The 144,179-nt window shown below is 40.4% G+C and overlaps 2 protein-coding genes across 2 annotated transcripts; one reads left to right on the forward strand and one right to left on the reverse strand.

The window, feature by feature from the left end:
- Positions 1 to 38,107: 38,107 nt before the first annotated feature.
- On the reverse strand, positions 38,108 to 77,286 carry LOC136857349 (uncharacterized). The gene is made up of 3 exons (XM_067135962.2): positions 77,095 to 77,286; positions 52,902 to 53,057; positions 38,108 to 38,271 (listed from the first exon to the last, which is right to left on the reverse strand). Exons 1-3 carry the CDS (start codon positions 77,168 to 77,170, stop codon positions 38,108 to 38,110), a joined length of 396 nt encoding a protein of 131 aa, XP_066992063.2. The 5' UTR covers positions 77,171 to 77,286.
- Positions 77,287 to 94,856: 17,570 nt separating this feature from the next.
- Positions 94,857 to 116,138, forward strand: LOC136857357 (uncharacterized). Its single transcript, XM_068225045.1, has 3 exons — positions 94,857 to 94,872; positions 96,605 to 96,724; positions 111,028 to 116,138. Exons 1-3 carry the CDS (start codon positions 94,857 to 94,859, stop codon positions 112,647 to 112,649), a joined length of 1,758 nt encoding a protein of 585 aa, XP_068081146.1. The 3' UTR covers positions 112,650 to 116,138.
- The last annotated feature ends 28,041 nt before the right edge of the window (positions 116,139 to 144,179 follow it).

A 144,179-nucleotide genomic window follows, 5' to 3' on the forward strand; every position in this document is an offset into this window, starting at 1 on the left:
GGTGGTGATTATTGTTTTAATTGGAAGTAAAACTAGGCAACCATCCCTTATATAACATTAATCAGAAGGAATAAAAAAGGAAGTGGTTCGACACTTCGAAGAATGAAGGTATCGGTCTTAGAAAGACAAGGGCCACGTAGGGGTGAAAATGGAAGACTCTCTAGGCCTCCATATCGTAATATTGTCGGGATCAGAAAAGGGCAAGTATTAACCAAGGGGGATCGGATGGGATAGCTGAAAGTGAGGAGCCTGGCACAAGTAAGAGGAAGGCATTCCAAAACACAGCTAAGGACCCCCTGGTCTACAACTCACGCTCCCAAGTTCAGAGTCCCAGGGACCTCATTTAGTCGTCCCTTGCGACAGGCAGGGGATTCCGTGTGTGTTATTCTATCACCCCAACCCACATGAGAACGACTGTAACAGGAGAATTAATGAATGTAGATGATTTTAGACTTTTGTTGCTTCGTTCATATCAACGTCGAGCATTGTAGACATGGAAATATTGTTCAATTGTGTTAACTGTCTTAAGGTATATAAACTCATGGCCATCGGTCCATACTGACAAGGAAAGTTGTGAAGATGATTATAAAAATTAGAAAAAACTGGAAGGAACGATCGCTTGAAGAAGAAGACAAGAAAGGAGGACTCATTTAACATTAGATGCCCTAATATCACAGAGTCGGAACAAAACTAAATGTGAGGGCCTGCAATATAGAAAGCTCATACGATTTATCAGCAATAACATTACATTGACCATTGTTTGTTGTAATGTGCTTTGTGTCTTCTGCTGCGGCTCATTTGGATAGATGGGATTTATGTTGCGTGCCGAGTATAACAGCCTACCTTAATATTTAGTACGTTTACATGGGGATTGAGATCGATTTGAGTACACTTACCGTATTGAATGCGATCCCCGTTTACATGTAGTATTTGAGTATCGTATTGAATCCGCCAGGCAACATCGACGTATACAGACGATGCAGAATTGTAATAAAATCGATATCACCTCATAGAATTTAAAAACGCCAAATGAAATAGAAGCCCAGGAGATAATTTCCAGTTTTGAAAGTATGTGTGGTATTCCAAATGTAATTGGTGCAATAGATAGAACGCACATTCCAATTTTACCCCCAACAGAAAGTTATCATGATTTACTTAATTGCCATGGTTGGCCGTCTTATAATATGATTGCAGTTGCTGATCATTTGTACAGGTAAATATATTTACTGACTTATTATATTTGTTATTTCGACAGAACTTTAGTGATGATGATTTTGTCAGAACAAACATGGTGTGTGTGCGCAGTCGTTTTCAATACGATCTCGGTACGATCCGCGTTTACATGGAACTCAATTCGAACCGAGTACGATATGATCCCAGATTTTACCGTATCGAACTTGAGACTCAATCCGAACTGAGTCCCTGTTTACATGGCGTTTTCAATACGGAAAGTGTACTCAGATCGATCTGAATCCTGCATGTAAACGTACTAATTGGCAGGAAGCACCTGCGGCATTAGATACCTCTCTTCTTTAACATGTAATTCATCTGGTTCATAAATTTCATGATAATTACTACTTGTACGTAATACACTGGTTCATCGTAGTATTCCAACTATTTGATCCCTACTCTGAAGCACTGATAGGAATGAGCAGTTTGCACACTTAACGGAATAATGGCAGAGGAGTGTTCGCGGTTTCTGCGGCCTCGTCACTCCAGTTCTGGAATTTTGGGTTGTTAGATCAGCTCCGTAGTACTGTTCGTTAAGAGTGAGATAATGTGCGGTTTTCCATTTGATAGAGTATTTCATATGATATGCTTTTAATCGCGACTTTCCTGCTGACGTCATTGTAAAGACCTGTGTTGACTTCAGTTAGGAAAACTATAAAGGCAATGTTTCTGAGTATATAAAAAGGCACATAGAGAGTGAGAGTCTACCATTATAGTGAAAACTGCCCAACTCGATTCTATGGAACTACCACCATAATAAAAACTCCCCAACTTGATTGTGACTGATAGTAGGCAAGAGGGCCTGCCCTTACACCTAAAATTCCCTAACCCAGTCTTCACATGAGAGAAGACGTACTGTGACTTCCCCGTCGCGTATCTGGTATAATGTTAATAGCTACGCACTTTAATACAATCTTACAACGTGTACACTATTTAACCTAGAATTCTATATACAGTGTACTGTAGAATTTCGTAGAGAAGCACGGGTACATCAGCTAGTAAATAAAGTGATAAGCGTCTGGAAGAAAATGTTATATATTAGATGATGCAGTCTGTGCTTTAATAATCTTCACACCTAGGAAATTTTTATTCTAGTCAAATCATTAGTTACGGTACAACTTAAGCCTCACAACAAAATTAAAGTAATTATTTTATTTTTTCACAAAATTACAAGAAAAGCTTTCGACAAAGCTCTGGACTATTCTCAGTGAGATGGGAAAGCAGAGGCACCTGGTACACTTGTTCTAGCAATAATAATAATAATAATAATAATAATAATAATAATAATAATAATAATAATAATAATAATAATAATAATAATAATAATAATAATATTGCTTGGCCCGAAAGCCTGCAGATAATGAGGTGACGCTTATTATTATTCTTATTATTATTATTATTATTATTATTATTATTATTATTATTATTATTATTAAGGCTAGGGGTTTCGTGGCTCACTGAGGAATAGGAAGCATCTGAGATGAATGGCTGGACAGGGGATTAGTTAGAGCAACTTTTACTTTAACAAATTTGGAAAAAAAAAATCTTTTTTTTTTTTAAGTCAGAGAGAGTAATTCAACGGTATAACGAGGAACAGTTGAAATATGAACAACGAGCTCATCAGTTCCTACAATGCATTGCACTTAGAAGTCCTAAATCAGGTGCACCGTAGGGGAGAGTTCCAGACTAAATTAAAATACAACACTGATAGGCTGAATTTCCATACACACCCCCAGGTTTGATTGGCAAGAGAACATAGTCACCAAGCATGTGATAGGTAGATTACAATAAAGGAGGAACAAGCTGAAGTGTTGACATCTTCGGTACATTTTAAAAAAACAATCCTCAAAAGACGTTTACCAATAACAAAAAAATTCATCAGCAATTAGTTTGGGTCTAGTCATTAGATGTCGCTAGCAAATAGAAGACAGAGCCATCTAAGTTTTTGAAAGATTTTAAAAGTCATGTCCACTGGCATAGATGGCCATAGAGAAGGCACGCAGCGTAAGTAGCCGTGGAAGGTGTACTCCTAGTACAGTTTATTATTATTATTATTATTATTATTATTATTATTATTATTATTATTATTATTATTATTATTATTATTATTATTATTATTATTAATTCGTGTGGCTATTGCCAGCCTGTAATGCAGAGCTTCCGACGAGGGTAGGCAGCATCTGCCATGTATGGGAAATTGCGTGTAGTAGTAGTAGTAGTAGTAGTAGTAGTAGTAGTAGTAGTTGTTGCACTGGAGAATAGTGTGGAAGCCCGCAACACAGAGCTGGTCGCATTTAAACACTCTCAAATGTTCAGCTCCTTGGTTGAATTGTGAGCGTAATACCCTTCTGTTCAGAGGATCCCGGGTTTGATTCCTGACTGGTAGCGGATTTTAACCGCATCTAGTTAATTCCTCTAGCTCGGGGGAGGGTGTTTGTGTTCGTCTTCTTCATTTACATAGAACACATTACTCCACAAACCATCGCAGAAATAATTAATACATCCCACGACATAGGGTTGGTGTCATGGAAGGCATCCAGCCGTAAAACTACTACTGCCGACCCCATTATTTGGGAAAAGGCCATGAATAACATACATACATACTGCACTCATAATGCGATCTACAAAAAGGGTACAATACATACATATATAGATATAAAACTACTGTACAACGTGCAATATCCAGTGCATTGTAATCCAATTGGACCTCGGCCTACAGGCCCGAAAAATGTCCAATATTGTCGTGACGACAGCCATGAAGCCGAAATTCTTATGTTAGTTTCATTCTTTATTGTTAATAATTCGCTTATTTGACAGTAATATTCTGGTCAAAAATATTTATATTTTCTTTTCCTTGCAAATTCTCAACTTACGATTATGCCAAAAGTGTCGTTAACAATGTATTACCGCTATGACTGGAATGACACGGAAGAAGGCACTTTCATCCGGTCAGTGGAATTTTGACGTTGTGGTTATACAGCAACAGTACAATACTTTCATAGAACTCTTTGATGCCCACCGTGGGGAAATTGGTGTTTCTGACCCTAGATCTATGAGAAGCTTTGGGTGAAAAATGAAAAGCCCTATCTCGCACAGTCTGCGACGAGGTTCAAAGCAACTTGACACCCATGTTGACAGATAAGAGGTGGCATCATGACTAGGGTGTCCAACGTCTCATAGGTCAGAATATTTGAAATAGCCCCGCAAGTGAGGGCATATTTCCCGCTTTATATTCTGAGCATGTTTTTTCTTCTTCTTTTTTTACTATGCTCACATTGTAGTCTGAAGAACGAGATGTTAGTGCTGCGCTTATCGTGCAATGGTAGGAAGTACTCGTGGCCATATGTGTTTTCAATATGTTAATCAATATTAGCAACACTGTTCACTTCATATATTTTAAAATCTTGGTATGTGATTGGTTTTCAGTTATTTATTTACGCTTCGGTTACATCTTTATATATTACGTAAGAAACCCTTGGCGTTAATTTCCGTCTTGATTTACTCGTATATTGTTCGAAACGTTTGGTAGAACGTTTACTGAAACGATACAATTGAAACTGTTAGCTTCCAACATAAGTGTAAAAAGGGGGAAGCAATTAAAAGGATCCTCTGTGCGTGTATAACAAAATCAATTCTGATGGCCCTCGGCCCACCAAACGACCACTGCTCAGTCCGAGAGCCAGCAGATTATAAGGTGACACATGGCCACCGCGATGAAAGTCTCTGCCGTTCGTATACGATTTCTATCGGGGAGTCCCGCAGAGTAGCTCAGGCCGAAAAGCTCTGGCCTCTTAAGCTCTAGTTGGTGGGCTCGATCCTGGCTCAATCCAGTGGTATTTGAAGATGTATCTTCAAATACGCCAGCCTCGTGTCGGTAGATTTACTGGCACGTAAAATAACTCATATGGTACAAAATTCCGGCAACTCGGCGTCGTCGAAAACCAGAAAAGTAGTTCGTGGCCATTATTATTATTATCTAGTCCGAGGCCTTTATATCACCTTCAGGAAGACCATGAATTATTCTCATTTCCGTGGTTTCCCATTTTCACACCAGGCAAATGCTGGGTTTGTACCTTAATTTGGCCATGTCCGCTTCCTTCCTGGCCCTTTCCTATTCCATCGACGCCACAAGAACTATCTGTGTCGGCGCGACGTACAACAAATATTGTAATAAATGTTCTCATGTCGGCTTAGTGAACCTCGAACCAGCCCTTAAATCCAGATTACAAGTCCCTGACCTGGCCAGGAATCGAACCAGGAAAGCTCGGGTAACAGACAGGCTCTCCATCTCTGTACCGCAGTGCCAGTTGTTCGCGTATAACAGCAAGTTGGAAATGAAAGCAAGAAAAAATTTAACTTAAAAAATAATAATTTAATAATAATAACAACACGCACACACTAAAACAGACCTACTGGCTGTTACTAATAACAGAAAGATAGCCTACCGGACCAGGTACTTAGTAGCAAAGAAACACAAGATTCTGTGACTTACTTTGAAGGCATAATCGAAAGGAAAATGGGTAAATGGAGAAGACATACATCTTATGTCAAAGACTTGACTAGTAAAAAGACTACTAAACAACTGTACCATGTTTCAGAGGACCTAAAAGTAATAGCGTTGGTGATCAGATATGTCCCGGGGACCGAGGATGGCAAATGGAAGAATAAATAATAAGTGATATGTGAAGTGATGCGGAAACAACGAGGAGGAGTTACAGGTAATTATTCTTATTATAATGCAGTAACTTGACTAACATTTTACTCGTAAATGTGCTCCTCAAACTAGTTCAATATCCCCCATTTCTAGCTTTCCTGTCCCTCTTTTTTCGTATTTGAAGTTGACCACCATCTTCATAAATGTAACGACTAAAATGAAAATCTATTCGTAGCAAAGAACATCAATTATCAATTACAGCAATCTGAAACGTCGAAGACCGAGCTCGATAGCTGCAGTCGATTAAGTGCGGCCAGTATCCAGTATTCGGGAGATAGTAGGTTCGAACCCCACTGTCGGCAGCCCTGAAAATGGTTTTCCGTGGTTTCCCATTTTCACACCAGGCAAATGCTGGGGCTGTACCTTAATTAAGGCCACGGCCGCTTCCTTCCCACTCCTAGCCCTTTCCTGTCCCATCGTCGCCATAAGATCTATCTGTGTCGGTGCGACGTAAAGCAACTAGCAAAAGAAAAAAAAGAAACGTCGAAGATTACTGTTGAATAATCCCTAAGTAAAGGTAATATTTTACGAAACATGAAGTGCCCTTTTAATCTGTTTACCGAAACCATTACATAATATCAGCATATTAAGAAATCTTAACAAATGTTGTCTACACTTGAGTAATACGGATATGATAAGATTATGATACCACTCCCTGGTGATCTGAAATTCAAAGAGCGGTAAGTATTTATCTTGTCTAGAAAGCAAAGTTGCCAATACATTCTGGGAATCTTTATCAGTCTCAGAAATAAGAATATACAGGTAAGCGATCGAAATATTCGTCAATATTTACTTACAAGTTCGTGAAAAAGTCTGGTACTCGTTCACAAACCAAGATATGTTGTATTACGCAGTGAAAGAAAGGTACCACAGGAAGTATATAAACCTTTCCAACACGGAATTGAATTTTTAGAACATAACTGGAATATTAAAACTACCAGTAAACAAACCCGCGACTCATCAGCACATCAGCACCTTGGTTTGTCCAGCCGACTACTTCCCAGACAGATGGCCTGCAGATACGGGAGTGCCAAAGGGTAAGCGTAACAACATTCTCAATTGTATTTCTTGGCTCTTTTATTTATTTATAGTAGTATAATTGAACAGTTCGGCGGCCTCCACCTCCACCGGCTCCCAGGGGCCTCTTCCACCACCTCTGCACGGGTGGCCTTCCCAGGAGCCCACTCCTCCTCCTCCGCACGGGGGGCCTTCCCAGGGGCCTGCTCCTCCTCCCGCGGGAAATTTGAATTGGTAAACAAAGCCACGTGCTTTTTGACAGCTATCATCGATAACAGCGCATCGCTAACCTCAGTACTGCCATCTTGACGGGCTTAAACCTTAGTGGTACAAACTTAACCTAACTAGCGCGAGATTTGAATCGGTAAACAAATCCACGTGCTTTTTGACAGCCACGTGATTTTTTGACAGCTATCATCGACAACAACGTATCGCAAACCTCAGTACTACCATCTTGACGGGCCTAAACCTTAGTGGTACCAACTTAACCTAACTAGCGCGAGATTTGAATCGGTAAACAAATCCACGTGCTTTTTTGACAGCTGTAATCCGCCATCTTTACTCAAGAGAGCACCGTGCTGCCCTCTTTAGCAACATATCTTTGAAATGTGATGGCGGATAATTTGAAAAATGCTTTTTGATAGCAGCCATCTTTAATCGACAGACCACCGTGCTGCACTCTGGTGGCAGGCAATTCCACGTGACAGCAGCCATCTTTAATCAAGAGAGCACAGTGCTGCATTCTTTAGTTGAAATGTGGTGGCGGCAATTTGAAAAATTCCACGTGCTCTTGTTTGGAAACAAAGCCACGTGCTTTTTTGACAGCTACCATTCGCCATCTTTAATCAAGAGAGCACCGTGCTGCACTCTCTAGTTGAAATGTGGTGGCGGCAATTTGAAAAATTCCACGTACTCTTGTTTGGAAACAATGCTAAATGCTTATTTGACAGCTACCATCCGCCATCTTTAATCAAGAGAGCACCGTGCTGCACTCTCTAGTTGAAATGTGGTGGCGGCAATTTGAAAATTTCCACGTGCTCTTGTTTGGAAACAATGCCACATGCTTATTTGACAGCTACCATCCGCCATATTTAATCAAGAGAGCACCGTGCTGCACTCTTTAGCTACATACCTTTGAAATGTGGTGGCGGCAATTTGAAAAATTCTACTCGATCTTGTTTGGAAACAAACCTATGTGCTTTTTTGGCAGCTGTCATCCGCCATCTTTAATCAACAGAGCACAGTGCTGCCATCTTTAGTTGAAATGTGGTGGCGGACAATTTGAAAAATTCTTTTTGACTGCAGCCATCTTTAATCAACACAGCACCGTGCTGCTATCTTTATCGTAGTAGTAGACAATTTCTACGTCACAGCTGTCATCCGCCATCTTGCATCGCAAACCTCAGTGCCGCACTCTTTAGTTGAAATATGGTGGTGGATAATTTTAAAAAATTCTACAGCAACCATCTCTCGACGCTAATTGCTCAATATGGTGGCTATACATGACTCCTTAAGGGTCCTTACGCAAGATGGCTGCTATACATAGGTTCTTATGAGACTCCCTTGGGATGCTTGCGCAAGATGGCGGCTATACATGGCTCCTCATGAGACGCCTTAAGGGTGCTTGCGCAAGATGGTGGTTGCTCTTATAAAACGGCTTAAGGGTGCTTGCACAAGATGGCTTGAGACGCCCAAAGGATGCTTGCGCAAGATGGCGGACGCAAGATGGCGGCTATACAGACTCCTTATGAGACGCCGTAAGGGCGCTTGTACAAGATGGCCGCTGCTCTTATGAAGAAGGCTAGCTTAGAGGTTAACGTGCCGTGCTAGTTCGATTCATTAAATTTGGGGCTTAAATGCAAAATGTTAAATATCTCGAAAAACGGTGCATCGTTGCGCAAAACGGACAAAATTTTTCCACCTAATACTTAGGTTCGCAGTATGAGGAACATGATAGCATAAGAAAAACATAGTCTAATGATGGGATCAACGGTTCGGTTCCTATTTAGGCCCTTTGGCATTTGCTCTGTTTTAGCTTGTACTGAAGCAAGTTTTTGTAACATGATCAGGTCTAGCTATGGTAGAGAGTATAACGTGCCGTGCCAGTTCGATTCATTAAATTTGGGGCTTAAATGAAAAATGTTAAATATCTCGAAAACGGTGCATCGTAGAGCAAAACGGACATTTTGTTTCTGCCTAATAACTCGCTTCGCAGTATGAGAAACATGATAGCATAAGAAAAACATAGTCTAATGATGAGATAAACGGTTCGGTTCCTACTTAGGCCCTTTGGCATTTGCTCTGTCTTAGCTTGTATTGAAGCAAGTTTTTGTAACATGATCAGGTCTAGCTATGGTAGAGAGTATAACGTACCGTACTGGTTCGATTCATTACATTTGGGGCTTAAATGCAAAATGTTAAATATCTCGAAAACGGTGCATCGTAGAGCAAAACGGACAAAAGTTTTCTGCCTAATATCTAGGTTCGCAGTATGAGAAACATGATAGCATAAGAAAAAAGTAGTTTAATGATGAGATCAACGGTTCGGTTCCTACTTAGACCTTTTGACATTGACGGCTATCTAACTCTACAAGATGGCGGCTATACATAGCTTCTTATGAGACAGCTTAAGGGTGCTTGCACAAGATGGCTTGAGACTCCCTAGGGATGCTTGCGCAAGATGACGGACACAAAATGGCGGTTATACACAGCTCCTTATGAGACAGCCTAGGGGTGCTAGCACAAGATAACGGCTACTTTTATGAAGAAAGCTAGCTTAGAGGCTACTGCGCAAGATGGCGGCTGCTATTATGCATACGGTGGAGAGCAATTTGAAATTCTACGTGCTCTTGTTTGTAAAATTCTACATGCTATTTTTTTAACAGCCCTCATCTTTAATCAACGGAGCATCGTGCAGGTATCTTTACAGCACTAAACCTCATACCTTTGAAATGTGGTGGTGGGTATTTTGAAAAATTCTACGTGCTTTTTCTTGACAGCAGCTATCTTCAAACAATAGCGGCTATACATAAGCTGTTAAGGCCTCCTCTTATGTCGAGGCATAGCTCTATCGAACAAGTTTAAACCTGCATCACGAAGGCGAGAGTGTGCGGCGATAATATTATTATGCATGTTTAGACTTGCAAATCACAAAAGAAGTGATTGAAACATAACAAGACTAGAATCGAACACTGCACTCGATGTCGTTAAGTTCATCATGTGATCGGAACATTGATTGAAGTGTTCAGAACCCTAAATAAGTGATCAAGACTAAAATAGAACACTGTACTCGATACAACATGTGTTTAGAACATGTCAGGGGATACCTTTGTTCTAAGAAGATTAGATTACCCCACATTCCTTGTAGGGCTAAAGGGCTAATGGGCTAAAGGGCTAATGAGCTAAAGGACTAAAGGGCTAATGGGCTAAAGGTCTAATGGGCTAAGGTGCCTCTCCTCTCTTTATCCGGGCTTGAGACCGGCTCTACAATTAGAGGCGGAGTAAACACCCTAAGGAGGGGAGAATGTTGGGAAATAATCTATACGAATATAGCTACTCGATCGACTATATACTACAGAAGGATGACTTAGGTGAGGGTAAGCGCTGGGATTGTAGGGAGACTTTTAAGCTGTTGTACTGTCGAGAGAGAGCTATTACTTAATAATACCTACACGACGTAATTCATGCTCTATTTCAAAAAATATCTGCTTTGTACTGTATGTAACCAGCTTCATGATAGGCTCTTAGCAGTTGTAAACGTTTTACGAGTACGTTGGGGTCTTTACAGTATCTTATATCTACATAGGGTAACAGAGGCTTGTTGTGAACTTTGAGTCTATATGCAGACAGTTGATGTCTAGGGACTTGTTTTGATGTAATACGAGCTTCGGCAGTAGCGTTTCTAGGTACAAACTTAACTTGTTTCGATAGCAATGAAACGTTGAAATTTTCTTCTTCTTTATCTTGCATCGCTTCTTGAGATGTTTGCACTGCGACAGAACGTGTAGTAGGCTTAGGAAATGAAGTAAAATCATCAAGCTGTAATGGCAATGAAACATTAAGATTTCCTTCTTCTTCTACTTTCCCTTTGCAACTGTTTTGATCAACAACATTATCCTTATTATCATAATCCTGATCTTGCCTCTCTTTATCTTGAAGTTTATGCTTAGTAACAGAACTTGTAGCAGACCTAGACAACAAGGGAGAATTAAAAATCTCTCGTAGAGGTGTACTTTTAAAAAAAAAATCAGTGTTCGCTTGAATACTGTTGAGCTCTTTGTATTTTGTTCTCGACGAAGCTACATTACACGCGGCTTCATGACGTTGAGCGTTGTATGCGTTCTTGAACTCTCTTCTACAAAGTTTGCATTGAAAAATTGTCCTACATGATATCTTATGACGTCTCTTGTGATAGCTTCGGGAAAATGCTTTTCCACACACTTTGCAAATAAACCTGAGAAATAGGTTTTTCCATGACGGACTTTTATCTTCTGCTAACAGATTCTTCTTTAAATCTACTTGACACTTGTCACTCTCTAGTTCGATGTTGCGAACAGCTTAGCGATTAACAGTAAACTAACACAAAAGCGTATAACCAAGGTAGAAACAGTAAAGTTTAAGCCCGTCAAGATAGCAGCAGTGAGGTTAGGGATGTTCTGTTGTTGGATTTTAAATTCCGCATTACGACGTCCATAAGGTGGCAGCCTTGAGGTTTAGAGCTGTAAAGATGGCAACAGTGAGGTTAGCGATGCTCTGTTGTCCTTCAAAGTGAGGTTAGGTTCCTTCAGGATGACAGCTGTCAAGAAAAGCACGTGGCTTTGTTTCCAAACAAGAGCACGTAGAATTTTTTCAATTGCCGCCACCACATTTCAACTAAAGAATGCAGCACTGTGCTCTCTTGATTAAAGATGGCTGCTGTCACGTGGAATTGCCTGCCACCCGAGTGCAGCACGGTGCTCTGTCGATTGAAGATGGCTGCTATCAAAAAACATTTTTCAAATTATCCGCCACCACATTTCAAAGATATGTAGCTAAAGAGGGCAGCACGGTGCTCTCTTGAGTAAAGATGGCGGATGACAGCTGTCAAAAAAGCACGTGGATTTGTTTACCGATTCAAATTTCCCGCGGGAGGAGGAGCAGGCCCCTGGGAAGGCCTCCCGGGAGGAGGAGGAGGAGTGGGCCCCTGGGAAGGCCCCCCGTGCGGAGGAGGAGGAGTGGGCCCCTTGGAAGGCCACCCGTGCGGAGGTGGAGGAGGAGGCCCTTGGGAGCCGGTGGAGGTGGAGCCCGCCGAACTGTCCAATTATACTACTATTTATTTATTGATTTATTGATTTATTTAGTTAGTTAGTTAGTTAGTTAGTTAGTTAGTTAGTTAGTTAGTTAGTTAGTTAGTTAGTTAGTTAGTTAGTTAGTTAGTTAGTTAGTTAGGTAGGTAGGTAGGTAGGTAGGTAGGTAGGTAGGTAGGTAGGCAGGTTGGTAGTTAAGTATTCGTTTATCGTCTTTGTAAGTGCCGAAGTTAAGGATCTCGGACCTTTATTATTCTTAACCACTTTACCGAATAAATGTTGAAATTCAAGCCCAAAATTCGGTATCCGTCATAAGCCGCCTTTTCATAACGTTTTATCTTGATATGCGCATTTACGTGACATTTCTATAAAGGTATATGATTTACAATGATAGGAAGTACCGTACCATCAAATCCATCAATAAGTCGATTAACTAATTTACCAGTAATCGGATACCGATGAATCAGAGCGTGACTTTTAACACTAATTCATAAACATCAATACATTCCCTTCTACGTTGATTCAAACTACTGTGATGATATTTTACATTTCAAGTATTCCTCCTGCAGTGACCGCGTTTTGAATAATAGGCATGTTGATTCGAGGCTATGCATGAAGACGCTGGGCTGTCTCACTCATATTCTATTCTATTCTATTCTATTCTATTCTATTCTATTCTATTCTATTCTATTCTATTTTATTCTATTCTATTCTATTCTACTGTAGTCCTCGAAAACAGGAAGACCGAAACGAACGAGCACATGGTCACAGATATTTCTAGGCTAGTTAATCCGTGGTGATTTCATTGCACTATGCCCATAAAAGGGCACAATTTTATAATTTCAAAACGGGCTTAAATGGTAACATTCGTTACCAATTGTAGTAAAGGCTACTTGTAAACTTCCTAAAATACTAGAACAACGCAACTTTATTGGCGAATTGTGTATTGCATATGAAGATGAGAAAAACGTTGTTGCGAATAACCCGGGATACGAAGTTTGACGTTGATTCTAGTATATAAAGGTCCGCTAGGTTCTTGTGTCAGGAAGTATTATTATTAGTAATAATAATAGTCATAACATTTTTCGGAGACGCCACGGTACCAAAATTTTGTTTCACAAGAGGGTTTTTATACGTACTGAGTAGCCAATCTCTGTTATGAATGGTGTGAAAATGTTGCTTACAGAGTTGGTTGGTGCACGTATTTCAGTGGGCTTGACGTCAGACGTCAGCGACAGAAGACTACAGTAGAGGATGGGTAAGACAGGAAACCACAACGCACCTGACCGTGGCCAGATTGTCGGCGCCACACGTCTGGGCCACTGCTTCTTTGCATCCGTGCAGTCTATGTGTCTCAGTGGTGAAAGGAATAGGGAAAATACCTCACTCCTAATTTCCCTAGTACGCCTCTTCAGTGACGCCTGGGCCATCTGTGAGAGCAAATGATGGAGCTGTTGAGGATCCAACTGGCTTTCTGGCTGAGGACGGAACATTCACACACAATGTACCCACACGACGCTGGCGTATTTGAATATTTTCATTTGCCACCAGACGAAGCTGGGATCGAACCCTTCAACTTCGGCTCCGAGGGCTACCACGTTAGTCTCCCAGGAAGTAAATGTATGTATGTATGTATGTATGTATGTATGTATGTATGTATGTATGTATGTATGTATGTATGTACACTCATGAGCAACTGCATTATAGATAGCTGCCGCAGTGGGGAATGGTGCTGTAATAGGAGGGCGTGGCATATAACAGCGAGGACGTCAGACTTCGTACGGGCTGAATGAGCACAGAAAAATAGAGGATGGGTAAGACAGGATACCTCAACGCATTTGATCGTGGCCAGATTGTCGTATGGGCCACTCCTTCTTTAAAGTCGTGTAGTCTATGTGCCACCGAATCATGAGTGCTCCATGGGTAGGTGGATTCGGATGAAACCATCGCCGCCAGTGTAAACTGGAGTGGTGTGCGATGCGTTGATAACAGGGGTCATAAGGGCGGATAGACGGTGCAGCAGATCACTCGTCATGTCAGTGCTGGGCAACAAAGACATACGAGCAGCCATGCCATCCAGAACAAAGAGGATTAATAGGATAGAGATGAAACTCAATAATAAATTTCGGTGCCAAGCCAGATGGAACTTGTAGTTTCAGTACGCAATGAGAGATAGCGCACTGGCCTTCTGACCCTAACTTGGCAGGTTCGATCCTGGCTCAGACCGGTAGTATTTGAAGGTGCTTAAGTACGTCAGCCTCGTGTATGTAGATTTACTAGCACGTAAAAAGAACTCCACCGGGACTAAATTCCGGGACCTCGGCGGCTCCGAAAACCGTAAATGTAATCAGGGGGACATAGAACTAATACCACTAGTAGTAATAGTAGTAGTAGTAGTTTAATTAATTGATCACATAACACTCATTCAATACAAGAAAAATGCGCGCTGATATAAGGTCTAAAATATATGCATCACATAAAAAGACGACTTCTCTACAGCAGTAATAAGCTGCCAGGATTCACAGAGTAACGGATTACGCGTTACACGTACCAGAGGGACACAGAAAGAAAATGAAGGAAGGCAACAAATCGATGGCTTTTGTCACCATGGTGCTTCCTCCCTGGGAATGTATTTATGACATTGAAAAGCTTCAGTCATTATTTATATAACGCACGGGAAAAAGTGCCTCATCTGTTTTTCTTTCATAATCTATATATAATAACATGTCCTGACAGACTCATCATCACCGAGCCAAAACTACTGGACTTAAAGAATTGAAATTTTGGGGGTACATTTATATTACAATGTAGGTGCTTATAAAGGGAGAATTTTGTTATATTCCATTGCTAAGGGGGTGAAAGGGAGGGTAAAATTTTAACATGACTATATCTATATCTCAAAAAGGTAAATAGTTTAAAGCCATGAAAATTGGTATTTGGAAGCTCCCTTGAAAATAAGGAAACACGTACTTTTTGCTTTCGAAAACTCCAATTAAGGGGGGCAAAATAAGTGAAAAATGGGTTGAATCAATTTTATATTTCAAAAACTGAAGATGTTACAGGCGTGAAAATTGGAACATGGAATCCTCTTTACAAATAAAGGGGCATGTATTATTTGTTTCCAGAAACAGAAAAGAGGGTTAATTTTCAAAATGAACTTTTTTCAAAAAATTGTGTGGTACGGACGTAAAAGTTGCTATTTTAATCTCCTTTAAAATTAAAGAAACGCGTATTTTTTGTTTTCGGAAAATCCGCTTAAGGGGTGGGGTGAATCTTTTAATTTAATTTATATTTAAAAAACTGAATATGTTACAGACGTGAAAATTGGTACTTGGAATCTCCTTTAAAAATAAAGAAGTACTAACTTTTCTTTTTGGAAACTCCTTTTAATGGGGATAAAAGGGCCGACAAATGCGTTGAATTATTTTTATGAGGACAATTATATCAAAGTTCATCAGACTGAACGCATATGTGAATCGTTTATTGAACACTCCCCCACTCTCATACATCTCGAGTGGCCTGCAAAATCACCTTACTTGAACGCTATTGAAAACCTGTGGGACATGGGTAAAACGCCGAAATCAACGTCCCCGCAATTTGGTGGAATTGCGCTATCGAATCCTCAGAATTGGCTTAACCTGGATACGACGTATCTGCACAACCTTGTGGACTCACTTCCTAACTGAATCCAGGCGGTTTTCAAGTGAAGTTACACGGTAGTAAATAAGACTTGTAATGATTTTCTCAGAATCGTGGTCGGAAAAAGATCGTGACTGAGAAGGACCGGAGGCGCGTTTCAGGGCTTATAAATAGAAATCGCATTCGGGAGATGGTGGATTCGAATCCCCACCGTCAGTAGCCCCAAATATGGTTTTCTGTGATTTCCCTCTCACACGTCAGCCAAGTGCCGATCCTGTACCTTAATTAAAGCCACGGATGCTACCTTCTCAATCCTACCTCCTTTCCTTGCGTGGCCGAAAACCTTCGATGTATTGCCGAGACGTTAAAACACTAGCAAAAACGTCGTCGTCTTCTTCTTCTTCTTTCCTGTGTTTTCCTAATTAAGTGTCATCTGCACTTATGTGGATTAAGCCCAGTTTTCGACCGGGTGCCCTTCCTGACGCCAACCTGATTTGGAGGGATATATTCACTATTGCATGTGTATACGATGATTTATAGTGTGGTGTATTGTACGTAGATCAAGAGAAGTATACTAATACGAATACAAACAACAATTCCCCGAGCCAGAGGAATTATCCTTACGTAGTTAAAATCCTCAGCACGGCCGACAATCACACTGTGGGTCCTTTAAACCGAGAGCCAGTATACTAACTACTCAGCCAAGGAACCGCACAAGACGTGTTACTAGGTATAATTAACGGAGATAAACACGTACCATACAATGACATGTTTTAGTAGCCGTTTCACGTCCCGTCAACTAATTCACGGCTTTCGGAGTAGCCGAGGTGCTAGATTTTTCATTCCACGAGAGTTCCTGGTACGTGTAGTTCTTGTAATTTTCTTGTTAACGGCCGGCATGCTTTTGCAGCCTAGCTGTCTGCCTGTGCTTACATTCCTTGTCCACGGAGTGCCAGGATTCCCCCACCTCGATACACAGCGTTGTCAAATCTCTGTTTCAACTACTTAACCTCTGAGAGCGAGCAGCGAGACTGGACAGAATTGGGTGCAAGTGTGCAACACTGGAGACCTGACAAGCGAGCCGGCTTCAGGACCGCCAAGCTTCTGAATTATTCCACGTTGACCGTCACTGACGAAGCAAGCATGCTATTGGTCACAACAGAGGCGGGTGTAGACAGTCATTAATCTGGTTACTGTCAGGGTTGGTACTGCTTACAGTTTGAGTCCTCGGTCGTTAGCGAGGAAATTGAGAGAACTATACCAGTAAATCTACCGATAAGAGTCGGGCGTACTCTATCACTTTCACATACCACAGAACTGACAAGGAAAGTATTTGTGTTGGAACGCTCAGAATTACATGAAAATTGATATGAAAGCTCAAATATGGTGGGAACGGCTGTAGGATTATTTTCAGTGTAAAAATACGGAATACTATTCATCTCCTCCTCATTGTTTCTACTTCAACAATTTTTACTGAAAGGAAACATTTCTGTAAGTGGCCCATCTAAACTTGGCTGGGAAGGCTGCAGGGCGGTGGCCAACACACAGAGAAAGTTAAGCTAAGCTAAGCCACTCAATGCTACGCAACCCATCGGGGAAAAAATCACTCCAATGAAGTTACATGGAATGGCACGCACACACTGCTATGCTATGTTACGCTAACCTAAGCAACGCCAAGCTAAATTTTCAGATCGCCAAGGACGTGATTTTGATAACTGTAGCTGGATTCGCACATGCGTACAATCAATTTTTTCCGGCATCTAGCATGTGTGTGGCTTTCGTGAATTACCTCAGTACAGTAGCTATTTCATTGCTTAAGCACACAGAGTGAGTTAAAACAAATTATGTTTTTATGATCCCACCTTATTCCAAACCTATGAAACATAGAACACTCAAACTTCACACATGCACTATATAGTTCTTTAACCCAAAACGAAAAAAACTATGGCATGATTTATGCACTCATTTCCAAAATAGTCATGTGTAAAATATTATTTTTTAATGTATTTGTCTCTAAAGGTGCATTTTTCTCAGAATTTGGTCTAGAGAGAGCAGCTAAACTTCATAAATATGATTTATAGACGTAGATTCACAAACCAGGTGAGCTATTTATATTCATTTTCTTAACAACTTGGTCATAAAAATATTATACTCAAACCACCATATTTTGATTCTCTTTACAGTACTTAATATTATTTTGTGATCAAAAATGTACTTATTTTCAAGATACCGTTCACACTTTATATAACTACTATCCCTGTGGATATTCTAAACAAATATTACTTCAGTTGGTTCAACGCTTTCAGAGAAACGTGTGCCTTTAGAGAATAATACATTTTTAAAATTTTAATGCATGATATAAAAAATCTTGTTTTGGAAATGAATGCATAAATCATGCTATGTTTTTGGTTTTGTGTTAAAAAACTATGTAATTCATGTGTAAAATTAGAGTGTTCTATGTTTAATAGGATTGGAATAAGGTGGGATAATATAAACATGTTTTCCCCAACTCTACGCTATGTCCCTAATTGTTTCTGTGTTTTTTAAGTGTCATGGAGAGAAGAGGAAAGGATGGAAGACATTGAAGAGATACAAAAATATACTTTTCTGTCAAATTATTATTAAAGATAACCATGAAAGACAACTGTTGGCAAGAAATAAATGAAATTTTGGAACTAGGTTGTACCTATCATTTGTTATTTTTACATATATTTTTACCCTACCTTTTATAATTTGGGCACTGCATATTCAGTTTGTCTTAATATCGTCCTCAGTAATAGAAATTGAAAGTGTTGCTGATTTTTCGAACGTAATTTTTTTAAATTCTTCATCATTTCCAAGCAATGCTTGATGGAATCCATCGTGAATTACTCTCTTTCCACTTGCATGTATACAGAATCTTCTCCTCTGTTTCTTTTTCTTTCAATTAATCCGCCATCTTTAAACGGCTGCCTATTAGCTTAGCCTTTTATTCGTGACACAGCACAGCATAGCTTGGCATTGCTTAGCGTAGCGTTCAGTGTGTGGTGGCCTTCAGACGAGGTTTCATACAGATAAGATATGAAGCCTTAAGAAACACATTCAGCTTGGACAGCTCCACGTTAGTGGCGAATTGCCACTAGGCATGTAGTCGCCCAGTGCATGACGACTGTAATCATATCTATAAAGATAACATATCTATCTACAACCCGAAGATTATGTGTTTTCCAGTCCATTGAAGCAGGAAGATATGCAGTTGACCTTTATCCCTTCACCGTAAAAAGTGCATTGACAAGTGCAGAGATTATGATAAATTACGAGAACAGGAACACCCTTCAAAAGTTTCAGTCAGTTCGCAATCAGGGAGGACGTGTTGCTCTGCAATGGTAAAAATAACATACTACTGATCATGTCACTGAACTAGAGGAAAGTGTTGTAAGCTGCTCTTCAGGAGAACGTCAGATTTCATCCATGTCTCTTCCATCAATTTAGTGATGGGTTAATGGAATACAACAGAGTTGACACAGCCCAGTGAAGAGACTACTGTAGAAAAGGCTGTCGGTAAGCTGTCACTATTGTAACGCCCGTAGCGTTTTCAGGGTTTCCTAGACTCATTTATTAAATTGTTTTCGCTGTTTCAATTTCCCATAGTAACGCCTATTACACTCTTTTCTTTTCACTTCTTTCATTCCTTTATCATTCACTGTTCTCATTTCAACCCTTACTTTTGCACGTTTTTGCCGAATCCTAATCAAATCTTTTTTCTTCCATTATTAAATCTGTTATTCCATAAAACTGACGACGATGTATCACAATGACAGCTAAGGTCCCATTGAGCGTGTGAGTCAACACAGCACCATCTTATAAAAAAGTATGCGTGTGACGTCACATAACTAGCTCAAAAAGTTGCCGTATTTTGAAGCGTTATTTCACGAAAACGAAGTTTGAAATTTTCATTGTTTTTATTTATTTATTTATTTATTTATTTATTTATTTATTTATTTATTTATATTTCCATTTATTTATTTATTTATTTATTTCCATTTATTTATTTATTTTATATATTTTTATTTAATTATGTATTTATTTTTATTTATTTATTTCCATTTATTTATTTTATTTATTTATTTATTTATTTATTTATTTATTTATTTATTTATTTATTTATTTATTTATTTATTTATTTATTTATTTATTTATTTATTTATTTATTTATTTATTTATTTATTTTGCAGTAGGTAGCCATCTCTTTTATCTGCCATTTCAGACATTAAACATGATCAAAAGTTACATACTCTCCGCGATATACGCGTTCTGCCCAAACACTAAAAGAGTCTTAACATTTTTCTTCCCACCTACCCGTTGTCGAGGAGCGTAAGTCTGCGTTAGAAAACACTCGGTTGACTAAAATACCATAAAATATATACAAGGTGGCGTTTTCTTAGTAAGTACCATTTCCGCATATTTCTGGTGCAACGCAGCGGTTGCTATGTTAAGCAAGAGCAATTGCTTTCTTCATCTCTTGACACGCCACATGCAATGTTGCCTTGTGAGGGTTGGGAAGATGGGAAGGGATAAACAAGGAAGAGAGAAGGAAGTGGCCGTACCCTTAAGTTAGGTAACATCACGGCATTTGACTGGAGGAGAAGTGGGAAACCACGGAAAACCACTTCCAGGATGGCTGAGGTGGGAATCGAATCCATCTCTACTCAGTTGACATCCCGAAGCTGAGTGGACCCCGTTACAGCCCTCGTACCAGTCGGGAATCGAACCTGGGCCTCCAGGGGTGGCAGCTAATCATGCTAACCACTACACCACCGAGGCGGACATTAGCACCTCTTCGTTATGTAAATTACATGGGTAGATTTTAAAACACAGGGCATTTAAAAAGGAAAAATTCTTGTCTTCTATGTAACAATATGAAAAAAATTTCCGTTTTACCGAGCTCGATAGCTGCAGTCGCTTAAGTGCGGCCAGTATCAAGTATTCGGGAGATAATAGGTTCGAACCCCACTGTCGGCAGCCCTGAAAACGGTTTTCCGTGGTTTCCCACTTTAACACCAGGCAAATGCTGGGGTTGTACCTTAATTAAGGCCACGGCCGCTTCCTCCCCACTCCTAGCCCTTTCCAGTCCCATCGTCGCCATAAGACGTATCTCTGTCGGTGCGACGTAAAGCAACTAGCAAAACAAAGAAAATTTCGGTTTTGGTTTATTGAGAACAAGGCAGTTACGAATTAATGGGGAAAGTTATTATGTACGAACATTTAAGTTTGCTATCAAAGTAAAGGCTTGGAATTTTATTGTTAAGATTGAATTGTAAGCTACACAACACTCGAACTAATGCACCGGGTGTCTTGGTCGTTTGGTTAGGGGCGCGCGGATATGAGCTTGCATCCGGGAGATAGTGGATTCGAATCACACTGTCGGCAGCCCTGAAGATGGTTTTCCGCGATTTCCCATTTTCACACCAGCCAAATGCGGGGTCTGTACCTTAATTAAGGCCACGGCCTCTTCCTTCCAACTCCTAGGCCTTTCCTATCCCATCGTCCCCATAAGACCTATCTGTGTCGGTGCGACGTTAAGCTACTAGCGAACTAATGCAATACTAGATACGTCACACACCTCGTTTACTGCCATCTTTGAGTGGTTAGTGCAAGTATATCTGTCTTTTCCATTCACTCTTCTTCACTACTGCGTACTCTCACTCATTCTGTCCATACCCCTCTCTCAAAGGAGTCTGCTATTTGCTGCCATGACTCACGTCGTGTCAACATCATTATTCTGTTTGGGTCCAGTCTTAGAACAAAAGCTTTTTTTTCCTGACGTGGCAGTCGATTTCCCTGTGTTTTCCACGTATATTTTCTGCATTTTATTTCCCGATTTTTCCAGAAAATGAGTGCACCGATTTGCTTGGTGTGAAAATGGGAAACCACGAAAAACCACCTTAACGGCTGCCAACAGTGGGATTCGAACCCACTCTTAAAGCACAGATTCAAAAACTTAATAAAAATAAGCCCATAAGATAAAATATCACAACCAAAGTAATAACTCAAATTACTATAATCCCCAGATAAAACACATCCAAAAACCAAAGAAAATTATTGGCCATAGCTGTCAGAGTGTTAGAGGGTGGATTAGGGTACGAAATTTCTAAGTTTTCCCAGATTTGCTTGGTGTGAAAATGGGAAATCATGGAAAACCATCTTAAGTGCTGCCAACAATAGGATTCGAACCACTATCTCCCGAATGCAAGCTCACAGCTGCGCGACCTTAACCGCACGGTCAACTCGCTCGGTCATTCAGGGCAATAGATCAACCCGGTCCGTGATTCGTTTCTTTAATGCACGAAACATTAATCTAGCCGACATTTATCGCCAAGTGTATATTGAAAGTGTAATGACCGATGGAGTAGTGAGGAAATTGGTTCTAATGTTCAATGAAGGTCGTAAACATGTGCATGACGTCCCGCCATGCGGCCGACCGCCAGTCGTCACAGATGATTTGGTGTCCGCGGGTGCAGTAAAAGTTCTAGTCTCTCTCTCCCTTTCTCTCTCTCTCTTTCTCTCTCTGCTTTGGGTGGCTTTCGTCACAAGCGTTGTCATCATATGATGAATGCATACAGAAATTGGCGTCCAGTTACGAAAAGTGCCTTAATAATAGTGGTTGTTATATAGAGCAGTAGTTTTTTTTTTTTTTTGCTAGTTGCTTTACGTCGCACCGACACAGATAGGTCTTATGGCGACGATGGGACAGGGAAGGACAGGGAATGGGAAGGAAGCGGCCGTGGCCTTAATTACGGTACAGCCCCAGCATTTGCCTGGTGTGAAAATGGGAGACCACGGAAAACCATTTTCAGAGCAGTAGTTTAAGGTGTGTATAGTCCAAAGAAAAAAATGTTTGCAAAATAATGTTGTGTTTCTTTGAATAAGAATGTTGGTATTTAGGTTGTTTTATTTAATAGGTGCCTTTAATTATTCTGTAAAATAGAGCTATCTTTATTGTTTGCCAGTATCCAAATACCAATCTTAGGATTGGAAGGCGAACGTTCCGCATAGTTTTTTTTTCTGACAATTTGACGATACCAATATAAAGGGTCCGTTATTGGACATTATAAATTTTCCTGTTGTCAGCGTTTCGCCCCAGTGTGTTAATTTGGGCTCTTCAGTTGGAAACTAGCACATCTATCAATATGCATGGCTAGTGTATACCGTGGAGACCACTGCGTACGCGATTTGAGCTACCGGCAGTGCCAATTCACTATGGGAGACTTTGTCTCTTTTGCAAAAAAGAATTAAGCTTGCCAAGTTCCCTAAGGGAAGCTATATCCACGTCATCTGATAGCGTGGCAAGCTTCAATTAACACTGTACGTAGCCTCAAACAGCCTACGCGGCGTGGCCCTTGCATGTGGAATGGCGATCCGCCTGTGCAAGGAGGCACTAATTTAGGCAGGGTATCATAGCTAATTATATTAATTCATTCATTCATTAGTTCATACACTTATATAAGGATATAACCGAAGTAGGACGGGATAGGACGGGCCTATCCCAATCGAATATGTAGAGTGACCTAAATGCAACAGAGAAAGAAGAATAGGGAGGGGGGCACATGGGGAGCGGGATTTCCGCTTTCGTGTGCCTCGCAGAAATTAGGGAATGGTGAGAAATTAGTGTTTGACAGCTATTAGATCAGGTGGGGTCTTCCGTTTGGGCCTCAAGAGAAAGGGCCGGGCGTGTTATCCCTGGGAAGGTGGCTCCTTTTCTCACCAGGGGTGGATAACGCGACCGGGTAGTAGTTATGCATAATCCCATCCATGCATTTATTCTGCGAACCGAATGCTCTCTCCTCAGTTGGTGGCTATCCGTGACTGGGAGAGAAGCGTTCATTCATTTATTCATGCATGCATGACAATTTAATTCTGTCATGATATCATTCCTAAAAAAACTCACTCAGGCATTTATATTCACATATGTATAGTGTATGTGAAAATGGAGGAGAACTCTGTACAGACTTATGACAAACAGCTTACGCAGTGGCCTCCATGGCAGAGTGGGTCTCTGCCCACAAGTCATGTGAATGGTTTTCCGTGGTTTCCCATTCTCCTGTACTAAAGCGATGGTCGGGACAGTTCCTAGTATAGGCCATGGCCACCAATCCTCTCACCTTTTCCGAACATCTCCTGCACCGTATCATATCTCCCTGGCCTGAGAGACGGCGTCACCGTCTAGAAGGCCCGCCGTCCCCTTCAGGGGAGGAATGAAAATATTTAGTAGTCTCCACCACGTTATGTACCTGCCATAGGTGCGCTAGTTACCAACTGAAGAGCACACTGGGGTGGGGGTGAAACGCTGGCAACAGGAATGAGCCTGAAAATGTTTAATGACCAATAACGGACCCATTATACCTATTAGTATTATAAATCCACTCATTCGAGGAACATAATTCAGGTTCCCTAAGGGAATCTATATCCATATTATCTTAATTATTATAAAACTTCCTTATCTGAGAGTATTATATGTCATGGACCAGATCAAATTAAGGTCTGAAGATGCAATACTATATCTAGATGAGGTGGCCAATTTTAATCCTCTCACATCATGGATTTTTTACTGACTTAATATTCTTTGATATATATTTCGGCATTATTTCGCTACAGTATAGATCATTTGATGTTCATTTACACTTTGAAGTGTTGTCTTAAAACTTATTAAAGCCAATTCAGTCGCAAAAACAGAATTCAGTGTCTAATTTGCCGTCATTAGGGGTCGATTTTAAATGAATAACGGCTTCGAATTTCCGCCAAATGCAGAACAACACTTCCAAAACGAAATCCACAGATATCTAATGAGATTATTTCCCGCACGGTACTCAGCGTTTTGTCCTCACATATTTGCGCACAATGAACCACTGACCTTCTCTTATCGATGAATTCATTGTGTTTTTGGAAAGTTGCTCACAGATATCTACTTGTCATCAAGCCAGATATTTCATACAAATCTCCTCTAACTTTTGTACACTTTTTTCGATATGGTGGAGGTGCATTACAAGTGGCGCTTTGGAACCAAAGTGTTTTGACAATACTGGCAAGTGCCAGCAAATGGCTGTTCTTCGAGATAGTTGCTTTTCTTCACTTTAAGGCAATTTTTGGACAGGTTAGTCTTCAAGACTTATATACCCATCAGTGAAATGCCTGAATCAAATTGATGCTATTTTAATATTAACCAGCCCTTTACCTTCTTCACATATTTCTCGCTAAATATAATTACTCGAACTGCATTCTTGGCGTCATGCATTTCCAGTCTTATTTACGAAAATGATGAGTTTTTAAGTACTTTTCAAAAGATTACAAACACCGAAAGCCAAATTATTTGTTTACTCACAATACGAAGGCCCATGAATAGAATGTACGCAAGAAAATACTTTTTAGTCAGCGAAGTGGAACATGTCACCTGTTGCTATCTCGTATTCGACTACCCTTTTTTGCATGCGTCTCTTAACAAAGGTCAAAGCAGCATACAGTATCAAATCAAATCTCGGTATCTTTTATGGTTGTGACAGAATGGGAACTGCTGAAGTATGGGTGGTGTTGGCTTAATGTTGCTCATAGACCCACAAGATTTGCAAAAGCACATTCTGGCTCAGGAAGGAAAACAATGGCAAGCTCCCTGACTCCTCATTTTGGTTAGTACGCTTCACTATGTCGCCGCAATCACCTTTTGTAGTTTTCTCTTCAGTAGTTGTATTTGGAATACACTGAGCCCCTGGATTGACGACTTAACAAACAATGACATTTGAATATTGAAAATCCTGAATGGTTTAGTGAGTATGTCTTAAACAGATATCTTCATATTTAAACCGTGTCCATGTAGAATCAGATTCCGAAAATTACATGTCTCGACTGATTATTTTCATTAGTATTAAAACAAGTAAGAATTACACTGTCTATTGTGTGCTTGTCATGGAGAAGAGGTACGTGATGTTAACCTTTTATCAAACAAATTCACATAAGATAAATTGGATTGTGTGTAGGATTAAATCACGAAAATGTCGCATCAACTGTGAGAATCACAATTTCCTCAGGAAAGTTTTTTCATAGCTATAGTACGAAAGTGATAAACACCGGAATCATGGATTTTAATGAGCAGATCTTCAAAAATGTGCACGAATATGTGTCCTTCCATTCTTATATTAGGTTTATAAAGGCTGAGGCCGGCCCCGCGGTGTAGGGGTAGCGTGCGGATTCGATTCTCGGCCAAGAAGGGGATTTTTACCGAGATCTAAGGGCAGGTTCGGGGTCCACTCAGCCTACGTGATTACAACTGAGGAGCTATGTGACGGTGAGATAGTGGTCCCGGTCTAGAAAGCCAAGAATAACGGCCGAGATGATTCGTCGTGTTGACCACAGGACACCTCAAAATCTGCAGGCCCTCGGGCTGAGCAGCGGTCGCTTGGTGGTCCATAGCACTTCGGGGCTGTTGTAACCATGGAGTGGAAAGGTTGGCGTGGGGGGCGGGGGGGAGTTATAAAGGCTGAAGAAGGGCTATAACACTTCACTACGAGATTGAAGTCTACTTAGTGGAACTTCATGAAGTACCGTATGAAACAAATGCAGGAACTTGGACTACACTAAATGTATCTACCTATTGAGCTGCCTCTGTGGATCAGTGGTAGAGTGTCAGCCTCCGGATCCCAAGTTTGCGGGTTCAAACCCGGCAGAGGTAGTCGGATTTTTGAAGGGCGGAAAAAGTCCATCCGACACTCCATGTCGTACGAAGTCGTCATGTAAAAGATCTCTGGTGGCACATTTGGTGTTTACCCGACAAAATTAATTAAATCTCAGCCATAGAGAGTTTCGGTTTACTCGGTCTGCCACCTAATGGGCCTAGAGTAAAACGGAACTTCGAAATTGACGAGTAGACAGCCAGATGATGTCAAATTGAAATGTCTGCACACAGTAGCTGAGGCCATACGATTATTATTATTTCTCCATCTATTGGACGTCACAACCTGACACATTCATATTACCTTGATCACATTTCCAACAATGGCAAACTAACTAGGTTATGCATAACAATTGTATGTTCACCTAGTATATATATATATATATAAAACTAGCAAGATACCCGTGCTTCGCTACGGTATTATACTGAAATTTATAATTGAATGCTTATTGTTTTAGATATATAATCCGCTGAAATTCGCGATCTGACTCGTTTTCTGCGAGAATCCTCCAAAATTCCCGATCTGACTCGTTTTCTATTATTTTACAGCACGTTTCCTCCCATTTTTTCAATATTCCTTTCCAACAATCGATTTCGTACTTCCCGGGCTAGGCTCAGGTATTCCTCCTGGTCAGTTGGGTCCGTAAATCTTTGCCATCTTTTCCGTTAATCATTTTTAATATGGATAAAATCCTTCAGGAGATCCGGCGTGGTGTCATATTGGGTGATTTGGCGGCACTGAACCCGCGGCCGGACTGCATTCTTAGTCATTACCCGTCCAGGAGCCGTTGCCAGCGCGGTCCGCACATTTGACGACGGTCCGGAACATTATTATTATTATTATTACTATTATGTGTTGCTGGAATGGCTGATGACAGGGAAAACCGGAGTATCCGGAGAAAAACCTATCCCGCCTCCGTTTTGTCCAGCACGAATGTCACATGGAGTGACCCGGATTTGAACCACGGAACCCAGCTTTGAGAGGCCGGAGCGGTGCCGCCTGAGCAACGGAGGATCCTTATAAGTACATTAATAACAGTAAAATCAATTGGTCTCACCTCCTTCTACACCCCACCGCCGTTAAGTTTATTTACCGCCCCCCCCCCCAAAAAAAAATTAAAAGAAGGCTTGTTTCTTTATGTTTAAGGGAGATTCCAAACACCAATGTTCACGTCTATTACCTTCAGTTTTGAGATATAAGTATCCCCATAAAAGTAATTTACTTTTTTCACTTCATTTCACACTACTCCCCCCCCCCCCAAGTGAACTTTCCCGAAAAAAATACTTGTTTCTTTAATAGATGTATGTATTCTCATACAATTAAGCCAATTAATTTTTCAATTATTTCACACACACCCCCCCGCTTCATTGGATTTTTAGAGAATACGTGTATTTTTACTTTTAAAGCAGATTGAAAATATCAAATTTCACGTCTGTAAAATCTGCATTTTTGATATATCAGTAGCCTAATTAAAAGAATTCAACACCATTTTCAGTCACTTTTACCCTCCCCTCCACCCAGGTGATATTTCCGAAAACTAAAAATACACGTTTCTTTATGTTTAATAGAGATAAACAATACCATTTTTCACTTCTGTAACATGTTAAGTTTTTTAGATATACTGTAAAAATTCTCATTTCAAAATTTCACCCCTTTTGAGTTCCCCTTAAGTGGAGTTTCCAAAAACAAATCACCTATGTTTCTTTACATTTACAGGAGATTCCAAACACCCACTTTTTACGTCTGTAACATTTTACGATTCCAAGATATTCTGTAGATATAGTCTTTCAAAAAATTCACCCCAATTTGTCACTCCTGTTTAACCGCCATTAATTGGATTTTCCAAAAACTAAAAAATACGTGTTTCTTTATTTTTAAAGGAGATCCCATATACAAATTTTCAGTTCTGTAATATCTTTCGTTTCTGAGATATATGTATCCTCATTAAAGGCATTCAACCCATTTTTCCCCCTTTTACACCCCTCCTATTGGGATTTACAGGAAACAAAAAAATATGTGTTCCTTTATTTTTAGAGGAGATTCTAACTACCAATTTTTACATCTGTACATTTTAAAGTTTTAAGATGTAGACACACTCATTTTAAAAAATTCACCCCCCCTTTTCACCCCCAATATCTGGATTTTACAAAAAGGAAAAAATACGTGTTTCCTTACTTTTAAAGTAGATCCCAAATACTAAATTTCAAGTCTGTAATATCTTCAGGTTCTGAAATATAAGTAGACTCATGAAAAGCATTCGACCCCTTCTTCAACCTTTCCTTCCCTTCTTATTAGGATTTTCCGAAAACAAAATATACGTGTTTCTTTATTTTTAAAGGAGATTCTAAATACCAATTTTCACATCTATAACCTTTAAAAGTTTTGAGATATAGATACACTCATTTTAAAATATTACCCCCTTTTCACCCCCTCCCTTAATTGGATTTTCCAGAAACAAAAAATACGTGTTTCTTTATTTTTAAAGGAGATCCCAAACACCGATTTTCAGGTCTGTAATATCTTCAGTTTCTGAGATATAAGTAGCCTCATTAAAGGCATTCAACCCTTTTTCCACCCCTTTCACTCCTCCTATTGCGATTTTCCGAAAACAAAAAAATACGTGTTTCTTTATTTTTAATGAAGATTCTAAATACCAATTTTTATATCTGTAAACTTTAAGAGTTTTGAGATATAGATGCACCCATTTTAAAAATTCACCCCCTTTTCACCCTTCCATTAATTGGATTTCCCCCAAACAAAAAAATACGTGTTTCTTTATTTTTAAAAGAGATCAAAAGTACCAATTTTCATGTCTGTAATATCTTCAGTTTCTGAGATGTAAGTACCGGTATCCCGATTAAAGGCATTCAACCCCTTTTTCACCCTTTTGTGCCCCTCCTATTGGGATTGTCTCAAAACAAAAAAATACGTGTTTCCTTATTTTTAAAGAAGATTCTAAATACCAATTTTCACATCTGTAAACTTTTAAAGTTTTGAGATATAGACACACTCATTTTAAAATTTCACCCCCCTTTTCACCCCCTTAGCGACGGAATATCCAAAAATCCTCTCTTAGCGAGCACCTACATCTTAATATGAATATATCTCCAAAATTTCATTTCTTTATGTCCAGTAGTTTTGGCTCGGCGATGATGAATCAGTCAGTCAGTCAGGACAAGCTACTTTATATATATAGACTAGCAAGATACCCGTGCTTCGCTACGGTATTATACTGAAATTTATAATTGAATGCTTTTTGTTTTAGATATATAATCCGCCGAAATTCGCGATCTGACTCGTTCTCTGCGAGAATCCACCAAAATTCCCGATCTATTATTTTACGGCACGTTTTCTCCCATATTTAAATCTTCCTTTCCAGCAATCGATTTCGTACTTCCCGGGTTAGGCTCAGGTATTCCTCCAGGTCAGTTGGGTCCGTAAATCTTTGCCATCTTTTCCCATAATATTTTTAATACGGATATAATCCTTCAGGAGATACGGCGTGCTGTCATACTGGGTGCCTTGGCGGCACTGAACCCGCGACCGGACTGCATTCTTAGTCATTACCCGTCCAGGAGCCGTTTCCATCGCGGTCCGCAATTTGACGACGGTCCGGTATATTATTATTATTATTATTATTATTATTATTATTACTATTACTATTATGTGTTGCTGGAATGGCTGATGACAGGGAAAACCGGAGTATCCGGAGAAAAACCTGTCCCGCCTCCGTTTTGTCCAGCACGAATGTCACATGGAGTGACCGGGATTTGAACCACGGAACCCAGCTGTGAGAGGCCGGCGCGCTGCCGCCTAAGCAACGGAGGATCCTTATAAGTACATTAATAACAGTAAAATCAATTGGTCTCACCTCCTTCTACACCCCACCGCCGTTAAGTTTATTTACAGCCCCCCCCCCGAAAAAGAATTAAAAGGATGCTTGTTTCTTTATGTTTAAGGGAGATTCCAAACACCAATGTTTACGTCTATTACCTTCAGTTTTGAGATATAAGTACCCACATAAAAATAATTTACTTTTTTTCACTTCATTTCACAATAATCTCTCCTCCCCCTAAATGAATTTTCCCGCAAAAAAAATACTTGTTTCTTTAATAGTAAAGGATCTTCTAAATACCAATTATCACGACTCTAACTTCTTCAGTTTTTGATTTATGTGTCCTCATGAAAGGAATTCAACTCCTTTACACTCCCGCCCTCCAAGATGGTTTCCCCACCAAAACGCCTTTTTCTTTGTTTTTAAAGGAGATCCAAATACGAATTTTCACGTCTGTAACAACTTAGGTATTAGATGTATGTATTCTCATACAATTAAGTCAACTAATGTTTCAATTCTTTCACCCCCCCCCCCCTTTTTTGGATTTTCCGAGAATACGTGTTTCTTTACTTTTAAAGCAGATTGCAAATATCAAATTTCACGTCTGTAACATCTTCATTTATGAGATATCAGTAGCCTAATTAAAAGAATTCATCACCATTTTCAGTCACTTTTAGCCCCCGCCCCCCCGCCCCCCCACCCCGCCCTCCACCCAAGTGGTATTTCCGAAAACTAAAAATACACCTTTCTTTATGTTAATAGAGATAAAAAAATACCATTTTTCACTTCTGTAACATGTTACGTTTTTTAGATATCCGTAAAAATTCTCATTTAAAAATTTCACCCCTTTTGGGTTCCCCTTAAGTAGAGTTTCCAAAAACAAATAACCTATATTTCTTTACATTTACAGGAGATTTACACCCACTTTTTACGTCTGTAACATTTTACGATTCCAAGATATTCTGTAGAAATAGTCTTTCAAAAAATTCACCCCAATTTGTCACTCCTGTTTAACCGCCATTAATTGGCTTTTCCAAAAACTAAAAAATACGTGTTTGTTTATTTTTAAAGGAGATCCCATATGCGAATTTTCAGTTCTGTAATATCTTTCGTTTCTGAGATATGTGTATCCTCATTAAAGGCATTCAACCCATTTTTCACCCTTTTACACCCCTCCTATTAGGACTTACTGGAAACAAAAAAAATACGTGTTCCTTTATTTTTAGAGGAGATTCTAACCACCAATTTTTACATCTGTAAATTTTAAAGTTTTAAGATGTAGACACACTCATTTTAACAATTCACCCCCGTTTTCACCCCCCAATAGTTGGATTTTCCAAAAACGAAAAAATACGTGTTTCTTTACTTTTAAAGTAGATCCAAAATACCAATTTTCAGGTCTGTAATATCTTCAGGTTCTGAAATATAAGTATCCTCATGAAAGGCATTCAACCCATTATTCACCCTTTTACACCCTTCCTATTGGGATTTTCCGAAAACAAAAGAATACGTGTTTCTTTATTTTTAAAGGAGATTCTAAATACCAATTTTTACATCTATAAACTTGAAAAGTTTTGAGATATAGATACACTCATTTTAAAAAATCACCCCCTTTTCACCCCCCCCCCATTAATTGTATTTTCCACAAACAAAAAATACGTGTTTATTTATTTTTAAAGGAGATCCCAAACACCAATTTTCAGCTCTGTAATATCTTCAGGTTCTGAAATATAAGTAGACTCATGAAATGCATTCGACCCCTTTTTCAACCTTTTGCACCCTTCCTATTAGGAGTTTCCGAAAACAATATATACGTGTTTCTTTATCTTTAATGGAGATTCTAAATACCTATTTTTACACCTATAACCGTTAAAAGTTTTGAGATATAGATACATTCATTTTAAAATATTACCCCTTTTTACCCCCCTTAATTGTGTTTTCCAGAAACAAAAAAATACGTGTTTCTTTATTTTTAAAGGAGATCCCAAACATCAATTTTCAGGTCTATAATATCTTCAGTTTCTGAGATATAAGTAGCCTCATTAAAGGCATTCAACCCCTTTTTCACCCCTTTTCACATCTCCTATTGCGATTTTCCGAAAACAAAAAAATACGTGTTTCTTTATTTTTATTGAAGATTCTAAATACCAATTTTTACATCTGCAAACTTTAAAAGTTTGGAGATATAGATTCACTAATTTTAAAAATTCACCCCCTTTTCACCCTCCCATTAATTAGATTTTCCAAAAACAAAAAAACACGTGTTTCTTTATTTTTAAAAGAGATCAAAAGTACCAATTTTCAGGTCTGTAATATCTTCAGTTTCTGAGATATAAGTACCGGTATCCTGATTAAAGGCATTCAACACATTTTATCCCATTTTCACCCTTTTTCACCCCTCCTATTGGGATTTTCTGAAAACAAAAAAATACGTGTTTCCTTATTTTCAAAGAAGATTCTAAATACCAATTTTTTACATTTGTAAACTTTTAAAGTTTTGAGATATAGGTGCACTCATTTTAAAATTTCACCCCCCCTTTTCACCCCCTTAGCAACGGAATATCCAAAAATCCTCTCTTAGCGAGCACCTACATCTTAATATGAATGCATCCCCAAAATTTCATTTCATTACGTCCAGTAGTTTTGGCTCGGCGATGATGAATCAGTCAGTCAGGACAAGTTACTTTATATATATATAGATAGACTAGCAAGATACCCGTGCTTCGCTACGGTATTATACTGAAATTTATAATTGAATGCTTTTTGTTTTAGATATATAATCCGCCGAAATTCGCGATCTGACTCGTTCTCTGCGAGAATCCACCAAAATTCCCGATCTATTATTTTACGGCACGTTTTCTCCCATATTTAAATCTTCCTTTCCAGCAATCGATTTCGTACTTCCCGGGTTAGGCTCAGGTATTCCTCCAGGTCAGTTGGGTCCGTAAATCTTTGCCATCTTTTCCCATAATATTTTTAATACGGATATAATCCTTCAGGAGATACGGCGTGCTGTCATACTGGGTGCCTTGGCGGCACTGAACCCGCGACCGGACTGCATTCTTAGTCATTACCCGTCCAGGAGCCGTTTCCATCGCGGTCCGCAATTTGACGACGGTCCGGTATATTATTATTATTATTATTATTATTATTATTACTACTATTACTATTATGTGTTGCTGGAATGGCTGATGACAGGGAAAACCGGAGTATCCGGAGAAAAACCTGTCCCGCCTCCGTTTTGTCCAGCACGAATGTCACATGGAGTGACCGGGATTTGAACCACGGAACCCAGCTGTGAGAGGCCGGCGCGCTGCCGCCTAAGCAACGGAGGATCCTTATAAGTACATTAATAACAGTAAAATCAATTGGTCTCACCTCCTTCTACACCCCACCGCCGTTAAGTTTATTTACAGCCCCCCCCCCGAAAAAGAATTAAAAGGATGCTTGTTTCTTTATGTTTAAGGGAGATTCCAAACACCAATGTTTACGTCTATTACCTTCAGTTTTGAGATATAAGTACCCACATAAAAATAATTTACTTTTTTTCACTTCATTTCACAATAATCTCTCCTCCCCCTAAATGAATTTTCCCGCAAAAAAAATACTTGTTTCTTTAATAGTAAAGGATCTTCTAAATACCAATTATCACGACTCTAACTTCTTCAGTTTTTGATTTATGTGTCCTCATGAAAGGAATTCAACTCCTTTACACTCCCGCCCTCCAAGATGGTTTCCCCACCAAAACGCCTTTTTCTTTGTTTTTAAAGGAGATCCAAATACGAATTTTCACGTCTGTAACAACTTAGGTATTAGATGTATGTATTCTCATACAATTAAGTCAACTAATGTTTCAATTCTTTCACCCCCCCCCCCTTTTTTGGATTTTCCGAGAATACGTGTTTCTTTACTTTTAAAGCAGATTGCAAATATCAAATTTCACGTCTGTAACATCTTCATTTATGAGATATCAGTAGCCTAATTAAAAGAATTCATCACCATTTTCAGTCACTTTTAGCCCCCGCCCCCCCGCCCCCCCACCCCGCCCTCCACCCAAGTGGTATTTCCGAAAACTAAAAATACACCTTTCTTTATGTTAATAGAGATAAAAAAATACCATTTTTCACTTCTGTAACATGTTACGTTTTTTAGATATCCGTAAAAATTCTCATTTAAAAATTTCACCCCTTTTGGGTTCCCCTTAAGTAGAGTTTCCAAAAACAAATAACCTATATTTCTTTACATTTACAGGAGATTTACACCCACTTTTTACGTCTGTAACATTTTACGATTCCAAGATATTCTGTAGAAATAGTCTTTCAAAAAATTCACCCCAATTTGTCACTCCTGTTTAACCGCCATTAATTGGCTTTTCCAAAAACTAAAAAATACGTGTTTGTTTATTTTTAAAGGAGATCCCATATGCGAATTTTCAGTTCTGTAATATCTTTCGTTTCTGAGATATGTGTATCCTCATTAAAGGCATTCAACCCATTTTTCACCCTTTTACACCCCTCCTATTAGGACTTACTGGAAACAAAAAAAATACGTGTTCCTTTATTTTTAGAGGAGATTCTAACCACCAATTTTTACATCTGTAAATTTTAAAGTTTTAAGATGTAGACACACTCATTTTAACAATTCACCCCCGTTTTCACCCCCCAATAGTTGGATTTTCCAAAAACGAAAAAATACGTGTTTCTTTACTTTTAAAGTAGATCCAAAATACCAATTTTCAGGTCTGTAATATCTTCAGGTTCTGAAATATAAGTATCCTCATGAAAGGCATTCAACCCATTATTCACCCTTTTACACCCTTCCTATTGGGATTTTCCGAAAACAAAAGAATACGTGTTTCTTTATTTTTAAAGGAGATTCTAAATACCAATTTTTACATCTATAAACTTGAAAAGTTTTGAGATATAGATACACTCATTTTAAAAAATCACCCCCTTTTCACCCCCCCCCATTAATTGTATTTTCCACAAACAAAAAATACGTGTTTATTTATTTTTAAAGGAGATCCCAAACACCAATTTTCAGCTCTGTAATATCTTCAGGTTCTGAAATATAAGTAGACTCATGAAATGCATTCGACCCCTTTTTCAACCTTTTGCACCCTTCCTATTAGGAGTTTCCGAAAACAATATATACGTGTTTCTTTATCTTTAATGGAGATTCTAAATACCTATTTTTACACCTATAACCGTTAAAAGTTTTGAGATATAGATACATTCATTTTAAAATATTACCCCTTTTTACCCCCCTTAATTGTGTTTTCCAGAAACAAAAAAATACGTGTTTCTTTATTTTTAAAGGAGATCCCAAACATCAATTTTCAGGTCTATAATATCTTCAGTTTCTGAGATATAAGTAGCCTCATTAAAGGCATTCAACCCCTTTTTCACCCCTTTTCACATCTCCTATTGCGATTTTCCGAAAACAAAAAAATACGTGTTTCTTTATTTTTATTGAAGATTCTAAATACCAATTTTTACATCTGCAAACTTTAAAAGTTTGGAGATATAGATTCACTAATTTTAAAAATTCACCCCCTTTTCACCCTCCCATTAATTAGATTTTCCAAAAACAAAAAAACACGTGTTTCTTTATTTTTAAAAGAGATCAAAAGTACCAATTTTCAGGTCTGTAATATCTTCAGTTTCTGAGATATAAGTACCGGTATCCTGATTAAAGGCATTCAACACATTTTATCCCATTTTCACCCTTTTTCACCCCTCCTATTGGGATTTTCTGAAAACAAAAAAATACGTGTTTCCTTATTTTCAAAGAAGATTCTAAATACCAATTTTTTACATTTGTAAACTTTTAAAGTTTTGAGATATAGGTGCACTCATTTTAAAATTTCACCCCCCCTTTTCACCCCCTTAGCAACGGAATATCCAAAAATCCTCTCTTAGCGAGCACCTACATCTTAATATGAATGCATCCCCAAAATTTCATTTCATTACGTCCAGTAGTTTTGGCTCGGCGATGATGAATCAGTCAGTCAGGACAAGTTACTTTATATATATATAGATTTCGACGTCACTCTTAATATTTTTTCTCTAGTTAAATGGTGTTAGTTATAGGTTTGTTCTACCATCATTTCAAAAAAATTCATTGTCATTCATTGAATTATTCTGGTGGATTCTAGCCTTCTCCTCGCTACGTATCCTCGCCTGACCGCGCTACCTTGTGGCGTGCCGTACTGCCTCCATATTATGTCAGCAGAACTCATCCGCTACTAGAAATACTAACTTTTCCTCTTGTTGTGCTGTAACCGTCAATAAATATCTTTAAGAGGAGTACGAAAGGTGGTATTTGTAAAACGATGTCTATATTTAGTTTTCTTTTGAAAATTATTATTTGGAGTTTCCTCTTTAATTTGATGTATGTTTAATTGCTTTTGGATTACTGTAAATATTTATAAATCTGAAAATACTATGTTACTCCACAAGCCATTTAGCCAGATTTCGTGAGCACTTGTTCAGTTAAGACAAGAATTTTTGGGAACTATTTGCTCTAGAAAGTGGTAATTTTATGTTAATTTATAGTAAACATCCTGCTACATAAGTTGGCTACATTGGTTGCTATAATATTACTTCATATCTGGTGATTATGGGCCCCGTGGTGTAGGGGTAGCGCGCCTGCCTCTTACCCGGAGGCCCCAGGTTCGATTCCCGGCCAGGTCAGGAATTTTTACCTGGACCTGAGGGCTGGTTCGAGGTCCACTCAGCCTGACGGTGAGATAGCGGCCCCGGTCTCGAAAGCCAAGAATAACGGCCGAGAGGATTCATCGTGCTGACCACACGACACCTCGTAATCTGCAGGCCTTCGGGCTGAGCAGCAGTCGCTTGGTAGGCCAAGGCCCTTCAAGGGCTGTAGTGCCATGGGGTTTATCTGGTGATTATGTGGTAATAAACATGTTACAATCCACGTCTTTTAAGTGGCATTACACTTTCAAGTGTAATTTCTGATAAACCATTTATTTGCGCATGTTCCCCATTTTCTCAGAAACTACTTAAGATAGAGCATTGACAACTTTCCTCTCATTAACAGCATTATTGTTTTTATATGTATCTACAATAATAGAGATACAACACATTGTTTGTTCATAAATATATTGTAAAAGTAAATATAATTAAAAATGCATGAACTTGATTTTTTATAATCCATATCTTGATTTTTAATAAAGCTAGAATAAGAAAGTAGATCAGAAAATGTACTAGATGTTAGTTTACATCCTAGAAAAATATATTTTTGTTACCTTGGACAGTTCTAAATAAACTGGGATGTAAATATGTTAAATTTATCATTATCATACTCCCCTTAAACGGAATATTACATTAGACTAACCTGAGGCCGCTCTATTGCTTGGGCACATAAAATTACACTTTAAACACAATTTCCTTTTCAGTGAGAAACAAACCAACGTATTAAGTTGACACTGGACTTCGCATAACGTACTTGATGAGCATTCTTTGTTTGAGAAGGTTTTACCTACACATTTCAAAAACGAACTTGAATATTATTTTTTTCTAACACCAGAGAAAAAGCGCTTGACGACTCTTACGCAAGACACCCGGTATAGTAATATTTCATACCTTTAGACACAGATTATCTTAAAATACCTACTGAACGAGTCTGAACTTCAAATACTGTGGGTATAATCGACATGCGAAACTTAATATAGTACTATATAGGTGTAAAAGTAATAAGCCTTGCCTGGTTCTGGAGTTGTTTCCTTCTTGGTCGTTGCTTTCCTTACTGAATCAAAATCTTGCGTGGTCACGTCTGGACAAATCACTTTTGGACACGATACTGCGCTTTCAGTTTCCGCATTCTTTCCTGAAAATAATAACATTATAGATGAAATTATGACATTTTAAACAAATGAACCAAATGTTGGTTAAGGTAGGAAGTGACAAAGCAGCGAGTACGTCTTTAGAGATCTTCCTTTCCGAGCCAGGTGTAGTGTCTCGAACCACTCGTCCCTTCAGTACCAGTCGTACGCCTGCTACAGTGTTTTATATCACTGCCTTTCGCGCAGGGCAGGACTCATCTCCAGAAGAAAAGGAAATGAATGCTTTACTAATGTTCTGGAAGTTACCGATACAGAAAAAAAAAATGTCGTATGGCTTTTAGTGCCGGGATATCCCAGAACGGGTTCGGCTCGCCAGGTGCAGGTCTTTCTATTTGACTCCCGTAGGCGACCTGCGCGTCATGATGAGGATGAAATAATGATGAAGACAACACATACACCCAGCCCCCGTGCCATTGGAATTAACCAATTAAGGTTAAAATCTCCGACCCGGCCGGTAATCGAACCCGGGACCCTCTGAACCGAAGATCAGTACGCTGACCGTTCAGCCAACGAGTTGGACACCGATACAGATGACTCCTTTAAACACCCTCAACTACTATAGTCGTAAGCCGGGATAGAACCCGCTGTCTTATGAACAGTAGGATAATGACTAAACAACGGCGGTGGGTAGCTGTTTTTTTTTTCAATTTGCTTTACGTTGCACCGACACAGATAGGTCTTATGGCGACGATGGGATAGGAAAGGCCTAGGAGTGCGAAGGAGTAGCCGCGGCATTAATTAAGCTACAGCCCTAGTATTTGCCTGGTATGAAAATGGGAAACCACGGAAAACGATCTTCAGGGCTGCTGACAGTGGGGTTCGAATCCACTATCTCCGGGATGCAAGCTCACATCTGCGTGACCCTAAGCGCACGGCCAAATCGTCCGGTGGCTGGTAGCTTACTTGCTGAAAATGTATTATCACAAATATTGCCCAGCAGTTGCTTCATTTGTCTGCTCTTAATTTTCAGCAAAACCAGTCCGATTTCTCGCACATAATTTGATAAGGATTTGAAATGAAATCTATGGATATGTCCCATGTAGCTGTCTCTCTCTCTGTGCGGGCTAATATCATGTCTGGTCAACACTGCTTTATGGATTAGAGACTTGGACTGTCAAAAAAGCTTCCTCCATGAGCAGATTAGGGGCCTTTGAAATGTGGTTACATAGGAGAATGCTCAAAATAGCCTGGACAGATTCTGTAACCAATAAACAAAACCAAATCCCATGGCGCAGTAGCCCCGAAGGGCCTTGGCCTACCAAGCGACCGCTGCTCAGCCCGGAGGCCTGCAGATTATGAGGTATCGTGTGGTCAGCACGACGAATCCTCTCGGCCGTTATTCTTTGTAACCAATAACGAAGTGTTGAGGAGAGCTAGAGCTGAGCGTGAGCTGGAAAACATCAAAGCCAGGAAAACAGCTTATGTGCTAGGAGTAAGAAAGTACGGGTTTCTGCACTCACGCATGTATGTTTAGTCCTCAGCCGTAAGGCTGGTTAAATCCTGAACAGCTCCTGTCATTGGTGGCGTAGGCATCACTGAAGAGGTGTACTAGAATTTTTTTTTTTTTTTGCTAGTTGCTTTACGTCGCACCGACACAAATAGGTCTTGTGGCGCCGACGGGACAGGGAAGGGCTAGGAGTGGGAAGGAAGCGGCCGTGGCCTTAATTAAGGTACAGCCCCAGCATTTGCCTGATGTGAAAATGGGAAACCACGGAAAACCATTTTCAGGGCTGCCGACAGTGGGGTTCGAACCTACTATCTCCCGAATACTGGATACTGGCCGCACTTAAGCGACTGCAGCTATCGAGCTCGGTAGGAAAAATGAGGAGTGAGGTAGTTCCCCGTTGCTTTCCTCGCTGGTCCAGAAGTTGCTATTACATATCAATCTGCCAAACCCACCAACTGACGCTATGAGCATCACTTTCAAACCATTCATAACAGGGACTGGCTGCGTAAGGAATGGCATTACTAGCATCGCTCTTACCTCAGTCACTTTCACGTCGTCAGAGGCAAGGATAAGACTGAGACAGGTCAATGAAAGAAACAAAATTGTTCTAGCCCGTACCAGAAGACATAGTGCACTGCAAACACTATGTCTTGCCAGGAAAGGCATCTACACCTCGTATTACAAGGAAGAATAGAGGGCAGTCGAGGAGGTGATAGACCACCGATGTCATGGCTCCTAAATATCAAAGACTAGTCTTGAATTAACAACACCGAACAACTCTAACAACTCTTCAAGTTGACTAGAGAAAGGTGTGCTTTCTCCAGGGTGTTCGCTAACGTCTGAGGGACCGGATATAGCACGTGAAGAAGAAGAGGAAGAAGAATAATGAAATCGAGAACCTCCGAATGGATTTTAATGCGGTTTTCACAGTTTTATAGAGCATTTAGCGGGGAAGGTTTTTTTTAAACTTTAACCTACAACAAAAATAACCAAGAATTGGTGGGTTTAGTGAAGGAAACTAAAAAACATCCGAGCGCCTGCTTGGCTTACGCTGTCATAGGCAGGCCACACACTAATCTGTAATATGCAAGTTGCATTCATCTGTTCTGTTTCTAAGCTGGTACTCGCACTATCGCACACTTATCTGCATGTTGCCATGTCAAACAGCTGATAAGCTCTCGATACGTGCTCTTGTATATAAAGATTAATTCAATGTTACAGAATTCTCTCTTCAGCAGAGGATAGTATGTTGCTAGCAATATACACGGCTTAAGAGAGAGCATGTCATTGCAAAACCATCCGGCTCCATGGCTAAATGGTTAAGCTGCTGGTCTATGGTCTAAGACGTCCCGAGCTCTTTCTCCCGGCCGGGTCGGGGATTTCAGCTTTCATTGGTTAATTTCCTCTGGCTCGGGGGCTGGGAATTTTTTGCTGTCTTCATCATTCAAATTCATCTCAAATATGGCCTCATTCTCACAGATGCGCAGGTCACCTATGGAGTGTCACCTCACAAGACCTGCACAAGGCCTCTCCAGAGGCCACACAGCATTAATATTATTCTAATTGTTATTATTGCAAAACCAATCCCGCCTCAAGCCTGAAGACTGGCTTTTGCTGCTAACTGTAAAATATGCTAATGAGCTAATGTTTGTAATGGACATTCCAGCAATGTTACTGCACATATATTTACATTAACGTAGACTCTCAATTATCTGAGTGCGCATTATACGCGAGAGGTTGGAAACTTCAAAAAGTTGCCAGAAGAGTTAACTTTGAGGTTAGGTTTCACAAGTTGCTCTACAAACTTCAGCACAGGCAATTTTGGCACAGTATATGCTAAATAGTAACGAAATTATGTAGATGATTTTTTAAATAATTATGAAATTACGGAGCGGGTGGCTACGTGTTTTGCATCACGTAGCTGTACGCTGTCATTCGAGAGATAGTGGGCTCGAACCCCACTGTCGGCAGCCCTGAAGATAGTTTTCCGTGGTTTCCCATTTCCACACCGGTAAACTGCTGAGGCTGTACCTTAATCAAGGTCACGGACGCGTATTTCCTAGCCATTTTATCCCATCGTCACCGTAAGACCTATCTGTGTCGGTGCGACATAAAGCAAATTGTAAAATATATATTGAACCCATAAACTTTGAGACTTAAAGGGTTTCAGTAAACATATATGAAACTGCATACTACACTCCATAATCAAGTTATATTTAATCACTGTAGCAACATAATTCGTGTAATTCCTCTCCCAATTCTTTCCAAAATTTCACTTGTATTCATTTCTTTGAGTGAGTACTCTATGAATAATCGTAAAGATAGCTCTTCCATTAACTGCACTAGTGTGATGTTAAATTTTTGATCGTTTCTCATTTCCAGACAAAGTAGGGCCTAAACTACTTCTGTTGCTCTGTAGCGTATGTAAAAAGCTGGATGCCCCGTGGTGGTCTGAAGTGCCACATGGACCTCGGAGATGATGCTGGCGCTCTATCAGACAATGTGCGGGACAGCATTTGTTACTATGGCGACAGCTTGCTGCTGTCATACTACTGACATGCAACCTGCGCAATACAGACAAGTGTGCTGTCAGCCTAAATTGTCAACGATAGACCCCAAGTATGAGGATAGTTTCATGAGCATAGAAAGCTCTACACAAAGTCTGCAATGTTATATACCGATCTGTAAAATGTAGCCCTCAATAAACGATTTTATATTTTAGTTTGCGTCAAAAATTGATCTTTGAATTGGAAAAAAGAATTAGTAATCAATCACGTAATCCTTAAATAAATGAATTGTGTAATCACCTCAATGGTCTTATTAACATATGATAACCTTAACATTATGCAGGGTCCCTTGAAAAAGGTTCCAAAATTTACAAAGGAGGCAGCCACACAACAAAAGAAAGGAATAAAAGTCCTTTAAACATTGGTCACAAACCCAGTATCTTCAGAGTTATGATCAGCTGCCACTACCATCAGTGATCACCATGTCTTTGATCTACTCTTCACAACATGTGCTCGATGTGACCACCAACCATTTCAATGGAGCCTTCCATCCTACGCCGCATGGAATCACGCATTCGTTGGCACACTCCTGGCTGTTGCCGGATGGCATCAGCATTGAACGCGCGTTCTAGTAGTGTATCCACATCATTTATGGGGACGGCATACACTATAGCCAAAATTCTAAAGGGCTAAGTTCAGGCGAACGGGCAGGCCAATCCTACGCTCATGGGAGACCCGCGTTAGCTATCGCCTAACACTACGATGAAAAAGGGCCGTTTACCATGTTTAGGTAGGAAGTTATTTCCGTCTTTTGTTGCATGCGGCTCTCCGTAAATTATTCGAACCGTGATCAGTAGTGGTAGCGAACAATAATTCCAAATATATTGGATTTGCGACCAATGTGTATAGCGCCGTATTTCCTTCGTTTGTTGCGTGATGCCTCCTTTGTAAATACTGGAACTTTTTGAAGGACGCCCTGCATAATTTCATGCATGGTTTATGAGTTATCGTCGTCATACTAAAAGCGCTGGAATGGTTTGAATATCATATGGAGAGAAAGGAGTGAGCTAACAGGGAGGCGGCTGGAAGGACCTTGGAAGAAGGTCGCACTAAGCTACATGCATTCATTAGGAGGAAATGCAGCTAATGTCGTCTGCAAAATCAAACATATCGCCATGGATTCAAAATTGCAACCGTATGAAACCGGGATGGTCGCAAGTATGAATATAATTTACACGCAACAATGAACGATAAATATAATACTTTGTGAAATATAACATTCATAACACACAAAAAGTATTTCAAACAAAGCACTTTGATGACACTAGCCTGTACTTTCTCTGACAACCCAACATCGTGAGTACTTACACTTCCACGATGGTATAAAAATAGCAGTTTTAATAAGGTAACGGTTCCAATGTTCTTCAGTCTTCTAGTAGCATCTTCAAAGAAAACTTGTTGGTTGCTGCATAGGCGATGTCCTATCAAACTCCATTGATTCAAGTCCCGTAGTAACAAAGCCTCCTGTGACCTCTCGAATATATCAATGCACACCTTAATTCATTTCTTGGTCTTCTAGAGATGAGAACCACCCAGCGCGATAGGAAGTGGCGGAGAACACTGAAGCAGGGAAACGAGCGGCGCTGAAAGAATGTGTGACTCAAGACACGTAGCTGTCAGCTTGTATTCAGGAGATAGTGAGTTCGAAACCTGAAGATGGTTTTCCGTGGTCTCCCATTTTCACACCAGAAAAATGCTGGGGCCATACCTTAATTAAGATCACTGCCGCTTCCTTCATAATCCTAGTCCTTTCCTATCCCATTGTCACCATAAGATTTATCAGTGCCCGTGCTACTTAAAGCGAATTAAAAAAAAACTCAATCGCTATAGACGTACCGTACTCACTGTTGTAGAAAATATTTGTTCATTAATTCTAAATTCATAGTCTCCTTCTTCTTCTTATAGGAGATAAGAAATAACTTTTCAGATCGTACATTGTTAATGGAGAGCTTTATTGAACAAAGTATAACAAACAAATGAGGAAACATAGGGCGTTGGAAATACAAAGAGCGAACTCAACAAATTCATGCTTTGAAGAAAATACATTTGAAATATTTCATTCGAACAAAGTGAACAAAAAATTACCTACCGATTTTAGGCTATATAGTTTACCTCTGATAATATTTATTCAGAAAGGTGCAATTGAATCATTTTCTGTTCTCTGCATTCCACATTTTCAGCATTTTTCAGGACTGAATACAGGGTGTTAGGTGTATACGTGCAGATATTTCTTGTAGCAATAGAGAACGATGTGACGAACCACTATATATCAAACTTTTAGTAATCCGCGGAAGTTATTTCCGAGAGCAAAGTGATACGATGTTTTTAGAATAGGTAGTATGCCTCGTTCTGCGAATGAATAGCTTTCCGTTGATAACAGGCAAGTCACGCGCCATCCGTGCCAAACTGGTTTCCGTTTATGTTTCAGAGCAAATATACTACTGTAACAGCTGAACGCTACCTTTGCAATGCCACGAGATGTTACGTAATATACTTGCCAAACTGGTTTTATGTTTACGAGCAACTGAACTACGATAACAGCTGAAGGCTGCTACCGGTGTTCACCATGTTACGTTACATTCTCGCCAGACTGGTTTTGTTGTTAGTATTTAGTTTCCGTCAGACAACCCTAGTTATCGGTTTCGGACCCTGGAGCTGTATCGAATTGTCAGCGTTAATACTGGTTCATTTGCTGTTACGTCATTTAGGGGATTGGGATATCTGTGGTCATCAGCCCCGTGGTCTAGTGAGTATGGAAATGACCTGAAAACCTATGTCTTTACGCCTACGAAAGCAAGCATGGGATTGAATTGAATTAGGCAAGCACAGCCAACGTTCTACTTCAAACGAATGATGGACATGTTATACAAATAAATAAATTAAACGCACCTACATTTCGTGCCTCCTGCCGGGCTGTGTGGCTCAGAAGGTTGAGGTGCTGGCCTTTTGACTCCAACCTCGCAGGTTCGAACTTGGCCCAGTCCGGCAGTTTTTGAATGTGCTCAAATACGTCACACTCGTGTCGGTAGATTTAGTGGCACGTAAATAGAACCCCTGCGGGACTAAATTCCGGCACCTCATCGTCTCCGAAAACCGTAAACGTAACGCAAATACCATTATTATTATTATTATTGTTATTATTATCATTATTATTATCATTATTATTATTATTATTATTATTATTATTATTATTATTATTATTATTATTATTATTGACTACTCGCCAATAATGTCTGCCTAGAAAATACTTCTCATCGTTTATAACTATGGATCTCGACAATTGTATAATGTCCTAATTATGATGATTTTCAAAATAGGCTTTAAGTCGCACCGACACAGATAGGTCTTATGGCGACGATGGGACAGAAAAGGGGTAGAAGTGAGAAGGAAGCGTTCGTGACCTAAATGAGGTTCAGCTCCAGCATTTTCCTGATGTGAAAATGGGAAACCACGGAGAACCATCTTCAGGGCTGTCGACAGTGGAGTTCGAACCCAGTATCTCCCCAATGAATGTTCACAATTTCGCGCCCCCAACCGCACGACCAACGTATTCCGAGCTCTAATGCCGGGCTGAGTACCTCGGACGATAGAGCACTGGTATTCTGATCCCATCTTGGCAGGTTCGATGGAGGCTCAATTCGGGGGTATTTGAAGGTATTGAAATACGCCAGCTTCGTGTCTGTAGATTTACTTGCATTAAAAAAAAGTCCTGCGGTACAACATTCCAGCACCTCGGCGTCTCCAAAACCCGCCAAAGTAGTTATTGGGACGTAAAAAATTTACATTATTATTTCGTGCTTGTAAACGAAAAGCATATGTGTAGTGGTAAAATAAAGCAAAATAAAAGTGGCCAGACTGAGTTGCTCAGACGTTTAAAGCACTGGTTTCTTGGTTCCAACTTAGCAGGCTCGATCTTGGGTCCGTCAGGTGGCATTCGAAGGTGCTCGTCAGCCTCGTATCGGTAGATTTACTGGCACGTAAAAATAACTCCTGCGGGACTAAATTACAGCGCCTCCAGAAACAGTATGAGTAGTTAGTGGGACGTAAAGCAAATAACATTACCGGTATTATTATTATTATCATTATTATTATTCAGTCTTATTATTATTGCTACTACTCATATGGAACTTCTTCTTATTACTCCTTTTTCTCGTTTGATTATTATTATTATTATTATTATTATTATTATTATTATTCACCTGTTCATACTTTCGTCTTATTCCTCTTTTTACTCTCCTTTTAAGCCGTATACTTGTTATTCATATTTGATGTTTTGTTATTAATATTATTGTTATTTTTATATTATTTTATTATTATTATTATATTATTATTTTATTATTTAGTTTATTTCGTTTATTTATAACATCTCTTTAGCTTCATGTGACACAATACTTTTTTCGTCTTCAATTCACCTTTTGTGTCGTGTGCCGGTGTACTTCTATGTTTCTGTGTTTCAAGACAGTGCTGCAAGATCTGTGTTTGTTTCCCCAGCCCGGGTGTGTTTCGTTTCTCATGTGACAGAGTTATATCTTACGTTCTGTTACATATTTAAGTTTGGCCTTGTGATACATCGCCTTTAATCTGCTCTGTAGCCTTTAAAAGTGTAGCATTGTCAATGACCTCAGTGCTTGTTTTGTTCACATACCTGGACTAAGAACTCGTCTCACTCGGCACAGCAAGTTCAAGGCCAACCACTTCTATCTGTTTGTTTGTTTATTTATTTACCCAGGTATGTATGCCAACATTGTACTATGTCAACAGTACCATGAAAATTTACTCAATAAACGGGGTGTTTGGGGGGTCTCGGTCCTGGGTGGTGTGTTCTGAGGGCCTCCTCTGGGGTCCGTGTTGTTGCTGCGGTTATCTCTCTGCTCGTTCAGGTATTTACTAACATGTTCAATTCAATTTATTGTATGTACAAGACATACGTCCAACTTGAATTATTTCATCCTCACGACTCTACTTCCTTACTCCATGGCCCAAGAGTTACACGTATAGCTGACGGCCCACCCATCCCTCTACGAGTGTGGGAATGAAATAACTAATTTGATTGATTTTTTTTCATATTTCAGTAGTGATGAATATAAAACAAGTATTTTTTGAATTTTTATACGTGTTAATGATGATGATTGCTGTTTTAAGGTCATCGGCACTTAAAAACGCGAAGTGTCTTCTGTTTTAACTCGTAGTGAATAAGAAACAAAATATAAATTTCTCGAACACACGTAAAGAACCAAAAACCGTGCTCGATAGCTGCAGTCACTTAAGTGCGGCCAGTATCCAGCATTCGGGAGATAGTAGGTTCGAACCCCACTGTCAGCAGCCCTGAAAATGGTTTTCCGTGGTTTCCCATTTTCACACCAGGCAAATGGTGGGCCTGTACCTTAATTAAGGCCACGGCCGCTTCGTTCCCACTCCTAGCCCTTTCCTGTCCCATCGTCGCCATAAGACGTATCTGTGTCGGTGCGACGTAAAGCAAGTAGCAAAAAAAAAAAAAAAAAACACATGCAGTGTAGGATTGAGCAACTGCCGAAATGCGTTCAAGGTCAATGTCTAGCGTTTTAACAAGCACGTCTTCCGCACTCGCGCACTGAAACTCTCGATTTATAATTTTTGTTACCGGTACCTCAGTTTCCCTGCTCGGATTTATGAGAATATCGACCTATCGAGACTCAAAATACTATAAGGATACTGTACTGTACTCGCAAGCCATTACGTTGCAGAAATGGCGTAACATCTGACATACCAAAGTAAAACTCGTAGCAATTCTTCAAAGTGATCAACCTGGGCTTCCCTGCAGGCTTCACTTCTCCGAATCCAGATGCGACGCATTCGAGCCAAGACACCAGGGTTGTGTCCGACTCGTTGGCTGAACGGTCAGCGTACTGGCCTTCCGTTCAGAGGGTCCCGGGTTCGATTCCCGGCCGGGTCGGGGATTTTAACCTTAACTGGTTAATTCCAATGTCACGGGGGCTGAGTGTATGTGTTGCCTTCATCATCATTTCATCCTCATCACGAAGCGCAGGTCGCCTACGAGAGTCAAATGGAAAGACCTGCACCTGGCGAGCCGAACTCGTCCTGGGATATCCCGGCACTAAAAGCCATACGACATTTCATTTCATTTCATTTCATTTCACCAGGGTTGTTCAGGATATCCTCTGCTGCTTAAACAATACGTTCACGGAAGTCGTCCGAAGTGGTTACTTCAGTTCGATGTACTTTGTGTTTCATGTTACCCTAGACATTAAAGTTCATTGGAATAAGGTCTGGAGATCTGGCTGGCCAATTGATAGTTCCACATCGTCCTGTCCACCGTTGAGGAAATATCTGCACCATCGTGTAAAATCCACGTGGTTCTGCGTAGTCGAAGCGACACGTCCTCTGAATGCTCAAGTAACGTACTGTATCTACAGGAGCAAGGTAACATTTATAAAAAAGATGATTAGTCCACGTAACCGACTTCCTACTACATCCATCCAGGTATTAATTCATAACTGGTGCTGGAAATTGCCTTCTCCTACTGAATGGGGATTTCCACAGCCCATGAGTGGGATATAATGGGTTCGAACTCCTATGTCGGCAGCCCTAAAGACGGTTTTCCGTGGTTTGCCATGTTCACACCAGGCAAATGCTGGTGCTGTTCCTTAATTAAGGCCACGGTTGCTTCTTCACGATCCTAGCCCTTTCCTGTCCCGTCGTCGCCGTAAGATCTATCTGTGTCGTGGCGACGTACATCAACTCGTAAGAAAATGGTAATCAGCTGTCAAAGACACTGCACCCGTTGAATATGGTCAGGATGCACTCGTTCTTCATGCAGTGTCCTACGTATGATCCAAGTTGGTACACCATCGGCACGTGTTATACTACGCGTACGGCGCCCGGGATCATCGTTTACTATTGTTAGGATGCCCGGCTCCATGGCAAAACGGTTAGCGTGCTGGCCTTTGGTTACAGGGGTCCCAGGTTCGATTCCCGGCAGGGTCGGTATTTGAACAATCATGGTTATTTTCCCTGGCATGGGGGTGGGTGTATATGTTGTCTTCATCCTCATTTGATTATCATCAAGATGCGCAGGTCACCTACGGGAGTCAAACCAAAAGACATGCACCTAGCGAGCCGAATCCGTCCTGGGATCTCCCGGCACTAATATCCATACGCCATTTCATTTCCGTTGTCAGGATGTCTTCTTCCGCGTCTAGAATTACACGTGGCCGTTTAGGCCATCGCTTCTGAAAGCGTGAGGTAACACAACCTGCATCGCGAATACGCTGCAGTACAGCAAGTATCGTTGCTGGATTCGGCACCCGTCTGTTGGGAAGCCTTTTCCGATAGATTCATGGAGGGCGACCCGTGTTCTGTTCTGCCACACGATACACTAGCAGCATATCATGGTATTCGTGGTATTCATACACTGGCATTATTCAAATACTACGACGTTGCGCAACACATCTGCGCAACGGTTCATCATATATTCGCGGGCGTTTGACTGTCGCGACCGATCGGACCTTGAAAAAAAAATAGCCCTCGTACTACTACGAAGTAACTCGCGTACTAGTACGGACGATAATTCGCCTCTCTGACAGCTGTTATTCAGGTCAAGGTCAGACAGACAGCTCATACCTCTAGTCCGGTGGTTTCATGTAGGGGCGGAAACCCGTCCCAGCACATCCCCGTCGCTAGGAACAGCACACGACCGAACCGGCACGTGACAGGTCTAGTGAATTTGTCAAACTGCTTACGTGAAATATTCTCCCACAGTGTGATTTCAATTCTTGGGAGACCAACTCGCCGTATGCAGAAACACCCCGTGTTGACGTGTACGTAAATAAAGTTTCTTACGTCAACGAAAGAATGCGTGGGATAGGATTTCCAAGTGAGTAGTATCAGAATTGAATTGTCAAAGCACATCGAACGTTTTGCTTCATATCAATAAGGGACATGTTATAAAAATAAATAAATTAAACGTACCTCCTTTTCGTGCTTCCAAACGAAAAGAACTTCTTTAATGGTAAATTAAAGCATTCTGCTTTTGCAGTGCCTATTAAACGTATCAAAATAAACGTTGCCAGGCTGAGTGGCTCAGACGGTTCAAGCTCTGGTTTCATGAACTTAGCAGGCTCGATCCTGGCTCAGTCCGCTGGTATTTGAAGGTGCTCAAATACGTCCGCTTCTGATCGGTAGAATTACAGGCACGTTAAAGAATACCCGTGGGCAAAATTCCGAAACCGCGCGTCTCCATTGGCACGTAAACATTTATTATTATTATTATTATTATTATTATTATTATTATTATTATTATTATTATTACTGAGCGAGTTGGCCGTGTGATTAGGAGCGCGCGGCTGTCAGCTTGCATTCGTCATAAAGCCACCTACCAATATTATAATACAAACTGTGTTAGTCCATTATTACTAACTACCACGAAAATAAAAGTTAAACGCCCCACTCAAACTTCGTAGCTGGTAATCTGTCAGAAAACACTAAAGAAAATAGTGAACTTTTAACAAGTCCGAATTATTATTAATCTTATAATTGCGGACATGTCTCCGGAATTACCGAAACATGTACTTACAAATTGTTTTACGTCGCACCGACACAAGTAGGTCTTACGGCGACGATGGGAGAGAAAAGGGATACAAGTGGGAAGGAAACGTTCAAGGCCTTAATAAAGGTACAGTCCCAGTATTTCCCTGATGTGAAAATGGGAAATTACGGAAAACCATCTTCCCGGCTGCCGACAGCGGAGTTCGAATCCACTATCACCAAAATGCAAGCTCACAGCTGCGCGCCTCTAACCACATGGCCAACTTATTCTAACCTCTAATGCCGGACTGAGTAGCTCGGACGATAGAGCGCTGGTCTTCTGATCCCACCTTGGCAGGTTCGATGGCGGCTCAGTTCGGTGGTATTTGAAGGTGCTCAAATAAGCCAGTCTCGTGTTTGTAGATTTACTTGCATTAAAAACACTGCGGTGAAAAATTCTGGCATTTCAGCGTCTCCGAAAACCGTGAAAATTAGTTAGTGGAACGTAAAGACATTATTATTATTAGTAGTAGTAGTAATATTATTATGATTACGGAAGTTCTAATTAAGCGGGTCCATTACAATCATCACTTTACCTATCGGCACTTATTGTCCAGTAATAAGCCTTCTGTCTGCCTCTGTGGTATAGCGGATAGCGTGATTAGCTGCCACCCCCGAAGGCCCGGGTTCGATTTCGAGCTCTGACACGAAATTTGAAAAGTGGTACGAAAGTTGGAACGGGGCCCATTATGCCTCGGGAGGTCAAATGAGTAGAGGTGGTTCGATTTGCACCTCAGCCATCCTGAAAGTGGTTTCCCGTAGTTTTCCACTTCTCCAGGCAAATGCCGCGATGGTACCTAGCTTAAGGCCACGGCCGCTTCCTTCCCTCTTCCTTGTCTATCCCTTTCCATCCCCCCGCAAGGCCCCTGTTCATCCTAGCAGGTGGGGGCCGCTTGGGCGAGGTACTGGTCATTCTCCCCAGTTGTATCCCCGACCCAATGTCTCACGCTCCAGGACACTGCCCTTGAGGCGGTAGAGGTGGGATCCCTTGCTGAGTCCCAGCGAAAACCAACCCTGGAGGGTAAACATATTAGGAAAAGGAAGAATAAGCCTTCTATTAAAATGCCCGGCGGCAATTCCACAGTAGCTCTTTTTCCTTCGAGCAATGTTCACGATGGATGAAACTACGGTTTTTGAAATTTGTCTCATTTATAACAATTTCACTGAATACTTATCGCCTTTTCTTTCAGTGTCCACCGTCCTTTCATTGACCTGAAAAGTTTATGAATAAGCATAGACAACTCGCATTGTCTATTGTGAGAAGTTCATCGTAGAGTGTCGCAATAACAACACAGAAATGTTGCGCCCATTTTTCATTACTTATTAACTATTTCTTTTAATTTTGTCAGCTTGGATCACTGAGTAATGCCAATGACGACTTATAAATCACACACAACTACACAACACTTGATTCGCATGCATGTGCTGGTACGGATCTTCGACGTCACTGTAAGAATTCTGTACTTTTCACACAGACTACCCTAGACCGGTTTTCGAGTACAGCAAGTGGCCAGGCACGTGAGTCAACCTCTCCTACTTGCCAAGCCTTTAGGGGAAGTGCACAACAACATGTGTTGGCCTGCGATAAGAAACAGGTTCAACAAGCCCTATACTCTGCTACTGTACTTCCACTACGCGTGGACAGAATGACGTAACAGGCGTATCCTGCTACGGCCGTTCAAAACATATTAGGTCCTGAAATATTTGGCTCAGTTTTGGACAAACTAATAGGACAAGGTAAAACGTACATAGCATATATTGTGAGATGTATTTTTCTTTGCCGACTAGCTTAATATCTGCACGTATACCCCTAACATTCTGTATATCTAAAGAAAGAATTTTGAAGCTAAATCACGGGTTGTCTCCAAACAGCCTTCTTTTACTATAAAAATGAAATTATGCCACTTATCGTAGTCAGTTTTGCGTAATCATTCTTGTTATTCTTGTTCCTGTATTACCTGCGTATTAAAATTATTTTAAATACTGGTACTTACCTTGTAGAGCCACGGCTACTTACTTTGTAACTGTAATGAGAGATTTAGCAGTTCCTTCTTCAAAGCGTTGTAAGTTTCTATTCTGACGAATGAGAACTCATCTTTGTTTTTCTCACTGGAACATTCCAGAGGGGAACACCGATTTTCTTCACTCCTTATAATATCTTGATTCTTGGTAACTGAAACAAAGAACATTCCGAGATAAAGATGACGTTATTAAAATTGAAATGTTACTTTGTATTTTGCATCAGTCCGGCGGTGTTTGAAAGTGCTCAGATACGTTAGCCTCGTGTCGGTAAATTTACTGGCACTTAAAAGAACTCCTGCGGGACTAAATTCCGGCACCTCGGTGTCTCAGAAAACCGTAAAAGCAGTTAGTAGGCCGTAAAGCTATTATTACTATTACCGGTATTATTTATTATTATTATTATTATTATTATTATTATTATTATTATTATTATTATTATTATTATTATTATTATTATTATTATTATGGATAGGTGTGGAATATATATTACACGTTAAGATGTTTATATTAGGATAGTTATGATATTACTTCAGAGAAAAACAGAGTGATGACATATAATCGAAGAATGGGTGCGTGTTGGTGGAGCGGTAACGTCACTGGTTTCTCACCCATTCGTTCTGGTTTGTATTACAGCCAAGCAAGTGGGAATTTTAAGTGAAAAGACATGTCCCTGTGTTTCGGTTTCCTCGTAAAATTAGAGGTCCCTTGGCTATGATCGCGATGAAATGAAATGTTGTATGGCTTTTAGTGCCGGGATATCCCAGGACGGGTTCGGCTCGCCAGGTGCAGGTCTTTTTATTTGACACCCGTAGGTGACCTGCGCGTCGTGATGTGGATAAAATGAAGATGAAGACAGCACATACACCCAGACCCCGTGCCATTGGAATTAACCAATTAAGGTTAAAATCCCCGACCCGGCCGGGAATCGAACCCGGGCCCTCTGAACCGAAGGCCAGTACGCTGACCGTTCAGCCAACGAGTCGGACTTACGATCACGATAACAACAGTCATGTAAAATTACAAGTTTGCTTGCTCTGTATTGACAGAAGAGTAACGAACGTGGTCATTTTTGTGGACTGTTTTTCATGTATCCGCTCCAATTGTTGTGTTATGTTAACTATTTCCTATTAAGTAGTTATTTCGGACGTCAATTGAACTCACTGTAGCTCAGTTCAAAAAACATTTTGTGAAAGTTTTAGGAAACAGATTTGTTAATAATTCTGCCATGATTACATCTTCTTTCTGCTACTTTCCCAATTTTTTGTGGGACAGCATTTGATGTTCATTTGTCCCAATTTTAGGGCTAGATCCTTCCTGACGCCAATCCTATGTTGAGGGACGAATTTTACTATAGCGTGTTTCTGTGGTGGTTATTGTAGAACTCGTCACGTAAGGCTATACACTAAAAAGCAAATATCGCTGCCCTATTCTATTTTTCTTATGGCTCATCACTGCTGCCAACTTGACTAGCTACATATTGAAATCACGAGGTATAACCATCAACAAACCAACCTCATTATATGTATAAATAATAGAGGTTCTCTCACCCGAGTAAATAATCAATCAAGATATTCATAATTAAGTCTGTTTTCAAGCTGAGTGAGGAATTAAAGAAATAAATCATCCTCACACAATTTAATGTCCTATATTTCTGCCTTTATTTTGATACACGCATTACTTTAACAGTATTTTTTGGTTTTTGTTTGGTGTAAATAATTCGGATCCCTTATCGAAATTTTCTGTTGCTTGTCGAACTAAAGTGAAACCACGCTGTAATAATACACACAAGGAAATATATTACATGTGAATATGTCGTAAGTAAATAAGAATACACAAAGACTACGTCTGCAAACTGTACCGAAGTCGTGTCAAGACAAGTTGATAACGAAATTTCCTTCCATTTTAACTGAACTGATCTTTATAGAGGAGGTAATGTTGCTTCCTTTTTTTTTGAAAGAGTTCTTGCAGAATTTTCTTGTTTCTTATACGTCCTAGACGAATTTTATACATACAAAATGGACGAAATAAGACCGTATTAATAAAATGCTGCGTTCGTCATTTTACACCAACCACGTTATTGTAGTTATCTGGTATTTCCCAAACAGATTTACAATCCCACAGAAAAATAAAATATGTTTTACTTACTCCCGCAAATGTAACACTAATAATATTCACAAAATGGCAGTGGCAGTATGTATCGGTACAAATAATATCGCAAAACACGAAAAAAGTCATGATTACATAGTGCCAACCTGCAAGATTAACAGTAACTTTAAGATGTCCTATCGGCAAGCAGGGTCCCTAAACTGTGTGGTTAACGACACTGAATCGAACCCAACAGTTAGTAAATAACTATAAATCACCACCTTCAGTATTAGCAGGAGGGAAAGAGTAAGGTTGTAGCCTTAGTGTAAAAAATTACTTGGCAGGGACTGTAGTATGATATGTTGTATGTAGGTAAAGAGAAACGTATGAAGACGAACACAGACTCTCAGTCTCCGTGCGAGATGAATAAATCATTTGCAATTAAAATCCTCGCTCCGGCCGGGAATTAAACCCTGGGCCCTCTGAACTAGAGACAGATACGCTGACCAGCGAGTCAAGGAGCTTGACTATGACTACATAACGATTGGTATTTGTTTATTCATTTGGAACTAAACAAAGGACTACATTTATTCACCTTACTAAAAATATTTAAATTATTCTCCTATCTAAGGTATAAAGAAGAAAGTCTATGTAATAGTATTATTTATTTACCACAATTCTGCAAAGAGAAATATGGAAGGTCTGGCCTAAATTGGCCAGAACCAATGACATATCACATGCTAGCTAAGTCTGCATTACTACTGAAAAAAAAAAATCCACAGCCTGTTTCCAGTCATTCGACCGGGTCAGGAATGGAATGAATGAAGTCCCCATCTAGTGGCGAGGATTGGAATTGTGCTGGCTACCGACGCCTGTCCCACTCCTCTGGGGCAATGATTAATGAATGACAGATGAAATGAAGTGATATTGCAGAGTGTTGCTGGAATGAAACATGAAAACCGGAGTAACCGGAGAAAAACCTGTCTCGCCTCCGCTTGGTCCAGCACAAATTTCACATGGAATGACCACGGGACCCGGCAGTGAGAGGCCGGCGCGCTGCCGCCTGAGCCACGGAGGCTCGCATTACTACTAGATAAATATAATTTTTAATTTTGATATAATTTACTAAATATACAATGCGTAAGATATATACGTTCTCAATCTATCAATCACTCTGTCTATCAATTATGGATCACTCGATCAATGGTCACTATCAAAAGAGAAATTTGTCGGAGGAGGAAATATCGGGACTAATGCATCATATTTTATTTTATTTAGTGTCGAAGTTAGGACCCATGGTCCTCTTTTACACTAATAATAACGCGGCAAATCATCATCATCATCATCATCATCACCATCATCATCTGTTTACCCTCCAGGTTCGGTTTTTACCTCGGACTTAGCGAGGGATCCCACCTCTACCGCCTCAAGGGCAGTGTCCTGGAGATTCAGACTCTTGGTCGGGGGATACAACTGGGGAGTATGACCAGTACCTCGCCCAGGCGGCCTCACCTGCTATGCTGAACAGGGGCCTTCTGGAGGGATGGGAAGAATCGAAGGGATAGGCAAGGAAGAGGGAAGGAAGCGGCCGTGGCCTTAAGTTAGGTTCCATCCCGGCATTCGCCTGGAGGAGAAGTGGGAAACCACGGAAAACTACTTCCAGGATGGCTGAGGTGGGAATCGAACCCACCTCTACTCAGTTGACCTCCCGAGGCTGAGTGGTCCCCGTTCCAGCCCTCGTACCACTTTTCAAATTTCGTGGCAGAGCCGGGAATCGAACCCGGGCCTCCGGGGGTGGCAGCTAATCACGCTAACCACTACACCACAGAGGCGGACACGCGGCAAATGTCGATGCATATTTCGGAAAAGAATGAAATTAATCTATATATATAAAGTAACTTGTCCTGACTGACTGACTGATTCATCATCGCCGAGCCAAAACTACTGGACATAAAGAAATGAAATTTTGAGGATACATTCATAATAAGATGTAGGTGCTCGCTAAGAGAGGATTTTTGGATATTCCGTCTCTAAGGGGGTGAAAAGGGGGGTGAAATTTTAAAATGAGTGTATCTATATCTCAAAACGTTAAAGGTTTACAGATATAAAAATTGGTATTTAGAATCTTCCTTAAAAATAAGGAAACACGTATTTTTTTGTTTTCGGAAAATCCCGATGGGAGGGGTGAAAAAGAGTGAAATATTGGTTGAATGCCTTTAATGAGGATACCGGTACTTATATCTCAGAAACTGAACATATTACAGACCTGAAAATTGGTACTTTAGATCTCTTTTAAAAATAAAGAAACACGTATTTTTTTTTTGGAAACTCCAATTAATGGGAGGGTGAAAAGGGGGGTGAATTTTTAAAATTGGTGTATCTATATCTCAAAACTTTGAAAGTTTACAGATGTAAAAATTCGTATTTGGATTCTTCATTAAAAATAAAGAAACACGTATTTTTTTGTTTTCGGAAAATCCCAATAGGAAGGGTGAAAATGGGTGCAAAATTGTTCGAATGCCTTTAATGAGGATATTTATATCTCAGAAGCTGAAGATATTACAGACCTAAAAATTGGTGTTGGGGAGCTCCTTTAAAAATAAAGAAACACGTATCTTTTTGTTTCCGGAAAATCCAATTGTTGGGGGGAGGGGGTGAAAAGGGGATGAATTTTTAAAATGAGTGTATCTATATCTCAAAACTTTTAAAGTTTATAGATGTAAAAATTGGTATTTAGAATCTCCTTTAAAAGTAAAGAAACATGTATTATTTGTTTTCGGAAAATCCTAATAGGAAGGGTGGAAAAGGGTGAAAAAGAGATTGAATGCCTTAAATGAGGCTACGTATATTTCAGAACATGAAGATATTACAGACCTGAAAATTGGTGTTTGAGATCTCCTTTAAAAATAAAGAAACACTTATTTTTTGTTTTTGGAAAATCCAATTAATGGCGGTTAAACAGGAGTGACAAATAGGGGTGAATTTTTTGAAAGACTATATCTACAGAATATCTGAGAAACGTAAAATGTTACAGAGGTAAAAAGTAGGTATTTGGAATCTCCTGTAAATGTAAAGAAACATAGGTGATTTGTTTTTGGAAACTCCACTTAAGGAAACTAAAAAGGGGTGAAATTTTAAAATGAGAATTTCTACAGTATATCTCAAAAAACTTAACATGTTACAGAAGTGAAAAATGGTATTTTTATCTCTATTAAAAATGAATCGGTCATTGTTAGAAGGCACTAAGTCATTTTTGTAAGAATTGAGATAATTGACAAAAACTGTTTCTCTCACTTATTTGTAAAGCATAGTTGCTGTCACGTGTAAGTATCATTGCCTGCAATAATGCTGTTCTAGAGAGGTCTATTTGAACAGATTTATCCTTTTAAAAAGTGAGAAAATAGAAAAAGAAATTTATGACTTAGTTCCCTTTAACAATGAATCAGATCTTTAAACAGTAGTTAGTTCACTTTTATGACAAATATATAGATTTATTTTTACCATTATAGCATATTACTATATTTTCAATGCTAGTAATACAGTAGTGGGCAAATAGAACCAAAACGTTCAGAAAGGAAGTTACAGTTTGTAATGCCTAGGTAGGTAATTGCCTAATAACCTTCTGATGATGACGCTGTGATATGTGTTAAACACTTTATTCATCATTATCGTGTTCCGTTGTTAGCCACACCAATATGTCCTTATAAAACGAAACGGCTTCCTCATCAACTTCAACATACTTGTACACTTTTTGGATATCCACAATCTTTTTCTTGTTAATGGGGACTTTCTCCTAAACATAAGCCTGAGGAATATTCATGCTGAAGGTATCATATACGTGAGGTTTCGCAACGGGAAATGTGTATTTAACAAGTCCGTCAATGAATGGATATGCTTCTATAACACCTGGTTTCTCAACTGAATACCTGAATTCCTTGAATGACATGGGGGCAAAGGTGACCTTTTCACAACGAGGAGCAGTTTGAGTTTCATTAGCGATGCAGGTTTTCTTGTAGAAGGAAGGCCACCAGGCACTGAAATTTAGGATTTCAGACGATTCCACCATGTGCACAAGGACATTTGATTTACTGTTTGCCAGCAGACAACAGTATTCTTGTGGGGTATATATCCTATCAGTCTTCTTGATTTTTCTTCTGAAGATTCCAAAATCCCTATCACAAGGGAGGAAGGAATGGCCTCTCACAGGATACCGGTGAATTATATCTTTAAATCTTCCAGACTGTGTTAAACTCAGGCACACGCGAATGACAGCGTGGTTCTTATTTTGAGCTACGCAACCGTCTGAGTAAAGATGAAGTTCCGTGATTTCTGGAGTCAAGTAAGCATTAATGTAGTGCATTAGAAAAGAACAAACCTCATTCGCACCTTTGTTTGCAATGCCTTCGTGGTATAAGAAGAGAAAACTGGTTTCGGATTTCAAATCATGCACACAGAAGCAATAAACCCATAGCTGACGCAGATAGAAAATCTCCTGCACTGGAAGATGCGGGAGCGGTAAGTTCTGCATGAAATAAAAAACAAGCCCACCAATATGAGCGTTCATTTTGCAAGCTTCCTGTGTTTTCTTTAAAGCTCTATAAAACTTGGCACTTCGACGTTTATGAATGGCTAACTCGGAGGCGGCTGCGCGCTTCACATTCTCAGCCAAGTGTGGAGATTTCATTTTTTCCTGTAGCTCTTCACATGTACTACATACGTCTATCTGTGGCCTTCCAAAGCGGAGAGCGAAGTTTTCATTATAATATTTCAGGTAGAATTTATATTTCACGTTCAAGTTTGGATGTTTCTCTCTGAAAAGATGGTACATCTGCTTCACATCTAACCTAGCATCCAAATATTTTATCTCAGAACCAGAATAGTGAGTTGATTTTACCGGAAATGTTTCAATGTGATAGTGTATGAGTTGCTCCACTTCCGATGGTGTTTTACGGGTACTTGGATGGAACCTACGCCTATCCCTTGGTGTTTCCCCTCTAAGCAGCAGACTGTTAATTCGGTATATTCTCTTTTGTGACACCACATGAAGACTCAAGAATGCTCGCCTACATACCTCAGTTTTCTCACTTCCAACAAGCACATGATATTTGAATGCAGCTTGCCTTTCATTTGCTTTCCCATTGACATCTACTTTGCATGGTCTGCGATGTTTCACCTGTTCTGCTTCTATTAGACGCTGCAAATGAAGATCTTGTTCGTTTTTAGTCTCAAGGTCATGAAATGCTGTAAGAATATTGATTTGGTTACACTCACTGATACGGAGGAAACATCTCTTTCGGCACCTGTAACAATACGCGAACGAGGAAAATTAATATTGGAGACTAAAATTTCCACCACACCTAGTATCTTGATATTATATGATGCTTTCCCTGCTCATAACCTATCAGTAAAATTAAGCTTCACCTTACTACTTACCGGCAATCTTCTCCAGTTTTCTTGGCTGGCATTATTTTTCCTGTAGCTGTAACATATTCCGAACCTTTCACTCTTGCCTTCTTAACCGTATTTCTATGGTAATTACCAGTATTTATGCAACGTTTCTTGCCTTTCTTTATTCCCTCCATTATTACGTTGGGCAAACAAGCTTGTACAACACACTTCCGTGTTCTTCTGTGACAGAAGAACAACACTGCTTGCTGCCAACATAATCTGCTTGACTTAGTTCTCTTTAACACTGAACGTTTAATTCAGCTAGTAGATTTACAGCATACTGGACGGGCAGACTTAGTTCCTTTTAACATAGCTAGATGCGTCTACATTCATACTATACGTATCCATGGAAATCTCAATTTTGACAAAAATTGACTTAGTGCCTTCTAACAATGACCGATTCAAATAAAGAAACGTGTACTTTTAGTTTTCGGAAATACCACTTGGGTGGAGGGGGTAGTTAATAATGACTGAAAATGGTGTTGAATTCTTTTAATTAGGCTACTGATATCTCAAAAAAGAAGATGTTACAGACGTGAAATTTGATATTTGGAATCTGCTCTAAAAGTAAAGAAACACGTATTCTCGGAAAATCCAATGAAGGGGGGTGGGGGGGTTAAAGAATTGAAAATTTAATTGACTTATTTGTATGAGAATACATAAGCTAATAAAAACTAAAGTTGTTACAGACGTGAAAATTGGTATTTGGATCTCCTTTAAAAACAAAGAAAAACGCGTTTTGGGGTAAACCATCTTGATGGTGTGGAGGGGGGGGGGGGGCTGGAGTGAAAAGGAGTTGAATTCCTTTTGTGAGGATAAACTGAAAAAGTTAGAGTCGTGATATTTGGTATTTAGAAGATCCTTTACTATTAAAGAAACAAGTATTTTTTGCTGGAAAATTCACTTGGTTGGGTGGGGAGGGGGAGGAGTGTGAAAGGAAGTGAAAAAAGTGAATTATTTTTATGGGTATACTTATATCTCAAAACTGAAGGTAATAGACGTGACCACATTGGTGTTTGGAATCTCCTTTAAACATAAAGAAGCACGCCATTGTTTCATTCCTTTTTGGGGGGTAAATAGACTCAACGGCGGTGGGGTGTCAAGGAGGGGAGACCAATTGATTTTACTGTTCGCAGTGTACTTACAAGGAGCCTCCGTTGCTCAGGCGGCCTCTCACAGCTGGGTTGCGTGGTTCAAATCCCGGTCATTCCATGTGACATTCGTGCTGGACAAAACGGAGGCGGGACAGGTTTTTCTCCGGATACTCCGGTTTTCCCTGTCATCATTCATTCCAGCAACACTGTCCAGTATCAATTCATTTCATTTGTCATTTAATAATCATTGCCCCAGAGAAGTGCGACAGGCTTCGGCAGCCGGAACAATTCCTATTGTGGCCGCCAGACGGGGGCTTTATTCATTCCATTCCTGACCCTGTCGAATGACTGGAAGCAGGCTGTAGATTTTCGATGTACTTATTCTGATCATAAACCGATCATTTCTAATCTTTACTGGGTTCGTTTTCAAGAACCATCTTTTCCTTCGGAGAACGTTCTTATATTACAGTAGATTCTCCTGGCATATAAATAAAAATTTAAACACATTTGAAATAAACGATAGGAAAGAGATTGACCGTCCAATTGTTCACCTCTATAATAAGGTCAATAAAGCACGGGAGTATGTCATTCGTATCGCCAGAAATCCCGCACACTTGCCTTGGATCGTCGTCAAATGTGCGGATCCCGCTGGAAACGGGTCCTGGACGGGTAATGAGTAAGAATGCAGTTCGGCCGCGGGTTCAATTATAAATTTCAGTATAATACCGTAGCGAAGCACGGGTATCTTGCTAGTTAAGAATAAAGTAACTGCCACACATGGGTGCAGGGGACCCGAGCGAAATTTTGTTTTCAATTTTTGTCTCAGCTGTTGCTAGCCTGGAGCTATGCGACTGTGTATGCTCCTGCTGATCAGTTAGCCTTGGGGTGTCACTGTGTCCTGTTTACTGTCGTGTCCGGTCTGCTTAGAATAACAGTCGTCGGGTCCTCTACACCCATGTGTGTCTTAAGTGTAACTGTTCTTGTTAACTGGGCGTAGTTAGTTTTCTATAGGTATGGCGGACAATATCGATGAAGAACAAACCCTAGAACTTTTATTTTTTGCTATTTGCTTTACGTCGCACCGACACAGATAGATCTTATGGCGGCGATGGGATAGGAGAGGCCTAGGAATTGGAAGGAAGCGGCTGTGGCCTTAATTAAGGTACAGCCCCAGCATTTGCCTGGTGTGAAAATGGGAAACCACGGAAAACCATCTTCTGGGCTGCCGACAGTGGGATTCGAACCCACTATCTCCCGATTACTGGCTAGAACTTTTAAAACAGTCGTCCAGTGACATTGAAGATTTTAGTGCATCAGAAAGTGAATATGAGTTAACATGGACTACAATCAAACAAAGGTGGGGGGGGGGTGCGCTTGATGAGAAGTGTATGAACTACACAACAGGGCGGCGCACTCGACTTTGGCCAATGGCTATATTTTATGCCTTGTTGGACATAGCAGGTGTGAATGCTTTTGTTTTCTATTCAGCTCATAAAGTAACGGACGATATTGACAGGAAAAACTTTATGATTCAGCGAGGAAGGGAGCTAGTAGAAGGACAGATGAGGAGACGACTTCAGTCACCTAAAGTGCAAAAACAGATTCGGGTGTCCACAGAAGGTATTCTAGGAATTGAGCAATACGTTTCAACTTCACGGTCAGAAGGAACATTTACTAAAACTCAGTAATTCAATAAGAAACGGTGCTCAGTATGCCCTTCAAATAAAGACCGTAAGTCCTGTAGAGAGTGTGACGAGTTCAAGGCACTGCTGTGTGGTAAATCTGGCTATGTAGTGTGTCCAAAATGCTACGAACAATAGGCTACTTTGAATATTATTAATAATAATAATAATAATAATAATAATAATAATGTTATTTACTTTACGTCCCACTAACTACTTTTTCGGTTTTTGGAGACTCCGAGGTGCCAGAATTTAGTCCCGCGGGAGATCTTTTACGTGTCAGTAAATCTACCAACACGAGGCTGACGTATTTGAGCACCTTCAAATACCACCGGACTGAGCCAGGATCGAACCTGCCACGTTGGGGACAGAAGGACAGTGCCTCAACCATCTGAGCCACTCAGCCCGGCTGAATATTAGTAGACAATACCGTACGCAAAGATTATGTGACTTTCCAACGACCAAAGTACGTGATAGAAGTGACAAACTCTATTATTTGTAATTTCTTGTGTGGTACCTTTCTATTCACTTCAGCTTATTATGTGACTGCTAAAAGACGTGTGCAGTTTTTTCTGTTTTTTGTTTAATGTGAGAATTAAGTTAATTTTTCAGTTTTCTACTCATTCTTACATTATGTAACCTAAATATTATTAGTAGACACTGATAGGTTTTTAAGCAGCAAATCTTTTTCGAAATAGTGTTTTTTGGTGTAGCAATTTTTGAAACTCCTGTTCGAACTATTAACTAGGAATATTTCAAAACAATTTTATGGTAAATTATTAATAAACTAAGGATATGTTTCAAAGGTGTTATGACTGATATTTTATTTCAATAATTTTGCTGTAAGTGACCAAAATTCCCAAGCGGGTCCCATGCACCCATGTGTGTTTTAAGTGTAAGATATTTCATGTGTGGTTGGTACGGGTTAACACTCTTATCTGACAGGGATGAACAGCGATCTCACTTAAGACTGGCAGAAGTGACGCCACGGGTCCAGAGAATCTCGAGAAGTTCTCGAGACTGGTTCTCCCGCAATGCGATCAGTGCTACGTTCCAGTATCAAAGGGAGTACGCTACGCTTGACGATTGGTAGTAGGTTTGTCGTCAGCGGTTATTACGTCGTATAGAAACAAGATCTTAACGTGCATATTATCAAATAACACGGTACGAAGTTTTGAATTGTTATTCAACGATATCCTATATAACACAAAAAGTAGAATCAACGATACAAGGCAACAATAAAGTTTGTTGTTTATTGTATCACTGAGACACACGACCTGTAAATGCAAACTTGTACAAATTCAAATGTTTTTCTTCCAATATCTAATGAAAAGGTTACAATTTGTATGCATTTTTGTTTTAGTGAAGATTATCCCTTCTACACTCTACCTTAGTACAGTGTATGGCATTGTTGAGGTATCCGACATGCTGTGACATAGGCCTACTTGCATTGACGTCATCTTGAGGGAGAGGGTACCATTCCATCTGGGTAACTCTAATGAGGTCTGGGAGTGTCTGGGAAGTTGTGGACGATTAAAACCAGCAATTTTCAGCCTGTCCCATGCATGCTCAATGCAGTTCATTCATTCATTCATTTCCGTGTACGGACAGCTGAGACGGCCTTGTTGTTCCACTAAAAACATCTTGTGATGTGCATGGGTTGTCCAAAAGGGGACAGATAAGTAGGTGGCTTCGGTCTTGTTCAGCACCACATTCACACGAGATGTCTGCGTTTGCTGGAAGGATCACCCATTTATTCAGATTGGTCTTGCATCGAGGAACGCATACTCTTAAGCGGTTGAGGGACCTTCATACAGGGTAGGATAGGTCAGCGCCAGGAGCTAGTTCTTCCTTTAAAGAAGTGGCCAGTGAGCTCCTCCATCTGTTACGACGAGTTGTTTTTGGTGTTCACTCCAGCGGCAGAGTCCTAGCATGGAAGTTCGCTGAAGTCAGCTTTCATTCTACTTCTCCGAAGAATGATACCTGAGCAGCTACCGCTGGGTGTCATCAGCATAGATAAAGAGCCTGATATTGCTGGAATTGGCTGATCATTTGTGTAGATTAGTACAAAGCAGTTCATGGCCGCTGAATTAGCTGGTAAATTTATGCAGTTGATACCCGCCTCTCTCATGAAGTTCCTCACTAATGCACATTGATGTGGGCGAGTATTGTCGTCGATAAAAATGAATATTCGGCACCATATTCATCCCTAAAGGATTGTACAAACGATCGAAGAATTTCATCGGTATACCGCTGGGTAGTCAACGTTCCTCGAATTGGTATCAAAGGTGTACGACTGATATGCAGCCAAAAACATTACACCACCACGTCCAGATGCATACACCACTTGTACATGCTGGTACTTACCACCGCGCCTTTACGTCTCCAAACCCTTTGTCCTCGTTTATCTGACCTAAGTGATAACTGTTTCATCTGCAAACTTGGCATTAAACGATTCATCAAATCTCCATTTAAGATGTTGGATCTTCTCCTCTAAACACTTTAAACTTTAATTGGGAACTATGCAGCCGGATGGATCGTGCAGAGGTAAAGACCCCGGCAGCTATCAAAGAGTCATCTCATAATTGTTGAGCAGTCGCTTGTTACGCGAATATACCGATCATGACGAAGCGTTGTCACCCTCTGTTGACCTTCCTTCGGTCTGTCAGTCACAACATTTGTCTCACGATACTTTTTTCCTAGTTTTTGACACTGCACTTTGTGTAACCCGTACGATGCGTGATACTGCTGCTTGTGTATGTCCACCCTGAATCAATGTCAAATTCTGGCTCGGTCGAACTGGGAAATACGCGTCGCGCATGAAATGTAAACACTGGATGATGTTGGTACTGCACTGGATACACTACTACCAGTCTTGACATGGCATATTTCACCCGAGGCTCAATACAGACCTCAGACATCGACAACTTCTGAATTGTAAACAAGCAATGGTATTACTTCGGTCTATGTACCACTTATAACAGGACTACCCACATAACGTGCCAAATCCCACTATGTATCAAACATTTTTGGAGGTGTATGCAAGGTGTGTCATAACTATTTAGACAAAAGAATCAGGGATGTTTTTCGTGAGATGTTAAAAACGATAGTGCAATCTGATAGACGGAGGATATTTGTCTTTTCAAGAAAATGAGGTTACTTCCGGGCGAACGATTCAAATTGAAGAACTCGCCGTATTTGCTGTGCCAGAGAGCCAGCCGCTGTCGTGTTTCAGGGAAGAGAAGGCGAGGGAGTGCAAGTGGGGTGTATGATGGAGACAGAGATAATGCTCCTCGCGGAGGCAGAACTCTCCTTGCTCGACTAGCACACGATTGTCCTCGTCTGTTACAGGTAATATTCACAGTTCGTTTATTAAACCGCTGTAACTGCACACACAATACAAGAACACACTGTAATTAAGACACACTTGTCAGTCAAGGAATACACCAGATCGTTTCTCCTCTCGTCTGTTGGTGGCAGTAACGTTCTTTATTATTTAGCATGCTCTAAGATGCAACTCTGCCGCCCCACGATTGTGTACTACTTCACTTACAACATCGTAAATGGAATGAAATGCTGAAAGAAGGAAATAATGCGCCCAATTGTTTGATTACAGTAGATGTTCAAAATACCCCCTTCTACCTCGATTCACAGTTCACAACGGTGTAGTATTGACCTTTGGACTCTGTTCAGGATGTATGGTGTGCCGCGAATTACTTCTATATCCCAGTTCCCACTTCCCTTTCCTTCCCTTCCCTCCTCTGACGTCAGTAACAGACATGGGCTGGTTCTCTGGCATAGCGAATATGGCAGGTTCCATCAATTTGAATGGAGCGCCCGGAAGTAAAAATGTAACCCCAATTTCTGGAAAAGAAAAATTTTCTCCACCAATCCGATTGCACCATCATTCCTAAAATAACACGAAGAGCATTTCTGATTTTTTTCTCGGTATATAACCATGCACAATGAGTTTTTCTTACAATCTGCTTTACGCCGCACCGACACAAATTGGTCTTATGGCAACGATGGGATAGGAAAGGGCTGGGAGAGGTAAGGAAGCAACCGTGGCATTCATTAAGACACAATGTTTAGAACTCCTTCTTCTTAATCTGTTTACCCTCGAGGGTTGTTTTCACCCTCGGACTCAGCAAGGGATCCCACCTCTACCACCTCAAGAGCAGTGTCCTGGAGCGTGAGACATTGGGTTAAGGGATACAACTGGGGAAGATGATCAGTACCTCGCCCAGGCGGCCACACCTGCTATGCTGAACAGGAGCCTTGGTGGGGGATGGGAAAATTGGAAGGGATAGACAAGGAAGAGGGAAGGAAGCGGCCGTGGCCTTAAATTAGCTACCATCACGGCATTTGCCTGGAGGAGAAGTGGGAAACCATGGAAAACCACTTCCAGGATGGCTGAGATGGGAATCGAACCAACCTCTACTCACTTGACCTCCCGAGGCTGAGTGGACCCCGTTCCATCCCTCGTACCACTTTTCAAATTTCATGGCAGAGCCGGGAATCGAATCCAGGCCTCCAGGAGTGGCAGCTAATCACACTAACCACTACACCACAGAGATGGACATGTTTAGAACTGCTGATTAAAAAATTACAAAATGGGTAGTGTACAGAAGCAGCGCCACGGAACCAGAGCATTTGAACCAAATTAATTTTATAATCTTTGTTCGTGTATATGTTTCAGTTATAAGAAGCCAACGAACTTTCGAGATCAGCTATTTTTCATTTCATTGTTACGTACTTCCCGAAGTGCGGGATTTAAGCCGTATTTTGCTATGAAGATTCCATTTTTTGGCATTAAACCCAGAAACCATGTACCGTATATGGAGAACTGAGGCCAATCTAAGTAATACGCGCAGTCTTTAACACAAACAAGTCACGGTTATCATTAATGCCACAAAACCCATCTTCTAGCCATGTCGTAATTATTACAAGTTGCTTTATGTCGCACCGACACAGATAAGTATTGTGTCGACGAAGGGACAGGAAGGGGCTAGGAGTGGGAAGGAAGCTGCCTTGGCCTGCATTAAGGTACAGCTCCAGCATTTGCCCGGTATGAAAATGGGAAACTACGGGAAACCAACGTCAGGGCTACCGACAGTGCGATTTGAACCCGCTATCTCCCGAATGCTGGATACTGATGACGTAATTAGTACAACATCTATAGCCCAAGAATTTTAGGAACTATATCACAGGTTTACTGAGTTGCCCTTAATAAGAGCGTTACCACTGCATTCACTGGTACAATGTGTAGCCTCTATAGATTATGTAACACCGCATCAATAATGGATGCATACTATAACTGAGTGCTCCCGTCACTCGTTGGCACACATTTACGGAATGTGGTGGTTGACTATTCGCGTACTGGAGACAGAAACATTCAGCTCCGGCTAGCCGTAGATGATACTCGCCGTGCGATACGGGGCAACACTCGAAATATTTCGGCACCTCTCGTGAGCGACAGATCATTGCGCTGTCCGCTTTCGTACCGTAACGGTTAGCACTATTAGCTGCCGTTCTCGGTGGCCCGGGTTCGATTGCTGGTACTGCCAGAAATTTAAGAACGGCAGGAGGGGTGGTATGTGGTTGAAATGGTACATTTACCACACCTCCGTTTGGGGTGTGCCTGAGAAAAGCTGCACCACCTCACCAAGCTGCCTTCTTAGGCTTCATGGCTAAATTGTTAGCATGCTGGCCTTTGGTCCAGAGGGTCCCGGGTTCGATTCCCGGCCAGGTCGAGTATTTTAACCTTAATTATTCAATTCCGATGGTTCCAGGGCTGGGGGTGTGTGCCGTCTTAGAATTCATCATGGGCCCCTTCCTTATAGACGCGCAGGTCGCCCGTGCGGCATCAACTCGAAAGATCTGCACCAGGCCCTTGCGAAGGCCACACGCCATTAATTAAGGACAAATAATATCGACTACATAATATTATATCTTCCAAGTAATTTGTGAATTTGCTAGAATGTATCAGATAGAAATAGCAAAATTCACAAGGCTCAGAAAAAAATTTCGAAATATAGTATGATGTACAGCTTGTCAATCAATCAATCAATCAATCAATCAATCAATCAATCAATCAATCAATCAATCAATCAATCAATCAATCAATCAATCAATCAATCAATCAATCAATCAATCAATCAATCAATCAATCAATCAATCAATCAATCAATCAATCAATCAATCGCGCTAGTCTTGAGAAATCTCACAACTAGTTAACGCAATGTATACACTGTCTTATAAGCGAACGACTGGACGCATTCACCATGTAGCTGTACAGCTATACTAAACTGACATTCAGTTGCTTTCCCGACCAAGCCACAAGTCCCTCGTACCAATGTTTTGGAAATAACAGTATGGAGGTACTGTAATTTGGGGAACCGGTTGTAACTTTTTTTGATGATAATAATAAATAAAATCATGAATAAAAATATATAAATAAAATTACTCAAAAACTTAATAAAATTAATAAGCATAATTAACCGAAATGTCCATAGTATGGGCGCCAGAGTTCACCAGAATGGATCCCTCGAATTTAGATAACAGCATGATAAACTGTATATCCCAGGGCGTGTACATAATGCTGCGTACTGGTACATCTGCTACAGGCCTTACCTAACCTCCTGAAAACGACTAATTAGGTAGGAACTGCACCTAGGTTCATCAATAACACTGATTCTAAAATAGCTAACTATATTCTGGACAAATTCCGTGCATGAGCACCTCATCAACATACAACATACATATAATACACACATAAAATATTGCTGGAAGACTCCATATTTACAACAACAACAATAATGAAAATCGTGGGAAAACGAAATCGAGAACTAAGCTACCATTTGTAGATAGTCCGATGAACAATGTACATGTATGAAGATAAATACCCTTCACTGTCTCTATATCAATTCGACTTACCGATTCTCATAATCGGCAGTTATCACATCACACAGATACTGTACCTTGTACTACTGTGTTCACATATTTTAACACTTGTTGTAAAGATATATACACACGTCTGTCGATCCTCAACATAAATTTATGGAAAGTCTGAGATAGCTTTCACCAACATATAATGCTAGGCCGCCACAAGTGCTACAATACTTAATGCGCAAGCACTCTCCACAATCAGCCACTTTCCACGAACATAACAAGACTACGCTCCACGAACGTTTGAGGTCCAGTCCATTGCAGCCGTGTCACTCCAGTACCGTGTATCAGCACCACTTCCTTCCCGTACAGTGCGTCAGTTTTAGTTGTAGTTGTAGTTGTAGTTATCTTCCTTCTCGTTCCTTTACAATCACCTCTACAATCACCCTTACAATGTTCCTGGTTGCCGCCGTATGATCAACCTTTATAGACATCAACATCCCCCTCCTCTCAGATGATACGTCTGGATTGGTGCTTGCCAGCCAATCATGGGTGGTCCTCTTCTCAAGCCCAAGCCCTGAACTACTTCTTCCTCCCAAGATAATAACAAACTCTGGGGTATATTCCATGAGTCACCAAATTTTCCTAATACAACAACAAGCTCATCTCATCAGGCTGGGATATATACATGACTCATGAATTTCCCGACACAAGTACATCACAACAAACACCCCATATGACTCATTCAAATTACCAGAGTTATTAAAGCAATGTTTTCCCATTCGTGCAAAACAAATTACTCATACCTACATATGTGGATATCTTCCAGCTTACCAATATAAATGGCAAAATATACAAATGAAATAATAATAATAATAATAATAATAATAATAATAATAATAATAATAATAAAAATCGAATACTGACAATAATATCTCTAACTTCTACATATAATTCTGGGGTGTGATATATGTACTATCACACGGTGAGGTACGAGTCCAGGAAGAACGTGATACAGAAAATGGGAAGTCAGAAGAGTGGAGAAATAATAAATGAAGAGGAAATGGTCATGATAAGCTGTAAAGGGTAAGGATGTAAAGCTGTGGGATTCTCTTGGTCTCAGTCGGACTCGACTTTACGACATCGCTATCGCCACAATACGAGGTTCAATAACCACACTCCACCATCATTTATATAACATTTGACAAACTGTACATCATACTGTATTTCCAAATTTATTTCTGAGCCTTGTGATTTTTGCTATTTTTATCTGGCACATTTTAGCAACTTCATTTTAGCAACTTCACTTGGAAGATATAATATTTTGTAGTCGATATGCTTTATCCTCTTAGTGGCTTCCTGGTGGGGGAAGTTGTATTAATAAATACAGCAATTGGATTCAAATGTGGCGAAGTACGTATGAGTTTTAAGAACTTAGAAATTGAATTAATGGATATAGCAGAGTCCTGCAGCCAGGCCCACCGCGCAGCACTTCAAACCCACCGGCTCCGGCAGCCAGCCCGTGCAGTGCCGTTCTCTTCTGACGCGGCAGCGTACTGACCCACAGCACTGGTCTCATACAGCCCACTGGAGTCCACCGCACTGGGCGGGCTCAGTAGAATAAACTTGAGAACTTCTCCACAATAACATGCAGTGGCGGCTCGTGCTGAACTACCTTGGTGGTTCTAGTCTGTGACGCCCAGTCCATTGCAGTAAGTGTAATAAACACATCTAAATTCCCATTGCATACGGGAAGTATCAGCTGAGCTCCGCGGAAACGCTCTACTCCATATCCAGTGTGAAGTGTCCGAAAATGTACAGAAAAAATGCAGGTAAACGTACATCTCAATTTGCAAGACCCCAATTTCGAGGGACATCGACAATATAAATAACTGACTTGTACAAAAAATAACAATTAAACATTTACAAAAAATAAAGCTACTCTTCCGCTTCTGGAAACAAAATTTGATCTAGTATCAAATCACTGCATAATCTTTGGGAGTTTGCTTTCTTAATGGAGGGGGAACATCATCTGATGGTACTATCGTTCCTGCTTTCATTTTCATGACCACGTATCTCGGAAGAATTCGCTACGATTACGGAGAAACATATTCATGATTACTTGTATGCCTACGCTCTCTCTCAGTCGCTTCGTACGAGAGGGAGAATGTTTTCGGTCGTTGGATAGAATTATGCTTAAGTCCTGGCCACTGACACAAAAGATATATAAATATACTTAGCCCCTACCCCCAATTTTAGAGTACGTTTGAAGACTTAACATGAGCAGTAAATTTGAATGCATGTTACTCAATCACAACCATCCTTTTTTATCACGGATTTCTCGTGAATTTAAGCTATTCGGTCTCTTTTTGCTATTTGCTTTACGCTGCACCGACACAGAGAGGTCTTACGGCAACGATAAGACTGGAAAGGGTTAGGAAAGGGAAGGATGCAGCCGTGGCCTTAATTAACGTACAGCCCTAGCATTTGCCTGGTGTAAAAATGGGAATCACCGAAAACCATCTTCAGGGCTGCCGACATTGGGATTCGAACCCACTATCTCCCCGATGCGAACTCACAGCTGCGCCCCCCTAACCACACGGCCAAATCGCCCGGTCTATTTGGTCTTTCTGAGAATGTTGACGTGTAAGAATTTTAAACCATATCAATATCCACACAGTTTTAAAGTTCTGCATTTATACTGATGAGTACAGCGGAGAGCATTTTTGAGAAACAGCTGAGATTTCACAATGCTCGATCGCTGCAGTGATTCTCTCAGACTGGTGCTAACTCTAGCGTATTATTTCCTAACTCTATGGTCACGGGAATAGGCCAGCCGTGCTGCAAGGCGTGCAGTTCATACAGAACCGTATGGGCGATTCTTAGCCACCTATCGGAGGAAACTGTAGTTAAGTGCGCTCTCCTAATGATCTGTCGTTCACAGATCTCTACAGGATTGCCAGATTACCAGTATCTGTACGGGTATCGATCTCTGGCTCGATATCAACACTCAGTATGAAGGATGGGATCACTAATCGCTGTATATTATATCATTCATTCTGGTGGTTCTGCAGCTCTGCAGATCGTATTACGGAGCCGCGCCTGATAACATGTGTGCCGTGCACAACTAAATGTTCACGTCACACTACTATTCGGACCATTCACTCTACGAATTCCCGTACGCTAATATAATATTTTAAAGTAGGCTAATCGCATTTTGAAATTAAACGGTAGAGATTTCTACTGCACTGTAATAATAATAATAATAATAATAATAATAATAATAATAATAATAATAATAATAATAATAATAGAAAACCAACAGAAACTTTATTATAAACTAATATTCGTTTGTAATTGACATCAAGTTAACTGAAAATGAATCTAAATAACACGAAGCATATTCATAGGACTTCATTCACGTTTACCTCAATATAAAATACAAACACAAATTACGTGCAATATGCCAACAACAAAAATAAACCTGAACATAGCTTTTACTTAGTGTGCGTAGTTTATTGATCATTGTTAATGTGGTGGAATGGAATTACTGTGAAAGAAAAGAAGAGCATCAGCTTTTTCTGGTTGTACAAGAGACCGTCGTGCGTTGTGAATGAAGCCCGCTGAACTGAAATTTCTCTCTGAAGCTGAACTTGATGCTTGCATACATATTACTTTCTTAGCGATCTGGTGAAATTTTGGATAGTTTTGTCCATTTGTTCTCCAATAGGACACTATATCTATCTTCTTTCATTCCACAATTTTGCTTTAAATATCTTTCCGGCTCATCTGTTGGAATAGGAGCATCATGAACGCCAGTCCACGAAGAAACCTTTATTACTTTGGCAGGTTGTGGCATAGTCGTGGAGTCTGATGACACGGAAACATCAGAATGCTCTTCATTCAAGCACACCTCATTCATCGTAAGTTTTTTATCTAATCATAAAAAGAAAACAGTCAGACTCCTTTAATCTATAATAACATAATAAAGAGAGAGAGCGCGTTGTTAGTTTGTGTGTATCTGGAGGGTAATCCCAGAAACTACCGGACCGATTCTAAAAATCCTTTTACTAATGTAAATATACATTATCTCTGAGGGAGTAAGGTGAGGGTTATTCTGCCCGAAGGCAGGTCCGAACCTCCGCAGAGGTGTTCTGAGCCGGAGTTTACGTGCAGTAGGGTGGCCAGTTCCTTTCCGCTCCTCCATTCCCTTACACCCCACCAACAGCGCGTGGCAACCCATCCAACTCCTGACGACGCCCAATGTTGCTTAACTTCGGAGATCTCACGGGATCCGGTGTTTCAACACGGCTACGGTCGTTGGCATCTCTGAGGGACATGGGCTGTATTTTATTTTCAAAACAATTCGCGGTGAGCGGGGGAGGGGGAGGGTTGACGGGGGAGATATAAAAATAATAGGGTAATATAGGAGAAATATCGATTTTGTCGTGCAAGGACGAGACTAAACTCATTTTAAGCCCCTTGACCCAAAGAACAAATCTCGGTAAGCCCCACGGGCCCAAAAAACATGTTTTAAGGCCCTAAATCCGACCGCTATGGAAATATTGGCACCACACTACCCCTGCTCTAGGAATCGGATAAGGAAATAATAATTTCGTGTGGCTATTTCTAGCCGGGTGAAGCCCTTTTAAGGCAGACCCTAAGATGAGGGTGGGTGGCATCTGCCATGTGTAGGTAACTGCGTGTTATTGTGGTGGAGGATAGTGTTATGTGTGGTGTGTGAGTTGCAGGGATGTTGGGGACAGCACAAACACTCATCCCCAGGGCCATTGGAATTAACCAATGAAGGTTAAAATACCCAACCCGGCCGGGAATCGAAACCGGGACCCTCTGAACAGAAGGCCAGTACGCTGACCATTCAGCCAACGAGTCGGATGACAAGGAAATGAACTGCCGTAACAATGGCAACGCCAGCTCCAGGATTCTACAGCAGCGAGATTATGCGTGAACGTTTGGGCATAGCTGCCAACCAAAATTTGTACACATAATCCCTGAGCATATCTACAGTATATCTCAAACACTTAACATGTTACAAATGTGAAAATTGGTATTTTTAATATTTTAAAAATAAAAACAGGTATTATTTTGTTTTTTGAAAGACCACTTAACGTGGCGGCGGGGGGGGGGGGGGTGGTAAAACGGACTGAAAAGTGGGTTGAATTAATTTTATTAGTGTACTGATATTTCAAAAACTGAAGTTGTTACAGACATAAACATTGGTGTTTAGAGTCTCCTTTAAAAATAAAGAAATACGTATTCTTTTGGTTTTGGAAAATCCACTTAAGGGGGGATGAAAGGACTGAAATATTAGTTGAATTATTTGTATGAGGATACTTATATCTAAAAACCTGAAGATGTTGCAGACGTGAAAATGGGTATTTGAAATCACCTTTAAAATTTTAAAAAACACTCAATTTTGGGGGGTAAAATTAACTTCGGTGGGGGGTTGAAATAGGTGTTGAATTCTTTTCATGAGGATACAAGTATCTCAAGAACTGAAGATGTTACAGTCGTGATAATTGGTATGTGGCAGCTTCTCTATCAATAAACACGTATTTTTTGTTTTCGGAAAACCATTTAAGAATTGAAAAAGCAGGTGAATTTTTTAAATGAGCACCGGTATATCTACAGTGTATGTCAAAAACCTTACATGTTTCAAACATGGAACTTGGTACTTGGAATGTCCTTTAAACATAAAGGAACATACTTATCTTACTTTTATCAAATTACGAAATCCACGCGAGAAGCCGCGGGTAACTGCTAGTGTGTACATAAAGTTCACTGCAGATCGTACAGCACACAAAATTAACGTCTTTCCCATCACCGTCAACTGCAGGCTTGAATACCAACCAAATACGACTTTTAAGTTTAGGATTCGGTTCAGAAGTCTTGTATTGTGCGGTTTTTTGTTCATTTGTTTCTTCTTTTGTTACTTCACGATTTTTTGCCAGGGTTTCTTTTCTTTTGGAACTACAGTCTTATTCGTTTCCGATAACAGTATAGACGGAGAAGTCAAACTGAAAACCACAGCAAATTTGATCGGCTCCACTCGACCGTAATGCAACGCACTCCGCTGACACGCAGTACACTGTACACATTGAAGCAGTCAGCCCATAGAACTACCACAGCGCTGTCCTCACCGTATCGGAATGACAGAGCGCTGCCCAGACCGGCCCATGCGATGACGTCACGGGCTTCATATGTTCGAGCCTTTCAAAGCCCATTGCATTCTATTGCCGAAGCAGCTCATGGGCTGGGCCTCTCTGCAGGACTCTGGGATATAGTATGTGAAGCAACTCACTATCCCTTTCGTATGGAACAATGATCATACGTAAGAAATATATATGGATATAATAATAATAATAATAATAATAATAATAATAATAATAATAATAATAATAATTCTTTCTTAATCCGTTTACCCTCCAGGGTTGGTTTTTCCCTTGGAATAAGCGAAGGATCTCACCTCTACCGCCTTAAGGGCAGTGTCCTGGAGGTGAGACTTTGGTTCGGGGGATACAACTGAAGTGGAGGACCAGTACCTTGCCCAGGTGGCCTCACCTTCTATGCTGAACAAGGGCCTTAGTGGGGGATGGGAAGATCGGAAGGGATAGACAAGGAAGAGGAAGAAAGTGATCGAGGCCTTAGGTTAGGTGCCATCCCGGCATTTGCCCTGAGGAGAAGTTAGAAACCACGGAAAACCACTCCGAGGACGACTGAGGTGGGAATCGAACCACTCGCTACTCAGTTGACCTCCCGAGGCTGAGTGGACCCCGTTTCAGCCTCGTGCCAGTTTTCAAATTTCGTGGCAGAGCCGGGAATCGAACTCGGACCTCCAGTGGTGGCAGCTAATCGTACTAACCACTACACCACAGAGGCGGACAATAATAATAATAATAATAATAATAATAATAATAATAATAATAATAATAATAATAATAATAATAATAAAATTACTGATGATACTTACCAATGCTGATTATCGAGACACTTGCAATGCAGAGCACTAGGCATAACATAAACTTTTTCGTAACAAGACCTGGCATTGCTCTTCATATTTTCATATTTCTGAGTTGAGTAGTCAAAATTCAATTTAATTCGTGTCTGGGTAATTTCCAATTCGATGCTGGCATAAAGATTCAAGAAAATTCGTGGCTATATCTGAAACAGAAATTCGTTATGCATTAAAATAATGTTACCTTTTATAGTATAACTAGCTGATGTACCCGTGCTTCGTTACGGAATTCTACATTGTTTGCGGAATTGTACGTTAGGTAGAGTATACGTTGTGAGCAAGACTGTATTAAACTGCAAAGCTCTTGACGTTGCCCTGGAAACGCGACGGAGAAATCACGAAACGTCTTTTCTCATATGAAGACTGCGTTAGGGAATTTTCATTATAATGGTACGCCCGCTTGCCTACCATGTCACAATCAGGTTGGAGAATCGCATTATAATGGCAGACACTCACTCTCCACCTGCCATTTTACATCTGCAGAAAGACTGTCTTAGTGGTTTTCCCAACTGAAATAAACATAGGTCATTACAATTACGTCAGTAGGAATGGCGCGAGTAAAAGCAATGATTTCACATGAAATACTCGATCAAATGAAAAACCACACATTTTCTCACTTTTAACGAACAGTAGGCCTACTTCGCTGCCGATCTAACAGTCCAAAGTGCCAGAGCTGGAATGACCAAGCCGCAGACAGCCGTGATCGGTGAACACTCTTAGTCTTTTTTCGGAGAGGGGCATGGGGTCGAATAGTGGAGAGTCCCAGAGCAAATCTATGCCATTTTACTAATCGGTTCACCGAGCTCGATAGCTGCAGTCGCTTAAGTGCGGCCAGTATCCAGTATTCGGGAGATAATGGGTTCGAGCCCCACTGACGGCAGCCCTGAAGATGGTTTTCCGTGGTTTCCCATTTTCACACCAGGCAAATGCTGGGGCTGTACCTTAAATAAGGCCACGGCCGCTTCCTTCCCACTTCTAGCCCTTTCCTCTTCCATCGTCGCCATAAGACCTTACTATGTCGGTGCGACGTAAAGTAACTTGCAAGAAAAAAAAAACTAATCTGTTTCCTAGGAGTATCCTATGAGTGGGAAAATCTCAATTCACTACACTGGCGGCGGAAAAATCTATCTGACTTGGAGGAAATTTTTTCCTCCAAGCCAGAGGAGAACCCCCCCCCCCTCTTCACTGCTAATTTTGAATAAAATGAATGTCGAATTTAATAAAAGTGATGAGGAAGAAGCTCTTTTTAAGAAAAGGCTCTTTTCAGGGTTGAATTTTGAGTTATTTAGTGAATTGTGGTGCTATAATTTGGAATATGCCTAAATTGTAATTCTATACCAGGTCAGACTACTACTAGGCCATACTACTACTACTAAGTGAGCCTCTGTCTTAAGGGTGCACACTGTTTATTCAAAACACCGCGTCAGAGTAGGGGTTGACTAGCTGGAATACTATGATAAACCAGTTACGTACCAGCAGTACTGTATCAGAAAATGTATGAACCAGAGGAATGACATGCTAAAGAAGAAAGTTTTCTAACTACCCAGCTATTTCCTGCCAATATTCAGTCAGGCTGTTATACTCGGTACGCAGCAATAAACAAATCTACCGGAGTTGAGCGGCAGCATAAGAGACAAAGAACATCACCACAAACAATGTTCAATGTAGTGTTGTTGTTCATCAATGTTATGCGCTTTCAATATATAGGCTTTCACATATAGTTCTTTCCGACTCTGAAAAACCACTCTTATAATAGTCGGTACGGTAAAAATGAATAAAACATAAATGGTCGGAAATTGTATTCTCTATTTGTTATGTAGTATTTTTCGATAGGATCAATAACATAGGTATTTAAAAATTAAATTTTAGGCGCCTTTCCCTAAAATACAATTTAATACAGGGCGAATAAAATTGTTTATAAGACTGTAGTTTCTTATTCCCAGACTCTATATAATGACTTTCATTAAATTCTGTTAACCCATTTTCTCGTGGCTCGGCGTTGATATGGACTTGGCAACAAAAATACAAATTCATGAATATCTGTGTTATCAACGCCGGTACGGTAATAATGTATGACATAAATGATCGGAAATTTAATTGTACATAACTTTAGTTACGTAGTATTTATCGATATGATCACTAATAATAGAAATATTTGAGAATTCAATTTCAGGCCTTCCCCTAAACTACCATTTCACTCAGCGTGAGTAAAATGATTTATAGCTAGATTGTAGTGGCTCATTCAATTTCAGGCCTTCCCCTAAACTACCATTTCACTCAGCGTGAGTAAAATGATTTATAGCCTAGATTGTAGTGGCTCATCCCCCGACTTCACATACCGATTTTCATTAAATTATCTTCGGCTGTTTTCTCGTGATGCGTGTACATACATACAGACAGACAGAAATTACGGAAAAGTAAAACGAGCATTTCCTTGTTACTATGGACATGGCCGATACAGAAATACCATTCTTTTCAAATTCTGAGCAATGTACAGACAAAACTCTTATCTATCTATATATATATAAAGTAACTTGTCCTGACTGACTGATTCATCATCGCCGAGCCAAAACTACTGGACGTAATGAAATGAAATTTTGGGGATGCATTCATATTAAGATGTAGGTGCTCGCTAAGAGAGGATTTTTGGATATTCCGTTGCTAAGGGGGTGAAAAGGGGGGGTGAAATTTTAAAATGAGTGCACCTATATCTCAAAACTTTAAAAGTTTACAAATGTAAAAAATTGGTATTTAGAATCTTCTTTGAAAATAAGGAAACACGTATTTTTTTGTTTTCAGAAAATCCCAATAGGAGGGGTGAAAAAGGGTGAAAATGGGATAAAATGTGTTGAATGCCTTTAATCAGGATACCGGTACTTATATCTCAGAAACTGAAGATATTACAGACCTGAAAATTGGTACTTTTGATCTCTTTTAAAAATAAAGAAACACGTGTTTTTTTGTTTTTGGAAAATCTAATTAATGGGAGGGTGAAAAGGGGGTGAATTTTTAAAATTAGTGAATCTATATCTCCAAACTTTTAAAGTTTGCAGATGTAAAAATTGGTATTTAGAATCTTCAATAAAAATAAAGAAACACGTATTTTTTTGTTTTCGGAAAATCGCAATAGGAGATGTGAAAAGGGGTGAAAAAGGGGTTGAATGCCTTTAATGAGGCTACTTATATCTCAGAAACTGAAGATATTATAGACCTGAAAATTGATGTTTGGGATCTCCTTTAAAAATAAAGAAACACGTATTTTTTTGTTTCTGGAAAACACAATTAAGGGGGGTAAAAAGGGGTAATATTTTAAAATGAATGTATCTATATCTCAAAACTTTTAACGGTTATAGGTGTAAAAATAGGTATTTAGAATCTCCATTAAAGATAAAGAAACACGTATATATTGTTTTCGGAAACTCCTAATAGGAAGGGTGCAAAAGGTTGAAAAAGGGGTCGAATGCATTTCATGAGTCTACTTATATTTCAGAACCTGAAGATATTACAGAGCTGAAAATTGGTGTTTGGGATCTCCTTTAAAAATAAATAAACACGTATTTTTTGTTTGTGGAAAATACAATTAATGGGGGGGGGTGAAAAGGGGGTGATTTTTTAAAATGAGTGTATCTATATCTCAAAACTTTTCAAGTTTATAGATGTAAAAATTGGTATTTAGAATCTCCTTTAAAAATAAAGAAACACGTATTCTTTTGTTTTCGGAAAATCCCAATAGGAAGGGTGTAAAAGGGTGAATAATGGGTTGAATGCCTTTCATGAGGATACTTATATTTCAGAACCTGAAGATATTACAGACCTGAAAATTGGTATTTTGGATCTACTTTAAAAGTAAAGAAACACGTATTTTTTCGTTTTTGGAAAATCCAACTATTGGGGGGTGAAAACGGGGGTGAATTGTTAAAATGAGTGTGTCTACATCTTAAAACTTTAAAATTTACAGATGTAAAAATTGGTGGTTAGAATCTCCTCTAAAAATAAAGGAACACGTATTTTTTTTGTTTCCAGTAAGTCCTAATAGGAGGGGTGTAAAAGGGTGAAAAATGGGTTGAATGCCTTTAATGAGGATACACATATCTCAGAAACGAAAGATATTACAGAACTGAAAATTCGCATATGGGATCTCCTTTAAAAATAAACAAACACGTATTTTTTAGTTTTTGGAAAAGCCAATTAATGGCGGTTAAACAGGAGTGACAAATTGGGGTGAATTTTTTGAAAGACTATTTCTACAGAATATCTTGGAATCGTAAAATGTTACAGACGTAAAAAGTGGGTGTAAATCTCCTGTAAATGTAAAGAAATATAGGTTATTTGTTTTTGGAAACTCTACTTAAGGGGAACCCAAAAGGGGTGAAATTTTTAAATGAGAATTTTTACGGATATCTAAAAAACGTAACATGTTACAGAAGTGAAAAATGGTATTTTTTTATCTCTATTAACATAAAGAAAGGTGTATTTTTAGTTTTCGGAAATACCACTTGGGTGGAGGGCGGGGTGGGGGGGCGGGGGGGCGGGGGCTAAAAGTGACTGAAAATGGTGATGAATTCTTTTAATTAGGCTACTGATATCTCATAAATGAAGATGTTACAGACGTGAAATTTGATATTTGCAATCTGCTTTAAAAGTAAAGAAACACGTATTCTCGGAAAATCCAAAAAAGGGGGGGGGGGGGTGAAAGAATTGAAACATTAGTTGACTTAATTGTATGAGAATACATACATCTAATACCTAAGTTGTTACAGACGTGAAAATTCGTATTTGGATCTCCTTTAAAAACAAAGAAAAAGGCGTTTTGGTGGGGAAACCATCTTGGAGGGCGGGAGTGTAAAGGAGTTGAATTCCTTTCATGAGGACACATAAATCAAAAACTGAAGAAGTTAGAGTCGTGATAATTGGTATTTAGAAGATCCTTTACTATTAAAGAAACAAGTATTTTTTTTGCGGGAAAATTCATTTAGGGGGAGGAGAGATTATTGTGAAATGAAGTGAAAAAAAGTAAATTATTTTTATGTGGGTACTTATATCTCAAAACTGAAGGTAATAGACGTAAACATTGGTGTTTGGAATCTCCCTTAAACATAAAGAAACAAGCATCCTTTTAATTCTTTTTCGGGGGGGGGGCTGTAAATAAACTTAACGGCGGTGGGGTGTAGAAGGAGGTGAGACCAATTGATTTTACTGTTATTAATGTACTTATAAGGATCCTCCGTTGCTTAGGCGGCAGCGCGCCGGCCTCTCACAGCTGGGTTCCGTGGTTCAAATCCCGGTCACTCCATGTGACATTCGTGCTGGACAAAACGGAGGCGGGACAGGTTTTTCTCCGGATACTCCGGTTTTCCCTGTCATCAGCCATTCCAGCAACACATAATAGTAATAGTAGTAATAATAATAATAATAATAATAATAATAATATACCGGACCGTCGTCAAATTGCGGACCGCGATGGAAACGGCTCCTGGACGGGTAATGACTAAGAATGCAGTCCGGTCGCGGGTTCAGTGCCGCCAAGGCACCCAGTATGACAGCACGCCGTATCTCCTGAAGGATTATATCCGTATTAAAAATATTATGGGAAAAGATGGCAAAGATTTACGGACCCAACTGACCTGGAGGAATACCTGAGCCTAACCCGGGAAGTACGAAATCGATTGCTGGAAAGGAAGATTTAAATATGGGAGAAAACGTGCCGTAAAATAATAGATCGGGAATTTTGGTGGATTCTCGCAGAGAACGAGTCAGATCGCGAATTTCGGCGGATTATATATCTAAAACAAAAAGCATTCAATTATAAATTTCAGTATAATACCGTAGCGAAGCACGGGTATCTTGCTAGTATATATATAAAGTAACTTGTCCTGACTGACTGATTCATCATCGCCGAGCCAAAACTACTGGACGTAATGAAATGAAATTTTGGGGATGCATTCATATTAAGATGTAGGTGCTCGCTAAGAGAGGATTTTTGGATATTCCGTTGCTAAGGGGGTGAAAAGGGGGGGTGAAATTTTAAAATGAGTGCACCTATATCTCAAAACTTTAAAAGTTTACAAATGTAAAAAATTGGTATTTAGAATCTTCTTTGAAAATAAGGAAACACGTATTTTTTTGTTTTCAGAAAATCCCAATAGGAGGGGTGAAAAAGGGTGAAAATGGGATAAAATGTGTTGAATGCCTTTAATCAGGATACCGGTACTTATATCTCAGAAACTGAAGATATTACAGACCTGAAAATTGGTACTTTTGATCTCTTTTAAAAATAAAGAAACACGTGTTTTTTTGTTTTTGGAAAATCTAATTAATGGGAGGGTGAAAAGGGGGTGAATTTTTAAAATTAGTGAATCTATATCTCCAAACTTTTAAAGTTTGCAGATGTAAAAATTGGTATTTAGAATCTTCAATAAAAATAAAGAAACACGTATTTTTTTGTTTTCGGAAAATCGCAATAGGAGATGTGAAAAGGGGTGAAAAAGGGGTTGAATGCCTTTAATGAGGCTACTTATATCTCAGAAACTGAAGATATTATAGACCTGAAAATTGATGTTTGGGATCTCCTTTAAAAATAAAGAAACACGTATTTTTTTGTTTCTGGAAAACACAATTAAGGGGGGTAAAAAGGGGTAATATTTTAAAATGAATGTATCTATATCTCAAAACTTTTAACGGTTATAGGTGTAAAAATAGGTATTTAGAATCTCCATTAAAGATAAAGAAACACGTATATATTGTTTTCGGAAACTCCTAATAGGAAGGGTGCAAAAGGTTGAAAAAGGGGTCGAATGCATTTCATGAGTCTACTTATATTTCAGAACCTGAAGATATTACAGAGCTGAAAATTGGTGTTTGGGATCTCCTTTAAAAATAAATAAACACGTATTTTTTGTTTGTGGAAAATACAATTAATGGGGGGGGGGTGAAAAGGGGGTGATTTTTTAAAATGAGTGTATCTATATCTCAAAACTTTTCAAGTTTATAGATGTAAAAATTGGTATTTAGAATCTCCTTTAAAAATAAAGAAACACGTATTCTTTTGTTTTCGGAAAATCCCAATAGGAAGGGTGTAAAAGGGTGAATAATGGGTTGAATGCCTTTCATGAGGATACTTATATTTCAGAACCTGAAGATATTACAGACCTGAAAATTGGTATTTTGGATCTACTTTAAAAGTAAAGAAACACGTATTTTTTCGTTTTTGGAAAATCCAACTATTGGGGGGTGAAAACGGGGGTGAATTGTTAAAATGAGTGTGTCTACATCTTAAAACTTTAAAATTTACAGATGTAAAAATTGGTGGTTAGAATCTCCTCTAAAAATAAAGGAACACGTATTTTTTTTGTTTCCAGTAAGTCCTAATAGGAGGGGTGTAAAAGGGTGAAAAATGGGTTGAATGCCTTTAATGAGGATACACATATCTCAGAAACGAAAGATATTACAGAACTGAAAATTCGCATATGGGATCTCCTTTAAAAATAAACAAACACGTATTTTTTAGTTTTTGGAAAAGCCAATTAATGGCGGTTAAACAGGAGTGACAAATTGGGGTGAATTTTTTGAAAGACTATTTCTACAGAATATCTTGGAATCGTAAAATGTTACAGACGTAAAAAGTGGGTGTAAATCTCCTGTAAATGTAAAGAAATATAGGTTATTTGTTTTTGGAAACTCTACTTAAGGGGAACCCAAAAGGGGTGAAATTTTTAAATGAGAATTTTTACGGATATCTAAAAAACGTAACATGTTACAGAAGTGAAAAATGGTATTTTTTTATCTCTATTAACATAAAGAAAGGTGTATTTTTAGTTTTCGGAAATACCACTTGGGTGGAGGGCGGGGTGGGGGGGCGGGGGGGCGGGGGCTAAAAGTGACTGAAAATGGTGATGAATTCTTTTAATTAGGCTACTGATATCTCATAAATGAAGATGTTACAGACGTGAAATTTGATATTTGCAATCTGCTTTAAAAGTAAAGAAACACGTATTCTCGGAAAATCCAAAAAAGGGGGGGGGGGTGAAAGAATTGAAACATTAGTTGACTTAATTGTATGAGAATACATACATCTAATACCTAAGTTGTTACAGACGTGAAAATTCGTATTTGGATCTCCTTTAAAAACAAAGAAAAAGGCGTTTTGGTGGGGAAACCATCTTGGAGGGCGGGAGTGTAAAGGAGTTGAATTCCTTTCATGAGGACACATAAATCAAAAACTGAAGAAGTTAGAGTCGTGATAATTGGTATTTAGAAGATCCTTTACTATTAAAGAAACAAGTATTTTTTTTGCGGGAAAATTCATTTAGGGGGAGGAGAGATTATTGTGAAATGAAGTGAAAAAAAGTAAATTATTTTTATGTGGGTACTTATATCTCAAAACTGAAGGTAATAGACGTAAACATTGGTGTTTGGAATCTCCCTTAAACATAAAGAAACAAGCATCCTTTTAATTCTTTTTCGGGGGGGGGGGCTGTAAATAAACTTAACGGCGGTGGGGTGTAGAAGGAGGTGAGACCAATTGATTTTACTGTTATTAATGTACTTATAAGGATCCTCCGTTGCTTAGGCGGCAGCGCGCCGGCCTCTCACAGCTGGGTTCCGTGGTTCAAATCCCGGTCACTCCATGTGACATTCGTGCTGGACAAAACGGAGGCGGGACAGGTTTTTCTCCGGATACTCCGGTTTTCCCTGTCATCAGCCATTCCAGCAACACATAATAGTAATAGTAGTAATAATAATAATAATAATAATAATAATAATATACCGGACCGTCGTCAAATTGCGGACCGCGATGGAAACGGCTCCTGGACGGGTAATGACTAAGAATGCAGTCCGGTCGCGGGTTCAGTGCCGCCAAGGCACCCAGTATGACAGCACGCCGTATCTCCTGAAGGATTATATCCGTATTAAAAATATTATGGGAAAAGATGGCAAAGATTTACGGACCCAACTGACCTGGAGGAATACCTGAGCCTAACCCGGGAAGTACGAAATCGATTGCTGGAAAGGAAGATTTAAATATGGGAGAAAACGTGCCGTAAAATAATAGATCGGGAATTTTGGTGGATTCTCGCAGAGAACGAGTCAGATCGCGAATTTCGGCGGATTATATATCTAAAACAAAAAGCATTCAATTATAAATTTCAGTATAATACCGTAGCGAAGCACGGGTATCTTGCTAGTATATTAATATGTTCCCAGGGATATCAATCCTAGGATTCTTATTTTCTGTGTTAAACTAGTTACAAAAGCTATACCTAGAATGCTTATTTTGCCATTCAAGCATCTGTTGCTCATACAGAAACCTCGATGTACTGGCAGAACACGCAGGCAATGTGTGGCCTGCAGAATCTTCTTTGTGTGCTAAAGAGAGAAACTGTTAAGAATTCCCTCCATACATGCACTAATGCACTATACTAATCCTTAAGTTTTCCTAGGCCTGACATTTATTAGTAGAATACTTACCACGTAGTTTCTAATGCAATTGTGTAATCTACCTCTCTCAGATAAATAAGAGAAAATATTTCTAGAGTTTCATATGTAGACCTATCTAAAATTGCACTTTCATGTTTTTTCTTTGATGAAAATTTCCATGCTGTGTTTAGACAGTTATAATCAACTTACGAGTGAATAGTATAATATATGTGACGCTTGTAGAAAAGCACAAATGTACATCTGTGCAAAATTCTTATTTATTTATTTATTTATTTATTTATTTATTTATTTATTTATTTTACAATTTACATAACATCACATCGACACAAATAGGTCTTATGATGACGATGGGATAGGAAAGGGCTAGGAGTGGGAAGGAAGCGGCCGTGGCTTTCATTAAGGTACAGCCCTGGCATTTGCCTGGTGTGAAAATGGGAAGCCACAGAATACCATCTTCAGGGCTGCTGACAACGGGGTTCGAACCAACTATCTCCCGAATAGAAGCTCACATCTGCACACTTCTAACAGCACGGCCAACTCGCTAGGTACAATTTATTATAACTAAACATTAAAATAATAAAATTCATCTGAAAACTTTAACAATAATTGTCAGTAAATGAAGCATCGGGACTGAAGAGGATATAAAAAGGCTTATTTTACAAACACTGATGTAATGGTTTATGGTAACCATGACGACAGCAGAGTACATGCATGCGATATATGGCAGTTGATAACGCTGTCCTTGTGTCAGTTTACTAATTTTTAACCAAGTAGGAAAACGCATTCTACATAAAAAATATTGGATGAAGCTGTGTGTATCTAGCGGCTTTGGTGGTGAAGCGAATGGAGAACAAGAGATTGCCCATAAGTTATACGTTTTGCCTGGACTAGAAATACAAACACCGGAACTAACCATCCACCCCTGTTGGTGGGGACATTGAATACATCCTCTCTACACGCCGTCGCGTAAGAGAGGTGTAAAACGGGTCACCCCAATCGCTCTCACCTTGAGAGTGTCAGTTAATGACCACGGGACCACTAGATGAATTTTGTATTACTAAGTTAAGTTAACCCGAATACATCGAGCAGAATATCTTCGGCTAACAGTGGTCACAGCTTTACAGTTCTGTATTCGGGAGGTGGTGGGTTGATCCCATCCCCGGCTGTCCTATGAATGGTTTTTCATGGTTATCCAGTCTCCTTACTGAGGCGAGTTCCAGGGCCATTTCTTGTATAGGCCACGGTCGTTCCCCTCTTTCCTCCTCCGCATTTCAAATCACCGCAATACAGCAGGCTGCCGTATCCAACAGAGTACGGAATGAAAACATTTGAGTAGCAGTGTCATTCATTTGCACGCCATCCATGGCCCTTATTTGTACTTTCCTGGTTCTTTCATACTTCGAAAGGTCGAGCCTTCCTTTTTCTATTAGAATTACGGTACTGTTAAAAGAGTTATTGCCTTGGTGCATTTCCCCTAACAATCACTCATCAGCAAACTTACAGTAATTCATCCGTCAGTACAAATCCTGGTGTCCGAATCAACAAGAAAAATGTTTTAATAGCAATAATAATAATAATTCTTTTGATTCGTTACTACAACACTGTCATCAAACCAGAATCACTGTGTGCATCTGAATGCCTTACCCTGCCGAGAAATCTTTACTTGCGGATTTAGAGAGGAAAGAAATAAAGATCCTGCACACCATACTTGGCCCAAACTACAAAAAATGGAATCTACATTAGAAAACCCAGGCAAGAAGAATACTCTAAGATAGAGAAGGTCACGGACACAGTGCGTAAAGGCAGACTTCGCTTCTACGGTCATATACGACGGATGATCGACTCTCGATGGACGAAATGTATCTTCAGTACGTTTGACTCAAAACCAAAAACGGCAATGCCATGGTACGTTAGAGTCAAGAAAGTTCTTAAAGAACTGGGCATACAAACAGAAGATGCACAAGATCGAAATCTTCTCAGAGCAGCCATCAAAACCATCAAAACGGACACATAACAGATTCCTGGGGGATAAAATTCCGGTACTTGGGCGCCTCCGAAAACCTTAAACGTAGTTACTTGGACGTAAAGCTAATAATATTGTTTTATTATTATTCCTTCGGATATAGTGTTATGGAAAAATATATGCTCCATATTAAAGAGGTAAGTGGCAAAGATATGTGGTCTTGAGTTTATCTCTTGGATTTCTTTCTTTCTTTCTTTCTTTCTTTCTTTCTTTTTTTCTTTCTTTCTGTGGGTGAGAGAAAATTTAAGGACAAAGGTGAATTTTGAGACAATGGCGAACTATGCCGATTGAATCGAATTATAATGTCCTCAACTGATTGGAAGAAGTGATCACTATACCGTTAACCCTTTCAAAGATGAGTAACTCACCAGAGCCAGCAGTGAGCAAATTATTCAGTGTGCGTGTTAACGTGAAACTATTGTGCATTGGAGTGTTATTGCTCAATAAATTCATATAGATGCATCTATGCGAGGTTGATTTATGACGAGACATAAATTTTATACGAGGGTAGTAGTACAAGATGACCTTCGAAGATTCTATTGAATTAAACTAGCAGTTTAAAAGCAAATTAAGTTTTAAAAATCCGTACACGGAATCTGTGAAGTATGGTCGCGCGTAACATAACTTGGGATGGGAGAGGGCGAAGCATAACAGGGCATGCCCCATTTGCTTTCTCCCCGCTAGTTTCTACTGGGGTTTCCCGCGGGCCGCATGGGACCCACGAGGCCACATTTTGCGGACCGCGAAAGATTTTTGAAAATATATTTAAAGTGCTATGAGCTATAACTCGTTTAAAAAGTTATTAATGTCCATACTAATTACAGATCCGAGTGAGAACCAATTCAGATTGGCAACAACAGAGCTGGAAGTGGACATTCGTCTATTTATAAATTCAGCTGATCAACCACAGCACTACCACTAAATTCTCCTTTTTTGAAGTTTTGTTTGGACTACGTCATTAATTTTAGTTTTTATTTGGTATTTTTCCTTTTTGTCATTTGTCAAGTATTAATTCAAATAAACTGACATTTTTTAGTCCTGTTTTTAAAATTCGATTCTGGGTGTAATGGCTTTTGTTTATTTTAATTTCACTCTTTTATGCAATTGTAAAATAGTGTTTTAAGCAAATACATTTATTAAACTTCCATTTTAGTTCAACTGTGCACATTATTTCACACAGTTACCTCTGTTTTATTTGCATAATTTTACGAAATTTGACCTATTATTGAAGTGCGGCCCTCGATAATGCCAAGTTTCCTATGAGCCTCTCCAGCCCTTACAAAAAGGAAATATCTGCTCAAGAACGAAGCAGGCGATTTAAAGATCAAATTCCATGCATAACACAGATCTGCATAACAGTACCAAAATTAAAGTCTGGTGCAACCTACTTAAAAAATGTTAGTATCCAAATGTTTAATTCTCAGCATGAAACAAGTTTCATTTTTGCATTTTGACGTGTCCTGTGCTTCCTCAGGGCCTATAGCCAAATGTCAACGTGTTATGTTCCCCTTCCCTCACTATTCCTTATGCGCTGACTGTTCATTGCATCAGCCATCTATGACGCTGTCTGCGCAGAAGCCTCGTTTCCTCACTGCTACTTCCCAGATTCCGTGCACATGTTTTATTGGTTACGCGCCAGATGCGACCGTGCCAGATGCGACCAGGCCATTATCGTGCCAATAGCGACCGAGTGGATAAGCATCGTGCCGCATGCGACCCATCAATCACTTACAACTGATCTGCATGAAGGGCTGTCACCAAGCGGCAGATTGCTTATAAATAGCTAACTTGGTCTTTTCTAAAATAAAGGTCTGACACCGTGGTTAGCAGATTCGAGTGCCGTTGGTCGAAAGAAAAATATAATAATGTTGCTGGCTTTACGTCTCAGTAACTACTTTATGGTTTATGGAGACTCCGAGGTGCCTGAATTTAGTCCCGCAGGACTTATTTTACGTGCCAGTAAATCTGCCGACACAAAGCTGACGTATTTGAGCACGTTCAAATACCACCGGACTGACCCAGGATCGAACCTGCCAAGTTGGAGTCGGAAGACCAGCATCTCAACCGTCTGAGCCGTCTGAGCCACTTGGCCTGGATGAAAAAAAAAATCACCATCAGAATGTTGGCCGTCAGGGTAGGTAAGTTGGTGGTAGACAATTTCTAATCACTAGATTGCATGCCAAAAGCCTGGATTCAAATCCAAACATTTTCGCAATGTTCAAATGGAGTGAGGGATATGATGCTGTTGATGGTGATTCGGCCGTCGGATGGCGACGTAAAGCATTGAGCAGACCCCTTGGTATTATTCGAGAAGGGTAGGCTACGTGCCGAAACCGGCTCTCATCCCTCCCTACTTCATTATCATAATCCCACATCCAGACGCGCAGGCCGCCCATCGGCGTCAGGTAGAAAGACCTGCACCAGGCAAGCCGAACACGTCCTTGGATACTCCTGGTACTAATAGGACACGATAAGTAGGCCTAAGTCGTAAATAATTTCAGAGAATTAGCATCTTTCTTTCTTCTTCTTTTTTTTGTTAGTGGCATTACGTCGCACATACACAGACAGGTCTTAAGGCGACGATGGGATAGGAAAGGGCTAGGAATGGGAAGGAAGTGGCGCTGAACTTTATTAAAGTACAGTCCCAGCATTTGCCTGGTGTTAAAATGGGAAACTACGGAAAACCATCTTCAGGGCTGCCGACAGTAGGATTCGAACCCACTATCTCCCGGATGCAAGCTCAGGGCCGCACGCCTCTAACCGCATGGCCAACTCGCCCGGTGGGAAAAGACGTAAACGCATCACCATGTTTCGTGTTGTAAAACGAGTTTCCCCCAGAAGTGTTATGTAAAGTAGGGGCAGTAGCTGGTTATAGGACTTATGAAATGGCATTGCACTTCGTTTAGCTTACCTTATCTTGGATGATACACAACTTATCAAATGACAATTTGCTTGTCAAAGCCGGTCGCATCCGGCACGGTTACAGATTATGCGGTCGCTAGTGGCACGGGTTGCATGCGGCGCGGTCGCATCTGGCACGCCACCGTTTTATTTTTACGCGACAGTTGATATCGTTATCATAGCAATTGATAGATTATTAGTTTAACTTGCACCTGATTATTTTTGATACTTCATTCATGCAAGCACTTACTATTAATAATGCTACATCCTCAATTCGATTAGATAATATTTTTGATAATCTAGGAACTACCTGTCACATGTCAATAAACTGACGTATCATGAATGATATGTCATATAGAGACATGCACACAATAGAATAAGCAGGTAATTGCAGGAGTATTCATCTAAAAAGTGGAAGCACATAACGATTTTGGGCCTTCACCTAAGAGGGGTTCGTGGACCTACAGAATATTAAACAAAATAAGTGTTTCAAGAAGTGTTTTATTTAACTAATAACTATCCTTAGTGTGATTGACACCAAATTAAGTGTTCCAAGAAGTGTTTTATTTAACTAATAACTATCCTTAGTGTGATTGACACCAAATTAAGTGTTTCAAGAAGTGTTTTATTTAACTAATAACTATCCTTAGTGTGATTGACACCAAATTAAGTGTTTCAAGAAGTGTTTTATTTAACTAATAACTATCCTTAGTGTGATTGACACCAAATTAAGTGTTTCAAGAAGTGTTTTATTTAACTAATAACTATCCTAAGTGTGATTGACACCAAATTAAGTGTTTCAAGAAGTGTTTTATTTAACTAATAACTATCCTTAGTGTGATTGACACCAAATTAAGTGTTTCAAGAAGTGTTTTATTTAACTAATAACTATCCTTAGTGTGATTGACACCAAATTAAGTGTTTCAAGAAGTGTTTTATTTAACTAATAACTATCCTTAGTGTGATTGACACCAAATTAAGTGTTTCAAGAAGTGTTTTATTTAACTAATAACTATCCTTAGTGTGATTGACACCAAATTAAGTGTTTCAAGAAGTGTTTTATTTAACTAATAACTATCCCAAGTGTGATTGACACCAAATTAAGATCTTTTTTAAAAAATAACTGGGATACCAACATGACATTACAGACACTTATAACAGCAGTCTGTAAAAATCGGAAAATTAACCTCACCGGGAAGATACATGTTATTTAACAATGTCCTATGACAACCTAGAGGAAACGTTCATTAGGGAATGTTTGGAAAAGTAATATATACATATTGAACCCATGACCTTTGCGCCCTAAGAACATTATGCATAAATTGACAATTCATTTAGAAGTTCGATTCTTGATGGCATGGATTTGACACGTGACGAGGGGGTGATTACCTTCGGTACTACGCTCTGGGATACGTGTCGTCAGCCGCACGTGTCAACGGCGGAAGAATCTGAAGTCATTTTTGTGAACTATTTCAAAGCGCGTGTACATGGCGTGCCCCAGCCAAGTCAAAAAAATATAGTGCCTATCAAAAGAGGTCAATTATCCCACAAATCGAACCCGTATAAATTTTAAATGTCCATAAGCACTACTGCCAGAAATGTAGCAAGTATGTAGTCACTTTCAAAACTCTTGTAATTACAGTTTAGTTAAGTCAGAAAATTTATAAAAATTTTCTTGGCGGCAAAGGGAGATACCCGAAGAGAGGGGGTAACTGGTATAAATATGAAGGGACGCCATGACGAAGTCTCCTTCTCCAGCATTTATAGTACGAAGCGGACGAAAAAAGTGTTGAGCTGCTCTGTGAAATCAAACAACAAAAGTAGACTAAGTTCAACCGCAGATTTTAGCCATTGTGGCTGGGGTCTTGACTCCATCTGGAGATAGTTTTCTTGAGTGGAAATAATTGTACCAGATAGGACGGTCAAAGTACTAAATAAATTCTCATGTGACAAAGTAATTCGTGTGCGGAAGTAATTACAGTCCATCGTGTGCGATCAAAAAAAAAGTGAAGGGCATTTCTTTTTTTTATGCATTATTCCAGGAAACCTGAAGAAATATAATAATGATCTGTAAAGCCATGAATGTAAAAATGGCTACATCAAAATGCCAGGGTCGCAGGTGAGCCCTATGACGAACACTGGTGTGACTACATAAGGCAATGTGACCTTCCATCTTACTACCTATTATATCTTGTTTCATGATCTCTAAATTTGTATTTGAATGGGGATATACGACGCAGTGGTCACCCCTACTAAGTTTTGTAAATGTGAGAGTACGACTAAAAGAGTCATTTGTTTTATTTTCCACTTGGATAAAATTTTGAAGTCTTGCGAGTGCCGTATAATGTTGTAAAAAGTTATTGAATAGGGTTTCGAAATGATATCAAGTCCAATGTAGATCGTCATTTCCGTGTGTGTGTACTGCCTATATTTTGTGATGTCAAATTAAGATGTTCATTCGACGTAAAATTTTTCTGTCTGTAATTTTGACGTAAATAATATAGAAATCTATCGTTACTCATTTTGAATCGAGTGGAAGCGCACTGTCGGGTGAGAATCTCGTGTGATGAATTTGGTCACGGAGTGAAACGTTTATCTAGGCCCATTTTAAACTGTGTCTGACTGACAATAAAAAGATCTAGTAGAAATGTTTCAGTCATTTTTCGTGAAAATCCAGTTATTAAATACGATATCATTTTATGCGAAGTTATTCATTATTAAAGCACTGTGCGTATTGAACGTTGTGGATTCTAGTAAGGATTTTATTCCAGTTCCTTTGGGAAACAGAGGTTAGTTTTGTCGTATGAGTTGAGATGAGATTTGGAATCAGGTTAGAGTCCTGTCATTGAAGCCGGGACATGGAAGCCCGAGGAATATTTTATAATGTTGGTAATGGAATTTATAGAAATTTATAGAAATCCATAGCGGTATTAATTTGCGACGCGTATAATTAGTGTGGGCATCTTGAAGCATAATCTGTGCATTTTGTTGGTTAGAATATCGTATTTGTTTAATTATGTCGGCAGAATTTAAAAGGGAACATTTTTAGAAGCCAGTCAAGTAGAACAGAACAGGTGCTTCATGTCACTGCCAAGCGGACGAGGGTGAAACGCCGGCAGCTGATAGAGAAACACACAGTGGGGATATAACGGGACACGCGTGGAATTGAGATTGTATTTCTCGGCCGGGGAGAACGAAATGTTGTATTTAGTTGAAATTTTCATCCGGTAATAACCTGAGTGTTGTGGAATACTGTGAGTTTGTTTAATTGGGGACGTAATGAACATTTGAAACCACGAACTTCGAGTATAAGGAACAAGAATAACCAAATTCAGGGTTGTCCAAAATATGAGCGATGGTAGTGATGATTGGTTTGTCTGTGAGGGGTGCGCGAACTTTATAATGTTATGACGAGATATGGCATCGTAATTATATGGCGAGTTGCTTTGGTTTGTACGTAGATTATTAGGATACCCAAGTGTTAATAATGGCTAGGATTAGATTAGATTTAAAGTGTGAGATCATGAGACAAGATATATAAACTGGACATGAATGATGTAGTTTTTTCCAGATAATAGGAAGCAACAGATAAACATCGGTAGGATTTTGAAAATTGTGGGAACACAATTACATAGGAATTTGTGAAGAAACTAGAGTCCGCGGAGATAGAAATTGTTGTTCTTTAACATTTCATTAAGTCATTTAAATTTATTTAATTATTAAATTCAGTGAAACCGCATTTTGAAATAACTTTAATCAAGCGAATAACTTGGAGATGCATTCTGGAAATCTTAGTTTGTTTTCTGGGGAATATTTAAATGGTAAAGTAACGATTAAGGGGACATATCCGAAGGAAATCGATTTTACTGCCACAAAGTTTGTGGGCATTGCTATTGTTGTAATTATTTAACTTTGATTGATTGAGCAGTGAATGTGCTGGGGATAGTAAAGTGGAAACTTTGGTCATCAACCGATGTAACTTAATTATGTTTGGCCTTCAGCTTAGAAACTTGGATGGTCAAGGGGTCATCAACCTCAGTGACTTAGATTAGGGCCATATGCCACTGTAGCATCATTTTCCTTGCGGTCATCATCCACAATGACTTTAAAGTAACTTAGAAGTTTAGATGTCGGTCCATGACATAGACGCAGGTCACATCGATTCAATTAAGGGTCCATGCCGTAGAACCACTGTGTGGCACACACCGATTGGACTGCCTTAATTATACCCAGAGTCCAGATTTCGTGTTACGAGGGCTGGACCATAACGAATCACTATGATGGTACATGTGGTCTCACATGGAAGCCGAATTTAAGGATTTCCAGACTTTCCTTTCTTAAATAATTAATAATTGAGACAATGGTTTCTAGTAAGAATGCCCATCAGGCAGTTACGTCAAAGGCTCACACCAGTGTTCTGACCCTTTATGAAAAATGAGTGTGGTGTCCAGTGGACAAAATTGACTTCAATGATGCCGTTGACATATCAGAATGCTTCAAATTTTCCTGAATAAATAGAAATCTTTTAAACAGAGCTTTCATTCCAGTAGATGGATTAGAATTACTGAACCCTGCCTTTACCTCAGCAAGTGACGAAGAACCCGATCCGACCCAAAAGACAGGTCTCATGAACTTTGCTGATAGGTAAGAAAGGTAGGTATCCGTCAATATGGACCAAAGGGTTCAATATGTTTCAAAGAAAATACAAAGTACAACTTAGGTGAAAATATAATAAATCAATTTCATTAGTAAAGATTACAAGACTAGAAATACAACGGCAGTTATCGAAAGCAGGAAACATCAATAGGTAGTCAGAGGGTAAATCTTCCTTCTTCAAATTAGGGAAGGCAATAAAATTTAAATACTCACAGGATGTACAGAATAAAACCCACGTGCACTGGCCGGGATTCGAATTACACTGTCATGTTAGTGAGAAGTCAGTGGCAGTTTCATTCAACACTCATGTCCCCCGACTGGCAGTTTGTTGTTCTTCATGTCTGTGTCTCACATTATCCTTGAATTCATCCACATGAGTACAGTCTTTCCAGAATCTTTGCGGATATGATTCTAAGTGTAATAATTATTTTTTTACCATTTTAACAGAGAAGAAGAAGAAGAAAAAGAAAAAGAAGAAAGGTGATGCTGTCCAGGGGAATGGAGACGAATACAGCTTCAGACGAGACATTGCCAGAGAACTTCTGGAATTATCAATCAAGCTGCATGGTAAATATCTTTTGATGAAATCTGTCCTTATTTTGGAGTTTCACAAAGTTTTAATTACTGCGTTGATGAGGACGAAAGTTCCTTATGGGGACCACATTAACCCGCGATTTTCTCTCACATTATTTTTTATTGTGATATTACTTCACAGTAATGAAAGGGAGGTGACTGTTCCCTCTTCTAGATGAGTTTATAACTGTCGTGAGTAGAGCGATTCACATTTGAAGGGTAAGCACCCCCTCCCCTAGTCAGAACAAAGGTTCCTATATATCCGTGCGCGCTGTGTGAGAGTTTCTCTCATCGCGCGACCAATGGCGTTGGTGTTATGTTAAAGTGGAGCGGAAAACTTACTCCTGTTGTACGCGTTAGTATTTGTGTGATGAGCACTTCTTGTTTTTGAAAATGCTATTGTGTTCAGAAATCTTGCTTTTTTGGTAAATGTTACTATATATAATGCATGTGTGAGATTTTATTTTTTTACAGCTCCAGGACGGAAGTTATTTTTATGTACATTGCATATGTTATTTTAAGTAGCAATTTGTGTCTTTAATAAAGAGCTAATCATTTCATATTTACAGTATGTCCGGCTCCAAGACTAAATGCTTAGCGTGCTGGCCTTTGGTCACAGGGGTCCCGGGTTTGATTCCCGGCAGGGTCGGGTATTTTAACCATAATTGGTTAATTTCACTAGCACGGGGGCTGAGTGTATGTGTCGTCTTTATCATAATTTCATCCTCATCACAATGCGCAGGTCGCCTACGAGAGTCAAATCAAAAAACCTGCACCTGGCGAGCCGAACTTGTCCTCGGACACTCCCGGCACTGAAAGCCATACGTCATTTGATTTTCTTTATTTCATTTTTATCTAAAATATATAAGATAGAACTTGCGTTTGATTTCAGTGGTAAATTTCAGCCTTACGTCCCACAAAACTGTGAAAAATTTCACATTTATTTTAACGTGAGAGAAAGTCTCACGCGCGACCACTCGCGTTACATTTTGGCTAGCGACCACTCGCGTGTTAAGTAGCAAAGTGTTAATATAAGGAAAGATCTTCATTGGAGTAATCACATTAACGGGATTGTAATTAAAGGTTACAGATCTCTTCATATGGTTATAAGAGTACTTAGGGAGTTGAAGTACCGATGTAAAGGAGAGGATATACAAGTCTCTGATAACCACACACTTTGAGTATGATTCCAGTGTATGGGACGCTTAATTCGAGAAATGGAAAAAATTCAAAGAAAAGCTCGATTAGTTCTGGGTGATTCCCGACAAAAGAGCAGCGTTACGAAAATGTGCAAAGCATGGGCTGGGAAGACTTGGGAGAGAGGAGACGAACTACTCGACTAAGCGGTATGTTCTGAGCTGTCAGTGGAGAGATGGCGTGGAAGGACATTAGTAGAATAATACGTTTGATTGGTGTTTTTGAACGTAGCAAGGATCACAATGTGAAGATAAAGTTGGAATTCAAGAGGACAAATTGGGGCAAATATTCGTTTAGAGGAAGAGGAGTTAGGTATTGGCATAATTTAATCCAGGGAGATGTTCAAGACATTTCTAAATTCTTCGAAGGAAAATGTAAGTAAACAAATGGTAGGGAATCCTACCGCCTGGCCGACTGCCCTAAATTCAGATCAGTGGTGATTGATTGATTGATTGATTGATTGATTGATTGATTGATTGATTGATTGATTGATTGATTGATTGATTGATTGATTGATTGATTGATTGATTGATTGATTGATTGATTGATTGATTGATTGATTGATTGATTGATTGATTGATTGATTGATTGATTGATTGATTGATTGATTGATTGATTGATTGATTGATTGATTGATTGATTGATTGATAACAGAAACTAATAATTGACTTGACAGTATAGTAATTATCAATTGATAAGTTCGATGTCGTAGCTCGAGTGATTAGCACATTAGATTCTTACAACCAAGATCACGACCGCAATCCCAGCCGAGTTGGGTGGAGTGAAGTTTTGAAGGAGAATAAAATCCATAGCACACCATGTTGTTCACAGTGACACGTAAAAACGATGTTCCTTGAGGTATGAACATTATAATCCATCTAAATCAGCGGTGACCAAGATATGTTCCCCTCGTGCGACAGTGCGCTCACGAGCGCGACCAAGTCTTACCGACGCTCCGGCTAGCCTCTACCACGGTGATATTCGGTAAAAGTGTGTGAGTGAGACCGAGACAGTCAAGCCGAAGTTATGTTTGTGCTGAAATCGGACTGATAAAGTTCACAGCCTTCTTAATCAAACATAATATAAGGCGTGATCAAAACGTTTCCGTTTGAGGGCATTCCTGCAGCGGACATACAACGTAGCGCGACTCCGATGCGGGTCTATAAGCACGAACACGTAGGCAAAGGGATTAGTACGGCAGTGGTGTCGTGCCGAGGTGCGTGCGTTAAATGCAGCCACGTGAACTACGGCGACGTTGTTACCAAATACGTCCAAACAGGACCAACGTGCTTTGATTCAGTTCTTGGCTGCCGAAGGACAAATACGGATGGATATCCATCGGAGAATGAAGATTCTGTATGGGGAAGCATGTCTGTCGAAAATCACCTTTTTGGAATGGTGCGCCAAGTTCCGTGCGGATCGCGCTTCGACACAAGCCGCCGGTAGATCTGGGAGGTCAGCCTCATCCAGTACGGATAACAACAAGCGGGCGGTGGATGAGGCGATAGTCCTGATCTCTCTCCATGCGACTGTCACGCCTCCGGTCACCTCAAAAAGGCCTTGAAGGGTCGACGCTTCCTGTGGACGAGGATGTGCAACAGGCGGTTACGGATTTTCTCACGCAGTAGAACACGGTGTTTTATAACACGGGGATCTTAAACCTGATGTGTCGGTGGGATGATTGCCTCAATGCTCACGGCAACTTTGCTTCATTGATATCCCGTTTCACGACTGTACGGCCGTCGAACGGAAACTTTTTTTTTTTTTTGCTAGGGGCTTTACGTCGCACCGACACAGATAGGTCTTATGGCGACGATGGGATGGGAAAAGCCTAGGAGTTGGAAGGAAGCGACCGTGGCCTTCATTAAGGTACAGCCCCAGCACTTGCCTGGTGTGAAAATGAGAAACCACGGAAAACCATCTTCAGGGCTGCCGATAGTGGGATTCGAACCTACTATCTCCCGGATGCAAGCTCACAGCCGCGCGCCTCTACGCGCACGGCCAACTCGCCCGGTCGGAAACTTTTTGATCGCGCCTTATATGATGCCAAAAGTAATATTGTGTATCTTATAAGAAAAACACTTTGCATACATAACCATGTGTTCACTTTATTGGCAAAACAAAATGCACTATGACACAGGATGGGGCATTTGTTAGTTTCTTTACCTTTTGACTGTACAATATGTTCTATGTTTGGAACAAGGATTCCCGATACAGTAAACCGCTCATTGCTGTAGATCTACTGTAAAATAGATAAAATCAATTTCGGTGGAAAGGCTGCGAAGTAGGACACAAGTAGGCATACCTGAAGTCATTTTATTTATTTACTTTTTGCTAGTGGTTTAACGACGCACTAAATCATCGAAGGTTTTGACGACGCAAGGATGGGAAAGGACTAAGATTGGGAACGTAGCGTCCGTGGCTTAATTAAGGTACAGACCTAGTATTCGCTTGGTGGGAAAATGGGAAACCATCTTCAGAGCTGTCGACGGTGGGATTCAAATGCACTATCTCCCGAATGCAAACTCAGAGCTACGCGACCCTAACCGCACGGCCAACTCGCTCGGTACCTGTAATCAAAAGCGTGCGAATCACCATGCCAGGTAGTTCACAGTATTACTTGTTCTTTCGTTTGTCCTGCGAACTGGATAATTATAATTGTAAAATGATATGCGGGGAACATAAGGACAGAATACCGAATGCCAATAGGTACGATTCTCTCATAATAATATCCCTTTTTTATAAATCCTTTCGACCTCAATTTAGGCTTCAGTGACACCATAAACATTCGATGAGCGTTTTACTTTTTAAATTATCTCATTCATGCCTGTTATGCTTGACGATCACCACGCACGTACATTGGATAGTTTTCAGTCTTAACACCTCCATTACAAAAATAGGAATGAATGCCACTATCTTCTTCTTCTTCTTCGTCTTTCATCGCTTTTCTCACACTTGTGGGGTCGCAGGTGCGAACTGTATTGCATGTGTGGATTTGTCCCCGTTTTTCGGCCACATCTCTAATATAATAGGGAATGAAGGTGGATAAGATGTGACTGGTGGTTGCTTGGATTTAAATTATCTGATAAACTCACCAACAGACCAACCATGCTTAGCGTGAATAATATCAGTATATATAATTTCGTGTGGCTATTTCTAGCCGAGTGCAGCCCTTGAAAGGCAGACCCTCCGATGAGGCTTGGCGGCATTTACCATGTGTAGGTAACTGCGTGTTAGTGTGGTGGAGGATAGTGTTGTGTGTGGTGTATGAGTTGCAGGAATGTTGGGGACAGCACAAACATCCAGCCCCAAGCCAAGGGAATTAACCATTTAAGGTTAAAATCTCCAACACGCCCGGGAATCGAAGCCGGGACACTCTGAACCGAAAGCCAGTACGCCGACCATTCAGTCAACGAGTCGGTAATAATATCAGTTATCAGTTAGGTTATCTATTTGAAGGTGTACATAACATTTATTTGGTAGATGTATTTACATTGTTTTTGCATTTTAACCTTAGATGGTAAATATGTCCTCACTCGCGATTTAACTCCCTCGGCTTTTAGAGGCTAGCTGTAGTCATCGGACACCTGATATTATTTATAAATTATTTTCAGTAATTCAACGGCCGTAGCCGTGTTGAAACACCGGATCCCGTGAGATCTCCGAAGTTAAGCAACATTGGGCGTGGTCAGGAGTTGGATGGGTTGCCACGCGCTGTTGGTGGGGGGTAAGGAAATGAAGGAGCGGAAAGGAACTGCCCACCCTACCGCACGTAAACTCCGGCTCAGGAACACCTCTGCGGAGGTTCGGGCCTGCCTGCGGGCAGAATAACCCTTACCTTACCTTCAGTAATTCAGTGAATAGTGAAAGTCACACAACACTGTGAAAAATCAAGTAACAAACTTGTTGAATTATGTAAATATATTACATTTTGCTTCATGAATGACAGGAATACTTCTTTTAAATGGAAATACTGTCATTTACATCCAAGGAATTGTAAATCGTAGCTTTTACGCTTAAAAACTGTATCTGTGTAAATTAAACACAAAAAATTATAACGCGTCAGGTTTCTTTGAATGTATAAATATAAACTGACTGTTTATATCGAGCGCAGTAAAAATCAAACGGAATATCTTGGAAATGTCGGTTCTCTGGCCATTATAATTTTTTTAATATACTGTACGGTACCGCAATCAACATTCCGCTGAGTAGTGGAGAGCTTTGCAGCGAACGTCACCGCTCCACACCCTTCTCAAGTGCATTTTTTCACTATGACGTATGCTTGCTACGTAAGCTGCCCGGTCGCACTGGGCTAGCCTCAACGGGCGCCCTGCTGAGCAGCTCTCGTATCGTGTGATAAGGTGTTTAGCCTGGCTGTATTTGTCCCGGGAATGAACCTGGTACTGGTGTAGGCTACGTGAGCTCCGGGGCAATATATGTCTCCAGGAATGAAATTTTAGTCTTCCCATTCGAGAAACGAACCCATGTCCTTCTGAGGCCACGATAGTATTAAACAAGTGAATCATTTGGTGGTTGGTGGTACAAATCTCGCCGCTGACAACGGAAACCCAAAGGCTAGGATAACACCTAGTTTTAAGTCTCGTAGCGCCTAACTCAATCCTCCGGTAGAAAAATACACGGTTACGTGAACGAATCCAATCCACGAAATGTCATAGTATTATTTGTCCCAAATGGAAGATAGTAATTGTAAATAAAGCGTAAAATCTGCAGTAAATTAAGAAAAAGTACGAAATATTTTACTTTGAGAGATCAATATGGATACATACTCTACTTCACTACCTTACAACTATTTTTCTGCTACGTCGCAGCGCTTCCGTACGTGTTTTGTTTATCTAACACTTTCATGTGTGATGTCTTTGCTCACTCAAGTTGTTTGAATCAATTAGGTGGGTTTTTTTTTACGTTGCTCATTCGTTTTGTGCACTAGCTTATTCATAATTATTGGTCAAGGTTTCATGCCTATTTCCTTTCAACAAAACAGTAATATATTTATTTTGCTGTTTGAACTGCCCGCGCTAGTCATATGGACAGATATAATGAGAATTCACAGACATAGCACTCCCATTCGTTGGACCTCAAGAAAGAAACAAAAGACGGCACGAGCAGCGGAATGTAACACAAGGGAGCCCGTAAGATACGTATATATATTTCTCTAGTAACGACGGTATTTATTAATTTACCGCAGATTTTACACTTTATTTGAGTAAAAGCAATGATTATTATCTTACATTTGAGACAAATACTACCGTGACATTTCGTGGATCGGATTCTTTCACATAAACAAAATACACTTTTCCAGATTATTACAGGTTCTACAATATCATTCGAGGGCTGTAAATAAAGTAGTAGCAACATAATCCAGACACTCGCAGAAGATCGGGCATGCGCAACTAGGATATAGGAGCGGTGAGGTGGCGCTGTTGTCCATGTGTAGTGTGCATTTGACGGACATCCAGTTTGAAGTGTTGTTGTTGTGGTGTGGCGTTGAAGTGAAGAGTACTGATTTCACCACTCTAAAGCATGTCTTGCAAAGTTGATCGGAGTTCTTAGATTAAAATCGAGGTTGATCCTGGTAAAAATGCATCAGAATGTTATTGATGATTACGTGAAGCCTGTGGCGAGTATGCCTTACCGTATAGAACGGATGCACGATGGGACAAGGCGTCGTCATTGTTGTCATTGATGAGACATGGGCACGAGCCTACCGAGCCTAATTTAAAGCGTCAATTAAATGCATGGCGTCATCCAATTTCGACAGAAACCAAGTAGGGTGAAACTTATGCTGATTGTGACACACGGCTACAAAGGTGTTATTCTTACGCATGCTGTGCCAGAGGGACAAACCGTCAACAGTGACTACAATTGCCGATTTCTGGAGTGACATCTATGTCCGGCCTTGCGGTGCAAACGTCCACATTTAATACGAGACGATCACCCTGTCATGTTGCATGAGAACACACTTCATGTCAAGCTCTTATTGTAAGGGTGGCATTGAGAAGTCTGGAACACACTCCGTACTCACCAGTAGTGATGTGCGCGAATGACGCCTGGAATAGCGAGAATCGGTTCCTACGGCCCCGAGGTCACACACATTGTCGCATGCGAAGAATCGGTTCCCCGATTACGTGACCAGAGTGTGCTGGGCACACTCACTAGAGTGAGTCGTCCGTATATCTTCTTATTCTTCTTTATCTGTTTACCCTCCAGGGTCGGTTTTTCCCTCGGACTCAAAGAGGGACCCCACCTCTACCGCCTCAAGGGCAGTGTTCTGGAGCGTGAGACATTGGGTCGGGGGATAAAACTGGGGGGGAATGACCAGTACCTCGCCCAGGCGGCCTCACCTGCTATGCTGAACAGGGGCCTTGCGGGGGATGGGAATATTGGAAGGGATAGACAAGGAAGAGGGAAGGAAGCGGTCGTGGCCTTAAGTTAGGTACCATCCCGACATTTGCCTGGAGGAGAAGTGGGAAACTACGGAAAACCACTTCCAGGATGGCTGAGGTGGGAATCGAACCCACCTCTACTCAGTTGACCTCCCGAGGCTGAGTGGACCCCGTTCAAGCCCTCGTCGAGGGATTCGAATGGCTGGCAATTGAATGAGGCTGGAAATCGAGATTTGCCACCTTCTTGCTAGGACTGTGTGTAGGAGATCGTCCCATGCTATCACTCTACACCAAGTATCCTGGAACAGGGTTTTTCCTGTAATCGATATTGGCCACAGGAAACCAAGCGGATCATAAAATCTTGCTGTAGCTTGTAGTACCTGTCTCTTCGTTGCCGGCTCTTCTGGTACCGTTCCAATGATTTCTTTAGGGTCGAAAAGAAGACAGTCCGTGTGCGTATTCCAGTTAACACCCAAAATTCGTGTCTCCCTCTTCTCCTCGCGCCCTTCGGCACTCTATATATCCTTAACTGTGCTGAATTGGTCGCCCACTTTGACATCGGCATTTGTATCTCTCGGAGAAGCCCTGTTATCTCGTAGTACACAGCAATGATTTCATTTTCGTCTTCTATACTGGCTGTGAAATCATCCATGAAGGTCTCTTAACATCGGATATGAGTCTTGAAAAATTCTCCAGCAGACACGGATTACCTCACACCATCTACTCGGACAATGCAAAGACCTTTCAAGCGGTGAGCAGAGAACTGGCGGAACTTTCTCGGATCTTCACGGACCCACGTACGAGCCAGCATTTCGCCCACAACGGTGTATCCTGGAAGTTTATTGTTCCACGGGCGGTTTGGTGGGGAGGCTGGTGGGAACGAATGGTGGGCACAACAAAACGATGCTTGAGAAAAGTGTTGAGCACGTCTCAAGTGGACGAGGAAACTCTGAGGATAGTACTGGCAGAAATAGAAGCCGCCATCAACAGCAGACCAATTATACAAAACGGTCCCAACGTACTGACACCAAACCACTTCATAAACGGGGGACTATTAACAACATTACCCAACGGTCCAGAACCTAGCGTCTACACAGGTCTGAGAAAAGAAGCGAGACTAAGGGCAAAGATGCAAGATGACTTCTGGAAGAGGTGGAATAAGGAGTACCTTCTCGCCCTAAGAAGTTTCCACGAGGTGCGGGCCCAAGACAGAAGATCGACTAAGTGCCGGAAGGGGGATGTCGTCCTGCTTCAGGACGATCTGCGTCCACGTCAAATATGGCAACGAGCTCGCATCACTGGAGTGAGACCTGGCCGGGACGGGAAGGCGAGGACTCTCGTCCTCTGACTCAGCGATGGAACGGAGATTACCCGACCGGTACAGGTGGTCGTACCGTTGGAGATCGACCAGGGTGGGGAGGATGTGGAGGATTAACGATATGTGGAGGATTAACGATGCCTTTATTTTCTCTCTGTGTGAATTATTTGTATCTTCTTTGACATCACTATGTTTTTCTCTTGGTACGAAATGAAGTGCAATGAAGAAAACTTGTTTATATATACGACAATTATAGAAGGACTGTGCATCACAAAACGTTTATCTTCCCGTGTTAGTGAAAGTTACCTCCAGTTCCTGGGACACATTTTGAGAAGGGAAGGAGACAGTTTAGGAAAGACCATTCTGCAAAATTGAAGGTACTAGACCAAGAGGCAGAACAACAAGTAGGTAGTTATACCAAGCAAAGAATATCACCGGTCTGCCTCTTCACAATATCTTAAGAATAACTTGAGACCGCTCAGGATGGAAAAATCTCGTTAAGCATGCAGTTACTAATGGAATGAATAAATGAGTTCACGACGCTCAGCAATGAGTGAACCGACTGATGATGAGGACACTGAAGGAATTAATGTACTTGTTAGTTCATCAAATATTGCGTTCTATCAATATTACCACTACTTTATTGATAGCCCTCGTAGCTTGACAAACATTTGGTGATATCGAAGACGAGAAATGAAGCGACTACAATGGCAGTGTCACTGCTGCATGTGTTACCGTGTTATTCGTGCAGTGGAGGAGCACGTGCCTATTCCCACTGGAGTTGAGGTGCTGATATCATTAGCAATGTCACAGCGCATTGTTAGTCGTATCAAGAACGTGATATATAGCGGGTAAATCAGGCGGCACATGTGAGCGAGCGGTTCAGCTCTTGGATCACAACCCTGAACATGTTCATTATAATAATAGCGTGTGTCCTCTGGAAGAGCACTGCTGTTTTGAAAGGTCATACTCATGGGCGACCTGCGCGTAATGAGATTGTGGCCATGACATCTAATGTTGAAGACGGCACAAACACCCAAATCCCCGAGCCAGAGGAAATATCAAAAATCGGTTAAAATCGCCGTCCCAGCCGGGAATCGAACCTGCGGACCCTTGGACCAAAGGCCAGGAGGCTAACAAGTTAGCCGGGGAGCCAAACACTTCTTAACTGAGACAGAAAAGAAGAATGGTATCTAATTTCCGTTTGAGAAAATGAAATGATCATATATAATATGTTTGTTTGTTTTTTATTTATTTTTTGTTTGTTTGTTTGTTTGTTTGTTTGTTTGTTTGTTTGTTTGTTTGTTTGTCCAACCCTTGTCCCATTTCTCTACGAGGTCGGGTATGAGGTGAGTTGGATCTGTCGTGGCGGGTTTTTATGATCGGATGCCCTTCCTGACGTCTACCTCATCACAGGAGTTAGTGAGATGAATGACGTGATATATGATAGTAGAAAGGAAGAGGGTGAAACCCGGTACTGGCACATAGCTTACTCTTGTCGAATAGCACCAAGGGATCTACTAAGGTTTAACGTCGCCATCCGAGGGACGAATCACTATCGACAGCGACATATGAGCACTGCGGAAAGGTTTGGTTTTTAATCCACGCTTTTGGCACGCAATCTAGTGATTAAAAATTGTGTACAACCATCTCCCCTACCGTGCCGACTAACATTTAGATGGTGAAAATGTTTTCGACCAATGGGACTCGAATCGCCTAACCTCGGTGTCAGACTGATTAGACTTCAATGCTTTAACGATCATGGCCACCAGGCGGGCTGAAATTATTATATATATATATTTCAGTAAAATGAAACTCAAACTGATAACGAATAATGTATTTGTATCCAACAAATCGTTTTCGAGAGCCATCTCTACGGAATTTGGAGTCGATAGGTGTAGGATTCAGAGCATCGAAAAGCGGGGAAACTGACTCTGATCCTATGAAACTTTCACAAATAGAATAACCAGTTCTCTAGAGTACAATGAAATGAGGCCTCCTTGAAAAAATGGCCCACTACTGTTGGGAGATCAGAAGAATGCACATGCCCGGTGAGGCACGGGGCGAAAGGGTTTTCACCAGCAGAGCTAGTGACGCAATGGTTATCATAGCAACTCCGCACTACCCAGGCGACTTTATATTATCTTCTACTGACAGCTCTTCGCTCTTGTCAGTTGTAATCCAGCAAACTGCAAAGTGTGAGTCAATGTTTTCGTGTACCAAATAAGAGCAGATAAGAGCCGATATGTCTGAGCAGGAAGTTCGTGCTTGCAGGCGACATTCCTCATTCCTGCATCATTCTCATCTCTACACAGTACAAGTCTCTCGTTCATGACCATCCATCAATACTTCACATCACAGGCTGCAAAATCACATCGGCCATCTGTACTCTAACGCTCCTCTTTGATAACATGTCTCTCAGTCATGGCTACCATCAATGCTTCACATCACAGCCTGCGTGGTTGCTAAGTAACATCGCGTCACACATTTTGAATCGCTAATTTCGTGACGCAAATTTTCAGAGACCCCCAGATTCGGGTCGGAACAGGTGAGGGACTGTCCCACCAGGTTTCGTGACAACGTTTTCCAGAACAAGTCTGACACCAGGTGAAATGAAAGATCCGTTAGATAGTAAGTTCAATACAACTTTATAAGAAATGCCCGGGGGGACAAATTGTCACGTCTGTGAAAGAATAAAAGCCGGGATCAGTGGCTCAGATGGTTGAGGCGCTGGCCTTCTGACCCCAACTTGGCAGATTCGATCCTGGCTCACTCCGGTATTATTTGAAGGTCATCAAATACGTTAGCCTCGTGTCGGTAGATTTACTGGCACGTAAAAGAACTCCTGCGGGCCTAAATTCTGGCACCTCGGGATCTCCGAAAACCGCAAAAGTAGTTAGTGGGACGTGAAGCCAAGAACATTATTAGTATTAATTTTCAGTAAAAAAATCGAATAACTGATTTTATCTTCACGGATATTATGTTACTGATATTATTTATTTATGGCTGGTCACTTAGCGGTACGAATGTCTAATTATATAGCAGGAGTGCTACATCGATGGCTCAGAAGGAAACTTGAAAAGTGCATTTTTAATATTTTACCATGAATATATAGCTTATTTCGTCCTCTACAACCTCCAAAAGTGTTACAACAAAAAATCTAATGTATTTGTGGCAGGAAGCACTTCCACCGGTTTTCAATGTTGTGACAGTAGTCGCTTTGCTTAATTCGGAAGAGTCATTTTTAGGTATAACTCTTTTTCAGAATGTAATAAATTTTCATAAAAATTGTGTAGCAAGTGTATTTTGGGAGGCAATCTTTAAAGTCTTCTCCCGAGAAATCGTGGATTTTGAACTGTAACAATTTCGTTCTCGGCCATCGAAATGTTTCATTAGATATTTGGTAATGTTCAAATTGTGGTACACCGTAGGACTTCTGCCCTAATTTTTCTTTGCCTACCGTACCGTTATGTTTTCTGTTCCTTGATTCACACATCAAAAGTCATTATTTACATTCAGAAGTCGATATAAACCAAATTAAGAAATGTCCACACATCCAACTTCGTAGAACTTTGTTCCACAGAGGCGTAGAGTAATCGTTGTGTCAGGCTCAGAGACAGCTTTCTAACGGATCGTAACTCGTTGGCTGAACGGTCACCGTACTGGCCTTCGGTTCAGAGGGTCCCGGGTTCGATTCCAGGCCGGATCGGGGATTTTAACCTTAATTGGTTAATTCGAACGACACGGGGGCTGGGTGTATGTGCTTTCTTCATGATCATTTCATCATCACGACGCGCAGGTCGCCTACGGGAGTCAAATAGAAAGACCTACACCTGGCGAGCGGAACCCGTCTTGGGATATCCCGGCACTAAAAGCCATACGACATTTCATTTTTCAACGGATCGTAATTGGCACTTCGAAGGTTAAATCGCCTATTTCACTTGTAACCTTCAACGGATGTGTTTATTTTGGTTATAAAGTCTCTATGTGTGTTTTTCACTTTTGTTTGGGTCATCAGTAGATTTCTATGCCAATCTATCACGTGCTAACTTTTACATCTGGAACACCTTGGGGTAGGCAATCAGTAGCCACATCGGCTAAGGAACGGACTGAGGTGCACGACTTACGACTGACAATACTAGACTGCTTATGCTGCTGTGCATGACAGCGTATGCATGACTGCTAATGCAAGACTGACTATCCAGGACTGACGGGGGGTAGAGGGAAGGCTGCGGCAGGGGTGGGCTGGAGGGGAGTAGCCAATGCGGTGCTTTATTATAACCACATGACTATGACGTATACAGCGCTGGGAATACAATATCATAGCTGTGCGTACTCGCAAGGTTACATTGAATAAAATGAACACTTAACTAAATATATTACACTAACCTTTTGTAGTTCTTCGTTACTACTACATCGTTTTATTGCAACTGTCTTAATGTGGCACCGAGTAAGATAGGTTTTTTAACAGGCCACCACAGAAAACCATCCTCAGGGCTGCCGACATTGGGGGTTCCAAACGGCTATCTCCTGAATGCAGCACCCGACATCTAATCTAATCTGTTTATCATGTCCATGCCTTGGTCTACCCCTACCGTTTTTGGCCCTTAAACATTCCTCAAAAAGTAACTGAACAAGTTCTGGGCGTCTCAAGGTGTGACCTATCATTATTTCTTCTCGTAAAATTTTGAAAAATTGTTCTCTCACCAACTTAATTCAGTATTTCTTCGTTCGTGACCCAATACGTCCATTTCACCTCCACCATTCTCCTGTATTACCACATTTAAAAGGTGTATTCCCTTTCTTCATGAGCTAGCTTTTGTACACTTCTCAGTTTCACACATTGTCACGCTCCAGAGGAAAGGTCTTCAGAAACATATTTATAATAAATGTATATCAATGTTTGAAGTTTTACATATAATTTCTAGTCTGCATTTTATGTCCTCCTTACTTCTGCCATTATTAGTTATTATACTACCCAAATAACAGTATTCATCTACTCAATTCGTAATCTAATATTAGCACAATATGAATAATAGAGAGCCTAAAATACATGTCGTGCAGTAGTAAACCTTTACTAAGCCACAGTACACTTCGTGATTTAATATACATTATATGAAACAGAACAGCATAGAACTCATAAACATATATTTTGACAGACAGTAACAAGCTTGCTTTACAACCAAGGCCAGGACTCATACATTGAACAACGATTAGCTTAAATGCTCACACTCTGCGTCATCACAACTGAGAACCGACTTATTTTCTGTGCTGCCTCTTCAACCAGAAGTAAATTGTGCAGAAGCTAGATTTTTTGTGTTTTGTACCACTGTACACTTGTGATACATTCTCAAGATCTTGCTGGCCTTTCTTTACAGGTCGAGGAGAATCCGTTAACAACGAGGTGAGACTGAAGCTGAACAGTGTAATTGGTCGATTAGATCCTCGATACAGTCTCAGTCTCCTAGACGTGAGGACACCTGACGGTGACTCTAGTGTGTATGATCAGGCAGACACTTGCAGAGAAGTGTACCTCGACAGAAAACAGGGATATCCCTACTATCAGACTGGATTCACCGTGTCGCCGGATTGTCCTAACTTTAAGAGAGAAACACCCATCAGTAAACTGGTTTCAATAATTCTCTTGGATACTAAAGGGACATATTTAAACACCGTTATTAAGGGGATAAGGAATTACAGCCGTGATATACAAATACTTGTTGCTTCCGGCAATATCCAGAGAACCTCGCTTAACTATACACTGTCATATGCTGTGAATGAAGAGATATACAATACTCCGGGAAATTTGTTGAATACTATGGTTGGTGATGTGAAGACTCCCTACGTTCTTATCGCAAAAGATTTAACTCATTTCACTAACTATTCACGAGTCGAGCGTCTTGTGCATCTTCTACCGAAGTCTTCGCCGGTAGGGGTAGCTGCAGGTTCTACACGGAATTTAACGGGGCACTGGAAGCAAGGCTGCCAACAAACTGACATTAGGAACTACCTCTTACATATTACACACGGTTATCTTCACTCGACACAAGACTGTATGTTCTGCGATCACGTCTCAGATCCATTTTTAGTTAAAACAGAAGTGCTTAGAAAAGTAACATTTGACGAAACTCTCCCTTTCCAAATATTGTTTAATGACTGGTTCTTGCAGCTCAAAGAATCAGGAATCCTAGCTGTTACATGTCCCGATATTATGTTCTTCATTAATGGTGAAGAGGAACCTTGGCATGAGCATTGGTTGGCATTAGCTAGAAAGATGCAAATATCTCGTATCTTTCTCTCTCCTAACAAACATTTTAAATTCACTTGCGAGGAATTGTCTTTAAGCTGTGATCCATGGGATTGGACAGAACACTTTCTGCTTCCAACTTGCTGCTTTGAGCAAATAAGGAACACTTTGTCGAAGTTACACTCCTTCGCTGAAATGAAAAACATGGCATACGAACTTGATTCTGGTTCACAGCTGGCGGCAGTAAAATTACAAGGTCATTCTCCATGGGACCTTGATGGAGATCTTCAGTATAACAGTAAGTTTTATGAACATTTTAAAATACACAATGGTTCAAAATCTCAATCAGGAATTTATTTCGATGATTTCATGACTGAATACAAGAAATTTAAGATCTTCACGCCTAAAATATACATAGAGATGTGGGGTATGGACACCCTAAGTTCGTCACTATTTCTGCCAGAAGATTTGAGAAACACTCCGACCCTGATGCCAGTGATGGGATTATGGATACGTGGGCAAGCTAACCCAGGACTCTATGCTAGGAATAAGTACGGTCCCAACCACTTGAAACATGCGCTTTTCTATCTGTTCAACAACCATAGTGAATGGGATGAGTATAAAACCGCCGGTAAGTGGCCATCTTGCCCCAAGAAGCATCATGCATGTGTCAATCGCTACCCAGGAGATGGCAGTGTACATTTCACACCACATTATTTTTATAACCTTGGAATAACATGGGACGATATATAACCTACGACCAGGTGGATTACTTCTTAAACCTACCGTGATAATGAATAGCTCTTGTATACGAAATCTGGAGTACATACAGAGAGTCTTAGAAAAGAATTTTAATGTCATTTGAAAAACGCTTGTCCGTGGAGATGAGGGAGAAGTTGTTTGAAAGCTGTGTGGACGAAGCATTTTATCGCCCTGAAATCCTACAATGTCTATTATGTAGCGCGTGATGACAACGTAATGATACGTAATGCTACTGATCGGGAAGCTTTTCTGCCCCCATTGAAATCGTAAGGTGGAGGTAGAACTGTCTTGGCTGAGAAAACAATGAAAACAGAATGACGAATTCCACAGAATGAAAGCAGTAAGACGAATCTCCATGGAACGTCTGTTGAGATCTAGTAAAAGAGGTGTGAGTAATTCTGGGTAGAAGCTTATATTTGGAGTTCGTCCATAATATGAAAATTCTTTCACACACTTTTACATGGTCCAATATTCTACATTTGTCTTTCATTTGACAGAATTGGGCCTCACACGATCACCGTGCCAATGTCCAACGTCCTTAATGTCAGATTTCGTGACAAGGTCACTACCTCCCATTTCAAGTGGATCCTGAATAGATCTCATGAATGTGTGACGTAGAAGAACACATCCTCATCAGCGATACTGGTAATAAGAGAGGATGAAGATGCCATGGCACCCCAGAAGTTATTCTTGAATATGATGAAGAGTACATAAAACTCAACACACACTGCATAATCCATCAAATACTTCACTGTCTCCTCTTCTCTTCACCGTGAACATAGTTTTAATAGAATATTATGCACCAAGCCTATAATGGCAATAATTAATACACGAGTATGTTTAAAAAGGAGCGAGATGCATACGACTGTTTATGCTCGACGATAATTATAATTCTATTTTATAAATATTCATAAATTACTGTCTAGATGTCGCTTGACAGTTGAGTTTATTGAACAGAGCGCAAAGCGCATGTGCTGGGTTATTGATTTTCCGTGAGTGGATCAGAGACATTGACAATGTCATATGTCTTCAAAGCTTTGATGGAAGGTTATAATAACCTAGCTTTATTTCAAACACAAATTGTTTACTGTACAGTTGGTGAAGTGAATTTGCGGGAATGTGCCGTATGGTTGTGAAATATTGGAAGTATTGCATTGATGTTAATATGTGTGTTTTGTTTTCCATACCTAATTGGTCAAACACCTGTATCATAATGAAAATATTAACTCCGATAGGTGGAGAACCTGTATCATAATGAAACGTTGAACTATAAGGAGCCTCATTAAGATTCAGTTTTTGGCATATAATATGTATATTTCGGCATCGTCGAGCATAAAATATTAATCAAATCTAGTGATAAATATTATGTGACGAAATTAGTTTCCTTTTGTATCAAGCAGTCCAATAACCGTAAAAACCCCTAACGACTGAAGTCTAGAAAATATGCGAAGTTACACCAAGATGAGAAATACAGCGGGAACCAAGAAGCTGATGAATGACTGATGATGATGTTGATGATGATGATTGTTGCTCATAGAGGTAATCGGATCATAGATTAATAACTACTTAAGTCCGTAACTTGATATATTACGAGGTCCATCCAGACATTAAGTTTCCCTAAGAACAAAATACAACATAGTTACATAGAAATCTTTATTGGCGCCCGATACAGAAATGGTGGAGCTATTTTTCGACATAACCAGCACCAGAATTGAGACACTTGTCATATCGTGAAAACAACTTTTGTATGCTGGTGTTGTAGAAGTCTGCCGCTTGGGAATGGAACCAGCGTGTGACATTCGTCTTCAGCTCTTCGTCCGTATGCTGACAGGAGGAAAGGTATTTCTTGAGGTTCAAGAAAAGATGAAAACCACTGGGAGAAAGATCAGGACTGTGCGGTGGATGATCAAATACCTCTCAGCCGAACTCCTGTAGAACAGTTGCTGAGCACCGAGCTGTATTTGGCGAGCATGCCATGGATCAGCACAACACCTGCACTGAGCATTTCACGCCTCTTGTTTCAAATGGCCCATCGCAATTTCCCTAGAAACTTTATCACACACCGAACCTCACAGTCGGCGGTAGAAAGAATACGAGCCGCCATTTCGAGCCACTGCTGCTGCGCTACTGACACCAGGTTGGACTTATCAGGCCGGTATATGATTTCTACGTCATAGATCTGTCGTGCATGCTCATATTTCTGCGCTAAGTACGTTTACTTTACAAGAAAAATAGGGAAACTTAATTTCTGGATAGCCTACGTATAACCCTATTGGTATATTCATACGTATCTGTCTTCCGACAAGGCTTTATCGAAACTCCATTGTACATTCTGAATCATAGCATTAAGTCACATTAACGATACATGGATAATTGTTCCATCTAGTCAAAACATTCAAATTTATTCACAATTCAATATTGCAAAAACATCAAATTAAAAATAACAGTAACGTGTGTCGGCCTCGTTAGGCCATCTTGAGCATAGAAATAACATTGGCTTGGGATTAATATAACGTATTAGTGTCAGTTTAGCCAATGCACAGACATGCTATGACGCCATTATGGTTCCGTATTGATGATTATACTTTATAAGTTGAAAAAACTTGTATAATTATTCCACCTAGTCAATACATGTTTCGGCCTCATTAGGCCATCTTTAGTTATATAGAAATTAATTTCATTAAGCGATACACGGAGTTCACTATGAGCCCACCATTTCGAGTAAATACATTCATGCTAATAACTTTTAACCCCGTGATGTCCAGATTACCGGCCCCGCGATCTGGGTTATTAGGTAGCCTTTAACCTGAAGTCCTGGGTTCATTCCGACCAGGTCAAGGATTTTTACTTTGATCTGAGGGCTGATTCGAGATCGACTTAGCCTACGTAAGAAAACTTGAGGAGCTCTCTGACGGTAAGATAGCGGCCCCAGTGTAGAAAGCCAAGAATAATAATAATTATTATTACACTGATTATCCATCATCTCGTAATCTGCAAGCCTTCGGGATGAGCAGCGGTCGCTTGAAAGGCCAAGGCTCGCCAAGACTAGCGGCAAGGAGTTTGGTTTGGTTTGGTTTGGTTTGGTTTGGTTTGGTTTGGTTTGGTTTGGTTTGGTTTGGTTTGGTTTGGTTTGGTTTGGTTTGGTTTGGTTTGGTTTGGTTTGGTTTGGTTTGGTTTGGTTTGATGTTCAGACTAAGTACTATGCGTTATAAGTATTTGACTGTTATTAAAACTACTTGCAATCTATGTTCAATTTCCATTCATTTTATTAGATGTATTTATATCAATGGGTAACAAATGACATACGAATAAAGTTTACTCAAAAGTAACATTAATTCAAGACTTTGTAATGAGGAACATGTATTTTCACCACATTGTAGAAGAATTAGCTTTCTTTACACTGTATATTGAAGCTCGTATGTAAAATATCGATTGTACAGTATATGAAAAACGAACGAAAGCAATAAATCATGAACATTAGCAATGAAATCCTACAGTTCAATTACAAACCTCCCCAATAATGCATGTGTAATATAATCCGAAAACATACCTCATAGAGAATATCGGCTAACACCATGAAGGATCAAGAGTTTATTTCTACCAGAGGCTGATTTGGAGGCCCATACAAGTACAGTTTCGCCTTCCGAACGGCCTAAACAGTTGAAGATTGAAAGGTAAGACTGACGTGTATGGTGTGGCCGGCCAGCCAGTCGTTTGGACTGTTGTACTGTGAGAATTCCATCATTTCTAATAGTGCCTGACGGGCGAAACGGAGTATCAAAGCCTTACAAGAGTCTACACTGCATGGACGGTAAGTGATTAGCTAGAAAATATTTGTTGCAGCATTAAGTGGGATATCACTCTGGTACATTACAGAAAAACTCCCTGTTCTTTGAAGTATATTGAAACACGATAAGAACCTATCTTAACTAGTTTTCTATGTATGCTGGTTAACAAACTTCGGAGCATGTAGTCCAGTACCTGTGTCGAACAAATGGTGTTTTATTTTTCTGCAGTACACAAAGTATAGATCCGGAAAAGCCATTATTCTCCATATAAGTACATTATCAGTAATAAGTATATGTACGTTTGTTCCCAGAAGTATATCCAAGACACTGCAATTCATCTGCTTGCTCTGATAATAAAGGTAAAATGCAATTTGGGTAGATTTGTGCGTTTCGGCGAAGATTGCTGAATATGCCATGATGTTGTGAGCCAACCAGGCCCCATTAACACGAGCATGGGCATCAGGAAGTGTTTCAACGCCCACACAGGCGAGAGAGCAGAGGTATTTGAACTGGGCTGCTTTGTTTGGATCCTGGCCACCAATTTGGATGGTTCTATCTGTCTGCAGTCCGCGCTACATGTCCTCAGTTTTTTGGATGTTCAGCTGCAGTCCACGTTTCGCAAGTCTGGCTTCTCACACTTGTGTTTGTTCCTGAAGAATCCGATGCTCTTTGCTAGCCAAGAAAATTTTGTCGGCGTATGGGTACGGTGTTCGCATGTCAACCGTCACCATGTCCATGCAAAGGATATGTTGATTGTTGCAAGAAATGCGTAGGTACAGTTATAACTGATGATTAGGAGTTCGGGTAAAGGATTGCGACCAAAGCATTCACACAAACTTTCTCATATACCTTCGTCAATACATTTGATACTGGTCATTTATAAATGTATGAAATTATAAACATCTGAGGACGTTCTTGTAATAACAATAATAATAGTAATAATATTTGCTTTACGTCCAATTAACTACTTTTACTTGCTATCATCTGCTTGTTGCTGTGTAGCAGCGCCTTCGTGGAAGAATTGTATATTTTTACACATTATGCTTGTAAATGCCATATGATCGTTATAACAGTTGTGTTAGCGACTACAAATTACTGCTTGAACCAGGCCGGTATTCATCGTGAAACGTGATAAGCAGTTATTTATACAATATGTACAGAAATACGACGGAGGTGAGATTTTATCTCTGAATTACGGGCTTGTGAAACGAAAAGCTGCTCGTTGCACCAAACATTCGTTGTGGGAATTGGTCGCTTGCTGGTCTTGTGAAGAACTCTCGAAATATTCAAATTCCATTTTCACGGAATTCGGTGGGAGTTACACCTTGGAATTTGAACCGATGAAAGTTCCCGTCATAACCTCATATGATAAAAATGGATCATATCGGTGGGGGACACGATGGCAAGGTCTACTTGTTAGTATGGCGTTAGACAACTATCAAAAATGTTTTCTTATATCTTAACTACTTCCCTTCTATTCCTACATTCACTCTTATACTACAGTAGAGATACTCGTGAGGAGGACAATATTCTGTATTTACCGCAAGTCTCAACATTTCAAAGGATAAATGAAACTTTTCAATAATAGTATTTTTAGACGAGCTCGTCATCCTGACAATAATTGCTACCGCAGAATACCCACCCATCTGAAGGGCAAGGTCTACAATAGTGTTGTGTGGGCAGTCGTCCTTCATGGATACAAATGTTGGTTGTTTTGTCATGTTATATGTAGTAATGAACAGTCTGTGACCAGAAGCGCGTTCGTTCTCATCCCAGAAGGACTTCGACCCCGTGGCCGGCCCAAAAAAAGCTGGCTTGATCGGCTCAATGAGGGCATGAAACTCCTCAATGTCATTTCGAACGATGACTTTGATTGGCATAAGTGGTGATTATCATGTAAAGAAGTGGACCCTGCACCTGGAAGAGACAAACGCTAGGAAGAAGGTGATTTTCAATACATTAACATCCGACTTTCCACACAGAAACGGATAACAATAGGCATATTAGTCAGAAGATACTGTTAAATAAACATTACTGCGCATATATTCAATGTCCTCTTACACAAATAACATACAAACTGAACGTTCAAACAAACGCACGAAAATACTACACAGGCGAGACTCGTTCCGTGGATTACAAGCTTTTGAAGGAGAGAGTCTGCTCGTTACGCTAAACGTTCGTTATGGTAATGTGCCGCGTGCAAACTCTCCAAATATTCAAATTTCATTCTCAGAATTCGGAGACATTTCCGCCTTGGAATTTGAACCAGTGAAAATTCGCGTTCTGTCCTTTAAGTCTTTAAGTGGATTGGAATGGATCAAATCTTTAGGGACACGATGACAACGTCTCCTTGTAGGACTTTTAGGTCTTGAGCGGCGATGGTTTGAGAAAGAATCAAATTTGGGCTTAGAAAAAGTTCTGCCTGACGTGAAAATGCAAAACAATTAATGACCTGTCGATAGTTCAGTTCGATCCAACCATCTACCGATTGCAAGCCTACAGCTACGCGACCTTTACTTAGTAGCGAACTCTCTTGGGCATGGAGAAAAATCTGCAATAGCCGAAAAACTCGATTTATATGTCAACTCCGTGTAAGACGCCTGTCTAGATACAGTCCCAATAATGTTGCTGTTGTCTGAAGTGGAAATAAATATGTGTAAGAGTCGGATCAAGAGTATGCTATCGATTGAAGTTTTCTGGTAAATATTACCACTGAAGATGTAGCTTCCGAGGGATGTTCGTGCGGAGAGAGCCATCGCTGCATCGTCCAGCCATAATCGAGTAACCCAGAAGCAGGATGATTATGCAAACATGCAGATATCGTCGCATACTGGAGGATCTTAATTTTTGGTTGAAATATAGTATCTAGGTCGGCCATATACAGAGCTCATGGCAACGGACTGAGATGGTACCTTGTGATGAAACTTTCGTTACAATTCATGTGTCCGCAGAGTGAGTTGTCTCATCGACGATTATACAGCATGCGTAGTTGAAGTAAGGTATGAATCCCACGAAGACAAACTTCGGGCAGACCCAGTATGTGCACCGTGTGTACAATAATTTATGTAATAACGCTATCTTAGGCTCCTGATATGTCTAAGAACAAAGCTGTGTAAGAAACCGTTGTTTAAGACAGGTCATCTCGATACTTGTGGTAAAAAGGCTTAAATTCTCGATTTACGAATACCATATTGAGAGGTCTAAATCTGAATAGCTTTTCAAAGACCTTAAAGACGCACAATGACAGAGCTACCGCTTGATAGGAAGCAGCTTCCTCTGGATTCTTCTCTAGTTTCAATATCGGTACGTTGATCTATGTAGTCCAGTCGTCAGGGAAAATACTTTGCGTCCAGGACTCCATAAAAATTTGTTAAGAAGGAAGCCATATTTTCCAGTGTTGGCCAACTTAATGTAAATTAAATCATTTCAGTCTGTCGTAAACGACTAATTATAACACGTATCACTATAACATGCCTGCAAAATAATACAAAAAATACACACCGTTAAAAAAAGAATGATGACATGTTTCGTTCTACAAGTACAGCCTGCCGGGCTGAGTGGCTCAGACGGTTGAGGCGCTGGCTTCAACTTCGCAGGTTTCACCCTGGCTCAGTCCGGTGGTATTTGAAGGTGCTCAAATACGTCAGCCTCGTGTCGGTAGAATTACTGGCACGCAAAAGAACTCCTGCGGGACTAAATTACGGCACCTTGGTGTCTCCGGATACTGTAAAAGTAGTTAATGGGACGTAAATCAATTATTATTATTATGATTACAAAAACATCCTCACATTTTATCAATTCACTTTAAATCACGCGTTAAACAGAAACATTACTATAATTTAATAAGATGCAAGTTAATGACTACCGCAATCATTATTTGTTCTTACTCCCAATCATTGGGAAGTTTACGCAGTGAATAATCTTAGTATTTAACGGTAGGTGTGCTGTCATGACGTACTGGATTTGATCAATTCCTGGAGAAGTGTACTTTTGAGGGCGAAAGGTCGCAGTGAGTGTGGTGTGATGGTTTTGAGGAGCTTATAGGTTGAAATGTGGGGTATCAAATGATGATGTAGGTTGGGGCAATGGAACTGCCGAAGTCTTTGGGAGAGGTTCGTTTCTTTTTACATCTGTTTTAACATGGAGCATACTTCGAAGATGGTAGTGGTGGTGATTATTGTTTTAAGAGGAAGTACAACTAGGCAACCATCCTCTATATAACACTAATCATAGAGGAAAAATCGAAGGGATACGACACTTTGAAAAATGAAGATATCAGCCAAAGGAAGACAAGGGCCACGAAGGGCGTGGAAATGAAAGTGAAAGTGGATTAACAACCTAATACCGTTCGGGTCAGAAAGAGCATGAGTTGATCAAGAGTGGTCGCATAGAATAGATAAAAGTGAACAGCCCAGCACAAGTAAGTGAAAGCAATGTCAGGGTCCTGCAGTCCCTAACCCACGCTCCCAAGTTAAGAAGCCCTGTTACGACAGGCAGGGAATACCTTGAGTGTTACTGTCCGACCCAAACCACAGGGAGTATACTTCGAAGTGGGAGTATCTTTATTCATATTCTCACAAGTGCTCTCCCAACTCTCTTCTGTCTTTTTAGGAAACGTATCACTTCGGCGTCCATATTCCTATAGGTAATGCAGTTGTCTCACGTTGGATACCATTTATAAGTTCTAAATGAACATTCAAGAAGTCCATTAAAGGACTGGTACCCACTTTTAAGTATGAACTGGCCTTCGTTGTGGGACAGTTAGCAACGCTGCTAAGTTGATGAGGCGTACACCATAAATGCTTCATAATTTGGTAATGGATCTGGAATGCTAGATACAATATCTAAATTAGCCTCTACACTCTTTCTGTATTTAACCAAATTTGCACTTCGAATATCACACTTTGAAGTAGGTTGATGTAATGCGGGCGTGTGTGTGACTATATAATAGTTATTTCTATGTCCGGCTCCATGGCTAAATGGTTAGCGTGCTGGCCTTTGGTCACAGGAGTCCCGGGTTCGATTCCCGGGGGTGTCGGGAATTTTAACCAAAATTGGTTAATTTCGCCGACACGGAGGCTGGGTGTATGTGTCTTCTTCATCATCATTTCATTCTCATCACGACGCGCAGGTCGCTTATGAGTGTCAAATCAAAAGACCTGCATCTGGCGAGCCGACCTTGTCCCCGGACACTCCCGGCACTAAAAGCCATACGCCATTTCCATTTCGGTTATTTCTATTGCATAATGATTGGAGCCCATATGATGCAGTTGATAGTCTCAGTTGTAGTTCTCAGTTGACAGTCTGTAGCTATTGCTGAGGAGTAAAAAGTACGATCTACTGCAGATTTTCTTTGGTCTGAGACCGGTACTAGCGTTAGTGATGTGTCGTTGGAGATAAATTTGTTTTCAATTAGTCTACGTATAAGAGATTGTTCCCATACTCATAATTTGTTTCTCATCCCCAAATAGCGGTGTGTTGCGGTGTGTTGCGTTGAAATATCCGCTAGGTAGATAGGGAGGTTCTAGGTGACTAATTAAGTAGTTCCATTCTCTTGCGCTAATTATTGTCCTTGGGGGATAGTATATTAAAACTACCGTGAGATATCTCTAGAGCACTTCCACTCGGGCTGCAACTTCTTGAAAACTTCTTATATTTCTATGATCGATTGGAAATTTATTAAATGATAATGAGATTGGAGGAGTATTGCTTCGCCTCCTTTTCTATCTTTCTACCGTTCCATAAAACGTGGTAACCTCGGGTGGATAGTTCTCGTTGTACGGACTCTCGATTAGCATACGATTTAAAATATCCCATGGTGATATTGTAGAACCAATATGTCGGTGGATTCAGAGTAGGCTTCGTCCTAAAATTGGCCCATGGTCCGACAGCTCTGCACTCCGCCTGACCAACCGAACAGAGGAGGGGTGACTACGGCTTTACCGTGGCTCTACGCCTCTGTATTCGGGAGACGGAGAGAGGCCGGTCCCCACCGTCCGATGTCCTGAGAATGGCTTTCCCTTGTTTTCCATTATCCTGCACTAAGGCGAATGCCGGGACAGTTCCTGATATAGGCCACGGCAGCCAATCCCCTCACCTTCTCCGATCATCTCCCGGCCTGAGAGACGGCGTTTCCGTCTAGGAGTCCCACCGTCCCCTTCAGGGGCGGAATGAAAACTGTGTAGTATCATCAGGATTTTTGTGAACATTTGTTCAGTTAGTTGGGAATGCTTTTGGTTCGGTGGAGATTCTTGAGGTGCGGTGCTGGAAGGTAGGGATTGTGAGAAATAGGCGTTACTGGTAGATGTTTGGAGATGTGAGTAGAGATTGAAGGAAATGTTGAATAGCGCACAGGAGTAGGCTAAGAACGAACAGGTCGCCGTGGATGTTTGATCGAGTTGAGTTGGATAAGTTGACGTGCTTATTCTGCGCTGAGGCAGGCACGTAGGCTATGTACAGTATACCAACAGGCGGTACTGATGCCGAATGGCCCGGGTTACGTAAATGCTGTTAATTACAGCTGAGTTAGAAAAGGGCAAGACGGAGAATTGCTCTTGACTTCACCAACGTGGTACAGATTGTTTTACTGTGGACGCGTATGGCCTGGTTTTGGTACAAGGTAAGAACGGCACCTTGCGTACCGAGCTCGATAGCTGCAGTCGCTTAAGTGCGGCCAGTATCCAGTATTTGGGAGATAGTGGGTTCGAACCCCACTGTCGGCAGCCCTAAAGATGGTTTTCCGTGGTTTTCCATTTTCACACCAGGCAAATGCTGGGCCTGTGCCTTAATTAAGGCCATGGCCGCTTCCTTCCCATTCCTAGCCCTTTCCTGTCCCATCGTCGCCATAAGACCTATCTGTGTCGGTGCGAAGTAAAGCAACTTGCTTGCATCTTGCGTAATGTTATTGTGAGATATGACGTGTTTAAGGACAGTCCACCCCCTGTATTCCGTACAGTCTCTATCTGTTGACAAGTGTGTTGTAAGGCGGTTTGCTGTCCGAGCACACTCTTATTGAATGGGGGTCCTGTGCACCGACTGCAGCGTATGACTTATCGGTAAGCAGAAGCAACGTCATTATACCTGTGAAATTGAATGACAGGTAAAACATATGGCAATACTACACATCTAGTTTTATGAATATAAACGTATTTCAACAGGCATTGAGCGCAGAAAGTAAGTAAACAGACAGGTTTACAGACAGTCTGCATATTCGCTACAGATTGTTTCGCAAAACGCTTCACATTTACTACAGGGAAAGCACTCTATTTCATGGTACAATTTCCTCCGCGCTAAGCTCGACGTCAACGTTCTCGATGTTACCCTGTCTGTGAACGGTGTGGTGCGGTATGTAAACATCTAAGTTCCTAGGTTGCAGGAGTTTCTACTCCTCGAGGCGATTCGCTGCAACACTAGTGGTAATTTCCAAACGTAATCTGTTCCTTCCTAGAGAACTGATATTTGCTATGTCCTGCTGACAGGCGAGACGCTGACTAAATATAATTATTTCAACTGCCATGGGTTGCAGACTTCCAATGGACTATCCTAAACTGTCTAATATTACGTAATAAGAACCTTCTTCCTCTTCTTCTTGCTATTTGCTTTACGTCGCACCGACACAGACATGTCTTATGGCGACGATGGGATAGGAAAGGCCTAGGAATGGGAAGGAAGCGGCCGTGGCCTTAATTAGGGTACAGCCCCAGCATTTGCCTGGTGTGAGTAATAAGAACCATTTTCTAGGCGGCTGTAATGGTTACTATTACGGAGCGAGTTGGCCGTGCGGTTAAAGTCACATACCTTAAGCTTGCATTCGGGAAATGGTGGGTTCGAATCCCACCGTCGACAGTTCTAAAAATAATTTCCCGTGGTTTCCCATTTTCACACCAGGCAAATGCTGGGGCTGTATCTATATTAAGGCCACGGACACTACCTTCTCAATACTAGCCCTTTCCTATCCTTGTGTCGCCAAAAACATTTTATGTATTAGTGCGACGTTAAATCATTAGCAAAACAAAACAAAAAAGGGTTAGTTTGGGGGGTTAGGGTGTTGTTAATAACACTGTTATTGGCTTTACGTCTCACAACTAAACTTACGGTTTTCGGAAACGCAGAGGTGCCACAATATAATCCCACAGGAGTTCTTTCACGTGCCAGTAAATCTACCGATATAAGGTTCACGAATCTGAGCACCTTCAAACACCACCGGACTGGGCCAGGATTGAACCTGCCAAGTTGGGTTCAGAAGGCCAGCGCCTCAACCGTGTGAGCCACTAAGTTCGGTTGGATTTTTGTCGTTGTTTTTATTGTTCTTCTTTTCTTCTTATTCTTATTCTTAAGATGAGAGGGAGTCTGATTAGACAATTGAGATTGGGTGTTATGGGATCTGGAATAAAAGATAATTGAACTCTCAGAAGTTTCTGTAGTTTCAGAGCTAAAAGTCGAATCGATTAACATTGCGTCATTTTCGGTCTTACTATAACGTCCAACTAAGCAAAAAGTTTTCATTGGGGATCCAATTCCCTGGTTACATAAGATCGATTGTTCTCAATACCTGCGTTGTTAGGTCACTGTAGTGGTGGAGTATTTGACATACACGAACCTGGTCCGTATACCAATTGCCTTGGAGCTGTTGCTGTGGATGTTCCTGCTGGTGTGGCTGTTGCTGTTGTTCAGTAACATATATTGTTTTAGCAGTTGGTAGAAAGTTGACCAGATGTTGATGAGGTTCTTCATACCAAGTCTGCAATGCCGTTTGAAACGTGACCAATAACAGGCCGTTTCTCCATTGTTCGAACTGAGTGAATAGACGAATTATAACCCTATATGAATGCACTGACTATACTGATACTTGATAAGGATTTAAAACGATCACACACTCTCTTGTTCACACACGTTCACCGGGTCACTTCGCTAGCTCAGGACTATGTGTGTGTTCCCTACGCTGCCTGAGGTATACTGATAGTTTATTTTGAAAATGTTGTTTACAATCTGCTTTACCTCGCACCACACAGATAGGTTTTATGGTGACAATGGGATAGGAAAGGGCTCGGAATGGGAAGGAAGCAGCCATGGTTTTAATAAGGTACAGCTCCAGCATTTGTTTGGTGTGAAAATGAGAAACCAAGGAAAACCATCTTCAGGGCTGCCGACAGTGGTGTTCGAACCTACTATCTACCGAATGCAAGCTGCGTGACCCTAACCGCACGGCCATTTCGCTCAGTTTTTGAAGGAAAAACTATGTTCACAACAGTTGCGTGGAATTGTTAACAGTGGAGAGATTAATGCTAACTTCGTTTGTTAAATGAAACTAAATAGGTTTTATCCGCCAGGACAGCAGTGTTCCTTCAGGCAAATTCGCCAGTATTCTTCCTTTTTATCTTACAATATTTTCCTCTGCTGCAGGAGATTTGATTCGACAAGGCGATTCGCTGCAACACTAGTGGTAGTTTCAATGCGTAGTCTGTGCTTTCCCGGAGAACTGATATTTGCTACGACCTGCTTACGGTATTACAATGTGTACTGTTTCAAACACAGCGTATATCGATGTTACTCGCAAGGAGGCACCATGCTTTGTATACCGCCCATTTATTTGAGCTTTAGAGGGATGAAAGGACACTTCTAATGGTTTAAAGTGACATGTAGTTTGTGGTGTAGTGCTTAGTGTGATTAGCTGCCACCCCCAGAGGCCCGGGCTCGATTCCCGGCTCTGCCACGAAATTTGAAAAGTTGTACGAGGGATGGAACGAGGTCCATTCAGCCTCGGGAGGTCAACTGAGTAGAGGTGGATTCGATTCCCACCTCAGCCATCCTGGAAGTGGTTTTCCGTGGTTTCCCAGTTCTCCTCCAGGCAAATGCCGGGATGCTACCTAACTTAAGGCCACGGCCGCTTCCTTCCCTCTTCCTTGTCTATCCCTTCCAATCTTCCTATCCCCCCACAAGACGCCTGTTCAGCATAGCAGGTGAAATCGCCTGGGCGTGGTACTGGTCATCCTCCCCAGGTGTATCCCCGATCCAGAGTCTGAAGCTCCAGGACACTGCCCTTGAGGTGGTAGAGGTGGGATCCCTCGCTGAGTCCTAGGGAAAAACCGACTCTGGATGATAAACAGGTAAAGGAGAAGAAGAAGAAGAAGAAGAAGAAGAAGAAGAAGAAGAAGAAGAAGAAGAAGAAGAAGAAGACGTTTATGGCGCCAGAAAATATCAACCCCCTCTTAAGATGATACTCTGAAAATGAAAATCCTCAGCCTGTTTCCAGTCATTGGACCGGGTCAGGAGAAGGCGAGGAGAGGAATTATCCCGGGTACCGAAGCCTGCCGGACTCCTCTGGGGCAATGATTAATGATTGACAAATGAAAGGAAATGATATTGGAGAGTATTGCTAGAATGAAAGATAACAGGGAAAACCGGAGTACCCAGAGAAAAACCTGTCCCACCTCCGCTTTGTCCAGAACAAATCTCACATGGAGTGGCCGGGATTTGAACCACGGGACCCAGCGGGAAGAGGCCGACACCAGAATAGCAGACATGAAAAATTAAAAGTTTGTAACATATTCAGCTTAAATTACAATGATCCTCACAGTAGTAAATTTTAGACTTCCCTAATATATTATTTACATTTCCCCAGCGTCCGGCTCCATGGCTAAATGGTTAGCGGGCTGGCCTTTGGTCACAGGGGTCCCGGGTTCGATCCCCGGCAGGGTCGGGAATTTTAATCATCATTGGTTAATTCCACTGGCACGGGGGCTGGGTGTGTGTGTCGTCTGCATCACCATGTCATCTTCATCACGACGCGCAGTTCGCCTACGGGCGTCAAATCAAAAGACCTGCACCTAGCCAGCCGAACATGTCCTCGGACACTCCCGGCACTAAAAGCCATACGCCATTTCGTTTCATTTCCCCAGCACATCAAAATCCCTTTCTTCCTATTTCTAGAGTGCTTTGGCACATTGATAAATAATTTGTTTGTGGTAGTGTGCGATGTACTAGTGCATATCGGAACTATACACCATTTGTAACCTTTCTGCCTAATTGTCCGTGCAGGATTCATGTTAAGTCCAAAAAGAAAACCATTCAGATTATTACAGAACATACAAACCTTGAACTTAACCAGACACTAAAAAATTCGTGAACTGTATCACGTTTCTAAAAGCATACAAAGTCAATGCCATGTGTTATTTCGTCTGCTAGTACAGTCAACGTAGACAATAATGACAGACCAATGAGATTACGTACTTGCGTCACCTTATATTTTCTTATTTTAATTTATTATTATTTGTACACATTGACCATATTTCTGAATTCTGGCTGAAATTTTGAATTACAGTAGCACATTTTAAATGAAAATTTCGAATCGTGCATGTTCCTATTGTCATAGCAATAGTACTGTCGTTCATTGTCCACCTGCAATAGAGATGTTGTTTATGTTACTTGTGTGCTGGTTAAAGAACTGTATACCGGGCGAGTTGGCCGTGCGGTTAGGAGCGCGCAGCTCTGAGTTCGCATCCGGGAGATAGTGGGTTCGAACCCCACTATCGGCAGCCCTGAATATGGTTTTCCGTTTCCCATTTTCACACCAGGCAAATGCTGGGGCTGTACCTTAATTAAGGCCACGGCCGCTTCCTTCCCATTCATAGGCCTTTCCCGTCACATCGTAGCCATAACACCTATCTCTGTCGGAACGACGCAAAGCAAAATAGCAAAAAGAAAAAAGAAAAATAGCAAAAAAGGACTGTATGTAGCTGTTTATAAAATTGAATTTCTTCCAAAGAAATCATGTACAGTTAGTCATTCTCAGAGCAGAAAGATCATATAGAGTGTTTTAAAATTATATAAATAAGAAATGAAGAAATTTCACCAAAGCTGTGAAAAGAAGACCGCTAAGGCTGAAGGTATAAGTGAGAGAGCAGTGCGTAACATTGCTAGGCAATGTGGAAAAGGAGGTAAGTACCGAAATCAATTAATTAATTAATTAATAACTCCTGGCGAATATCGACCACGTCCCAACAAGGCAGATCTCGATGATTTTGAGATAAACGTTTGTCAGAGTATTATGAAGTACGAAAAGAGATTCCTACTGGCACCGCTACGCATTAACGAGCAGGAGCTCGAAAAAATAGTGATATACAATTTCAATAGTTTGGAAAACAGTGGTCAAAATGATGAGGAACTTTGTATGACCTTTACGGTAGTTCAGTCAACACGGCTGATGGTATGGTGGATGAAGATATTGAAGCCGGATATTCTTCTTCAGACACTGAACGTTAATGGGTTACTACTATAGCGGAAATCTGCATGAAGTTTGGTATTCAAATAGATCATAACATTGATACCTGCAGCATAATAGCATGCAATCTGTATTCGGCATTCCCTATCTCCTAAGAATCGCTTTGAAGTTAGTTAACAATGTTTTATTTTACGTGGCAAGATTAAGTCTTTCAGGCCTTCTCTTCCATCTAACCTGACACTGAAATATACTGTATGTATATTACATTGTATGACATTGCAATGTACGCCTCTGTGGTGTAGTGGTTAGTGTGACTAACTCCCAGGCGCGGAGGTCCGGTTTCGATTCCCGGCTCCGCCAGGAAATTTGAAAAGTAGTACGGGGGCTGGAACGAGGTCCACTCAGACTCGGGAGGTCAACTGAGTAGAGGAGGGGTTCGATTCCCACCTCAGCCATCCTCGAAGTAGTTTCCCGTGGTTCCTCACTTCTCCACACAAATGCCGGGATGTTACATAAGGGCACGGCCGATTCTTTCCCTCTGCCTTGTCTATCCCTTCTAATCTTCCCATCGCCCCACAAGGCCCCTGTTCAGCATAGCAGACGAGGCCACCTGGGAGGGTTACTGGCCCTCCTTCCCAGTTGTATCATCCGACCCCAAGTCTCTCGCTCCAGGCCACTGCCTTTGAGACGGTAGAGGTGGGATCGCTCGCTGATTCCGAGGGAAAAACTAACCCTGGAGGGTAAATGGATAAAGAAAGAAATAACGAAAGATTACATTGCAATAATTAGATTAAATACAAATTAAAATAAATTGATAATTTGAATTTAATAAAAGGAAAAATTCTTAAAACTAATAACCTACATGTAAAAAAGAGACAGTGCATAAAATTTAACAATATTTAAAAAATAAAACGATTGTATGTGTATGTATGTATGTTCAGTCTTGAGCCCTAAGGCTGGTTGGATCCTCAACATCTCCGCCATCAGCTGCCATAGATGGCAGGCATCACTGAAGAGGCGTACCAGGGAAACGACGAGTGAGGTAGTCCTGTTACTTTCCTCACCGAGCCAGAGTTGCTATTACATATCAGTCTGCCAAACCCACTGAAATGCATGCAGCAACCGACCCTATGAGCAACATTTTCACACCATTCATAGCGGGGACTGGCTGCAGAAGGAATGGCATTACTACTTTCATATTGTCAAAGCCAAGGATAAGACAGAGACAGATCTATGAAAGTAACAAAATTGCTCTAGCCCATACCAGAAGACATAGTGCACTATAAACACTAGGTCCTGCCAGCAAAGGCATATAAAACGATTAAGAATTTTAAACTAATCTTCTGCCAGGACATCCATGACAATAGAATGGTTGTGAGTAGCAGCAACAAGTTTACATAATGATCCTTATTGGTTCATAAAATGTCTTCAAAGTCCTTCTTTGAATGTGCGAATGGTTATTGTACACCTTTGCTTTACTTGCACTTCTTTTGCCTGGTGTGAAAATGGGAAACCATGGAAAACCATTTTCAGGGTTGCCGATAGCTGAGCTCGAAGCATCATCTCCTCAATGTAATCTCACAGCTACGAGACACAAACCGCGTAGCCAACTTACTCTGTAACTCGAAAAGTGAAAGAGAGAAGTTAGCGTTCCAAATTAAAATGCCATCTTAGGTAATGGCTGGAATATAAATAGCATGTGAATATCTACCGTCGGCCCCATAGTCTAGGATTTGCGAGCCTGCCTCTTACCATGAGGTCCCGGGTTTGATTCTCGACCAAATCAGAGACTTTTACCTCGATGTGGGGGCTGGTTCGAGGTCCACTCAGCCTTCGTGAGAACAACTGAGGCACTATCTAACGGTGAGATATCGGCCCTGGTTTACAAAGCTAGGAATAATGGCCCGAGAGGATGCGCAGCGCTGATCACTTGCCACCTCGTAATCTGCAGGCCTTCAGGATGAGGAGCGGTTATTTGGCAGGCCAAGGACAGTGACATCTCTAGTGCAGTGCTCCTTCTGTATATCCATGTCTAAATGGTTATCGTGCTGGCCTTTGGTCATAGGGGTCCCTGGTTCGATTCTTGAGGAACGAGAGCAGCTTAGCGAGAAGTAGGGAAAGAAGTAGGGGAAGTGCATGATGTAGTATGCACTGGAGGTATGCACAGTAGTGTGTTCCCACCTTTATCCTCACACCACACGATGTTCAAGCCTAGTCGGTAAATGTAGGATTTACTATGGAAGAGAGTTCAGCACAGCCTAGGTCATCGACACCAACAAGTTTCAAATCTTCCTGGGAGGAAGAGTATATGGTACTGTGCCATATCATATATGCCCCAAATATTAATTATATAATATGGTGTAACATTGTGCATCTAATACAAGCAGGAGTTATGATGCGACCTAGAAGTTGCGTAATGCAGTATTCCGTCATCGCGTGACATCAGTAATAGCTTCTTATCTATGCATAGCGACAGTGAATAACTCGGGTATTCCGTATGAGTCAATCGGGGATGCACGAGAGTGTTTGAAAGCGGCCGATTATAAAAGGACCAATCACAGCCCTGGAAGCGATATGGCAGAATGAAGGGATTTACAAAACAAATTAAGTCAGTCTTACCAACTTCTAAATTTACAGTGCTGCACTACTCTTTATTTTATTAGGCAATTTGTTATAAAGCTATACTCCACGGTTTTAATATGAAATAGAAGCCAGTTAAACATTAAAAGAACTACCTGTAGACAGTTGCAATACTTAATTTGAATTAATAAAGTAATTAACATATTTTTATTGAATCAGCGCTTTGCAGAGTAGTGGGTGAGCAGTAACGTCATCACGCCAGTGGAATCCCCTAAGATATGACTAATACCGGGAGCTTGGTGCATTTAGCAGCCTCTGGAAATGGAAAGTCACTCTGCTTTTGAAGTGTGAACCGCGCGGGTCGGTGTTTTTGATACTAAGCCAGTGGTATAGGAAAGTAACTTTTTTTTAGTGACCAGTTTGAACATATAAGTAGTCAATTTGTGAAGCTGAAACGTTTTCCTTTATGAAAATATGCGTTACATGAATGCAAGTGATAGATTGCAGTTACGAGTGTGCATAGTATATTAACAGAGCAATTACCTTTGCTATATAAATAATATCAGGTATCACGTATGTCAAAGTGCGGTGGTGACACGGGATAATATCAATAAAACGATAGTTACTGTCGATATTTCCGTACCCGTGTATACGTAATTTGCATACGGTTTGTGCAAATACCGTGTCCGGTACGCGTTCGGTTTCGCGAAGAACTTGTACGAACCATCGTCATCGTATCGGTACAATTAAATGGTGTGTGCGAAGCACTATTACATAATGATGAAGAGAGAAGAAAAGACTTGCAGAGTATTTGATAACGCCATGCAGTTTGGTGCAATAATGGCGTAATTTGCTGGACGCTGTGGCCTGGAATCATGAAGAAACTGAGACGCTACCAGTTAAGTTCATTTTAATTATAGGCATGCTTAGATAGAAGGAATTAGGCTAATTCGATCCCAGTGTAATGTAATGTAAATGTAAATGTCAGTCTTGTTGTGACTGAGCTATGTTGTATTTTTATAGATTAGTGTCATGTTTCAGGGAAATGCATGTTAGGAACCCTGATTTTTATATTTTACTTTATTTCCTTTTTATAAGATGGGAAAGAGGGAAATGATTAGGTGTAGATGAGGATATATATGTCTAAAGGTAACTGTGTATTCCATTTTGGTACAAGATGAAGACTCTTTTAGTATGAAGGCTACACAGCCTAAAGTTTGGTCTGGGAATAAAATTTAGCAAGGTATTTTTTTCCTGCATGTAGCACGTTTATAGGAGTACATGGCAGTGATGACCAACGTAAAAGTGCACCGTCGAACTAATATATTCTAGATCCGCAGAGAGAACTAGCTAATTGGTATTGAGTTATGTTTTTACGAGAAAGAGGCAAGATTAGCCTGAAACTGAGATTACAATGTGTGTTATTACAGGACGGTCGTGCCTGGAAGTGAATATCGGAAAGATATAATGGTGTCAGTTGCATGAAAAGAGAGAGGTTTGATTTGCCTCAAGTGTTCATTATGATTGTGAGAATCGAACTCACGGACCCCAAAGTGTTAGGCCAGATGTGTTGAGTATCATATCTGTAAGCCGTGTTATATTGGAATATGTAGTTAAGGCCATAGGAGTGTGTATGGGTGCCAAAGTGTGAGTTCGAGGCCTTGTGTTAATTAAATGAACAGAGAAGTGAATGGCAGCGTAATTTATGTTTTCAAATATATTAAAATTTCTCAGGCAAGATTTACCAAACCAATTAGTTAGAGTCTTTTCTGGCGAAGTAAGGTGTTTCATAGCTGGCGCATTAGAAGTGTTCCGTGATTTATATTACAGCGTGCTTAGTGAAAGATCAACAGACGGATAGCTGAGCCTGGAGTTCGGTGTTTTTTTATATGAAGGAGTCTAGTATCTTATTGTTTATATTTTAGATATTGAATACACAGATGATATTATTTTTTTATTGCATGTCATTACAGGTTTCCTCCGAGAGTGTATTTTGTATTAATTTGTGTTACTTGGATTGTTGTTGATTATGTCATGGCCAGCGTTGAAAAGGATTTGTTCTTAAATATGAGTCCGAAACTCATTCTATTGGGAAGTAGGCTTTTAAGCCATCCAATTTACAACAGAACGGTCTGTTAAGTAAATTCAGTGTAGATGTAAGCTAAGGTCCCTGAAATATTGATTTGATGATAAGTGATGTACATATAGTTTTATTATGGATCGGATTTAGCATAATTTTATTCTGTCGCGGTATGTCCTGTAATTATAATTTGAATGATATCCGTCAGGATGCGTTAAAAATGAATTTAACTGTGTAAGTCGAAGCGAAGTGTGAATTTCTTCCCCAGGTCGTTGCGTTTATTTTGTAAATGTTTTCATTTTGAAACGGGACATTGCCCGTCCTTTGTAAATTGGTGTAATTTATGATAATTATGTGCCCGGCACATATTAATTTTTTTTTTGGCATTTAATTGAGCCATATTTTAATCATTTTCCATTTTTTTTGTTTATCTCGAAGTTCAATAATGTTTATTAGTCAATAAATCCATATTACCCCTTTATTTTGTATTTTATTTCGGAAATATGATACTGTTTCCCGTTCATATATCCATGGTATTTATTTTATCCTGAGATTTTTAATTTATTTTAGCCCGATCAATTTTTTTAAGAACCGAACACGCAGCTCTCCGATTGGCGCCGGTAGACTGTATTTCAGACGGGAACGGTACAGTACTTCAAGAAAATAACACACAAGATGTTTAATATGTAATAAAATATTGAATCACATTAAAAATTTAATCTGCAGCACCGTTGTTCCTTATGTCATTCCAACAAGTATGATAAATATGAAGGCCGGGAGAGCACAGCCTTACTGGAAAAACTTAAAAATAACACATTTGAGGATGTACGTACATTTCATATTACCCTGCTCAACTCTATTTATATAATAATGTTTGATAATTCCTCAGAGATGATTTATTTATGTACCGGTACCGGTATGTATTTCATTGCTGTTGTTCATATGGTAACATTTCCGAGCGACAAGTACAGTACCACCACAGTATGCAACCCGCCTATCCGCTGCTATCTTGTCACGTGACTGACAGCTGTTCCGAGCAGAGCAAGTAACACCCTCTCCCTAGAGCAACTACGTGATGACGTCTGGTCTACATCATCATTCCATCCTCATCACACGCACAGGTCATATCAAAAGACCTGCATCTGGCGAGCCGAACTTGTCCTCAGACACTTCCGGCACTAAACGCTATGCTCCAATTCATTTTTATATCCACCAATAGGAAAAGAAAAATGTTCTCATTGGGAATACGTATATGCCTACCCCGCTTATTGAAGTGGAGTAGCTGCAATTTTATTCATGGACTATTATTTAGTCATCGGGATAAGTTCTTTCATTTCTTTTTATTCAGGCCTACACTTAAACCTGACGCCTACATATTAGACCTTCTTTTAACAAAAACAAAAAGCATAATGGACCAAAATGTATACATTCCAACAAGTGGACGGACCTATTGAAAACTTGAGTTGGTTGTAAAGGAAACCATTTGTTTTAAATAAAAATAAAAAGCCTGACCACAGTTTGGGCTTTTAGAAAAGTTCAGTCTCTGTGCTAAAAGAACCACTTTAGGCCCAGAGAGCTACGTTTGGCGAGTGAAAGGTGTTGGAGCAGAAAAGTAATCTCACAAGGGGGAAGAGAATCAAATTCATCTGCAGGAAACACGCAGACACTTACACTACGTGTAATAGCAATAACTGACGAGATTTCCGAATCTGTAGCCGATGAAAGGGATACCCGGGTATAGTAACTTCTGGCAACCGCCGTGACTCATAACCGGATAGCAGGTACAGTACACAATTACACATGTCGTGCCATCAGCCCGATTGTGTCTTGATTGCGGACAGTCCAGATTGCGAACAAGGCAAAAACCGTCCAGATTCCGAACAACTAAATATACCCTGTCCAGATTGCGAACAAGAGATTAGTGTTGACGTGAGATACATAAAACAGATACAATTTTCAAAACAGTCTCATATGTCATTTTTGTTCTAGTAGTATTAACATTAACTGGTACATTGGGATGTTTTAGATAAACTAACCATATTTTTTTAAAAATCTTATTGAAAATGTTTAATAATTTATTTTGAGGTAATCTTACCATTTAGAAGATTATCTTTTTATTGTATAACATATCTAGAGGAGTAGTTGTTTATGGTGACAGTTGTATTATTAATAGATTATTATTATTATTATTATTATTATTATTATTATTATTTTCTTTTTTGCCTGTGGCTTTACGTCGCGCCGACACAAATAGGTCTTATGGCGATGATGGGATACGAAAGGCCTAGGAGTTGGAAGGAAGCGGCCGTGGCCTTTGCTTGGTGTGAAAATGGGAAAACACGGAAAACCACCTTCAGGGCTGCCGACAGTGGGATTCGAACCCACTATCTCCCGGATGCAAGCTCACAGCCTCGCGCCCCTAACCGCACGGCCAACACGCCCGGTATTATTATTATTATTATTATTATTATTATTATTATTATTATTATTATTATTATTATTATTATGCCAATGAAAGAAGTGAGTGGTTGCATCGATAAGGCATTAGCCTTTAGATTAATATTATTATTATTATTATTATTATTATTATTATTATTAATGTTAATTGCTTTACGTCTCACTAACTACTCTTCTACGTTTTTCGGAGACGCCGAGGTGCCGGAATTAGTCCCGCAGGAGTTCTTTTACGTGCCAGTAAATCTACCGACACGAGGCTGACGTATTTGAGCACCTTCAAATATCACCGGATTGAGCCAGGATCAAACCTGCCAAGTTGGGGTCAGATGGTCAGCGCCTTAACCGCCTGAGCCACTCAGCCCGGCATTATTATTATTATTATTATTATTATTATTATTATTATTATTATTATTATTATTACATGAGAAGTGAAATAGTTTATTTGGAGACAAGTGGGTTTTTCTTACATGCTTTTAACTTTTTTTCTGTATTACCCAGTATTCTAATTGTGTGTACCAGAACTTGGTGTACCAACTTAGGGTTAATTTTTCTGCAGTAGTGCTGAAGCTGTTGAGGAAAGTCGTAAATGTAGATTTGTAAATACTGGCTGTGAATATATCATTTATTTTAGGTGACAGGATTGTTATATGTTAGGTTAATTTAGAAGGACAAGGCACGACGGGCGCTTTTTTTATTGCCAGAGCTGGTTTGTGAATAAATTCAAATCTCCCTGGTAATAATTAAAGCAGCTTTCTAAAGAACTTCAGAAGACTGTAGGTGCATACTGCTGCCACAATCCACCTAGATAAGCAGCGTGACATATATAAAATGACATATTCTTGCTCATTATAATCTTGCGTAAGTGCCTCTACTTTATGCCTGGCCGCAATCTCGACTCATTAATGTGTGTCAAACCCAAATCATTCCCTTCAGGTACCCACTTGTTCACAATCTGGACTGTTCGCAATCACGACGACACCCATCAGCCCTAGTCTGCACCAGGGCCATATAGGAAGGGTTGGTCCCACTGCAGCGATGCGTGACGTCATGAGCCAGAGAGCACTATGTAGCACTTATGAAAGTCTGTTACAGTCTGACTTAATTCGTGATATTGCCACATCATACGAGAGTCTCAAGCGAGAGCATTGCTCATCACTAGTTTACGAAAAAGACCCCAATACATAATATTTGTTCAAATAATTTATACCTATGCGTCTGCACATACATCCTCCTCGCGTTCCGATCCATTAACGCGGTACTTCACTGCCTTTATTTGGTAAACTAATGTATACCTAGCGAGTTGGCAGTGCGGTTAGGGTCGCGCAGCTGTGAGCTTGCATTCGGGAGATAGCGAGTTTGAGGCCCACCGTCGTCGGCCCTAAAGATGGCTGTTCGTTGTTTCCTCATTTCACACCAGGCAAATTTTGGAGCTGTACCTTAAACGAGACCACTGCCGGTTCCTTCCTACTCCCAGCCCTTTCCTGTCTCATCGTCAACATAAGATCTATATGTGTCGGTGCGACGTAAAGCAAATTGTAAAAAATAGAAAAAAAAAACTAATTTATATTCCTGGGTAATCGGGTAACAGGGCCATAACTTGCTTCGTTTCAAACCTCTCGCGAAGATCTATGAACAGTCGCATTTCTGTGCACGAGATGTCTTCCATCCTACATAATAATTTTTCCCTTACTACTTTAAATAAAAGGAAATCATAATTTCTTATTCAGATCATAATGGTCACTTAATTTTAGTCCAGGAAATCTGTGAAAGACTTCAAAAATCTGATCTAAATAGCGCAATGTTATTGTGCAGCTTTCGAAGTCCGTAGTGTATACAATGTCAGCAGCTGCATATTTTTCTTACCTTTGTTAACTGGAGGCAGGTGGAAATGTTTCCTTGAAGGAGACATATGTACGGTGGCGTTAGAAGCACGCTCACTGGACGTTAACGGTCCCTAGAATATTAGTGCAGCTTCTGGTAAGTACGTAAGTATATTTTACTACTCTAATACAAAATACCGACACTGCGTGTATAACAATATACAGTAAAATATTACTGAAACATTTTCAACTGACGTCACACTACTTTTACATACAACAAAAAGCAATCTGTTTACTGAATGAGTCCTTAACTCTTTCTCTACGACAACAGGTGCAACCGAGGTGTGCATTTAAACAGGGAATGTAAAATTGCTACTATTTATTTATTTATTTATTGTATTATTTATTTATTTATTTATTTATTTATTTATTTATTTATTTATTTATTTATTTATTTATTTATTTTTCAACTGTGATTTTCTTTTTTCTTTCTTTCTTAATCTGCTTACCCTCCAGGGTTGGTTTTTCCCTCAGACTCAGCGAGGGATCCCACCTCTACCGCCCCAAGGGCAGTGTTCTGGAGCATGAGACATTGGGTCGGGGGATACAACTGGGGGAATAACCAGTACCTCGCCCAGGAGGCCTCGCCTGCTATGTTGAACAGGGGCCTTGCGGGGGATGGGAAGATTGGAAGGGATAGACAAGGAAGAGGGAAGGAAGTGGCCGTGGCCTTAAGTTAGGTACCATATCGGCATTTGCCTGGAGGAGAAGTGGGAAAGCACGGAGACCACTTCCAGGATGGCTGAGATGGGAATCGAACCCACCTTTACTCAATTGACCTCCCGAGGTTGAGTGGACCCCGTTCCAGCCCTCGTACCACTTTTCAAATTTCGTGGCAGGGCCGGGAATCGAACCCGGGCCTCCGGGGGTCGCAGATAATCACACTAACCACTACACCACAGAGGCGGACTATTATTATTATTATTATTATTATTATTATTATTATTATTATTATTATTATTATTATTATTATTAATAATTTGTATTTCAAGAGGCCCGAATTTTACTTTGACAGGCCGGCCCGTATACATTCTTTACGCCCCTGAACAAACGAAGTGTTACAAATGCTCATTTTGTCACGTACAGTCTGTGTTCTACTGAGCATCTGTTAATTGCCTTCTGTTTTATTTTTCATGGAGATGGATTCCTACTGCAGTAAAACAAAGCGGAAGCGTTGTATACTTGTCGCAAGTTTTGTATAAAAAATCCATTTCTTTTCTCCTTTATTTTCTGCTACCTCTCAAGTGAAGCTTAGTTTTACTCTCCGTAAAAGTGTGCGCTTCTCCTGAAATGGCAGTCAATTCTTCACCCGGACGGAGCAGTGATGCCAACTTGGCTAACATGACAAGTTGATCCTCGCGCTATGTCTCCTCTCTCGGCCACCCATTATGTGGGATTGTTCTGGCTTTTATATATAACTTACATGACTTCCCTTTTTTAACAAAACGAGGAAACTGAGTCAGCATGCTTTCAGTATTCCTCAAATTGATGATCTATGTTAGTTGCACATTTTGAGGTTCTGCAAGGTCGGGAATTCGACACTTTTGTGTGTTTTCTATTATAGGCCTAGTCTTTCTTTATCCATACTCGCTGTCTCGGTGGGTCAGTGGTAGAATACTCGTCTACGTATCCCCCTTTGGGGAATAACACCCTCGGTATCCCCTGCCTGTCGTAAGAGGCGACTAAAAGGGGCTCCAGGAGCTCTGAACTTTGGAGCGTGGGTTGGCGACAACCGGGCCCTTATCTGAATCCTGCCATTGCTTCCACTTACTTGTGCCAGGTTCCAAACTTTCATCTATCCTATTCGACCTCCTGTGGTCAACATTTTTTCCGACCCCGTCATAATTAGAGCACTCGAGGCCTAGGGAGTCTTTTATTTTCACGCCCTTGTGTCCCTTGTCTTTCTTTGGCCGATATCTTCATTTTTCGAAGTGTCTGATCCCTTCTTTTCTTTCCGATTAGTGCTATATCGAGGATGGTTGCCTAGTTGTACTTCCTCTTGAAACAATAATCACCACCACTTGTCTACGTAGTGTAACTGCTAGCGCTATTATTTGTCATCCTCGGAGGCCCGAGTTCGATTCCCGGTACTGTCAGAAATGTAAGAATGGCTGGAAGGCTAGTATGTAATTAAAGTGGTACACGCAGCTCGCCTCCATTGGGGCTGTTTGTGAGAACAGCTCCGCCACTTCTGGACGAAGGCATGAAATTGTTATTCTAACGGACGTGCAGGTCATCAGATCGAAAGACACGCCATTATTAGTTTTGAAATGTTCAACTCATAAAATCCCAAGACAACAAGTGTGATCCTTGTTGCTGTGGTCGATTTTTGAAGGGTGGTAAAATGTCTGGTTGGGTTGTTAAAGATCTCCGGTGGCGCACTCTTTGTCACCTGACTTGAATTAATACAGTCAGAAGAATCATCCATTTTTTTTTTAAAGTGCACGAGGTCAGCTCGTGTCGTTAGGTACAACGACACGTACAGTAAATGAACTCCTCCGGCAGAAAGAGTCGGTACTTCGGCATCTTCGAAAACCTTATAAGTAGGTTGAGGAATTTGAAATTATTTATTATTATTATTATTATTATTATTATTATTATTATTATTATTATTATTATTATTATTCTACCGAGATATCATAAACTACTCTCTCTCTCTCTCTCTCTCTCTCTCTCTCTCTCTCTCTCTCTCTCCCTCTCTCTCTCACCCTTTTTCAGCACAGGAAGTCTCAACAAACGGTATGAGCGAGTAGTGACCACTGAACCCCTACCTTCTTCTTATTCAATCAATCAATCAATCAATCAATCAATCAATCAATCAATCAATCAATCAATCAATCAATCAATCAATCGATCAATCAATCAATCACCACTGATCTGCATTTATGGCAGTCACCCAGATGACTGATTCCCTACCAGTTGTTTGCCTGGAATTTTCTTAAATATTTTCCAAGAAGTTGGAATTGTATGGAATATCTCCCGTGGGGAAATTATTCCAGTCCCTAGCTCCTCTTCCCATAAACACATATTTTCCTCAATTTGTCCTCTTGAACTCCAACTTTATCATCACTTCGTGAATTTCCCTACTTAAAAAAACACTAACTTTTTTTTTTTACAATATAACTGTTGTACACATTACACTGTATTCTATGATGGAGATGTTTCTTTGCTGGCACCAATTGATGTGATATCTTATTGTGTATCATGGATTTGAAGTTCCATGCTATTCGTTTGTCCAGTCTATTCCTTAAGGTCGTCAGTATAAAAAATGGCGTGAACACATAAAATCTTCTACCTGTACGTGCCACATTATGATCAATTTTATTTCATTAAATCTTTGACGATATAAGTACATCTACGACCCGTCCGAGTGCCTCACGAGCAACGGTGCAAATTTTGGTATTTATCAGTGGAGGCGTTTGTAGATTTCTATAACGAACGGATAAACTTACTTTTGATTTTATAGATATAGAACACAGATAATGGTCAGAGTACAGGACATATTGTAAAATAATATTTTCTAGTATAAGGGCAAATTTTGCAATATATTAATTAAACAAATACACAAATTTTGACACGCTTTATCAAAAGCCAGCTTTCATATGTTAATTGAATCTATCACCTTTTGTATTTATCTGCTTCATATAATTTAATTGACCATCACGGACAGCCACATAGATTCCCGCTATCGAACATCGAACATGAATATGAAATGAATAATCAAGGTGCCATGTCATTGAACACTTAATTACCATAGTATGAGTTAAAATAAAATTATTGGTTCAATTTCCACTTTTCTTTTATAATTGCTACTATATTACAATATTTGGCAATTAGCGTATACAGTATCAAATCTTTGATCTACGTGTTAATTGGTATAACACAATCTACATAGATTGCCCGCCTGGTGGCTATGATCGTTAAGGCGTTGAATTCTAAACTGTCAGAGACCGTGATTAGCCGCTTTGAGTCCCGGTGGTCGAAAAAAAAAAATCACGATCAGATTGTTGGCCGGCAGGGTGGGAGAGGTGGTGTTATACAATTTCTAGTCACTAGATTGCGTGCCAAACGCCTGGATTACATTCCAAACCTCACCGCAGTGCTCTTATGGGATGAGGGCATATGACACTGTTGATGGTGATTCGTCCGTCGGATGGGGACGTTAAGACTTGATCAGACCCTTTGGTACTATTGGACAGGAGTAGGCTGTGTGGCGGCACCGGGTTTCACCCTCTCCCTTCCTACTATCATATAACATGTCATTCATTTCATCTCATTAACTCCAGTGATGAGGTAAACGTCATGAAGGGCATCCGGTCATAAAAACCCCGCCACGACAGATTCATCTCACCTCATACCCGACCCCGTAGAGAAACGGGACAAGGGTTGGACAAACACACAGCATCGTAGATGGCCTATTCAGGTACAGTAATAGATTAAACAAACACTGTTCGATAAAATTAAATTATGGTCTCTTGTTTCATTCGATCGTAAACAGTTTGTATTTGTAGTGTAGAACAGTAAAATACGATGATATATATTTGAATAAGAAAGAAGAAATATGAGCTTCAGAATTCCTACATTTAAATTAATACAATTGAGGCAGTGAGTGAGAGAGTGGGCTATGCCGAAAAATTTGTAAATTTGTATTATTGGTGCCCTCGTGTAAGGCATACATACATTTTTTCAGTATGCATTATATCAAACACAACCGCAGGCTTCTTCCCTATTTTTTAAAGAACTTATTTTATGAGAATTGCTCATCTCACGTTGAAATAAAATGAAATGTCGTATGGCTTTTAGTGCCGGGATATCCCAGGAAGGGTTCGGCTCGCCAGGTACAGGTCTTTCTATTTGACACCCGTAGGCGACCTGCGCGTCGTGATAAGGATGAAATGATGATGAAGACAACACATACACCCAACCCCCGCGCCTTTGGAATTAACCAATTAAGGTTAAAATCCCCGACCCGGCCTGGAATCGAACCCGGGACCCTCTAAACCGAAGGCCAGTACGCTGACCGTTCAGCCAACGAGTCGGACTATCTCACGTTTATACTGCGAGACAGTGAGCTATGCCAACCAGACAGAAGCATTCATGATGTACGCTGCCTGTTGACTACGCAAGCTGGCCAATAACTGAGCCTGTTCTCAAGCACGTGTTAGCTGTGTACCTACAACATGACGGACGGTGAAGGAGAAGTAACAGTGAGTAGATGTGAAAGAGTTAGAAATGACGATAAGGCGAAAAGAAAAAGAGTTTAATTGTGTAGAAACTTTTCCATGTGATATCATAATTAGTTGGAGGAAAGAAAATATTGTGGCCAAAAAAAAAAAGAAAGAGAGAAAAGGAAAAGGACGAAATAAAAATCCGCAGCCTGTTTTCAATCATTCGACTGGGTCAGGAATGGAGTGAATGAAACCCCCATCTAGTGGCGAGGACAGGAAATATGCCGGTTGCCGAAGCCTGCCGCATTCCTCTGGAGCAATGTATAATGAATGACGGATGAAATGAAATGATACTGGAGAGTGTTGCTGGAATAAAATATGACAGGGAAAACCGGAGTACCAGGAGAAAAACCTGTCCCGTCTCCGCTTTGTCCAGCACAAATATCACATGGAGTGACCGGGATTTGAGCGGTGAGAGGCCGGCGCGCTGCCACCTGAGCCATGGAAGTTCTAAGGAGAAGGATATCGGTGATAAAACGAACAACGTGGTACCTGAAAAGCAGGAAGTTGTTGGATCTAAGTGGAGCGTGAAGTCGGTGGCAGCTAATGTGAGTTGGTTTAAATATCAAGAATTTAAAAAAATGAAAAGGATTATATATATTCTGTGAGTTCTATTAAACTGGTGAATATAATACACAGATGATTTTTATTTGGACTGATAGGTCGGCAAGAATGCAGTACGGTAGCAATTACTCAAATAAAAAGAATCTTTTGTGAAAAATACCCGTCCTACAGGAAGAAAAATTAATAAAGCTAAATATATAAGGATTTGATGTATCTTCTATCGTATATACCACAGAATCACGATGCTATATACCATGTGCTCCAGTCGGAAGACTCGAGTACAGCTGAGGATTTCTAAGAAGACCTCAATATCTGGGAGTACTACAATATTTTGTTTACCTTGGCGTTAATTCAATACCGTATTTGAGATAATTGAAGATCTAAATATTTTTTAAGGAACAGGAGATCTAGAGAATCGAGTAATTAAGGTAATTTTTGGGTAGGTACTGATAGGAAATTGGACAGACGGACTGAAAGATGGAATGATGCTTTTTTTATCATGTGATATCATAATTAGTTGGAGGAAAGAAAACTTTGTGGCAATAAAAAGAGAACAAGAGAGAAGGAAAAGGAGCTAACATTAAGGAGCAGATGAATCTATTGTAATGCAAGATTATTTTGTTTATTCGCAGGTGAAAAGGGTGTATGAACGTGGTTAAATTATAGAATTACATCCTTTAAATAATTTTTCCTAAAGAGTTTGAAATGTATATTTTCAGATGGT

Source organism: Anabrus simplex, chromosome 1 (assembly GCF_040414725.1).
Source record: "Anabrus simplex isolate iqAnaSimp1 chromosome 1, ASM4041472v1, whole genome shotgun sequence".
Taxonomy (NCBI): domain Eukaryota; kingdom Metazoa; phylum Arthropoda; class Insecta; order Orthoptera; family Tettigoniidae; genus Anabrus; species Anabrus simplex.

What these genes read in the sequence shown, in the direction of transcription:
- LOC136857349 (XM_067135962.2), bottom strand. Translation starts at nt 77,170, where the DNA reads ATGCCAGGTCTTGTTACGAAAAAGTTTATGTTATGCCTAGTGCTCTGC. An exon ending in TGTCTCGATAATCAGCATTG is followed by an intron (nt 53,058 to 77,094) that starts GTAAGTATCATC and finishes TCTTTGTTTCAG; the next exon opens with TTACCAAGAATCAAGATATT. An exon ending in TCTCTCATTACAGTTACAAA is followed by an intron (nt 38,272 to 52,901) that starts GTAAGTAGCCGT and finishes TATTATTTTCAG; the next exon opens with GAAAGAATGCGGAAACTGAA.
- LOC136857357 (XM_068225045.1), top strand. An exon ending in ATTATCAATCAAGCTGCATG is followed by an intron (nt 96,725 to 111,027) that starts GTAAATATCTTT and finishes CTTTCTTTACAG; the next exon opens with GTCGAGGAGAATCCGTTAAC.